The sequence below is a fragment of the Cibotium barometz genome, chromosome 42, assembly GCF_041138505.1.
Source record: "Cibotium barometz isolate CiBa-2024 chromosome 42, ASM4113850v1, whole genome shotgun sequence".
Taxonomy (NCBI): domain Eukaryota; kingdom Viridiplantae; phylum Streptophyta; class Polypodiopsida; order Cyatheales; family Cibotiaceae; genus Cibotium; species Cibotium barometz.
Window position 1 is genome coordinate 16867206 of NC_141087.1, and position 144179 is coordinate 17011384.

General features: G+C 43.1%; 3 protein-coding genes across 4 annotated transcripts; 1 reads left to right on the forward strand and 2 right to left on the reverse strand.

Moving 5' to 3' along the window:
* Nucleotides 1-8137: 8137 nt before the first annotated feature.
* Nucleotides 8138-63890, forward strand: LOC147614224 (transcription factor bHLH140-like). Of its 2 annotated transcripts, XM_086780770.1 has the most exons (6): nt 8138-8630; nt 11728-11942; nt 60342-61162; nt 61279-62080; nt 62304-62474; nt 63324-63890. In XM_086780770.1, exons 1-6 carry the CDS (start codon nt 8486-8488, stop codon nt 63660-63662), a joined length of 2493 nt encoding a protein of 830 aa, XP_086636896.1. In that variant the 5' UTR covers nt 8138-8485; the 3' UTR covers nt 63663-63890. The 2 variants fall into 2 exon arrangements, with proteins under 2 accessions (XP_086636896.1, XP_086636897.1); XM_086780771.1 differs by lacking the exon at nt 11728-11942 and having other exon boundaries at nt 8193-8630.
* A 57276-nt stretch (nt 63891-121166) lies between these two features.
* LOC147614225 (protein SMALL AUXIN UP-REGULATED RNA 16-like) lies at nt 121167-122265 on the reverse strand. The gene has a single exon (XM_086780772.1). The coding sequence runs from the start codon at nt 121830-121832 to the stop codon at nt 121401-121403; it is 432 nt and encodes a 143-aa protein (XP_086636898.1). The 5' UTR covers nt 121833-122265; the 3' UTR covers nt 121167-121400.
* A 10556-nt stretch (nt 122266-132821) lies between these two features.
* On the reverse strand, nt 132822-133433 carry LOC147614226 (protein SMALL AUXIN UP-REGULATED RNA 9-like). Its single transcript, XM_086780425.1, has one exon. It carries the CDS (start codon nt 133431-133433, stop codon nt 132999-133001), a length of 435 nt encoding a protein of 144 aa, XP_086636551.1. The 3' UTR covers nt 132822-132998.
* Nucleotides 133434-144179: the final 10746 nt, after the last annotated feature.

Consider the following 144179-nt stretch of genomic DNA (forward strand, 5'->3'; position numbering starts at 1 on the left):
ATGTAAATGCAATGCATGATCAATTGTCCAGGACAACAATGTCATGATCAATTGTCCAGGACAACAATGTCATGACCAAAACGGATGAGAGCTCTAAAGCTGTATCCCTTGTGGAGACAGCCAATGATCTCGTGCTCAAAATCAAAAGAAAAAACCCATAGACCACGAAAAGCTTCCAAAGAAACTCAAGGAATACCCCAACCCCATGTTGGAGAAAGAGAGAATCAAACTAGAGCCAGTGTAAGAGCAAGTGATCGAGTACGAACCACTAACCACAAGTGAGAATATCCTACACCCTATCCCAAATCCACTTATTAAAGGAACCAGTGAGGGATCCTTAAAGGGCTTAGACAAACCCGTATCCATTCTGAAGAGGTCGCAAATAGAGGAACTAGCAGGATCCTGAGAGGGCTCAAACACACCCGTATCCATTCTTAAGAGGCCGCAAATACAACCAGTTCCAAAGCCTCTGCCTCTCAAACCAATCCAACCAAGCCCCACATTGCTAGATGTAGTGAGGGAGGACTCAATGTGGAAGGTGAAAGTTGGCCTTCCATGGGCCAGCACATAGCCAATATAACATATGTTTTGAGGTGATCATGATGACTTTATCTCGTCCCTTTCAAAGGCACTGCCTCCTAGGGAAGGATTAGTGCACATACGTTACACATTAGCAGGTCCTAGCACACCTTAGGATGAGTATGAGCCTAGTGAGTGCAAATATCATCCACGAGACAAAGCAGGCCTCACAACCTTCTTGTCCTTGGAGGTTAAAGTCCTGATAAGTTTTCTTTTACAAGGAAATTCTCAACATTAGAGAGACTAGGTAAATGGGAATTTAAGAGCCCACATAGTTGAACCTAAACCAGAGGACGAACCATGCCCTATTAAACACCCTCCCTCCATACCCCAAACCAAAGGACAACCAAAAGTTCCCATGAAGAACAAGTAGGGATACTATTTTGAAAGCGAGAAAATGAACATAGTGTTACCTATCAATTACAAGGAACTTATAATCTCTATGATCTTGGATGGTTGTGCTAGCTTTAACATAATCACCAAGGTGAGAAGGCTGGGGGTAGCTCGCCACTCGTAGGGCACAAGCCTCATAGTGAAGCTTGCTGATGGAAACATAGCTAAATCCATAGACCTAGGGTAGCTCGCCACTTGTAGGCACAAGCCTATGAGCGAAGCTTGCCGATGGAAACACAACCAAACCCGTAGGCATCCTGCAAGATGCAAAAATCAAGAATTTCAAATTAAGTTTCCACCACACATTTGTGGTGATGGCTTTTCAAAGGAGAGGGTCATACACAATGATCCTTAGAAGGCCTTGTATAAGAGAAGCAAGGTTAGTTCATGATTGGGAAATCAATGACATCTATCATGCAAAGGCAACCAATCCTTAAAGATAAACCTGCTAAAACCAGGGGAGACTCATCCCATGGACTATTGAGGCATTCTCGCCACCAATGAGTTTGACATAGCTGTTCGAACTGCTTCATTCAGCATCTATAAATGTTGCCACAAGTTATTGGATAGTGAAGATGAGAACCATGATTTACGAACCTCTCCTCTAACAACTCTAAGGATTGGCTCCATGTCTTTCTCTTCCACAAAATCTTGAAACAAGGTTTGCATAACTAGATGGGAGGAGGAAAATCACCTGCTTAGTGCAGCATCCCTCTTGGGAGCCAAAAATGATTTCAAGCTTGGAGCAGCTAGTGATTCATCTAGTGAGGACTCCTTCATAGAAGGAGTGATTTTCGTATTACCCACAGTCACCCAGCTAAGAAAAAGGAAACCACATAGAAAGCCTAAGAAGTATCTTCTCCCCACCATGGAGACAAATCTCCACTAGCTTTGCTATCTCGAGGCCATGGATTCACATGAAATCAACACTCGACAATGGGGAGATGACTTAAATAAGGTCACTATTCAAACCAAGATAGTGGGAGCCCATGAGTAAGCGAAGCTCTATCGAGTTGCGAGTTAAGGTCGAGATAGATAAGGGAGAAAAACTCAAAGAGCTCACCAAGCCTCAAGAGGAAGATTTGAGGCAAGTGCCCGAGTACTTTAGTTCCTACAACATTGGGAGCAAATTGGTACATAGTGAGAAGGCTCAATGAAGAGCCTAGGTGGAGAGCCACATGCCCCATACGATGACGGCCCTATTGAGGTCAAAGTAATAAACCTTGCAAAGCCCAAATAAAGAACCTAAGCCAATGTTCATTGCTGCCAAGAACCTCACCCCTTAGGCAAAAAGAAGAATTGATTTCCTTACACAAGGAGTTTTAGGATGTGTTCGCATGGAAATACACTGACATGAAGGAAATTCCTCTGGAAGTGGTGAAAAAACACCATTCCTTTGTATGAAAGTGCAAAACCATCCAAATAGAGAGCCTACCACATGAATCCAAACCATCCAAACAAAGAGCCTATCACATGAATCCTAAGTATGGTAAAATGGTTAAAGAAGAGCTAGACAAGCTCATTAACGTGGGTTTTGTGTACGAGTCGAGCACATCGATTGGGTGTCACCGCCGATAGTGATCATTTCCAAAAATAATGAAAATCTTCTAGTGTGCATTAATCTCAAAAAGGTTAATGCTGCCACAATTCGAGATCACTCCCCCTTACCTTACACAGACCATATGCTGGAAAGAGTCATCAGAGTAGAAGCTTGCAACTTCTTGGATGGCTTCTTAGACTATAACCAATTGACAATTGACCTAGTCGACCAGTACAAGATGCCATTTGCTATGGGGGGAATCTATGAGTATCGTCTCGCATCATGCTATTTGGCTCGACCAAATCCCTCGCCAACTTCCAATGCTTGATGTGCATAGCCTTCAAGGATCTCCTTCATAAGATCTTGGATCTATTCATTGATGACCTATGCGTGCGCTCCAAGTGGAAGGAGCATCATCTTTGGCTAGTCTTGGAAAGGTGTAGAGTCTACCATATCTCACTAAACCCACTCAAATGTCAATTTTGGATTAAACATGATGTCATTATTGGACACATCATCTCCAAGAATGGCATCTCCCCACTAATGAAAATAAGATCTGTATAGGGGAGCATTGCACTTTCATCTTTGGCTAGTCTTGGAAAGGTGTAGACTCTACCATATCTCACTAAACCCACTCAAATGTCAATTTTGGATTAAACATGATGTCATTATTGGACACATCATCTCCAAGAATGGCATCTCCCCACTAATGAAAATAAGATCCGTATAGGGGAGCATTGCACTCATCTCTATGGTCTTACCGCATGGCACACAAGGTGGCTTTCAATAGCACACCTTTCCAGCTTGCATTCGGGTTTGACATAGTCATGCCAATGGAAAAGCCTCTGAATTTTAGGGCCAAACCTAACCTTAACGGGAAAGGTCAGTTGAATTAGAGCAACTTAGTGAGCAAAGACTATGATCCGCTTATAGATTGATGGTTGAAAATCTAAGGTGCAAGCAAAGGTTTGTTGACGAGGACCAACTCAAGGATAAGTGTATAGAGGTGGGAGACATGGTGCTAATGTATAGCGTTAAGAACAACAAACGTCCCTATGAACGAGTGATAGAGATTTCTCCTCAAGGCACAATAAAGATAGAGACCTTGGATGGGATTGAGATGAAAGGTTACTTCAATGGTGGCAAGCTGAAACGCTACTATGGACACGTGCGCGCGCGCACACACACACACACACACTCAACACACACATGCACACATATACGCATATACACTTCCACATGTGTGCACATACATAAACATATAGAATCGACATACGCATAATCACACACACTTGCACGTGTACATAGAATCGACACATGCACAATCACACACACTTACACGTGCATATAGAATTGACACATACATGCATATATATGCTCACACACCCACACACATGCATTTATGTGCATACACATAAATGCATACGCATATATACACATACACTCGTATGCTTACATATGTACACACTTACACTTACATGCGCACACACACATACACACACACACACACACACATGCATAACACACATATATACACATGCACATGCACGTGCATGTACACACTCAAGCATGCAATCACACATGTGTACGTATGCATGCACACACATACACATGTACACACACACACACACATGCACATACACATGTGCATTCATACACACAAGCACATAAATGCACACCCACACTCTCTTATGCATGTACACACACATACATGTACATACACATGTGCATCCACACACACAAGCACATAATTACGCACCCACACTCTCTTATGCATACGCACATAGAGATATGCACATGCATACACATCGGTGCACGCATATAGAGATATACACATGCATACAATCGGTGCACACACACACACACACACACACACACACACAATCGCATGAGGCGACACACAATCGCATGCATGTGTACACATAGTTGATACACATAGTCATACATATAGTTACATGTACATAGAGTTGACACATATAGTCACATACACATAGTCGGCACACACACCATTTGAGCATGAGGGTAGCATGAGCCATCTTCATTAAGGCTTTACTACTTGATGGTGCACTCACATAGACACATGCACACACACTATCGATACTACATAAAGACACATACACTTACATGTATGTGCATACTCACAAAGTTGACGTGCACACAGTTGACACATGCACACGTATACACACATACATGTCCACATGTGTGTACACACACACACACACAAACACACACATACACGTACATTGTTTGAGTGCAAGGGTCTATACACACATACACGTACATTGTTTGAGTGCAAGGGTCTATACCTATAGTAACAAGAGAGAGAGTGTGTGTGTGTGAGGTGTGGGTGCATGTGCGTGTGAGAGAGAGGAGCGTGTATGTGTGTGTGTGTGTGAGAGAGAGAGAGAGAGAGAGAGAGAGAGAGAGACGGAGTTGCTTAACGTCGACTTAGAGGGTTATACACCCAATCGACGGAGAGACTTGAACCCGAGTGGGTTCATTGTCATCCCAAGGGTGAGAGAGAGAGAGAGAGAGAGAGAGAGAGAGAGAGAGAGAGAGAGAGAACCCACACACATGTACACATATATATTCATAGTAGTGTTCATCCCAACAAAACATATGCACATCTCACACTATGAGTGTATTCACACATATAGTCATGCATTCAAATATAAGCTCACAAGTTGGTACATAAGGCAATTGAAATATTATTTAAAGGTGATTACTGAGTAGTTTACAGGTGATTATTTAAAGGTGATTACTGAGTAGTTTACAGGTCCATGATTTGCATGCTCTCTCTTCTAAAGGCGGCACAACAGTTTGAGCAACAATGCGAGAACTCCTCTCTAGCCATTTACTACAAGATAAAGGAAGAGTGCCTACCCCTCCACGTGGAGAAAGGAGAGGGATAATTTTTGAAAAGAAGGAGAAAAGAAGACAAGTTTTTGGGGGTTTCTTTCCCACACGCCTAGATGCATTGGGGCTCACAACAATTAGTTGTCACCATCAAACCATTTACTCATTGAATGAGTTTCTTTTATATATATATATATATATATATATATATATATATATATATATATATATATACATAATACATTAGAAAGCAAATTGCCCACCCCTCCCCCTCCTCCTCACACACACACACACACACACACACACACACACACACACACACACATATATTATGGCATGTGTAAGAGAGACAATACACACACACACACATATATATTATGTATGTATGTGTATTTATAGGTATGTAAGCATGTATATATAAATAGATTTATATGTATGTCGACGCACACACATGTATGTTCGTGCACACACACACACACACACACACACACACACAACACAGACACAAGTACATGATACATGCACACACGCATACAAACACACATACACACTCGCACGCATGGACACACATGCAACACATAGAGATATGCACACTTACACACATACTCAAGCTTGCACATACACACAAGCACATAAATACACTCACATACACAAGTACATGTGCACACACTCACACACACATATGCACCTGCACCATGTGCACACACATAGATGTACACACGAGTATATTCACATGCTCACACACACGTACATGTAGACACTCGCTATGGATACACATAAATAAAAACATACACACCATGTACACACACACAACAAATACACACTAACACATACACACAATCAAGACACCTACACGATACATGCACGCATGAAGACATTACACAATCACACATAAGTGTGTGTGCACACACAATCACACACACATGTATATAAAAGAGAATACAAATGACATTGTATATAAGATACACTTATTTAAGAGTGAACACACCTCATCATGCATCCCCACGTATTAAAATTTAATATTAATTAAAAATATATGTTTATATGTGTTTATTTATTTTATAAATGCACATGTATATATAGGTATACGTCTCTAAATATAATAAAACATAATATTATAGATAATATATATTTACATGTGGGTGTGAGAGAGAGCGAGAGAGAGAGAGAGTGTGTGTGTGTGTGTGCACGTGTGTAGCATGAGAAAGAAGTGTGTTTGTGTGTGTGCATGAATGTATATAAGAGAGAGAGAGAGAGTTTCTATATGTGGGAGAGTGTGTGTGATAAGAGAGATAGTGTGTGTGTGAGTGCGTGAGTGTGTGTGTGTGTGTGGAGAGAGAGAGAGAGAGAGAGAGAGAGAGAGAGAGACATGGAAGTCTATGTGTGAGAGTGTGTGTGTGTGTGGGGGGGGGGAAGAGTGTGTTTTTGCATTAGTACACGTGCATGTGTGTACGCATGTGTGTGTGTGTAAGAGAGAGAGAGAGAGCGAGAGAGAGAGAGTTTTGACATTTGAGAGTGTGTGCATGTGTATATGAGAGAAAGAGGGTGTGCATGTGCATGTGTGTGTGTGTGAGAGAGAGAGAGAGAGAGAGATTACATGTAAGATGCATTTATTTGAGAGTGGGCACACCTCACCACTCATCCCTACCATTAAAATTCAATCTAAAATTTAATTAATTAAAATTATATATATGTGTAAATCTATTTAAGCGTGTGTGTGTGTGTGTATGTGTGTGTGTGTGTGTGTGAGAGAGAGAGAGAGAGAGAGAGAGAGTTTCTATGTGAGAGAGAGAGTGTGTGCATGAGAGAGAGAGAGAGAGAGAGAGAGAGAGAGAGAGAGAGTTTCTATGTGAGAGAGAGTGTGTGTGCATGAGAGTGAGAGAGAGAGAGAGAGAGAGAGAGAGGTAGATAATTTCTATGTAGGAGATAGTTTGTGTGAGAGGAGAGAGTGTTCGTTTGCATTAGTGTATGTGCGGTGTGTACATGTGTGTGTGTGTGTGTGTGTGAGAGAGAGAGAGAGAGAGAGAGAGAGAGAGAATTTCTACACAAGAGATAGTTTGTGTGGGAGAAGAGAGTGTACGTTTGCATTAGTGTATATGTGGTGTGTACATGTGTGTGTGTGTGTGTGTGTGTGTGAGAGAGAGAGAGAGAGAGAGAGAGAGAGAGTATATGCATGCATGTGCTTGTATCTGCATCTATGTGTAGAATGTGCTTGAGAGACAGTGAGATGGGGCAAACCTGGAGAGAGAGAGAGATAGAGAGAGAGAGAGAGAGACAGAGAGAGGGTGAAAAGAGAGAGAAAGAGAGCGAGAGATAGAGAATAAAAAGTAGCTTTTAATAAAATATAAATTAAATAAAAAATATATATTTATATGTGTGTATACATGTGTGTGTGTGTTTTTATTTACATATATACATACATACATACATACACACATGTATGTATGTTTGTACATATATATATATGTGTGTGTGTGTGTGTGTGTGTTTTGATGTGTGTATGATATATCTATCTATATATTTAAAAGTGACCACAGTTTATCATCCATCTCCGCACATTAAAATTTAATCAAAATTAATTAAATTATGTCGATGTTTGTATTTATATTTTTAAATACATGTATATATATATAAGTATATGTGTCTATGTATAGGTATATGTATCTAAAACATAATATTGTATATACTATATATTTACATATATGTATGTGTGCGTGAGAGAGGGAGAGAGAAGGAGAGAGGGAGAGAGAGAGAGAGTGCATACACGCGTGTGTGTGTGTGTGAGAGAGAGAGAGAGGCATTAACATCGGTAGAATGCAACAAGAGGGCATATACGACCAATGGTGAAACTTGAACATTTGAGAGTGTGTGTACATGAGAGAGAGAGAGAGGGTCATGTGCATGTGCATGTGCATGTGCATGTGCATGTGTGTGAGAGAGAGGGAGAGGGTCACGTGCACGTGTGTGTGAGAGAGAGAAATAGTTCTTTTAAGAAACCTTGGTCAGCGGCAGCAATGCTGGGGTGCAATACTAGTGTGCTTTCTAATGGATTCAACCATGTAAGTACGTTCTCAACATCGTGTGGGGCGACCGAGTGCTTGTGCAAACTTAATTATTATGGGTGATTTACCATCACACGAACAGAGCAGCAACACGCGCATGAAGCCGGAGTGCAGATACGGTCACCTCTGCGAAAGGAAAAATCCGGACCATTGGCTCACATTCTCTCACCCTGCCATACCCAATGGGCCAAAAAGCACAGGTAATCTCTTGGCTGTGTTTTAATAGGTTTTCTGCAGCAGTTGTATGTTTGACCTGTCGAAATGTTTATTTATTTGTGTATGTGTGAGAGAGAGAGTGTATTAACGTCTTCAAAAGACCCAAGAGGGTGTTAGCGGGCAATTGCCCGAGTGGCTCAGCTCATCGTGACCCACCCTAACCAAGAGGTTGCTTGGCTACATCCCCTGAAAGAGGGCTTTCGAAAAAGAAGAAAGACTTGTAAAACAAACACAAAACAAAACTTGTGTGGTAAAAGCAATCATTTGGAAAAGGATTGTTTTAGCCTTAAACCATGTGGTATTTGTGGAAAGAATAATCATCTTGCAAAAAAATTGTTATTTCAAGAACACTGTAAATGTTGCTGAAGAAAAGAAGCTTTCCAAGATGGAAGCCAACTTTTATGAGGATGATTGGGCTTTTTAGTCCAAGTTCTATGTTGTTTTATTTTGTATGTATGACCTAATCCTTTGTTTGTCTCTACCCTTGGGAACCCATATATGGCATGAGAAACTAGAGCCAATGTGCCTAGATTTATTATTGGCACAATATGAGGCAAACCCTTGAGAGGGGGTTTGTTGGGATCAAGGTTTTGTCTATGTATGTGTGTGAGATACGAGAGGGCAAATGGCAAAGTATCTTGATGGATGTAGTGGTTGGCTTAGCTTGAATGAATTAGGGACATGATGTTATATGAGTAGTTGGATAGACTGACCAAGATGCTTAGGTTTCTCCCAACAAGCTCTATGATTAAGAGTCATGAATTGGTTGCTTATTTCGAAGAACATTTATACAAGCTTTATGGTTTGCCTAAAGAGATAGTCAGTGATCATGATCGTAAATTCACTGCAAGATTTTGACAAAATTGGAAACTCGGCTAAGAATGTCTTCCCCTGATCATCCAGAGAGTGATGGCCAAATTGAGTGTACTAAGCGGACTTTGGAGGACATGCTACGGGCCTTTGTTTTAAAAAGGCAGACGGAGTGCGAAAGGTACCTTCCACAACTTGAATTCGCGAACGATAGTAACTAAGCATTCAACGACATGCTTTAGTCCTTTTTAGCATGCAATAGGTTGATCGTTGTAATGTGCAACAAAGCCTTCTTTATATCCGTGAGTTTATGCAATTCCACTTTGAGAGAGAAGAGAAGAGAGAGAGAGAGAGAAGATAGTAGTTGACATAGTATTGGGTCCCAATTACCCACTGAAGGGTAACGTGCAACAAAGCCTTCTTTATACCTGTGAGTTTCTGCAATTCCCTTTGAGAGAGAGAGAGAGAGAGAGAGAGAGAGAGAGAGAAGATAGTAGTCGACATAGTATTGGGTCCCGATTACCCACTGAAGGCTGTCCCCCTTCAAGCAAGTCTCATTACAAATGGATAAATCTCCCTGGAAACTGAACCCTCTGAACGAACCTGGATCGGAATGGGTAGAGGGCAAAAGCGTGACGGAAAGGGAGCTTGCAGGAATGGGCTTCTCCAACATCCCTTGGCAGTATTTGCTTCATTATGATCCTTAGTGCTAGGCTTCATTATGGCTGAGTCTACTTTGTATCTTCGGAGCTCTGACAGAAACACAATACACAGACCTTTGTATGAATGTATATTGTGTGTGCGCGTGGGGTGTGTGTGTGTGGGAGCATATATTGATACCAAGTTCTACACCCACTATTGGGCACTGATGACGTTAGTGGGGATGTCGTAGTATCTAGTCCATACTATGCATGATGGAGTTGATGGTTTATTGTCTTGTGGATGACTACCATGAGGTTAGAAATTGCAATTTCTTAGAAGGTGAATTTGGCCATGTTCTTGGATTCATCTAGGTATATATATATATAACTCGTACAATGAATATGAATGATGACTGAGGACTGCCAAATGCAAGGATGAAGTAGACCGAACGCAGGCTGATCCATATGCTATCCAAGCTCCTTTGAATAGCTCTTCAATGACCACTATGCAAGCCTGAAACTGAGGGATGCACATATGCTAGCTGAATGCCGAAGAAACTTTTCGCGGAGGCCTTGGGGACTGAGGTGCTGTCTGCTGAAAGTATGCACAAGGAAGTCGGAGGCTTTTGGCACATCAAATTGCTTGGAAATCTGCTATGGAATGGCACATTTGGCGGGCATAGTGCAACGAGGCCATTGAGGGCTCCCTAACACCAACCCCCCCCTCCTGTTGGCCCCACGGAGTCCATCCATGCCATATGGAAAGATATCATTCATACCCTCCGTGGTGAGTGGGGGAAGCTTCAGGGGGATTTGGACTGCATGCGGAGATGTCAAGAGGCCTTCCTCTGTGCTTGGTAGCAAGGCCCCTTTCCTCTCAGACAGTCCCGGTGACCGCACTTGGCACTACAGACCACTAGTGCCCCCCCCCCTCCCCCCCAACACACACATACACACACACAATAAGATAGTTCCCTCTGAGAGTGGCCAGCCATGGAGGGGACTACCCTTCCTAATGTTTTTCCCTGTTTTGGAGGCTCTGAGCATGTGCTTCAGCCTGTTGGCTGGTTTTTTCATATAGCTAATAGAAGGATCTATTTTCCGGGGGGGAAAAAAGGAAGGGTTGTTTTTGCCTCTTTATCTTAGAGATCCTTGCTGGTAATAGTTGATCCCGGGGTTTAGCCACTTTAATGAAGGGTTGAATGCCGGGCTCTTTACACACAAGGTTTTTAAGGTGCCCTAACCTTATCACCTTAGTCTTTTTTAAAATAGAAAACAATGCCTTAGAGTTGTCTGCAGGGAGATGAGTGATGTGCTGTTTGCACTGATCGAAAAGATAATTGCATTGATGTCCTTGATACTAAAATCACACTTGTTTCTGTTAAGTTTAGCTTAGTAGACTGTAGTTGTGTTTTGAGAGAGTTTTGCAATTAGTGTCGCTTATACTCCTACAAGAACTGCTACGAGTGGTAGCGCTTGAAAGCATTGCTTCCGTTTGTACAAGTGCTTTCAAGCACTACTACCAGCCCCTTTTTCAGTGAATATGGAGACTTCATGGAAAATCATTTTAAAAGATTTTCTATTTCTTAGAGTTCATGCTTTTTATGCAAATTTGTTGGGATTGGTGCAGAGGAATTCAAGGCCGATGGGACTGAGATAAAGCATGAACAATCACTTGTGTATTGTGATCATCACAACGTACCTGATGAAATCACTACAAATTCCAGGACTGACACCTCCACAAATGTTCTATTAATGCTCGTGGGGTTGCCGGGTAGTGGAAAAAGCACCTTCTGTACCAGATTGCTGCAAAGTCATGCTTCAAAGTGGAGGCGTGTATGCCAGGTTCCTTCAAACTTTATCGCATCAGTAGTTTCTTTTTTAGGATTTATTTGTCGTACGTCATGAGCCTATTGTGAGCCCTAGTCTAGGGGTATGTCAAGCACGAGCTACGTAGGTTACATCTGAAGCCTTAGGTGTCAGCATGTGTCACTTAACCCACTTGGAGAACAGAGCATGTAAGTCATCCTAAGTAGGTTTCATAGGCTTTGGTTAGCCTTAGGGCCAGCCATAATAGGTAACCCATAAGGGTTGCCCAAGAGCCACATAAGGGGCTAGCTTGGGCCTTGGCAGTGGCCAGCTCTTGGCATAGTATGGCCAGCCTAGGAGAGGCCTGTTGGCCAGCATAAGCAGCCCATAGTCTAGTTGGCCAGTCCACAGGTGTGAAGCGCCTACGTAAATGCTATTTTCAGCAGTCGTGAACAGGCCGACAACATGTAGAGCAAACTGACTTGCAGCATGGGGAATTATATAAGGCACCCATTAGTCCCATCTCAAATCATCTCATTCTTTCACAGTTCAGCAATGAAACAAAGCAGCTAGCATGTGTGCTTTAGTCTCCTGACTTGTGCATACATCTTCAGCAAGAGCGCTTCATTGTGCTACAGTCCAAGGTAGCAGAAGAAGTCATCTACAGCATTCAGCCATCAGTCCTGCATCCCCTCAACGGATATGGGTGCATGTGCACATTAGCTTCCGAAGCGCTTCTAAGTTGTCTGGATGGAGTACAGGGCATCAATATCCACAAATTGCAGTGGTGCCTCTTTGAAGGGAATTGGCAGATGGAGGGTTTGGATCTCCGAGAATGAGGGTGTCCAACTCTTTGAAGGACTTGTGCTCTCTCATTGAGGACTCCATGAGTGCGTGCTGCTGCATGCCATGGCTGGGGAGTGCTATGGGGCCGGGGCTCCTTGGTGAGGGCCAAAGAAGTCGGTGATAGTGGATATATGTAATATGCGGAAGCTTCGGAGAAGAATCGGTAACTTCAATACTCAGAATTCAGCACTCTTTTTGCGACGGAAATTAATGCACAAACTGAAAGGAGAAGTGCAGAAAATAGAGAGAGAGAGGACACAGTATTGGGTCCCAATTACCCTCTGTAGGGCCCCCACCACGGATGGTGTATTTGCTTTATTAGAATAATGAGAAATCTGAAAGAAAATACAGCAATCTTGGACCTTTTCTTGGCTGGGAATACCCTGCCCTTGACCTGAATCCTTCACCCCTTTGCTTAGCACCCTCTTGGCTTTGTCTAGCCTCTTATGCTTGAGCTCTTGGTGGAGAATGAGATGAATGAATGGGATTGTGGCCTCCACTATTTATACTACCCAATCATGAGCAGTCGGCCAGTTGTGAATCCAGGTGGCCAGCAATATTCTGTCCCACGACTGGAAATCCAGCATTAAATGCTGGAAAAAATCCCATAAAGTCTGCGCATCTCTTCCTGGCCGGCTGGACATTAGGCGCTTGCTTTAAGTCAAGTTTGGGCACCTTTTCTAGGCTGTTTGGGGACTGGGCAGCCTGTATGGGCTGCCCCATACTTGCCCTATACCCCTCCCATGTGTCAAATCCCCACCGGATCTCCTCGTGATCGATCTTGGTACAAGACTTGAAACCTGCAAACAAACAAACAAACAACAAGGGGGTGCAGGCTTGACTCACCTCCCAACCATGACAGCCGTTGGCAAGCCCACTGACTTGGCTGTTCCCACCGAGTCACGAGCTGAGCTAACTAGGTTGACGTACCGACCAATCTCCTGCTTGCGACGTCCCATACCGCCACGAAGCTACCCTCGCGGGCCTCGAGATTGCTGTCGGCCTCGGGTGCATAAAGCAGGTGCACGTCTGCACTAGATCCAGGCTCCAAGACCATAGAGCTCCCACAAACTTGCGAGACTCTCTATATGACTTATGACTAACCTTGGCCACCCTTTTATAGGCTCTTGGCCGGTCATCGGGCGTCCACACTTGGGCGCCCGTCCGTCCATACTTGGGTGCCCGCCCGTTAGTCTATCCCTAACTCAGCTCGCCAATCAGCTTGCCTAGCTCCAAGCTTCCCCAAACCTCAAAGCTAGTCTTGCGTGCATGTAGCACACGATAGATACACACTGTGTACATGACATACTGCCCTTCCTCTAAGAGCTCACTAAAAAGCCAGGGTAATCTCTCTGAAGAGTAGTTAATGTCTCCCATGTAGCGTCCTCCTCAACACGATCCTTCCACTTGATCTTGTATTCCGTGATAAGCGTATTACGCAATCTTCTTTCACGAAATCCAAGAATCTTTTCAGGTTTGTGCGGAACAAATGTCATGTCCTCGACATCTATAATTTCTTAAGGAGTAACTAACTGATCTGTTCCACCCAGTACTTCCTTAAGTCTACTGACATGAAATACAGGATGAACTTTCACATGAGAAGGCAAATCCAATTCATATGCAACGTAACCAATCCGTCGTGTAATACGAAATGGTCCACAGTATCTAGGGGATAATTTCGGAGATCGACCTGTCCGTAAAGTCTCGGAATCTTTCGAAACTCGCAAATACACCATCGTTCCTTCAGAGAACTCTCTGGGTGAACGATGTCTATTAGAATAAAATCTGTCTCGGTCTTGAGCACTTCTAATAGATTCTTTCGCAACTTGTAACATTTCCTGCATATCTTGCAAAAAATTACATGTTGCATCATGCTGAAGTCTTGAGAATCCTACTGTAACAGGTGATCTAGGTTGAAAACCATACATAAGCATGAAAGGACTAAAACCTGTACTCGTATGCTTAGTACTGTTATATGCAAATTCTAACATAGGAAGATAATCCTCCCATGAACTCTGTCTTTTGGATACATATGCTCGAAGCATATCCTCCAAAATCTGATTCACTCTTTCAGTCTGGCCATCAGATTGAGGATGATCAGAGGAACTCAAATTCAAAGTTGTTTCCAACTTCTCAAAAACAAGTTTCCAAAAATCACTCGTAAACTTAGAGTCCCTATCACTGACTATGTTCTGCGGTAACCCGTACAGTCTAAACAATTGCTCGATAAATTGCCGTGCTAATTGCGTAGCTGTAATAGTCTTCCGGGTCGGTAAAAATCTAGCCATTTTTGTTAAGCGATCTACCACAACCCAAATAGAATCGTGGCCTTGATGTGTTCTTGGCAATCCGGTAATAAAATCCATGGAAATACTTTCCCATTTATTACCTGGGATTTGCGAAGGATGCAACAACCCAGCCTGTCTAAAGCGTTCAGCTTTATTTGCCTGACAAATTTGACACTTGAGAACATAATCTTCTACATACCCTTTCATCTTGGGCCAATAAAAAGTGTGTTTCACTAACGATAGTGTCCTGTGTACCCCAGGGTGTCCAGTAGAAGGGGCGTCGTGACACTCCTTAAGAATCTTGAACCTAATGTCCGGGATCTGTGGTACACAAATTTTGTCATTACGAAATAGTAAACCATTCCGAATCATCCACTGGCCTTCTGCAGCCTGAATGGTAGATGCTCAGTCATTGAGTCTTGGTCAATCAATGAGCTCCCGTCCTGGATCTTCTACCAAAATGGACCAAAATAACTATCAGTCTTGCAAAGCCCTCTCAATGACTGAAATAAGTCAGTAGAAATCTCGGTGAACGACAAAGTATTCACCTCTCGAATTCGACTAAGCGCATCTGCAACACTATTCATGGACCCTTTCCGATAACGGATCTCAAAATCAAAATCTTGCATTAACTCAGCCCAAGGAGCTTTCCTTCCTTTCAAATCATCCGCATCACACACATACTTGATTGATTGATGATCAGTCGATACCACAAACTTGGAGCCATATAAATAATGCCTCCAAACCTTGAGAGCATGAATCACAACATAAAGCTCTTTCTCAAGGGTTGGCCAACGAGATTGAGTGTCGTCTAGCTTTTTACTTTTAAAAGCAACCGGGCTACCATCTTGAAATAGAGCAGCCCCGATAGCATAGTCACTGGCATCAGTTTCAAGAACATAAGGCCGACTAGGATCGGGTAATGCTAAGATAGGTGCTTCCTTGACTTTATCTTTCAAAAGTCTGAAGGCCATATTCAAATCGTTATTCCAAGTGATAGGCTGATTTGACTTACGTCCACGACCTTTCAATAAGTCGGTCATCAGTAGTGTGAGCTGAGAGTGCACAGATTTCCGAAGAAAAACAACAAAACCGAGAAAAGAACGAAGTTGTTTCACTGTTCGCGGTATAGGCCAGTCCAGAACCTTCTGAACTCGGTCATAGTCAATGCTCAATCCATCTCTAGTGATCTTATGTTCCAAGTAAATGATGTCTGTCATAAAGAACTCACATTTACTTAATTTAGCATATAGTCGATTCTGTCTTAAAATAGATAAGACAATCGTGAGGTGTCTAACATGATCCTCAAGTGTACGACGAAATATCAAAATATCATCCAGGAACACCACCACAAATTTCCCCAAATGTTCACGAAAAAGATCGTTCATCATTGGCTGGAAAGTGGCTGGAGCATTGGTTAACCCAAAAGGTAATACAAGAAACTCGTAATGGCCATACCTAGTCCGAAAGGCGGTTCTTTCGACATGCCTTTCATGAATACGTATCTGGTGATAGCCAGTACGTAAATCTATCTTCGTGAAATATTTCGCTCTTGCTAACCGGTCAATCAGGTCATCTGATCTAGGGAGAGGATAACGGTTCTTAATTGTCAGCTTGTTCAATCTCTTGTAATCTATACACATTCTCCAGGTGTTGTCCTTCTTTCTCCTAAGCAACACAGGTGCACCCCAAGGTGATTTACTTAGACGGATCTGGCCCATCCTCAGATAATCTTCGAGTTGTTTAGCTAACTCATCTTCCTCAGCTTGGCTCATCCTGTAAGGTGGAATACTGACAGGATGAGTACCAGGGATCAAGTCAATACGATGATCTACTCCCCGTTCAGGTGGTAAACCCAATGGCAGTTCCTTAGGAAATACGTCTTGAAATGAATCAAGTATCTTCTGTAATTCTTTGCTTTCAAACACACTTAATTCATTTACATCCATGGAAGGGATGAGAAAGGAGGAAAGTGGAATCAATACACAATGGAAAGCGTTATACAAAGAAGAATCCATTATATTTTCAAAATCAATTGTATTTACAAGAGGTCCCTGAGAGGGATGTATACAATCACCTAAAATACTATACTGGGTGTCTCTATGCTGAAAAGAAAAAATATGACTAGACCAATCTATCTGGACTTGAAGAGTCTTAAACCACTCAGTCCCTAATAACAAGTCTACATTTTCTAGGTGCATTACATAGCATTCCAGAGTATCTTTGTAGTCCTGAATCTGGATTGGAAGCATCTCCACCTTTCGATCCCATACTTCTCCATAAACGCGGAGAAGATCATGCAAGCCAAATACTTTAGAGTTGAACAGACAATCAGAACAAGTACTAGGGCGAGAAAGTACAGTAATTGACGTACCTGTCAAAGACAACTGGCTAGTTGCCTTTGGCTTGGGTCCTGCGTTGGTCTTTGCACCCTTTTGCTTTGGGCACTTATTACGCATGTGTCCTTTTTCTTCGCAGATAAAACAACGTCCTTCCTTCTCGAGCTTTAAAGCCCTAAGGAGTCATTTCTTCTTCGCTGGTGTCGAACTTGAATTCTTCGAAGGTTGGTCCGAAGACTTTCCTTCAGTTGTGTTAGCCATAGGTGCGGAGAACTTTCTTTTATGCTTGTTCCCCTGCTCGGTAACGGGTTTAGACTTGGAAGAGACCATTGTATCATCATAGATACGAGCTGAATGAATGGCCTCGTCCAATGTTTTGCATTTGTTATTTTTAACTTGTAAATGATATGAGTCTGGTAAACCAGCTACGAAGAACCCCAAAAGAGTAGTGGGATCCATCTTTGTAGCTTTCATCTGCAAGTCCCTAAACTTCTGGAGGTAGATCTCATAAGTGAGGTGCTGCGAGGTCATGGTCAAAGCTGAAAACCGGGCAACAACATCATAATCATCCTCTTTCTTGAGGAATTCCTTCTTGAAGACGTCTTCGAATTGTGCCCAAGTTGTTGGCTTAGGGTTGAGTTCCTTCCACCAAAGCAAAGCTTTGCTTGAGAGGAAACCTGCTGCTAACTGGATCTTTTTCGCATCATCATATGGATGAAACTGAAAGTGAACTTGCCACTTATGTAGCCAAGTGTCCACGATCTCCTTGGTACGTTGCTTTTGCTCGCTCCCGAACGGTTCCGGAGTAATGTTGGGGCCTAAAGCAGAGGCCAAGGTATCCATACCCAGAGAGGATAGTGGTTAAGAGAGCGATGGAGTTTTGCAAAGCTTGCATCTGGGCTGCGATTTGTGCCTGATGTTCCGACGAAGAAGCTTCGAGAGCTACTTTGAACTCTTGGAAATCTGATTTTGACACATAATCGTCAAAAAGATCGGCATCGGTATCTTCCGTAGCCGACAAGCCTTCGCGTTCAACAAGGGGCTCCAACTCCGATTCTTGGGTCGACATCTTGAAGAGGACGAGCGGAGAGAAAATTCGATCTTGACACAATAAAAGTGCAAGGGAACTTGAGAGCTTGAGAGCTTGAAAACTTGAGAGATGTGTGGCAAGAAGCCCACTTAAGGGGTTTATATAGCCTGCCCCAAAAGCTACTTGAGCTTTTGCTTTTGTGTTTTAAAAAAATAAAAAAATATATATATATATATATATATATGTATGTATGTATGTATGTATAAAAGTTCTGTTTTCTTAAAAAAAAGAAAAAAAACACATTGAACCTTAGGGACTCTTAAACTTTTGTAAAAAAAAGTTTAATAAAAACCAAAAAAACAAAAGTGCCGAATCGGGCCGGGCGCATGCTTTTGCTGTTTTGCTTTTTTTTTTTTTCTGTCCCTTCGGAAATAGCGCCGCCGGCTGCCTGCGAACGTCACCACGCTGCTGCCGTCTCCGTCGGTGCTGCCTGCGCCAGCCTCGCGTAGGCCTAGCCACAAGGCGGTATGGGCCTAGGCGCTTGCCTGGCCCGGCCCGGCCTGGGCGCCTGCCCGCCTGGGCTGGGCGCATGCGTAGGCCTGGGCTAGGCGCCTGCCTGCCTGGCCTAAGCGCCTGCTGTCACATGCACTCTGCACTCAGTGCATGGTGACAAGATGGCTCATCATCAGAAGTGCAACATTTGTACAGTTTTAGAACCCAATAGGATGATATTTGTCGTACGCCGTGACCCCATTGTACATCCTCAGTCCAGGATAAGTCAGGCACGAGCTACGTAGGTCATTCCTCAGCCTTAGTGGGTCAGTCAGTCAGTCAAGTCCCTTAACCCACTTGGAGAGAATCATTCATGCATGTAGAGTCAGTAGAAGCCTTAGGGTTTGCATCAGAAAGCACTCTGCATCTTGCATAATATGCATACATATGCCTGTGCATCATTTAGAACATCCCCAAAGCCTTAGGGAATTTACTGGGATTTATCTGGTATTTTTTCCATATTTATTAGTATTTATTTATCATTATTTGCATTATTGGGCATTTATAAATATTAATTTTATTAAATGACCAACCTCCAGTTAGTATAAATAGGCTTGCCTAGAGCCTCTTTTGCTCATTCAGTCTTCATTGTGCTAAGAGCTCTCCTCTCTCTTGCTTTCAGCCCAAGACTAATCCAGCCCTAGTGCCCATAAGCTTTCTTCTCCAGCCCTTGAGAACCATAGCTTCAGTCCAGCCCTAGGCGCCTGCTATCAGCCTCTAATCAGCCTGTTTTCAGCACAAAAGCAGCCCTGATTCAGTCCCTTACAGTCCCCCAGATTCAGCCCACAGTCCATCATAGTTAACGCCAGCAAATCAGCCTTCAGACCTGCGTTTTGGTGCAGCCGTACAGTAGTCTACCTGCGTTTTGCTCCAGCCGTACAGCAGCAGCACTACAGTCATCTATTGCTCATGCGTTTCAGTCCACAGCCCTCTCCAGACACCTGCGTTTCTGTCCACAGCAGAATCCAGCCCTGAAGCAACAGTCTACAGCAGTTTCCAGCCTTGAAACAGTTGTTTGCATCAGTGTCCAGCATTCTCTGCATCATCAACACATTCAGCAGTCATCTGGTGAAGGTAACTCAGCATTCATATGTGTTTTCAGCATTCTAACAGTGTGTAGAACAGTCCACCTTCTTCTTCTTTGAGCCTCAGGTGTGCAGCCCTTCCTCATGCCCTTGGGAGGAGTGCATAGGCTCGAGATCAAGTCATTGAGGTGTTTCTACAGCAGTGTACAGATCAGCCGCTCTCCGATCCTCCGAGATCTTGCGTTTTGCTTATCTACAGTCCAAAGTCATTCTCTCTAAAGTAATAAAGCAAATACTATCTCGTTATCGGGATAGGGGGCCCTTCAGTGGGTAATTCGGGACCCAATCTGGTGTACAGTGTTCATATCTCTCTCTCTCAACTCTTTAAAGTTTGAAGTAAATGAAATGGATTGCTAAACTCACGAAACTCAGGATACAGAAGACGGTGTGAGCATATTGTGTGACAGGATCAACCAATACAAAGACTTCCGCTGCATATCACATTGGTATCAGATTCAGATATTCCACACACACCGTATCCTAGCGTGGGGGCATCCTCGGATGGTTAGATTGCGTTCCGGCACGACCACCGACTTCAGCATCATGTCTACAGGAGAGAGTACTCATCAGCCGGAAGACATCTCCCCCGAAGGAGACCTTGCTCTTCCGCCTACAGCAGACACCATAGCTCTTCTTAGAGCTCAGAACCAGCTACTCATGGAGCGTCTCCAACTCTTGGAGGCAGCAGCAGCACGTCCTCCTACACCTCCAGCAGCACCCGACTACATCTCCCTCTTCTTTCAAATGGAACAACAAAGGAGAGAGGACGAGGCCCGAAGGCGAAGAGAAAAAGAAGAAAGACGGGACTATGAGGAAGCCCAACGCAGGATCGACGAAGACCGGCGTCAGGCTGAACTCACCGCTCGGGAACACCAACGTGAGCTTGATCGAGAACGTATGCTACTCGAACACCAACGGGAAAAGGAGGCCATACACTTGAGGTATCAGCAGCTCGCCTCAGTCTCCCCAGTCATAGGTGTCACCAGCCAGCATCCCGCAGCAGCTTCAACCACCATCATTCGCAGTCAACCGAATTTCAGTAAGTATGATGGTAAGTGTGATCATTCTTCAGTTAATCAATTTGTTCATCAATTTAATGCTCATTTTCCATTAGCTAGGATCACAGACCCACAAGACAAAGTCCACTTAGCGGCTCCCCATCTCACTGGTGAGGCAGTGTGTGGGAGAGATGGAATTAGGGTTTAGGTCATTTGGGAGAGACATACACAGAGAAGAACAAGGGAGAGAGAGAGAGAGAGAGTTGTGGGGATAAGTCAACTCATAATGCATGAGTGTGTGACTCCCCTATCACACATGTATATTGCACTAGTACACATAGTGCACTTAGTACATTAAATGTACTAAGTGTACTATGTACTATAACTTATGGGCTTGTACACACTATAAGGGTGGGCATAACGCCTTTACCCCAACAACCTCCCACTTAAAGGCAAAGTGCCCTTAAGTAAAGGAAAAGAAAAAACCAGCATGTACATGATAATATACAAGGCCATATCAAGGCTGAAACTGGCCTCATCCAATGCCCATCAAGTGTCTGCTATGAGCAAACCGCTCCGTAGGCAAACTCTTTGTCAACAGATCAGCTGGGTTGTCATCCGTATGAATCTTAACAAGCTGAATTTGCTTGTTCTCTATCACCTCTCTGATGAAATGATACTTCACATCCACATGCTTCGTCTTTGCATGAAAGACAGGGTTCTTTGCCAACTGGATGGCACTCTGACTGTCACAATGCAACAATGGAATATCCCCTGTATAACCCAAATCAACCACTAACCGAGATAGCCATAATGCCTCCTTGCAAGCCTCTGTGGCTGCAATATACTCGGCCTCTGTAGTAGATAAGGCTGTGCACTTCTGCATCCTGGATATCCATGACACAGCACCTCCTGTGAATGTAAACACATAACCGGTAGTAGACTTCCGGTTATCTGGATGACCGGCATAATCCGAATCCGTGTAACCATGCACTAATGCATCCTGTTTGCCAAAACAAATGCACAAATCCTGTGTGCCCTTCAGGTATCTCATGACACCTTTCACTGCTTCCCAATGCTTCTTGCCAGGGTTGGCCATGTATCTAGAAACCACTCCCACTGCAAATGCAATGTCCGGCCTAGTAGCAACCATGGCATACATGAGACTGCCACAAGCTGAAGCATACGGAATCTTGGCCATATCAGCCCTGTCTCTATTTGACTGTGGGCTGTCCATAGCACTGAGTTTCACATATGGAGGCAAAGGAGTACTAGTCTTCTTCCCCCCGTCCATATTGAACCTCTGCAAGACTTTGCCAATGTATTCCTTTTGAGACAAATACAACACGTGCTGATTTTTGTCCCGAAGTATCCGCATACCCAAGATGTGATTTGCATCACCCAAATCCTTCATATCAAAGGTTTCATGCAGCCTCTTCTTCAAGGCATCCATCTCTTTACGAGATTTCCCGGCAATCAACATATCATCAACATACAAAATGAGAATCAATAGACTGCCATCCAAAGCTTTCTTGGTGTACAAGCAGTGATCTATGTCACTTCTCCTGAATTTCTGAGATTTCATGAATGTATCAAATTTGTGATACCATTCCCTTGGTGCCTGTTTGAGCCCATAAAGACTCTTTTTCAGCTTGCATACAAGCTTCTCCTTTCCACTTACTGCATAACCCTCTGGCTGCTGCATATATATCTCCTCATGGAGATCACCGTGAAGAAAAGCAGTCTTCACATCCATCTGAATCAAGTCCAGATCATCATGTGCAACCAAAGCTAACACAGCTCTAAGTGTGGTCATTTTGACCACTGGAGAGAAGATCTCATCAAAGTCCACACCATATTCCTGCTTGAAGCCCTTAGCCACTAACCTGGCTTTGTATCTTGGCTTTGCATCTGGTGCAACTTTGAGCCTGTATACCCACTTGCATGGCAAAACCTTCTTGCCTGCAGGCAAATGCACCAACTTCCAAGTTCCATTTTTATGCAGAGAATCCATCTCTGACTTCATGGCACGCTCCCATAGAGCCTTGTCTGCCCTCTGTAAAGCCTCCTTGTAACATGAGGGCTCCCCACAGTCAGTGAGCATCAAGTAGTCAACCCCTGGAACAAACCTGTCAGGGGCTCTGGAGGGTCTTGTGGACCTCCGTACCCAATGACCATCATTTGCAGGTTGCTGTCCAGCCTGCATATCACCCATTGGTGGCTCCTGTTCCATGCCATAAGGCTGAAATATCATGCCCGGTATCTCCTCCAACTGTGGTATATCCATAGGGATATCTTCTGCCATCTTTGGCTGTCCATTTGGACCATTTTCAGCACCATTTAAGGGCTGGTTTTCCTGCTTTAATGGCTGATTTACAGCCCTTTGTTGTTGTCCATGATGTCCATCATCATCAAAGATGACTCTGCCAGGCTCCTGTTGCCTTGCAGGCTCCTTATACATGCATGTTTCATCAAAAATGACATCATTGCTGCGTATGATCTTTCTATTCATGGGATCCCAAAGTCTATACCCCATTTCACCTCTGTCACCATATCCTAGGAATATGCATTTATGAGACTTAGGATCAAGTTTGGTGCGCATTTCCCTGCGTATGTGCACGTACGCAACGCAACCAAACACTCTCAAGTGCTTGTATGACGGAGGCTTCCCTGTCCATACTTCTTCTGGCACTTTCCCACCAAGCCTCGTGTTAGGTGACCTGTTTATAAGGTGAACGGCTATCATAACAGCTTCAGCCCAAAAACCATGAGGTAATGCAGCATGTGACAACATAGAACGGACCTTCTCCTGTATGGTCCTGTTCATCCTCTCTGCTGTCCCGTTTTGTGGAGGATCATAAGGAGTAGAGAGCTCCCTCTTGATGCCTTTAGCATCACAAAAGTCCTGAAACTGTTTGGACATATACTCTCCACCATTGTCAGAACGCAAAGCCTTCAGTGTTTTGCCAGTTTGATTCTCAACAAGAGCAACAAACTTCTGAAACACTGAGAATGTATCACTCTTCAAACGAAGAGGATAGACCCACACCTTGCGTGTGGCATCATCAATAAAAGACACAAAGTATTTTGCCCCTCCCAAAGAAAGCTGAGGCATCTCACATACATCTGTATGCACAAGCTCTAACTGAGCATCTTTCTGTCCAAGAGCTTTCTTGTGGGGGCACTGTAGTTGCCTACCATATATACAATGCTCACAAAATTGAAAACTTGAAAACTTTAGAGAAGGCAAGTAACCCAACCGAGACAATTGCTCCATTCCTTTGACACTCATGTGTCCCAACCGGCTATGCCACATAGAGATTTCCGGCAGCTCGGTTGCATTTACATTAGCATGGTGACAAACACCTGCATGCATAAAGTAAAGAGTGTCCACCTTAGAGCCTCTGGCAACAACCAGTGAGCCCTTACTAATCTTCCACTTTCCACTACCAAATGTGGTAACATAATCAGCATCATCAAGCTGTCCAGTAGAAAGTAGATTCTTCTTGATCTCAGGCACATGCCTGACATCATGGAGCATAAGCTGTGAGCCATCTGAAAATACAAGCCTCACATCACCTCTGCCAAGAATCTTGCATGCATGGTTATCACCCAAATAAACCACTCCTTCATGGCCAGCAGTATACCTGACAAACAAGTCTCTGCAACCTGTGACATGAAAGGAGGCACCTGAATCAACGATCCATGAGTGCATACCATGACCACCTGTAAGAAGTGAATGGGCATCAAGTGAAGAAGTAAATAGGACCTCATCCTCACTGCCACCTGCATGTGACACATTGATTTCTTCAATCTTGACTCCACTTTTGCCCTTTGGCTTTACATCTTTGGCTTCATCCTTCTCTTTGTCTTTGCCTTTTCCCTTTTCCTTTTGATCATTTTTCCATTTGTAGCATTGCTTTTTAATGTGTCCCTTCTTGCCACAATAATGGCATTCCAAATCCTTTTTGGAGCGAGACTTGCTCCTTCCCCTTTCTTGGCTTTTCCCCCTTTGCTGGGATCTCCCACGTGCATTCATTGCATTGGACTTTCCAACAGAGTTGTTTTTCCTGTTCATCTCTTCTTGAAGAAGAGCACCCTCAACATCTGCATATGACAGCATAGCATTCGAATTGCTAGTGGCTGTCCTGAATGTGTCCCAACTCTCTGGCAAAGTGCATAACAGAAAAGTGGCTTTGAACTCATCGTCCATTGCCAACTTTTGATTGATGACCTGGTTGACAATACCATTAAACTCATTTAGATGGGCTGTCATAGAAGCCCCTTCCTTCATCTGAAGGCCTATGAGTTTCTTCAACCAATACACTTTGCTTGAGGCACTTTGTTGGGCATACAAGTCCTGCAATCTCTGCCACATTCCCCAAGCTGTCTTCTCTTCACGAATGCTGAAAAGTAATGAGTCTGACACAGACAACATGATAGTAGATCTTGCCAGCTCATCCATATCTTCCCACTCTTCAGCAGTAAGAGAAGCGGGCATCACACCCCTTTCTTTGATAGGCTTGTGCTGCTTTTTCTGGAGCAACACATTGTAGCACTGGGTTTGCCAAATATCATAATTATGCGAGCCTTCAAGCTTCTTGATGTGAAGCAATGAAGAGCTCTCACCTGTGGTTGCCATAGCAATATGCAACCTGTCAATGCCTGACTCCGTGCAAAATGTGCAAACACTGCACCAAAAGCACACAAAGTGCTCACAATTGTTCTCCCAAGCTTTATCTCCCACTGCGGAAGCAAGAATGCAACTTTTCTCCCACTTTATGTGATGAAATCACCAAAATCTGGTTGCTGCAGATTTTGGACAGCACCTTAAATGTGCTCTGTTGCCCTTCCAAAGTACTGTACAGCAGTACCAAGTGCTCACCTGCGATGTACCAAACCTGTACCGGCAAGTACAGCAGCTGAAATTGAACCTTTTGGTCACTCAAAACAGTGTACAGCCATGCCAAAACTTGCACAAAGCTGTGCCAAATCTGTACCAGCAGGTACAATAGCAATAAATGCTCTCTGGCTGTCCAAATGAGTGAAAATCAGACTTTTACAGTCCTGTACACTGCATACAACAGTTCCGAACAGAAATTGGGCAAAAGCCCCTTGACTGCAAGCTGATTTTTGAGGATTCAAGGCATAAATGTCTTGCCTGCTGCTTTGCCAAGCTCAACAAGCATACAAACTTGAAAAGCCCCTTGATTTAAGATCAATTTCTGATCATACATGGTACATTGACGCACATGAAGGCATCCAGAGTGTTCACGATGCTTCCCCCTGGCCACATATACATCAAATACATGAAACCCCCTTGATTTACAGGCACATTGAGTGCTTGTAAGGCATCAACACATTATCCACAGCATCAAACGCGATAGCCTGCATGCTAATCAACCAAAACGGCACAAAAGCCCCTTGATTTGCACTGCAATTTGCTGCAATTTGCTGCAATTTTGCCCAAATGTGCGATTTCTCACATCATACAACATGTATGAGGGCTTAATTGCACAATTACATCAAAAGCCCCAAATTTCGACATCCAATTTCCTGCAAATTAATCCTGATTGTGACCAATTTCCTGCAAATTGATCCTGATTGTGACCAATGTCACCCAATTTTGCCAATTTTGCTCAAAAATTGAGCAATTGGGCACCTGTACCTGCTCAATTGATAATTGTACCTGCTCAATTGCAAGTCCCAAAAAAAAATTGAAGCAAAATACCTTGTAATTTTTTGATTTTTCTCTGATTTGCAGGCAAATTTGGTGCTGATGCTTGATGCTGATGCTGATGCTGATGCTCCTGCAATTGTGCAGGTAGGGACGGCTGGGTGACAAACTCCTGGTTTCCCCTCTTCTGCAGAGCTTTAAGCAACACTTTCTGCAGCTGCACGTCGTTTCCCTGGACCAATTGCTTCAGAGAAGCTTCCTCGCTAAACTGCGCAGCAGCAAGCCTTCTTGCAGGTACGGCAACCCTCTTCTTCGAACCAGTAGTAGGCTGAGACGATATGTATGGCAACGTCACCAACGCTTGTGTTTGCTTTCGCTCAAGCCTAGCGCCTGCGTATCTTACTCGGTTGCGAGTGATACCAGTAGGCGAGTAGGCGCCTGGCTCATAGATGCCCCTCCCTTCCTTCAGGAGGTGGTACAGGCCAACGGAGCACTGAAGGATGCCATGCAAGACACTGCGCTTGGGCTCTTGTGAGCTGTGCCAGAGGTTCTCCAGCACGTCGTGGCATTTGTAGTACTCCCCGCGATTGAAAAGCCCAACCCCACGTTCGAAGCTCACATCGGAATCTTCAGATTCGCTGTCCTCGTCATCACTCCATCGCCAACCAGCGGCCAGCACGTGTCTCGTACGTCTCCCATCTGATTCGCCCACGAGAAGGATTCCAGAAACGTGAAAACTGCGAAGTTGTATGGAGACGGGGGATGGTGCGTTTGCAATGGTACGAGGGAAGACCTTAGTTTGGTGGTGCTGGTTGGATGGTTTTGGGGAACAGGCATGCTGATAAGGAGCCTGCTCTGATACCAGTTGTGTGGGAGAGATGGAATTAGGGTTTAGGTCATTTGGGAGAGACATACACAGAGAAGAACAAGGGAGAGAGAGAGAGAGAGAGTTGTGGGGATAAGTCAACTCATAATGCATGAGTGTGTGACTCCCCTATCACACATGTATATTGCACTAGTACACATAGTGCACTTAGTACATTAAATGTACTAAGTGTACTATGTACTATAACTTATGGGCTTGTACACACTATAAGGGTGGGCATAACGCCTTTACCCCAACAGGCAGTCACTTGGTGGCAGCATTGGTCTAGTATTCATACTGACCAGGCCACAGGTGTCACAGCCTTTGACTGGGACATCTTTGTCCATGACCTGAAGACCAGATTTCTCCCGCCCCAGTACATGACCGGTCTGAAAGACGAGTTCTATGGACTCAGACAGAACGGTTCCCCAGTGCTTCAGTTTTCCGGTAAGGTTATTACTTTAGCACAGTAGTTAGGGTTATCTGAGCAGGCCAAGATGGAGCAATTCATTCGTGGATTGGACTCCAACATTCGGTTCACAGTTCGTAACTTTGAACCAAGTACATATGACCGGGCTCTGACTCTCGCTCAGAACGAAGAAATGAAGCTCAACGGGGGCAAGCCCAAGCAGACATCTCAGTCCAGTACCAAACCCCAGCAGCAGCAATCAGCTGCACAGTCAGGAAAAGGTAACGCATCTTCTAAAGATGCTAAGAAGGACAGCAGTAATAGCTCCAGTTCAGGGGGTAAGAAGGATAAAGAACCTAAGAAAACCCCTGATGAAAAGGCTAAAGCAGGCATTACTGGAGGTTATCTTCCTCCAGAGGAGCAAAAGAAGTATCAGTCAGAAAATAGATGTTTTTTCTGTCATATTATAGGGCATGGTAAGAAGGATTGCCACAAATGGCAAGCGGCACAAGCTGCCAAAGCTCCTTCTGCCACAGTTGCCACAGCTTCCCCAGCTCCTCCAGCCCCGCCTACTACCTCAAATGCAGTTCAACTTTTACCTTCCATGCATCCTATACCATCCGTGGTATTTGATGCTAAGCAGGAGGGTGAGAGCGATGCTGCTCAGAAGAGCCTTATCCGAGCTTATGGCTCTGCCCAGGGTCGACAGTTTGTAGTCCTTTTCGATATCGGCAGTTCTGAAGACGCCATCTCTCCCCAGTTGGCTAATAAATTGAACTGCACTTTAGTCCCATATCATCTGGATGTGGACGGGTTTACACCTGGTCTTCGCACCCACATTTCCCAGAAGGCACAACAGTTTGCCTTTGATGTTCAGAAGGCTTCATTTCAACGAGATTTCATCGTCTCCCCTCTGTTAGGGTGTGACATGATCTTAGGAATTCAGTGGTTCCGTCAGTATGAGCCTATTCCCGATTGGGGGCAGGACACTTTTACTATTTGTAAAGGTTTTCCTGAGCCTGTCATGATTCGTGGGGATAGAAGCATTCTTGGCATCCCATTGATTTCACATCTCCAGGCCAGACGAGCTATCCGCAAGGGAGCAGAAGGAGCACTCCTTTATGTTCGTGCTCAAACAGCCCCTCCCTCAGTAGTAGCATCCATTACATCTTCAGTCCCTCAGTTAGCAGACCTCCTATCCAGACACCAGGACATTATGCTTAGGGACGATCTCCCACCCAGTCTCCCACCCTCTCGCCTTGAGGACCATCACATTGATTTGGTCCCTGGATCAGACCCTCCTAGCAGGTTTCCCTATCGTCTTTCCAAGACTTTAGAGGGCGAGTTGGAAAAGCAGTTATCTGAGCTTCTCCGAGCCGGTTTCATTCGGCCTTCTTCCTTCCCATTTGCTGCACCTATCCTATTTGTCCAAAAGAAGGACAAGTCTGCACGCCTTTGTGTAGATTACAGGGCATTAAACAAACTCACTATCAAGAATAAGTTTCCTATGCCCAGGATAGAGTACATTTTGGAGCGTTTAGACGGCGCTAAGTTTTCACTAAGATCGACCTCAAGAGTGGTTACCATCAGGTCCGCATTTTTGAAGCTGACATTCCAAAAACAGCTTTCAGGACAGAGCGTGGTCACTACGAGTTCGTAGTCATGCCTTTTGGGCTTACAAATGCACCCGCAACGTTCAATAAGATGATGTCTAGGATTTTCGCAGTCCATATTGGGAAGTGTGTTTTCATATTCCTTGATGACATACTAGTCTTCTCAGCCACTGCGGAGCAGCATGAGAAAGATGTGGAGAAAGTCTTGCAACTTTTGCGAGATAACCAGCTCTACATAAATGCCAAAAAGTCTATCTTTGGTGTTAAGGAAGTTCAGTATTTGGGCTATATCATTGGTTCCGATGGGATTAGACTGGATCCATCAAAGGTTCAAGAGATCTTAGATTGGGACATTCTTAAGACCAATCAAGAAATCCGTTCATTCGTAGGTCTTTGTCAGGCCTATAGTATCCATGTCCATCAGTTTTCCAACCTCGCAGCACCTCTTACTAACTTGCTCAAGGGGGTGAAGACTCGCAAGCAAAAAGTCTCAGTTACAAGCAAGGCACTTGATGGATTCCATGCACTCCAGAAAGCCGCCTCAGAAGTGCCTGTATTAAAGTTAGCATCTTGGGACGAACCTTTCGAGGTCATCACTGATGCAAGCAATGTAGCCATAGGTGCAATTCTCCAACAGGACAATAGCCAAGTGGCATACTACAGTAGAAAGTTGGATGTCGCCGAAAAGAATTATTCGGTATATGACAAAGAGCTTTTGGGTGTGATCACAGCGCTCAAACATTGGAAGCCTTTTCTTTATGGACAGGCTTTCACAGTGAAAACACCACCAAGCACTTAAGTGGCTTCAGACTATGCCAAGTGCCCAGTGGAGTGATCGACAGGCCAGGTGGAGTCAAATCTTCCAACAGTTTGGAGGTATGATTGAATACATCCCTGGTAAGCATAACCCAGTAGCAGATGCTCTCAGTCGAAAGTCCAGCATCCAGGCAGTCCAAGAAGCTACCATTCTCGAAATCACGGGGAAGGACTTGGATAGTATGAAAGACCAATATGTCGACTCCCCTGAGTTTGGTACTCAGTATAGTTTGGCCCTCACTTCTGAGCTTGGCCACTATTCAGTACAGAACGGTTGGTTGTTCTACAAGAACCGTCTCTGTGTTACTCGAGAAAAGCGTTCCGCTCTTCTCCATGATGCCCATGACTCCTTAGTTGGAGGACATAGGGGTATCAACAGTACCCTCGAGAAATTAGAACGGTCCTTTTATTGGCCAAAGATGAGGCGTGATGTCTATGCACATGTACAAGCCTGTAAGATTTGTCAAAAAGTCAAGGTTCCACATACAAAGAAGGCAGGTTTACTTCAACCTTTGCCTATCCCCGACGGACCTTTCATCGACATATCTATGGACTTTGTAGGGCCTCTACCAGCATCCACCGGATCCCGTACACTCAGTGTTTTACCATTGTGGATCGCTTTAGTAAGTTCTGCATGCTCATCCCATGCAAGCATACGGCCACAGCCGAGGACGTAGCACGTCTGTTTCTCAAGAATTGGTATCCAATATGTGGTTTGCCTAGCACCATAACATCAGATAGAGATTCCAAGTTTACCTCGCATTTCTGGAGGGCATTATTTGAAAACTTTGGAACTAAGTTGCAGTTGTCTAGTGCATTCCATCCCCAGACAGATGGCCAGACAGAAATTTATAATCAGTTGGCCTTTGATGTCCTCAAGTCATACTGTCATGACCAGCAGTCCAAATGGGAGCACTATCTTTCGTTGGTCCAAGCTATCTTGAACGACACTCATTCATCCAGTGTCGGACGGACTCCATATGAAGCAGCCTTTGGTCGCCGTTTTTCTTCTCTTTTGACGAGAATGGTGTCTCCATCTTTAGAGGCTAATAAAACCACGGAAGCATTTTCCGAGATCATTGAGTCAGTCAAAGACCGTTTGACCAAAGCTCAGGAAGCATATAGCAGACAGGCAAATAAATCTAGACGAGATGTCCACTTCAAGGAAGGGGATTGGGTCTATTTGCGTATCATGAAGCAGAGATTGAAACAAGTGGGCAAACGTTGTCCCAAGCTTTCATTCCGTAGTTTTGGCCCTTTTCCAATAGTTAAGAAGATAAGTGATGTCTCAATGAAGTTAAAGTTGCCTGCCAGTTGGACAATGCATGATGTTTTCCATGTTTCTTGGCTAAAACCATATGTTGGTCCAGAAGTGTTTGATGTTTCAGATGAACAGCAGCCAGACGTGGTAGACGAGGCAGAAGTTATTGAGCCTGAGCAGATCCTTCTTCATCGATGGAAGCATGGTTCCGGTCGACGGATTCGTCAGTTCTATACGAAATTTCGAGATCGAGGCACCCACGAAGCCGTATGGCTCGACGAGGAGTTCTTCGAGGAGTACCCCCAGTTATTGGCGGACTACTTGGAAGCCATGAACCTGCCGCCAAGCTAATCAGGAGGGAATGTCACATGCACTCTGCACTCAGTGCATGGTGACAAGATGGCTCATCATCAGAAGTGCAACATTTGTACAGTTTTAGAACCCAATAGGATGATATTTGTCGTACGCCGTGACCCCATTGTACATCCTCAGTCCAGGATAAGTCAGGCACGAGCTACGTAGGTCATTCCTCAGCCTTAGTGGGTCAGTCAGTCAGTCAAGTCCCTTAACCCACTTGGAGAGAATCATTCATGCATGTAGAGTTAGTAGAAGCCTTAGGGTTTGCATCAGAAAGCACTCTGCATCTTGCATAATATGCATACATATGCCTGTGCATCATTTAGAACATCCCCAAAGCCTTAGGGAATTTACTGGGATTTATCTGGTATTTTTTCCATATTTATTAGTATTTATTTATCATTATTTGCATTATTGGGCATTTATAAATATTAATTTTATTAAATGACCAACCTCCAGTTAGTATAAATAGGCTTGCCTAGAGCCTCTTTTGCTCATTCAGCCTTCATTGTGCTAAGAGCTCTCCTCTCTCTTGCTTTCAGCCCAAGACTAATCCAGCCCTAGTGCCCATAAGCTTTCTTCTCCAGCCCTTGAGAACCATAGCTTCAGTCCAGCCCTAGGCGCCTGCTATCAGCCTCTAATCAGCCTGTTTTCAGCACAAAAGCAGCCCTGATTCAGTCCCTTACAGTCCCCCAGATTCAGCCCACAGTCCATCATAGTTAACGCCAGCAAATCAGCCTTCAGACCTGCGTTTTGGTGCAGCCGTACAGTAGTCTACCTGCGTTTTGCTCCAGCCGTACAGCAGCAGCACTACAGTCATCTATTGCTCATGCGTTTCAGTCCACAGCCCTCTCCAGACACCTGCGTTTCTGTCCACAGCAGAATCCAGCCCTGAAGCAACAGTCTACAGCAGTTTCCAGCCTTGAAACAGTTGTTTGCATCAGTGTCCAGCATTCTCTGCATCATCAACACATTCAGCAGTCGTCTGGTGAAGGTAACTCAGCATTCATATGTGTTTTCAGCATTCTAACAGTGTGTAGAACAGTCCACCTTCTTCTTCTTTGAGCCTCAGGTGTGCAGCCCTTCCTCATGCCCTTGGGAGGAGTGCATAGGCTCGAGATCAAGTCATTGAGGTGTTTCTACAGCAGTGTACAGATCAGCCGCTCTCCGATCCTCCGAGATCTTGCGTTTGGCTTATCTACAGTCCAAAGTCATTCTCTCTAAAGTAATAAAGCAAATACTATCTCGTTATCGGGATAGGGGGCCCTTCAGTGGGTAATTCGGGACCCAATCTGGTGTACAGTGTTCATATCTCTCTCTCTCAACTCTTTAAAGTTTGAAGTAAATGAAATGGATTGCTAAACTCACGAAACTCAGGATACAGAAGACGGTGTGAGCATATTGTGTGACAGGATCAACCAATACAAAGACTTCCGCTGCATATCACACCTGCGTAGGCTTGGCCTGGGCGTCGGCCTGCCTAGCCAAGGCGCCTGCCTTCGTAGGCGTGAGCGATGGCCTACGTAGGCCTGGCCGACTGCATAGCCTCCTGCCCGCTTGTCTGCCCGCCTGCAACACATCACGACCAGTAGCTCCAAAACAAACGCATCTCTCTTCTCTCAATCTCTCTTGCGTTCAACAAAAAAAAAAAAACGAATATGCTTTTTTTTTTCGTGTTTTCTCCGAACGGTTCATGCGATTGCACAAACGAATCTTCAGCCTACTTCTTGCAAAGCAAATCGACCCTTCTTAGACCACCATCTCCATCATCATGGGTTTCTTCGATGAAAAAAGCACATACTGAATCTGAAAACAGCGGTATGCACAGAAAAAACAGCAAGCTTTTTGAACACATACCTTTCTTCGACCTCATCTTCTCTACCTACCGACTTGCTCGTTCACGAGGCATGCTCTGATACCACTGTCAAATCCCCACCGAATCTCCTCGTGATCGATCCTGGTACAAGAGTCGAAACCTGCAAACAAACAAACAAACAACAAGGGGGTGCAGGCCTGACTCACCTCCCAACCATGACAGCCGTGGGAAGCCCACTGACTTGGTTGTCCCCGCCAAGCCACGAGCTGAGCTAACTAGGTTGACGTACCGACCAATCTCCTCCTCGCGACGTCCCATACCGCCACGAAGCTACCCTCACGGGCCTCGAGATTGCTGCCGGCCTCGGCTGCATAAAGCAGGTGCACGTCTGTACTAGATCCAGGCTCCAAGACCATAGAGCTCTCACAAACTCGTGAGACTCTCTATATGACTTATGACTAACCTTGGCCACCCTTTTATAGGCTCTTGGCCGGTCATCGGGCGCCCGCCCGTCCATACTTGGGTGCTCGCCCGTTAGTCTATCCCTAACTCAGCTCGCCAATCAGCCTGCCTAGCTCCAAGCTTCCCCAAACCTCGAAGCTAGTCTTGCGTGCGTGTAGCACACGGTAGATACACACTGTGCACATGACACCATGGCTGGATAATCAGTCGGCTACCCCGGGCCTGCCCCTGGGGTTGTCCTACAGCCCCTCCATGGCTGGTGGGTTCAGCTAGGGCCTTCCTGGCCCTCATGGGGGTGGTTCTACACCATTCCCATGCCCACACTAAGATCGGGGGTAGCCCTATGGGCTGGCCCCTTGTCCTAAACACTAACTACTCAGTGATCTGGCATCCGGTGCCATACCAGATACCCAGAATCACTGACATCATTTTAGAGGGAGACTCACAGCGCGGACTGGCACTGTTTCACGTGCAGGACAGTGCACACCTGACCTTAGACTCCTGTGCAGGACAATGCACACCTGGACCGCCTCGGACATCTGAGATGGATCCCTGGCTGACTCGTCCCGGACTGGGCTCACATGGGACCAGTTCACCATCCCAGGTCCTGCACCTTCTGTATAGAAATGTCTACGTGGCATCCAAGTGCGGGATGCACGTGACAATATATGTGTGGTATCCTGCCTCTTGGCCTAGTGCCTCAATAGTCTATCTCTATGGTAATCAGCTCTAGTAAGTATAGTCCAAGGTGCTTGTGATTTTCGTAATGCATCACCCGTGACAAAGGCCTGAACCCCTCTCTGAAGAGACGATGGAAGCATTCCCGTATCTCTTGGTAAAGTGGCATTTAAGCATGTCCATCTGAGTGTTCCCCTCTTGTGGGTGGAAAAAACAAGTGATGGTAGACTGAGATGCGTGCCGGGGTCGAGGATCTTTGAATAGTAACTCTCTGTGTCATTGGATCTCTAACAGGAAGTGTCTAAGACAACTCTGATCCGGATACTCCATAACCTGAGATAATCCCTCTAAATAGGCAATGGAATCTCCCCCTGATCTCATAATACACTGGGCACTGACAAATATAATGCTCCTCAAACTCTACTCCTCCATGGCACAATGTACATAGTCTACTCTCTCTAGGGATCCCTGCTGCTCTGCCAACCTCAATCTCGAGCCTATGGGATGAGACCTTGAGCTGACCAAGTGCTATCCTCATGGCAAGTGATATGAAAACATCTAGGTACCCTGGCCTCTGTATGAATCCATCCTCTGTAAGCCTCAGAAAATGGTCACTGTAGTACTGCATCTTGGGTGGTAGGGGCTCCCCTTGGGTGATCCTTGTATCTCGAATGTGTAACTGTCATATCGAATTACTTGGTTCCTGTCCACATATGTGAGCTTGGTGTAAGGGGAGTGTGGGTCATACTGAAATGGGGGTAGTCTGTCATCTGCAGTCCATGTGAGGACAGAAGCATACCAATATGGATGCACCCCTCTCTCCGCTATCACCCGAGAAGATTGTAGTGCCAGGTTTGGTAGTCGTGAGACGAATCCATGGCTAGTATCCTGTATGTACACGACAGTCTGGAATAAGGCATCTACCACCATAGGTTGTGTAGCAAACTCTGCTCGAAAGATATGGTGAGGGACAGATGGCTTGCTGTGTATCGATCTGGATAGCATCCTCTGTATGTACGTGACAGTTTGGAATAAGACCTCTACCACCATAGGTGCTGTAGCAAACTCTGCTTGAATGATATGTTGAGGGACGAATGGTTTGCTGCGTATCAATCTGGATAGCATCAAAATCTATGGACGTTGTATGCATACATCATCACTGGAGTCACTAGTGTGTCAAAAAGCCAGCTCTTTGTCTTGGGCTCCTGGAAGTGTCTATTGGCATTGTCTCTCTAAGAGAGCAAGTGCAGCGTATCCCCTAGTCAATCTGTCCTCTGATGCCTGTCTCATGGAAAAGCGTTTGCCAGAGCTCATGAAAGTGGTGAGTCGGTGACCCATCCATGGCCATGTACATGCACAGGGTTTTATCTTAAGCCAAGGAAATTAGGGATTTGTGATGGCTGCCATGGAGTCCTCCTGGAGGTTCGAAGACCAGAAGTTGCTGACGCTTACCAAAGAGAAAGAACACCCGAAAGCGAAAACACCTAAGGGAAGGGCTAGGGCAATTAAGGGGGCCGCGCGGGGAGGGGGGGGGGGATGAGGAAGAAGGGGTTGGCGGAAAGGGGACCAGAATATGAGACAGGGCTAAACTGGATGGGGGAAGCGGGCAGGAGGCTTGCGAAGGTAGGGCAGGCTGCAATGAGGCGCAAACGATGAGCGATGAGGCGGGGGCTGACTGGGTGGAAGAAGAGAAGGCGGGAATAGGAGACGGAAGGGGCCGATGGCGAGGTCAGGCGTGCAGATGGGGGGAGCTCCACCTCAGTTGTTGAGATCCCATCTTTTGACACTATAAAGCCCAAGTATTCAATTTGATATGTGAAAAATGTAGACTTACTCTTCTTAGCAAAAAAATGGTGCTTTCTAAGTATCCTTAAATGTTCTTCATGACTGGTAGCATTCTTTGAGTAGACTAAAATATCATCAAAGAATACGAGGAGAAAGTCATCGGTGTTCTCTGAAGATATCTTGCTTTAATTGATTGAAGGTTGTTGGGGCATTGGTTAACCTAAAGAGCATATATCTTGCTTTAATTGATTGAAGGTTGTTGGGTAAAGAGCATTAGGGTGACTTCATAATGTTCATATCGGGTGCTAAAAGCTGTCTTAGGTACATCTTGCTCCTTGATTCTAATCTGAGAGTATCCTGATCTTAAATCAACTTTTGCAAATACTTGAGCACCATGCAAGGGGTCCAAAAGCTCATCTATCCTAGGGATTGGGTACTTGTTCTTGATGGCAAGTTGGTTTAATGCCAATAATCTATGCATAGTTTAAGGGTTTCAGCCTATGGTTGTTGGAACAACCATTTTGTAGGCTCGCTTGGCTACGGGTTGGGCTCCAGGAATCAATTCTATTTCATGATCTACTTCATGAACTGGAGGCATCTTTGTTAACTCCTTTGGAAACACGTCTGCATACTCATACCGTGTTAGTCTCTTGGGCATGCCACCTTAGAATGTTGCAAGCGAAAATATTGCTCCTTCTGTCACCTGTGAGAAGAATGGGCATGAGGATAAGGATTGTTATTATCTTAAGGGATTTCGCCAAGTGCACCAGCAACAACAGTTCCCTACCCTAAACTCTCTTGTCACCCCCACTGGTCATCATACTACCCCTTATGGTGCAGCCCCCTTCAGCTACTCTCTTCAAACCCCTCATTCCCACTCCTCGGCAACCCCGGTCACTATGGCAGCAACTCCTACCCAAAACCATCCTACTCGGCCCCCTCCAGCCCACAATCGCCCAATCATGTGCTATAGGTGTGACCAGAGCCAGTGTCCCTTACCAGAAGGCTCACCTCCATGTAAGTTTTACCCAGAGGCGAAGGATCACTATACGAGGGACTACTTCCTTTGTATTTGAAAATCCATAATGTCTTTCATGTTAGTCTGTTGAAGAAGTATGTCCTAGAGACCCTTGACACAACAGCTCTGGATCCGGGACATACTTGAGCAGTATTTGAACTCCTCTCCCCCCCCCTCCCCCCACACACACACACCCCCGCGGGGAAGAAATGGATGTGTCTCACCTCATAGATGTAGATGTAGATGGCATGTAGATGTAGATGTAGATGTAGATGTAGATGGCATGACCAGCTAGCTACATGATGTACACATGGGCCAAGGTCCAAAGCCTTGGAGCTTTAGCTAGGCAGCATTATTTTGTCTTTTTCGTCTGTTTACCAATTTTTTGTAACACATAATCTTTGTATGTCTCATAGACCTTATGGTCTTTTGAAGATGTTTAATATAACTTTCTTTCTTTCTTTCTTTCTCCACCAAGAAGTTCCACCTTTCATAGTTGTTGGCTCTGCTAACCCAAACCCTAATATTTCCTACAAATTGGTATAAGAGCAGGCTGTGTTTTAGGGTTTCGTTTTTGTTGGGTTCCACTGATGTGACTGAAGCTGCCGACCTCTGCGTGCACAATACCTGTCAACTGAAGCTGCCCCAGCACCTGACTTTGATATGGCACCGCCGTCAATCTCAATTGTTCATTAATATTTAATGCTGCTCGTCGCCCAACCTCTACCACAATCATCAACCACCTCAGCTGGGCGTGCCACCTCATTCTATTTCTTCCCCCTTACCACTTATGCGCTACTAGTGGCAGCCTACTGCTCCAGCCATCTATACCTGCAAAAAAATTAGTATCAAAAGTGGTGAATATCATTTAGTTCAAGTAGATATATTCAATTACATTTAGGGCTTTTTCATAATGTGCTAAAAATCAATCGATTGAAGCTCTACACTCCACAAAAATTGGGGATTTCTAAAATTTAAAAAATAGAGAAATTGACTGGAGTTAATGGTTGCACTTTTGAGTCAAAGTCTTTTTTAAAGTTTAGCTTAGTGTTTGGTTCTGGCTCTTAAGTGCTTTAGGTCTAGAGTTTACAGTTCTCTGTTTTGCTATTTTTTGTTGTAACTTGTTGTTTAGTAACTCAGCTCAAAAGGTTTAAGTTCTTATTAAGAAGAAGTGTGTGTATGCTTTTGTGTGTGTGTTTTTTATTTTTTATTTTTTAAAGTTTCTTTCATTCATGTAATTGTTTTGTTTTGTTTTCTTGTTTTCTTGTTTTCTTGTTTCTTGTTTTTTGTTTTTTTGTTTGTTTTGTTTTGTTTTGTTTGTTTTTGTTTTTTGTTTTTTGTTTTTTTGTTAATGTCTTAATTAAAAGTCTTTGTTTGATATTATCTTTTGATTTCCTCTCCTTAGTAGCTAGGTTTGTTAGTTTATTTATTTTTGATCTTTCAAATGCTTTGTTTTTGTCTTTGTCCTTCTTCACTATTATTTCTTTCTCAAATCTCTCAATTTGTAAGTTCAGATTTTTCTGACCTTATGAAGGTATATATATATTAAAGCTTCCCAATTCATAAAAAATTAGGGCTTTGGTAAAATTTTCAAATCAAAGCCTATGTATGTGCGAAAAATTGGGGGGTTTTGCAAAAATTGAGCTCCTGCATCGACATTGAAGCTATTACAGCATTAACAATTTGGGGTTTTTTCTCAAATACGGAGAAAAACACCAGATTGGAGCTCTTGCACACACAAAAATTTGAGGCTTTCCCAAAAATTGAGCCCTCTGCATCAAATTGGCGTTGCTACATCGACAAAAACTTCGGATTTTAGGAGCCCACGTTGCTGCCCGCCGCCTCTGCACGCACTGCTACCCCCGCCATCTCCTCTGCCTTCACCTATACCCCCCCGCTCGTTTCTGCCCCTTGCGGCCTGGCTCCTCCTCTGCTCTCGCCTCTGCCCCCCACCGCCTCCTCTACCCATGCTGTTGCCCCCGCCTCCTCCTTCTCGTTTGTCTCTCGCTGCCTCCTACTGTTAGACATCATCGCCTTGCTGTTGGCTTCCTGTGTGGTGTCCTATTTTAGCCTTTAGGGCTGACCATGTTAGCTAGAGGGGCTGGTCACCCCTCACATCATTTCCCACCTTTTTCCCCATTTTATGGAGCCTTGGGCATTTCTCCTAGTTGTGCAGAGCTAGTCGGCTGCCCCTACATGGGCATATATATAGCCGAGCTTGTCTCCCCTCATATTCATTGCATTGCATTGTTTGCTACAATCCCTCACATACGAGGTCTTTTTCCCCTCTTGCTCGGGACTTGTATTCTTGTTTGGTGATATTGAGAGCAGGTATACACCTGTGTTTCCTCTCCATCTCTCTCTTGTGTTTCCACTTTCCATCTTCCGTTGTGCATTCTAACATGGTATCAGAGCGCCGGTGACATGCAGTGTTTGTTGCTCCCTCCTCTCTCTCCTGCGTTTTTTTCTCAGTTTTGCTGCCGGTTGGTCTGCCTCTTCCAGGCGCTTCTCCACTACAAATTGAGGTCATCCTTCTCCAGTTTTGACCCCTGAGATTCCTTCTTCACTTGTCGGCTGCTCTGGTTCAGGGCAGCAACACTTTGTGTGCTGCGTTTTTTTTTTCTACAGGTGTTTTGCAGCAGTTTTGTTGTCAGTAGTCATCAGCATTCTATCCTTGTAGTGCTGTCGGCCTGTTCTGTACAGGACAATAGTAGTATATGTGCTGCGTTTTTCTCCTACAGGTTTTTTTCTGATGCTGATTGGTTGATCTGAGGCTTGGTGGTACCTTACACTTTTGCGTTTCCAGAATCTGCCCTATCTATTGCCCCGTTTCACCTCTGTGTTTTCAGATTTGCAGCCCTCTGGTTGCTACGTTTTTCTGGACTGATCTTGCTAGTAGCTCTACCTTCACATGGGCTTTTTTAGTTGGACCTGAAGCCCTCTGGTTGGCTGCGTTTTCTTCTCCAGTGGACATATATCACATGCAAAGTGGGTTTTGTGTGGATCGTGGCTTTGGTGGCAGTTTGGAACCTGAGGAGGACACTGAATTTCTGATTTCAGTCAGCGTTTTGCTGATTTTGGAGCATCTATATCTGTGTTTTGTTCGTGGCCTACACAATTAGTGGGTTTCTTCATGTTCCTTGCCGTTTGTTGGCGGTGGAGTGCTGTTTTTTGCTGGACAGCAGTGTTTTGGCTGCGTTTTACTTCCCAAAGGAGTTTTCTACAATTTGAGGGGGCCCATCTCCAGCTACTTCACTTGAAGATCAGTTTAGGGAGCTCTTTTGTATCTGTGGAGACTTTCTTCTGTGACAGGAGGTTACAGATTCTGGAGGAGAGTAGTGATCTTTTCAGAGATCCTGAGCAGAGTTTATTTTGTCCGAGCTTGTGTTCTTTGCAGTGTTTGCAGAGAAAGGAGGGTGTTTTGCTTGTGAGGTGTGATCCTTTCACATGGATCACTTGTTTGTTGCTGATTCTTGGGATCTGATTACTTATGGAGTCTTTTGCTATTAGTGATGCTTTTGAGGACCTTGTTACCATTGCAGTTTATATTCGTGCTTCCCTTCCTCATTGTGAGGAGTCTACCTCTGTCTCTCTTTGTGATGCTTCTAAGGATGCCCCTCCCCCTGTCAGTTCTGCATTGGGTTTGATGCGGTGTGCAAGTTTGTTGTTTTGGAGGATGGATTTTTGGACCCGGTGGGATGCTTTGGATATGTGGTTGCTAACCATGCTTGAGGCACAGTGGTACTTCCATAGTTTTTTGGATTTGGATCAAAATCAAGTTGGGCTTGTACTAGTCTGACGACATCATTTTTTAGAGGGGGATGTGGAGTCCTTTCATCTGGCGATGCCCACCTCAGTGGAGTGTGCTTATGTATAGCATTGGGCAACTCATGGTACGGAGTTTGAGCAGATGGACCCCATCTTTTCTACAGTGTCTTTACATCTTGCGATGCCGATCTTTTCAGAGGATGCTTCTTTTCAGCATTTGGAAACTCTTGTTATAGAGTTTGAGTAGATAGACTCGGAGGGTTCCAGTGAGGAGCAGCTTGCTTCTCCCAGGATTGATTATCTACAGGATTTGATCTTTGTTGGTTTTGAGGTTTTACATACCTTCTCCAAGCTAGAAACATGACATTCGACTTCGGGGAGTGTTCTTACACTTGTTTTCTTCCAGAGGAGCGGTGTACCTAGCAGCTTGTTCTGCTACTTTTATAGCTGAGTTGCTGAGGAGATTGCTTGTGGAGCTTTCTTGGTACCTGTTTCTGCAGTCTTTCGTCTCTGGCTTCTTGGAGTTCACTTAGCATCTGGTGCTGAGAGGGGGTGTTAGACATCATCCCCGTGCTGTTGGCTTCTTGTGTGGTGTTCTATTTTAGCCTTTAGGACTGACCATGTTAGCTAGAGGGCTGGTCACCCCTCACATCATTTCCTACCTTTTTCCCCATTTTATGGAGTCTTGGGCATTTATCCTAGTCATGGAGAGCTAGTCGGCTGCCCCTATATGGACATATATATAGCCGGGCTTGTCTCCCCTTATATTCTTTGCATTGCATTGTTTGCTGCAGTCCCTCACATACGAGGTCTTCTCCCCCTCTTGCTCGGGACTTGTATTCTTGTTTGGTGATATTGAGAGCAGGTATACACCTGTGTTTCCTCTCCATCTCTCTCTTTGACTCTCTCTCTCTTGTGTTTCCACTTTCCATCTTCCGCTGTGCATTCTATCACCTATTACACACCACCTCCTGCCCGCGCTTCCGCTCCCCGTCTCCTTCTCTGTCCTCTATTTTTCCTTTCAGCAACTGTTTCTACTTGGATTCGAGTCGGCCGCACACCGTTGATTGGTCTTATGGCTTCCACCAGAGCCAATCCTTCCTCACCCCCACAGGCCAGAAGAACATCAAATTTTTGCAAGACGAGCTCATTTCTATCCAACAAGACATTGACATTGAGGTCCAGACCACCCTTACTACGAGGGTTTATGGCTCCCACCCCTCGCTTGCGGGCCCGTGAATGGCTTCTGAGAGCTCTCCCTTCGCTGATTTCGCACTTCCAGGATACATGTTTGCTTGGTCGAGGCTTCTTCCTGGTGGACTTTCTTTCTCCAGAAGATACTTCTTAGGTGTTGGCTGGCAGCCTCTTTCCTCTTGACCCTAGGAATATTTTCTTCTTTCAGTACCAGTTGGGCTTTGATTTAGTGGTGGAGGATCAACGGCTTACCCTGGTCTCATAGGTTTTAGAGGTACCGGCCCCTCCGAGCTCTCCTGCCTTAGCTTCCGCTGCTGTCACCACTGCTTTTGATGGTGTACCCTGGGTTTTTGTCCTTGGTCCTAATGCATCGCTTACTGACGATCATATCATGCTTCAGAGGCTTGACGGCTCTCATTTCCGTCAAAGGATGGAGATTGCAGGCAGACCTGACCAGTGTTAGATTTGTCGTCGACATGGCCACATTACTAGAGATTGTCCTAGATTGAGAGGCCACACTAGGAGGCGGCGTGGTCTTACGTAGCAGATGCTTCGTGCAACTACCCAGACTCTAGTTGCCCCTGTGTCCCAACAGACCACACAACGTTGGGTTGTGGTTAGAGATGGCAGATGCCCGCGGACCCCGGTACCTGCTCCCTTACCTGCACGCCTAGAGGAGCACCCCAACCCTTTTGTAGCTCTTGCCTCACAAGATGTGGATCCTTCTTTGGAGGATAAGACTCTGCAGGCATAGGATTTGGATCCCTCGCAAGAGGATGTAGCATTACAGATACAGATACAGCATGATTGCATCCTTGAGGATGACGCTGCGCAGTCGCATTATCATGGTACCTCTCTAGTTTTGAGGACCAGCCCTGGCTCTTCCTTGGATTGGGAACAAGAGGTAAGGTTTCATTGTCAGATTTTCCCTCCTTTACCTATGCGAGATGTACCTCCGTCTCTAAAGGGGGTTCTTCGTCAACCACGAGATGTGGTCGTTCCTACTCTGAGTCCTTATGAGGATTGTCTCATGGAACATTCAAGCTCTTGGGGGTTTTTTTCCGCATCGGTGGTAGTAAATTGTCAAGACTCAGCTTCACAGGGTAGTTACAGGTGAACCTATGGATGTATTGCTCTTGCAAGAGCATAAATTGGATGCTAGCTAGTGTGGGAGATCAGGCAAGCTTCTTTCGGGACACACCTTTTGGTTGCCAGCCATTGGTACCAAAGGTGGTGTTTGTATTTTTGTTTCAACTGTGATTTTGCCTTGCATCATTGGACATGGTGTCATTTTACCTGCGAGAGCGCAGCGGATCCCTCTTATGCATGGTGTTACATGCATTGGTATTCTTAACCTCTATGCTCCTAACCATATAGGTAAGAGGATTTCCTTTTGGAACTCTCTCACTACGTTGATGCCTCATGCTCACCATTGGATTATTGGTGGGGATTCTAACATGGTTGAGATGCCAATGGATAAAATAGGTGGGCATGAGGGCTTGGTGCATCCTCTTGAGAGAGCATCTTGGGAGAGGTTTATACTCTCCATTCATGGTAGAGATTGTTGGCATGAGGATGACATTCCGAGGAGACCATCCACTCTTCTGTATTCATGGTCTAATTGGAGAAGGGATGCATGATGTATTTATGCATAGTTAGATCGGTTTAATGCGGATGATCGAGTGCTTGACCCGGGGGGGCATACTTTTGTTGCAGCAGGCACTTCAAAATCGGATCATTGTCCAGTGATTTTATGCATTAGAGATTCGCGTCGCCATGGAGCAGCATCTCATGTATGTTTATTTATGTCAAACAGTGTGGTAGGATTAATTAGAAAACAAACTGTAGGGTGGAAGGTGGGAGGATGGAATGCCATTTGTTCTCAGATGCAGAGCTATCATGTCAGATGCTTGATATTTGGAGATTTCATGATTTCTCACGGGCCTCGCAAAGTCTGGTCTCTGCTCTCCGTGATGTTAGCGACTTTTATCACATGTGTACCCTTTTCAAGAGGCCTTGGACTTAGAAAGGGCTATTAGACATAGACTGGTTGCCTTACAGAGAGAGCATGAGAAACATCCTCATGCTCATTGGGTTGCAGACTCTTTATGTACTATTAGGGCAGAACATCATTCTCTTGAGCAACGTGCGGAGTACTGGTACCATGCCCTTTGGACCCAGATGGGTGGCAAATGCAACAAACACTTCTTTGCTACTCATGGCCCATCTCACGCCAGATATGGTGTCGAGCAACTGTAGGATTCACATGGCACTCTTCATTCAAATCCTCTTATGGTTAGACACATTGCCACTGATTTCTATCGCTAGCTTCTTAGTGCCGAGCCTCATTTTGATTTGAGACATAGGGCACAGAGGAAGGTTTGGAATGCATTGCCACATTTGATTACTAAGGAGATGTGTGTCGTTCTCGATGCTCCTTTTTCTATGGAGGAGTTCAGTCATGCTCTTCATGCCTTACCTCATGGAAAGTGTCCAAGGGAGGATGGTCTTTCAAAGTTCCTCAGGTCTTTCACCTCAGAGTGTCCCTCAGGCTTCTCACGAGAATAACTTTTGTGATCTCCACCATATTGCAAGTTAAGCTCAGGGCGGCTTCCAATCGATCAAGAAGCTCAGAATCTTCACTGCGAGGGATAATCTCCTCTTCTTGGATGGAATCAGATGTTCCCCTAAGGATTGGAATGGCTGCTATGCTAGCGCCCCGGACGCCTTGGATCTCATCATGGTACAAAACAAAACAAAGATTAGAGCTATGAGTTGGGAATGTCAAATCCGAGCCATGTGATACAAAATGGGACCAATGCTTAAGAGAGAGAATATCTGCACGACTCAATACTCTGTTGATTTTTATTGTAGTAAAGCTCACACCAAGTACATGCTTTTATAGGCTGAATGCCTTATCTTTCTCAACACACTACTCATGGGGTAGTGACACTTGGCTAATCCAGTGACATCATTGCTTACACACACACACACACACTTTAGTTGGCTATAAGAGGTGGTTCACATGTACTTAACTCACTTAAGTGAGTGTTCACACACAAACAAGGTCTGTTCACACACAAACAAGGTCTGTTCACACACAGACACTCCAAAATACCCAACAAGAGGGGCCGTGAATCAAATGTAAGTCAAGTGCCCAAGTTCAATCGTCCCATAGGGGGGGAGAGTTATCAACCTCAAATGTCTACCCTGAGTGTTTCCTTTTTGACCGAAGAACCAGAGGAATACTTTACGTCAAGCCAATGCGTGTTTTAAATGTAAGCAACCGGGGCACATAGCTTTTGACTGTCCCAATCAGGTTAATACCAGGATGTAGAACAACTAGAGACCTCCCTACCAAGCACCTGCTTCTTCTATTCACAGTAACCAGGGATCTCCTCCTCAGAATTGGGGAAATCCTCAAGGATGGTTCAATACTCAACCGGCTATGTCTAGAGCCATGACGATTGCCGAGTAGAAAGAAGAAGAGAAAGGCCAAATTCATGTAGCCATAGAGCATCAACAGCGGAATATACAATTTTCAGTAATTCAAGTGCCGGGGAACTATCAAGGTAAGGAATTTAAGCCTCTGATAGATTCTGGAAGCACTCATTCTTTCATTTCATGTGGATGCATGCGTAAACTAGTCTTAGAACAACGGCATGGGAAACCGATGCAAGTGGAGTTGGCTAGTGGAAAACTTCTCACTACTTGCCGACTGGATATGTTTCAATTCTCATTAGGTGGAAACCTGACCGAGTGTAGTTTCAGGTTCTACCCTCAGGATTGTACGATGGAATTCTGGAAATGGATTGGCTCGTTCGGAATCAAACTGATATCCTTTGCCACAAGGGGATTATCTGCTTTATCGACCTACATGGTAACAAGGCGGACCAAGGGTGTGAATGGAGCTATAGTACTGCAATTAGTTAAAGCTACTACACTACACAAAGGACTTCGGAAGAGGCAAACAATCTATATAGTAAGGCTTAACCTTGCAGGGAAAGAAGCAAGCTCTAATGAGCCACGATGGTTGAATGAGTATGCAGAAGTGTTTCCAGAGGAGTTAACAAATATGCCTCCAGTTCGTGAAGTAGATCATGAAATAGAATTGGTTCTTGGAGCCCAACCCGTAGCCAAGTGAAGTAGATCATGAAATAGAATTGGTTCTTGGAGCCCAACCCGTAGCCAAGTGATTCTACAAAATGGCCGTTCCAGAAGTCATTGAACTCAAGGGACAAAATTAAGACAGTTAGCGAACCAAGGGTTTATTCAGCCGAGTGTTTCACCGTGGGGAGCTCCTGTATTTTTTCAAAAGAAGAAGCATGGAACCCTCAAACTGTGCAAATCAACTTACCATAAGAACAAGTATCCAATCCCTAGGATAGATGAGCTTTTGGACTGCTTGCATGGTGCTCAAGTATTTACAAAAATTGATTTAAGATTAGGATCCTATCAGATTAGAATCAAGGAGCAAGATGTACCTAAGACAACTTTTAACACCCCATATGGACAATATGAGTTCACCATAATGTCCTTTGGGTTAGCCAATGCCCCAACACCCTTCAAATGAGTAATGCAAGATATCTTTAGAGAACACCTAGATGACTTGGTCCTCGTATTCTTTGATGATATTTTAGTCTACTCAAAGGATGCTGCTAGTCATGAAGAACCTGTGCACAAGATACTTAGAAAGCACCAGCTTTTCGCTATGTAGAGTAAGTGTGCATTTTTCATAGATCAGATTGAATACTTGGGCTTTATAGTGTTAAAAGATGCAAAGTTCAAGCTGTTGTAGACTCTGGCCAGAGCCAAAATAGTGAAGCAAGTCAGAGGATTTAACAAGTTGGCATAGAATCTTTATATCCAAGTATGCAAAAATAGCTTCCCTGTGATTGCACTCCTAAAGAAGGAAGTCCCATTCATATGGACACCCATGTGCTAGAGTGCTTTCGACAAATTAAAATCTGCTTCAGTGACAAGCGTTGTTCTCGAATTACCAAAGTTTGATAAGCCATTTGAAGTAGTCGCTACGTCTACATTAGGCTAAAATTTTCTATGATACCAAATACAGAACACCTCTTTATGACCCCTCACCTAGCTTCTAGGGAGAGTTGGTAGCCCTGGGTTCCTATTTGCAGCTTTTTAGTACCGGTTGAAGAGGAGGATTCCATGGCTTCTACATCAACTGCTATCTCTTCTTCCATTCCTGAACTTCCCAAGGAATTCATCTTAGATGGAACCAATTATCTTGATTGGGCATTACAGATGAAGACTCTCCTTTGGTATATCATTGGCTATGGGGTATTGTTTCTTGTACTGATGCCTCTCCCGATGCAACTTCTCCTCAAGCTGAGCTTGATACTTGGGTTGACAAAGATGCAAGGGCTCATGCCTTTATCTTCTTCAACATGAAACCGGCAACTGCAGAAGAATTGTAGAATATCATCCAGAGGAGGTATCATCATGAGCACTGTGCTCAGAAGGTAGCCTTGGAGAATTAGCTCTCCAACTTGAAGATTGCCGATATTGCTAACACCATTGATTATGTTACGAAGTTCATAACCTTTCAGAACTACTTGGTCTCTTTGGGGAGCAAAGCTACTGATGAGGACTTTGTCAATCGGCTATTCGCCAAATTTCCCCCGACTTTCTCTACTTTTTGTGATACTATATCACTTCTCGTGATCTACATACCATTGTTGGCATGTTTCAAGATAGGGCCATGAGAAAGAAGACAAGCTAGGATACTTTCGAGACCCTTCTTTAGGCTAAGGGCAAAAGCAAATGGCAGTCCCAAGTTTCCACGAGCAAGAAAGGTGACCACAAACTTGCCAACAATCCCACTCATAAGGAGCTTACTTGTCATTATTGTGGTCTCAAAGGTCACATTCAGCCTGATTGTCGCAAGAAGAAGAGAGAAGGTGGTTCTGCTAAGAAAAAACCTCTTCATCCACCAACCAAACTCCCTCTTCCATCAAGGAGACTGTCTTCATCGATATTGAGGAGCTTTCCTCTGACTCTCCTGTTCCTTCCACCTCACGTCTTATGGATTGGGTGGTTGATAGTGGGTGTACTACTGACATGACTCGTGACAGGACCATTCTTCATGACATTCGTCCTAGCTATTTGACGGTGTCCATTGGTGATGCTTTCAACCTGGAGGCCTCTTCGGTTGGTAATGTGTGACTTAACTCCTCCCGGGCCAGCCTTCCACCATTCAAGATGTGCTTCATGTCCCCAAGCTCTCCAACAATCTCCTCTCAATTTTTCGGATTGTGGAGAAAGGATATGGTGTCTATTTCGAGATCATCAACACCAGCACCTTGCAGATTATTGCCACACGTATGAGGAAGGCGATCTTTATCGGTTGAAGGACTTTGGTGGCTCTTTGAATGAGTCCCAATCTCATCAGCTGCAACTTCTTCACAGCTATCATGTCTTGGTAGCTCATGTGGATACGGATTTGTGGCATGCTCTCTTCGGGCATCTGAATTATACTTCTCTGCATTTGCTGTCTTCTCAACAGATGGTCAGATGGTCGAGGGTCTTCCACCACTGAAACCCTCCCACTCCACTTGTGTGGCTTGTCTTCATGGAAAGCAACACCGAGATGCCTTTCCTCACGAGGCTACTCGTCGGGCTTCTCATATTCTGGAGCTCATTCATATGGACTTGTGCGGCTCCATGTGGACTACTACCCTAGGAGGAGCCATGTACTTTATGCTTATTATTGACGATTACTACGCAAAGTTTGGGAAATTGTGTTTATCTCTTGTTGGCAGAAAAATCCCAAGCTTTCTCCCACTTCCAAGAGTGGGTGACTTTGGTCAAGATTGCGACCACACAGTTGTGAGCACTGCTGTCTACATCAACAACCGTTCTTTTAGAAAGGCGGTTTCTCATATGACTCCAGAGGAGGCTTTTACTAGACAGAAACCTTCCATCTCTCATTTCAGGGTTTTCGGTTGTGATGCCTATGTTCATATCCTTGATTTTGATAGATCCAAATTTGATCCCAAGTCCAGGAAGTGCAAATTCCTTGGATATAGCTCTCATTCCAAGGCTTACAGATTATGGGATCCGGAGTCGTGATCCTTGGTGATTTCTCGCAATGTTCACTTTATTGAACCCTTAGATGATTCTCGCTCTTGAGCTCCCCCCCGGCCTGCACGTCACCTGTGGCGCCCCCCCCCCTTTTTTTTTGTTTTTTTTTTGTGGTTGTTGTTGTTGTTGTTTCCGTCCTCCTTGTGTTTCTCTGCTTCTGTCCTTTTCTTCCCTCCCGTGCAGGTGGGTGCTTTCTGGCCCTATGGGGTTTTTGCTCTATTCGGCAAGCTTCAGCCAATTCTGGTCTTCGCCATCAGGAGGACTCCATGGCAGTCGCTAAATTATCCCTGACCGAGGCCGCTGTTACTTGCATTTCTTTTTTCGAAGCGGATCTTCAGATTCTCGCCAAACGACTGTTGCCTCACTTGAGTACTCCACCCTGGTTTGCAAAAATTGTTGGTGGCCGCCTTGCGTACTACCGGGTGGAGTTCGACTCGCCATCGGCGTTAGACCGTGTCATGCAGCTGAGTCCCCTTGCATTGCGTACGATGCAGGCATTCTTTGCGGTGGCAGCACGACTTTGATCGAGTGTCTAACCCTCTGGCTGGTGTTTCGGGATTCCCAGTGACGGTTTGTTTCCCAGGCCTTAGGAAAAAGTGCCTTCCTCTTCTCTTGGTGATTCGTGGTGCCATTGGGAGAGTGATGGAGTCCCCCCCCCCCACTGCTGCCTTAACGCTCGCAAGGGCAGCGAGGATTCCATCCCTCCGCATCTGTGTAGCCTCGTCAAAGTGTGTGCCGCATTGTATTCCTAGCCTTAGGGGCGATCCCATACAGCAGCGTGTGGAGTATTCAAGCCTTCCAGGACAATGTTTCATTTGCAGGTAGATAGGTCATTTAGCCAGAGCTTGCCCTCTGTGGTAGTCCAGGAGGCCGTCTCCATTGGTTCCTCCTCTCGTTTCTCATGCTGATCGTCACCAGGGGACAAGGAGAGAGGTAGGCCCTCAGGCAGTGGAGCACTAAGCCTTGCCTCTACAGACGACCCAACTGCTGGCGAGTGGTGGACAGTTGGCCTCTGCTTGGGCCGCCAGACGTCCACCAGGGCCGAGCGCCGCTGCCGCGCACGCTAGGCTGGCAGAGCGCAAGAGGGTTCGGTTCTGTCAGAGAACCGTTGTGAGCATTTATCTCAGCATTTTCCCGTTGGTGACGAGCCCTCTCCAATCTACGTCTGGGTCCCTCCGGCCCCACCAGTATGGCGGCCTGTCCCAAGTCGAGGAACCCCCCCCCCCTCTTCCTCCCAACCCCCAGTGTTCTGTGAGGCCGACCGGCCTCTCTAAGCCCCCGGCGGCCCCTCCCCGTAGTCTTCCTCACCAATGGATCTCTCACAGCAGCACCCCTCCCCGCCTCTTCGCCTCTCCGCCTTCCCTCGCCACCTCCTCCACCTCCTCCCCCCCTTCCTCTCCCATCCTCGACACGGACACTACCCGCATCAATTCACTTTGTCCCGCCCTCATCATCCGAGCCCTCCCTCCCTCCCCCTCCCCCCCCCCCCCCAATTGCCTCTTCACAGCACTCTCATCACCCCCCAATTGCCTCTTCACCCTCCCCCCCCCCCCCCACCAATTGCCTCTTCACAGCACTCTCATCACCCCCCAACAGCCCTTGACCTGGAGCGGAGGCAACCGACGGGTTCCGTCCGTCGCTTGATTCATCGATTTTCTAAGCCGGGTAGAGATGACCATTGCCCTCTCCCCAATGAGGGCTCTTTCACCTTGGGGCCCCTAGGATCTTGGGATAGCCTGTGGACTATAGTTTCTTCCGATGTCTGCCAACAGAAGGGACCAACATGTTTGAGGAGACAGTAACCCCTATTTGGGTTTGTGTGGTTTTTCACCACTTCAGGCCCTCTACGGAGATAACGGCGCGATGATCTTCTCTTTCTCCTTCAGTGCAGCCCCGGGGACGGAGTGGGATCCCAAGCTGGTGGTTGCTGCCATCCAGGGATAGGCGATCGAGCTCTCCCATCATCTCCACAATCTTCGCATCACTGACATTCTCACCCATTTTTGGCCTTTGGCTAGGATGGAGCTTTGAGGTTCAGCCCATCGAGGCAAGGATGGGGAGATGGTAGCCTCCAGCTTGGAGGTGTTACTTTTTGTATTCATGCATACCTCTGTCGTAGTTCCTCTTCTCCCTTCTTACAGATACATCCATTGTGATCAATGGAGTCCGGAGTATGCATACGCTCACGCTCGGACAGAGTGGCGGCACACGGAGGACATGATTAGTGCCCACTTGGCGTGCATTCATCCCTGCATGGATTGCGACAATTCCCTGTCTAAACCCTCGCGAAGACTCTTCGAGTGGAGGGCAGTTCCGCTAGTGCCGCAGCACACAGAGATTGATATGCGGATTGTTTCATGGAACATTCAGGGCATAGTGACATGGGACGGGGGGAACGGACCCTAGGGACGGGGAACGCGTGGGACGTCCGCGGGACGGAGGGACGGGGACGGCTTCCTGACAGCGGGACGGGGACACCGGGAACGTGTTCCGGGAACGGCGTTCCCTGTCCGTACGGGGATGGTCAAACTGACCGTTGGCGGCAGTTTTTGACCGTTGGCGGGGCGCCAACGGCTATCTGTCCTGGCCGTTTGGTGATGCGCAACTCCTCCAAGGCTCCAAGGCTTCTTGAATCTTCCTTGAGTCTCTCTCTCCCACATGGCTTCCCTCTTCTTCTATATAAGAGACCTCTACCTCCATGCTCTCCTCAAGCCCTCTCCTCTCCAAGCTCTCCCTCTCCAAGACCCAAGGCTCAAGCTCTCCCTCTCCAAGCTCTCCTTCTCCAAGCTCACCCTCTCCAACCTCTCCAAGCTCTCCTTCTCCAACATCCAAGCTCTCCCTCTCCAAGCTCTCCCTCTCCAAGCTCACCCTCTCCATTGTCCAAGCTCTCCTTCTCCAACATCTCCATCCCGATTCTCCGTCTTGACTCTTTCTCAAGCTCTACCATCCATCTCAAGCTCTACTCTATCACTATGGCATCCTCTTCTCAAACCCCTTCCTCTCCTCAACCCGGGTCCGCTGCCGCCTCCACCACTTCAACACCCGCTCCATCACGAAGGAGGAGGCCCGCCGTACATTTATGGAGTTGGTGGGATGAGGCAGAGTGCTCGCAATACGGTCAAGGGGGTGGTTCAAGACCATGGGTATGTAAGCTTTGCGGCTACAAGCGAACCGGCGCTCATAGAGTAGTCACCACCAATGACATCTGATTTTCGTGAACATTGTTGATCCTGAGTTTCAAGGCAAAGGGCAACACAAGGACAAAGAGGTGAGCAAAGGCCTTCGACAAACCTTGGATCGCCTTTACACTAGTGAGGAGGATCGCCGCACAATCAAGGACCAATTGCAGATTTATAGAGAGAAGCGGGGGGCTTTTGGTTTGGCAGATGCACAGGCGGACCGCTTCAAGGTAGGGTCTGCACTTTGGTGGGAGGATTATGGTGCGGAAACTCCAAAGTTGCAGGAATTTGCTGTGCGCGTGCTCTCACAGGCTTGCAGTAGCAGTTGCCTAGAGCAACTCTGGTCAGTTTATAGCCACATTGCCTCTAAGAAGAGGAACCGCCTTGGTGTACAGCGTGCAAATGATTTGGTATTTGTTAGTGCCAACTTGCGAATGCTTTGCAAGGGCTTGACAAAGAAGGCAGATCCTTTTACCGAATGGGAGCAGGCACAGCAGGACCCACATCTCTCTGATCAGCAGAGGGCCGAGATTTTAGAGGAGCTTGAGGTTGTGCCCGAGGCATTGTCCCCCCCACCTCCCCCTCCCCTCCCACTTGAGGACCAGCCTATGGAGGACTTCACTGAGGAGGTCACGATTGATCTTCACCCTTTTCAGCCTCTTGCCTAGTCTCGAGTCTAGAGTCTCGAGTCTCGACTCTTGCCCCACTTTTTTGCTAGCAATCTTGTATCTTGGCACTTAGTCATTTTGCCTTGAGTGTACACCCTCCTTGGGCCTTTCATTATGCCATTTGGCATTTTTGTTTAGATTGTACACTCACTTTTGTTTATCACGCCATCGGCGCCCCATTATAGTTTTTTGCTAATACGACTATGCATTTCTCCTCTTTTTGGTGCAATTTTGTGCTTAATGTCTTGGTTTCTAAGTGTAAATCAAGTGTGTTAAAAAAAATTGCAAAAAAAACAATCGTTTTCAGATTGCCGTTTTTTCCACCGTCCCCGGGACGGCCTTTTGCCCCGTCCCCGTCCCGTTCCCCGTCCCCGTTCCCGTTCCCCGTCCCATGTTTCTATGATTCAGGGTTTAGGGAGGCCTCAGTGCTTTCAGAGATGAGGCATCCTCTGAGGTGAGCTTCAGAGAGCCATAGTTGGGGGACCCATAGACATTTTGTTTCTCAGGAGCATCACCTTTCAGAGGGGCGCACCCGCCGATGCGGGAAGATTCTTCCAATCAGGAGTCTCACTTTCTGGTTCCCCTCCTTCGGTCCCTCTGGGACGCAGAGAGGTGTGTATTTCTGTCAGTGAGTAAAATAGGTGGGGATGTGCGTGAGAGGGTCTGGCGGCACACGAGGGAGGTGGTTCTCCTCTCTCTTCGGTCATTCGTATTGTTGACACCATTCACCACTGAGGAGTTGGCGGAGGCACTGACGGCACTTTCTAGGGGCAAATGCCCGAGGGCGGATGGGCTTCTAGTCTCCCTTTCTTTCTTCGACACTGGGACCTCATTTGTGGAAGGCGGCCTTCATGCTGCCTTCAATGAGATTATGATATCGGGAGCCATGCCAGAGAGGCTCTCAGAGGGCTTGATTCACTTGATTCCCAAGGATGGTGGTGGCAGATTGGAGATGTGGCAGTGGAGACCTCTAGGGACAGCCTATAAGATCTTGGCCAAGGCCATCAGCAGGAGACTTCAGCCTTTTCTTCCAAGGGGGCCATGCTAGAGAGGCTCTCAGAGGCCTTGATTTACTTGATTCCCAAGGATGGTGGTGGTAGATTGGAGATCTGGCAATGGAGACCTCTAGGGACAGCCTATAAGATCTTGGCCAAGGCCATCAGCAGGAGACTTCAGCCTTTTCTTCCAGACTTGATCCACGACACTCAGATTGGCTTTGTTCAGGATCGGAGCATTCTGGACAACATCTTTACCTTCTGGGAGGCGACAACTTCGGCCAGGATGCGGTAGCAGGACCTCATTGTGCTACTCCTCGACTTTGAGAAAGCTTACGATAGGGTGGATTGGAGCTTCTGGAGGGCACAATGAGCAGGATGGGATTCCCCATGGAGTGGATTCGTGGAGTCTCAGGACTTCATTCAGCCTCACACAGCCAGGTTCTAATTCAAGGAGCCCGTGGCAATAGATTTCCCCTTTCCCGCTCGGTTAGACAGGGCTGTCCTCTGGCACCGTACCTCTTCCTATTCGTCGCCAAGTCCATGAGTAGTTTTCTCTTCGCCCAAGAGACCGGACTTCAAGGATTGTGTCTTCCCCTCTGCACGCAAGAGGAGCTGTTGTACTCGGAGCTTGCCGACGACACAACAACTTTCCTTGCAGGAGATGTGGGGAATCTCCAGAGATTTGCGGAGGCGATCGAGATTTTTTGCCGCGCATCAGGAGCGCAGATCAACTGGCACAAGTCGTGTGGTTTCAGGGTAGGTTCAGCACCCACCCTGACTTGGCGACCAGTTGAGGCTTTCTAGTGGATCCCATGGGGCACTCCAGTTCGTTATCTCGGTTGCCAGGTTGGCATTGATCTCTCTCCCGAGCAGCAGCTCGCCTCCCTTCTTGTGATTATTTGGAAAAAGCTCTTATATTGGAGCTTGGCGAGGCTCTCCCTAGTAGGCAGTGTGGTGGTGGGCGAACTAGGTGCTTCTAGCCACCATGTGGTACATCACTTCGTGCTGGGCCTTTTCGCGGGTATGTATTGGCCAGGTACAATGATTGATGAGGAACTTCTTATGGGCTGGCAGTGATGGGAGGCCAGCTAGGGCCAAGGTGGCAAGGAGAGTGATCATTCAGCCTCGTCGCAGAGGGGGGCTAGGCGTCATCGACCCTGCTATCCAAAGTCGTGCCCTGCTAGGCAAGCTGATTGTTAGAGGACTCCTTCCTGGTGGTGAGCCCTAGAAGGATTTCTTATTGGCCTGGATTTCAGCCTGCACTCGAGTCTTGGGGGCCCTTGGCCATAAAGTACCAGATGGATCTTCACAGAGATGCGAGCCCGTTCTTTTAGCCTAGCTTTTGAGGACAGATTTGTAGCCAGTTTACTTCGTGCTTGGGATCAACTCAGGCTAGCCCTTAGACAGATAGTTCCAGTTGCCTAAGAGGAGTGGCTTCGGCAGCCTTTGGTCTGGAACCCTTGATCCGTTTACTCAATGGCCACATGTTAGGGGCCCGACCTCATGTATCTTGGGGCGCCTTGAGCATGGGACCAGCTAGGTCTCTTGGAGATTGGATCGCACACAGGCAGTTACCCCCAGAGGTGCAGGAGAGAGGCCGCCTGACAAGGATTCGGGGTAGAGATAGGCTCAGCATCGACATTGACTCCGCTATCCCTCAGAGTGGCTGACTCCTATATCCCCCCCCCCCCTCCCCCCCTGTGGTGGCTAGGCGTGTTTACCAGACACGATATCCTCGTGGTGGTTCACGGAGCAGATGAGGATAGTGGTTTGCTCACTTTTTCTATTGGATCCTACGGCAGACTAGAGAGATCAGAGCTTCCCGTGGAGGATTTTAGAGGCTGCAGCTTGCAGAGGGTGAGGGTGATTGATTTTTGGACACGAGAATGGCACATAGATACAGCACCGGCCAGGGTGGCCAGGGAGAGACTATGGCAGCTATGGATATGGGAGTGCTGACCCCTCACGCGTCTGCAGTGGGACCCGGGAGAGTGGACTTGGCATGATCCCGTGGATCAGGAGGGGACTATGGATGCCGCCTTATTTGCATATACAGCGCGGCTAGGCCGAGGATCCAGATGCCTGAGATAGATGGCACACCGGCAGTAGCAACACATTGGCAGTCTCAGGGCCTATCACAATGCTTCCTTTCAGATTTTCGGAAGAGGCTTTGAGACAGCTTTCGGCCTAGAAAGATCACTCTCTTTCTTTGGTTGATGGCACACAGGAGTTTGGCGGTCGGTACTTGGTCGGTACTTGGTTGGCAGTTGGAGGTCGGCCAGCAGCTTGCACGCAGTGTGGCCACCCTCAGGAGTCTCAGCGACATTGCCTTTGGGATTGCCCGAAGGCTCAGCATATCTGGCAGCGGATTCTCCACATCTTCGCTATGGACAAGGCATCGATTTGGATCATTACTTGGGGCACTGTTGCTTGGGCCACAGAGGCTGGAGTGGTTAGGGCTTATGAGGAGGATGGGGGAGGGCTAGCCCTTCAGGTCTCTCACCATTGTATTGCTGCAGTACCAGTCATAGCCCCACCTATAGGCGACTGGCAGCCAGGCTCATGTCAGAGATGGGAGATTTGTAGTAGCATAGCAGCTTGGCACATTTGGCGTGCTAGATGTAGCGAGGCCATCGAGGGTACCCACACTCTGCCAGTTGAGACCATCAGGAGCATATGGCTTGATATCGTTCACACCCTCCGCGGTCAATGGGGGAAGTTACAAGGAGGTTTTGACTGCATGCGGAAGCGGCGGGAAGCTTTCTTGAGGCTTTGGAGGCATGGCCCTGAGGCGGAGACCCCATTTGGCATTACAAACTAGCTGTGTGGTTGTTCTCCCCCCCCCCCCCCCAACCTCTGTATGAGATAGCCTTCTCCTCATAGAGCGGCCAGCCGAGAGGAGAAGTGTCTCTTCCCTTATGATCATTTGATTCCCGCCCCATCCATGAGGTGAGTTTGTATCTAGCCCTACGGGGTTGTATCTAGTCCATTGCGGCTGTTTTTTCATTAACTAATAGAAGGATCTTTTTCCTGAAAAAAAAAAAAGATGATTCTCGCTCTCATCCCGAGCTTACCATTGAGGTCGCTTCTCCTTCCTCGGCCACCCCAACTCCACCACCAGCTTCTCCATCATCAACTTATTTACCCCTTGCCTCTCCACCCCCACTTCCTCCTTGCCCGGCTTCTCCATTGCCCCCAAGATTCCACGATGGGTGGAAACCACTATTTGTGATTCTCATCTCTTGGATATGGAACTTCATCAGCTTGCTGATTCTTCAGCACAATCTTTGACACGGGCACAGAGATTACAGCAGCTTCGTCATTCTTGTAACCTGACCCTGATGAGTACAGTGTTACAGTGGGGCTGGCTGTGTCTCAACATTTCCTCTCAATACCCCATCCCCTATGTTGTCTGAGCTCTATGAGGTACATCCTGAGACATCTCTAGTCCTCATACTGCATCACCCATGCCAGTGTTTTGAACCCCTCTAGGAAGAGGCAGTGAAATCTGCCCTGTATCTCATAATATGCTGGGCGTCTGAACATTAGTTATTGAGATCCGTAGTCCCCTGCTTTATGAATGGGAATGATGGTGTTGGTGATCCAGGAAGGGGGGAAGCTTTCACATATTGCTCTATTAAATAAGCTTGCAAGAATGGAGGCTAAAACATTGTGTCCATGTGCAAAGTGCTTCGCTCGTAAATCCTCGTGATCTCTAGCCCTCCCATTACGATTATATGCAACTTCTTTAGGGTCTGGTACATTCGTAGTGTTGAAAAGATGGGATGATGTGGGCGTGGGGATGTGTGCCATCTGTGGTATGGGCTGATCCGGCACATTATATAGCTGCCTTGCATATGCCTCCCATATGACAGTGTTTGTGATGGGAGTGGGGGTTTTCTTCTTGTCCAAAATGTGCCTTCGCATTGTGTTCACTCAGGAAGAGCTGATACAATTCTTGTTTCTGTTTGGCAAGGAAAGCCCTCTTCTTGGGCGGGGTGAGTTGGCAAAATCTACGCTACATCTCGCGTAATGTGATCTACCCTCTCATGTAAGAGGCACAATCTGGTGGTCCAGCACTCATCATCATACCACCCATTTTGGGGTTAGGTATCCACTGGTCTGGTAGGCTGGCCGTAGAGTGTGTGGTGTAGGGGAAGTTGGCATGGGTGGAGTTATGGATGATAGAGGAGAGTTGGGCTGTGATCTGAGAGAGAGGTAGTGATAGATCTAGGTCCTTATATACATGATCAAGCTTATGGCGAAAGAGGATGTGGGTGTAGGTGTGAGTCAAAATGGGGCATGAGACTATAAATGAGAGAGATGCATGGTTGGCCAAAATGGGTGGGGCTGGGATGGTGAAATTCAGGATGTGGTATGAGAGCAGGAGATTCCATGAGGTAGTCCACCATTCCCCCCTGCATGTGGGAAGGATGTAAGGCTCTTTGACTGTGGCCATCTGTCATCTTGTTGTATATAACCAGTTCATGCACAACACCCCCCCCTCCCCCCCCCCCCCCCCATCTCTAGGAAGTGCCTACCATAAGTTGTGAGACCCCCTTATCTTTGTTGCTCCTCTATAATCCCATTTCAGCCAATCAATCTCTGACAATTGATGGCCTCATCATGGACATCATACATTTGCACTTGCTTGCTTGCTTTCCAAGCATTGAAGTCCGGTAGAAAGAGTATGTCCCCTTGTTGGGAGAACTTTGCAATGTCAACAAATAGAGGTGCATATGAGGACTCCCCACTTTCTGTTTCACTGCAAGCAAACTCGAGTTTTCTGGTGGGAAGTAGCACATTGCATTCTGTATAACTCTCATGCCAGGCCTGAGTGCATCCACATAAACCGTTCTTCCTCATCCCATCTTACCACTTTGAGCATATGTCGCATATGGTGCTTAAAGATGCACCCCCACCACCCACCCCCGTGCAAAACCACGCATCCGTCCAGTGGTGCGTGTTCGCTTCCTGAAGGCTTATTCCCATCCGTATCCTGTGACATTAGGTAGCCCTCTTTCAGGGTTTTGGTGAGTTTCTGTATAAAAGACTACATCTCTCTCAGTGTATGTCTCTTTAAACCCCCCCTATGTCTGACCAAAGAGTTCCATTACAATTCCATTACAATTCCAAACTGCCATTTCCGAGGCATTTTTGGTCTCATAGGCCCTGCGCCCTCGCCATCATGCGGGGTGTCTATCTGTGATGATCACCTGGCCATCACGGCAAATTGTCCACTTGCCTGCTTTCCTAGCTTCCATGACCTCAGCCATGCCATTTCATCAGTGTTCAATCTGTAATGGTGTGAGGTTATCTCCTGTATATATTTTGGTGCAACGAAGAGAAACCCTCTTTCAGAGGAATTTGGTCCTGGCTGCCTGGTCTCCAAAACATAAGATGAGGGGCTGTTCCCTCTCAATTTCATGACTGGGTTGCGGCTCTCTCTTTCTAACCACCCACCAGGCATCAACAAATGGGGTGCCCATGATCCCATTTTTATATCCAAACCAATGGACCACATATGGGAAGTGCTAAAAAAAACAGTTTATTTCTTTGTATAAATTGTCAAAGCTGCTCAGGATATCGACGTAACTTGTTCTGCCATGTTTTTGAATGTTTGCAGGACATTATTTCCAATGGAAAGCGGGGATCAAAAGGACAGTGCTTGAAGTTTGCAGAAAAGGCATTAAACCAGGGGATTAGTGTGATTATAGATCGGTGCAACCTCACTAAAGACCAGCGGCATGAATTTCTTGAGCTAGCAAGGAGATTCCATGTGAAAGCCGAAGCATTGGTACTTGACTTACCTGTGAGATCATGCATACAACGTGCAGTACAACGTACAGAGCATGAGGGGGGCTTGCAGGGAAAGGGCGCTCCAGCTGCGATACAACGCATGGCTCAGAATAGAGAGATGCCATCCAAAATTGAGGGCTTTTCCTCGATTGTTACATGTCGTACAGATGGTGAAGTCGAGAAAGCATTTGGCTTGTACCAGCAATTTTCTGAGACAGGTGGTCAAGGAAGAAATGATATATCCCATATTCCATTGTCTGGTAATGTCAATGGGAGTTTCTTTTCAAGAGTAGAACAGGGAGAAAGAGAGTGTAGATCTGAACAGGGCTTAAGCCCGTGTGTGGGTGTAGGCACTAGAACACTTGCTTTTCCATCAATTTCTACCTCAGACTTTCATTTCGATCACGAGAGAGCTGCAGAAATTATCATCGAAACGGCCTCTGATTTTCTGCTCAAATTCAAGCAATACGGGCTCAGGCTCATACTGGTGGATCTGAAAGAAGATTCCGATATGCTGGTTCGTGTCCGCCAGAAGGCAGCAGCATGTGGTCTGAAACCTGAAGAGTTTTCAGCAATAGCTGGAGACATCACCAAGCTACACTCCAGTTGCGGACTGTATTGCAACTTCATTGCAAATGCTACAAATTGGTCAGAGGGCTCCCTATTTCTTGGAATGATACCAATTCTTTATACTATTTGTCAGCTTATGAGAATTTTTCTTTTCCAAAAAAAGAGTAGTTTTTTTTAAATATTGGTTTTGGCAGGCGTCTGAAAGCAGGAGGTGGGGGTGTCAATGCAGCAATTTTCAAAGCTGCAGGTGATGAGTTAGAAATTGAAACCAAGAAATGTGCCAAGACGTTGAATCCAGGTTCAGCTCTTGCTGTTTCTCTCCCTGCTACATCTCCATTGTACATTACTGAAGGTGTAACACATGTTATTCATGTTCTTGGTCCGAACATGAACCCTCAAAGACCAAACTGTTTGCAAGGAGACTATGATGAAGGTTGTAAAATTTTGAGAGATGCATACTCTGGTATGTTCCGGGCGTTTGCGTCAGCTGTCGAATCTCAAGTTTTAGAGGGACGTATTGGCCAAATTTCACACTCGAGCGGTACAGCCGCCGCTGACACGCATAAAACTAAGCCTCTTAATGCTTTTTCTTTCTTGATGCAATCGGCAAAACGTAAATTTGTCAATGCAAGCAGTGACCAGAAAGCAAAGCATTGTAGGCAAGACAAAGATCCGAAAGATGCTGTTCCAAGTGGTGGCACTGATGTCAAACATAATATATCAGATAGATGTGACCCTGTGGTTTCTGGGCCAAGCTTACTAGAACATGGCAATGCTGAGAGCATTAATGCATCTGGATTATATAGTAAGGCAGGTGTCTTTGAAGGGGAAGCACACAAACTTGGTACAAGCCGTGATGCTAAAGGTTTCAAGTCAAAGAAATGGGAGCCCTGGGCAGAAGTATTGAGGACAATGGTTCTGCATCCTGAACAGCACACAGAAACCATACTGCAAGTAACACAGGAAGCAATCTTAATTGCTGATAAGTTTCCAAAGGTATTTGAGAGCTGCTTTTGTCATTCTGAATGGAGTATATAGTCCATTTCTAATCTATTTTGTGCAGAGAGTAGCTGCTGAGTGATCTCCTTTTTTCATGAGCGATATTTGTCTTCTTAGGATTGCTTTCATCTTTGTACATAGTTATATTACCATGCAACGTTGATGTTTGTAAAATACATTGCTGTCTCCAATTCTGACACTTGGTGCCTCACAAATGTAGGGGCGAAAACACTTTCTTGTGGTGTCGAGACAAGATGGCCTTGACAGCATAGAAGACTTGAGGAGCTCACACCTATCGATTTTACAACACATGCACACCTTGGGTCAGATATGGGCTCAATCGCTACTTGATCAAGATCAATCATTGGCATTTCGTTTGGGTTATCATTCGGTATGGTTGGCATCACGAGTGACTCTTTCAAAAAAATTCTTTTATTCGAGTTGACTATTCGAGTTGACGTGTGTGAGTGCACGTATGGGGAGAGAGAGAGAGAGAGAGGGGGGGGGGGGGGGGGGGAGGGGGGGGAGGAGTTTATTAACGCCTACTAAAGACTCAATGGGTCTATGAGACCAGAGTGTTACATATGTTACATGTGTAAACTGGAAATCGTAAATATTAAATAAAAAAGTGCCAAAAATAAAGAAGGCCTGTGTACAATGCAGGCCTTACGTGTACAGTGAGAAAGAAAGATGTTATTAACATCTTTGAAGGACCTGAAGGGTCTTTGAGACCAAAAAGATGTTACATGTGAATCTATGATCCACGAGTAAACTAGATGTCAAGACAACATGAAAAAAGACTACATTCTCAAAGGATAAACAAGGACAACGCACTACATAGACCCTATGTGTACAATAAAGCAGGCAGCAGAAGAACCTCATGCATCTGGACTCACAATGTGTCATCCTCCTCCTTAACCGTGTACCAGGGTCTGAGTCTCGTGGACAAAAGGCGTCTAGCTCTGGAGGGGCTGTGCCCTCTCACGGAGTACCCCACGAGTGCGCAGTGGTACCAGTGCGCCACGGGCCTGGGGGTGCTTACTTGACGGGGTTGAATGCTTCTGTCATGGGCTATTGGTCCCATCAGGTCTCGCATGGGAGTGTTAACAAGGGTTTGTGGGTGGGAGCCAAAGAAGTCGGTAATAGATGTCTGTGTGGTATCCAGCCAATCAAACTGCTGAGAGAGAGAGTTTTGTCTGTGGATTTTCAGTTAATATCGCTGATACTGTTTTTTATGCAGGATCCATCAATGAGACAACTGCACATGCATATAATTAGCCAAGATTTTGATTCACCTTCCTTGAAGAACAAGAAGCATTGGAACTCTTTCACGACGAACTTCTTTCGTGATTCAAAGGGTGTTCTTGAAGAACTTAAAAGTACAGGAAGAGTAAAACCTTGTGGTGATGAGAGTTCCCTGCTCAAATTGAAGCTTCTATGTCACAGATGTCGAAGTGTACAACCAAATATTCCAAGGTTAAAGCAGCATATACTTTCGTGTAAGGATCCCTTTCCTTCTGACTTGGTACAGAAAGGGTACCTCATGATGGCAAACTTGGAGAGCATGCAGAGGATTTGAATATACAGAATGCTGGTTTGCTTTTTTGTGGTGTGATAAGAAGCAATTTGTAAACATTAGGAACAGAACATATCACAGTGCCTTTTGAATCAATAGCACGCTTACCAACTTAAGTGTCCAATGTGTACCTTTTCATTTTATGTGAGCTATGCAATGAGTGGGCCTATGTAATCAAAAGAGAGTTCTTGGAGACAATAGCTAATGTAAATTTATTAAAATTTTCAAAAAGACTGTGTGGTGATGTCTTGATGCTTGAGGGGAGAACTGTTTGTGGATTCTTGTCTTGCCTCAAATATGACGTTGCTTCAGGTCTTTTGTGATGTGTGTTTTTAACTGGGTCAAGTGATTAGTAAAGAAGTTGATGGAGCTGCCCCTCTCTCACAGTCTATGCTTTTTTCTTCACAAGGGTGACTTTGCAAAAGTGGTGTTTTAACGTCTATGTCTACAAAGGACCTGAAAGGTCCTATGAGACCATGGATAGTACAATGATACCATGGGTATACAGTGCCATGGAAAAACTAAAAAAGAAACTGAAAACTGAAACATGACTCTAAAAGCCTCCAGATTCCAAATGTGGCTATGGTGAGGGCATGTCATGTTGTCGAAGAATCTCATGGATGTGTGTGTGTGTGTGGTGATCCTCAGTCGGGGGTGCTTGCCACGTAGGATGGAGTAGATCTGCCCTCTTAGGACTCCTCTGGGATGTGAATATGGCCCACGTGTATGGCTGGTATGAGATGCGACAATGTCGGCACGGGTGGCTGATGGGGATGCTCGTGTCGTGAAGAAATCAGTGATAGATCTCTAGACTGTCTTGTATGGGGCTGGTATTGTGTTTTAGCATGTCCTCTCAAAACTCCGTCCCTTTGTCGTATGAGCACTATCAAGTACATCTCGAGACGTCTTTGGTCTCATACTGCATCACCCATGCCAGTGGCTCAAAACTCTCCCAGAAGAGGCTATAAAATCTCCCTGGTATCTCATAATAGGTTGGGCATCTGAACATAGTGAGCCTCGTCCTCTACCTCCCCTAGAGTGCATACTCTGCATATCTGCTCATATTGTGGGATGTTCTTGGCTCTCCTGATCTCTACTCGGAGGCGGTGGGAGGATACTCTGAGCTGACCTATTGCGATGGGCATAGCATGTGACTTGTGGATCTACATGTACCTTGGGATCTCAAAGAATCCATCCCTAGTGAGTCCAAAAAAATGCTCCCTATAGAATTCACGTTTTTTTCTCTATCTCTGATGATGACACCCAAGTTTGATGTATGCATAGGCCGAGTAGATCCAACTAAATAATTCGGTTGATCTCCTGTTATGAGAGGTCGGGGAAGATGATCCATTTGCAATCCATGTGCATGAAAACATTCAACTACCTTTGAGTATGGTAATTGCTTTGGTAAGGGTGGTGGCTGTCTTCTCTGCAAGATGGAGGGCAATAGTCTGGCTTGTCTCTCCGGCTCCCGCTCCTTTTTGCTTTTGCCATTGCAAAACCGGGCTAGGCCGTCTTCTCTCTCTTTCTCACCTATGGTCCTTTTTCTCCTTGACAAAATGGACACCTGTGCCCTCTCTTTCTCTCTATGCTGCCCCACCTGCGCCTTCTTCTCTCCCCTTTCCCCACCCGCCCTTGCCCAGGCCCCCAAGGTAGCAACATAACCCTCTCTCTCTTTGAATGGGATCTGAAATTGTGCCCACCTGGTTGAACAGAATGCCATGAAGGTCATGGAAATGGGACGGCCTATCCCAACAGCTGAATAGTCTTATTGGTCAGATGGAAACGCACCTGAATGCATGCGCGGAGGAACCAGTTCTGGGCTCACTACTCAAAGATGGCCTCAAGGCAATCTGGGACATAATGGGGATCCAAGAGGACTCCTATGAGAAAGCATTGGGGCAGTGGGAGTCGACTTACCATGGGCATACCCGCAGGACAGGAGTACTGGGGTCAGGAGGAGTAGCAGTCCTATTTAGGTTGCACCTTCAGGGTATGATCAGCATAGTCAGGCGGGCTGAGGATGCCAGATTCATGTGGGTTAGGCTACAACTTACACCCACTAGATACATACATGTGGCAGTTTGCTACTTTGCACTAGATACTTCGTGATATGCTATACACAATAGTCAAGACAACCTAACCACTCAGGCAGAGGAGAGGAACGAATCCCCTTATGCATCATTGTTTGATGAGATCTCAGCCATGCTAGGACTAGGTGAAGTTCTCCTTATTGGGGACTTCAACGCTAGGACCAAGAGTGAGCAGTCTTAATTATATAGCTTTGAGGACCCTATCAAACTACATGCACATGACCAAGAGGGCACTGGATTGCAGCGGGCCTCTCAGGACCTTGGAGCTATCACTAGATATGCCTAGAGTTGGGTTCACGGCATGATCTCGTTATTTATAACAGGATGGCACAATGGCCCCTATTTGGCAGACTCACAAGCTTTCCATATAGTGGAGGATCGAGCACAGTGGATTATACTGTGGGATTCCCTGAGCTTGCTTCACTCATCTCCAAGTTCACCATCCCCACATGCCCTCTTGGAGCCGACCACACTTACCTCTCCTTCTCCATTGCCTGTACACCACCGAATCCACCGCCACCGCCACCGCCACCGCCACCCCCACCCACCTCCCGCTATACCGAAATCCACTTCACACACGAATGTGACCACATACATGCTGACAACATTGATCATGGTTTGGTAGATATGGACCCATCAGTTCCCCTTGCCACTTCCCAACTCACTGACACCATACATTCTGCAGCCATAGACAGCTTTCCATACACCCCTCGATCGAATGCTAAGCCTTGGATGGGTACCATGCCCCAGAATGGTTGGTATGACGATGAGTGCCACTCCGCATGTGCTCGTCTCAAGCGAGAGGTAGTGACACTCCCTCACCTGCAAGAAACGAGCATATGTGATAAAACTATACTGGGAGATATACCAACTCTTCTTGAGCGGAAACTCTTGAGGATGCCTGGCATAGGTTGAGGGAACGACGCCCACCCACACCCATCATAGATCCTCACATCTGGCACACTTATGCACACTCACTTTACCATATTCCCAATCAGCCTCCACTCCCACTCCCACACCCACACCCACCCGAACCTCGCCCCACTACATCCACTTCTTCACATCAACCATGGTGGAAAATGCCATCTGGAAACTCCAAAATGTCGCTCCCATGATCATGAGGGGATTAGATTGGAGCACCTATCACATGCAGCCGACACCCTTGTGCCCCTCTTGGCTTACATGTTTGTAGGGAACTAGTGGAAGGTTTTCTCAACACTTGGTCATCACACATCATCTCACCCATACATAAAGCTGGGGACACTATGGAGCCCAATAACTATATGATCATCATGATCGGCCATACCTAGCTATATGGATCCGTGCTAGAGACAGCTCTCAAATCAGAGAGGGGCATATAGCACGAGGCCAGGCAGGGTTCAGGCATACCTTCTCCACCCTGGATCACATCTTCACACTTAGCATCCTCATTGAGTAGGCCAAGGCTGATGGCCTCTACTATTGCTTTGTGGATTTCCGCAAAGCCTTTGATATGGTGCCAAGTGACTGCCTACTACAACACCTACAGATCCTTGGACATGATTTGGGGCATTATTGCTTAGTCAGTGGTTAGGAGGGTGAGATCTGCTGGCAGAGGAGATATCTAGTACTATTGGGGTGAAATAAGGCTGTCCACTATGCCCCACCCTCTTCTGGATATACATTGATGGGATCTCAGACTTTATTCATAGAGTGAGGGGTGAAGGGGCATCCCTAGCACGCACATTTGTGTTTATTCTCTTATATGCTGATGATATAGTGCTTATTGCAGACTCACAAGAGGGACTACATAAGCACATGGATACCCTAGTGGACTTATGTTTGCAGAGGGGCTTGTCTGTTAAGCTTGGGAAGACCAAGGTCGTGGTTTTTTATACTTCCCCTAGTGTGTGAGGAAACATACAGAGATCACCTACTTGGGCAGCCAGGTGCCAAACGCATGTCTACTTGAGGGTCACTTTCACGAGCTTTGGTAAGACAAGCATCACAGGACAAATTGACTTGGGGATACGGTGTACCTGCCCTCCTAGAGAGACTGTGCCACCAGGCACTTCCACGAGCCCAAGACGAAGGGTTGGCTTTTTGACACACTAGTGACTCCGGTGATAATGTATGCATCCCCATTCTGGGCACTGGGCTCATCAGCAGCATGCTGACAGATTGGGAGTGCATAGAGCATCCACAGATTTTGATGCTATCTAGATTGATTGTGTGTAGCAAACCATCTATCCTTCACCATATCATTTGAGCAGAGGTTGCTATAACACCTATGGTGGGAGAGGCCTTATTCCGAACTGTCATGTACATACAGAGGATACTAGCCATGGATTTGTCACATGGTTACCATACTTGGCACTATAGTCTTCTTGGGCGCTAGCGAAGAGGGGTGCATCTATCCTGGTACACCACACACGGACTACGGATGAGACTGAATGAGTGCACAAAGCGGAAGCAAATAAGCACTAGAGTGTGCTGAGTAGAGAGTGCAAGAGAGAGAGAGATATGGAACAACTATGCTGAATATACTGAAGTGATACAGTCCCAAGCAAGAGATAGAAAGTGTCTCATAAGTGAGGGAGCAAATGAAAGACTAGGCAAGATGGAAAAGTGAGAGGCTAGCCCACCTATTTATAGGTAAGAGGGGCTGGCCGATTGGACAATGATGTAGCTGGCCGACTGGGGAAAATACATCCAGGCTGGGAAAAATCCCAGAAAAATATAAAAAAAGGGGTGGCCAGCCCACAATCAAGGGCCATGAAAAAGGGACCAAAAGGGACACCAAACATGGGCAGAAACTGGGGATGAATGTGCTAACACCCCCTCTTAGCACCAGATGCTGAACATACTACGGGAAGACCAAGATGAGGAGCCAAGGAAGCTTGAGAAACCGGCTTGGTGAACAAATCTGCAGCATTCTCCATTGAAGGACTACTCCAAACGGAAATCTCCAGCAAGAACCCGTTCACGAACATAGTGATACTATATCACTTCAGTATATTCAGCATAGTTGCTCCATATCTCTCTCTCTCTTGCACTCTATACTCAGCACACTATAGTGCTTATTTGCTTCCGCTCTGTGCACTCATTTACCATATCACTTCAGTATATTCAGCATAGTTGCTCCATCTCTCTCTCTCTCTCTCTCTCTCTCTCTCTCTCTCTCTCTTGCACTCTCTACTCAGCACACTCTAGTGCTTATTTGCTTCCGCTCTGTGCACTCTCAAAAAAGGGTGATATTTCAGTTACTATTTTACTTAATTTCATTCATTGAATTTAAGTGATTTCCATTTATTCATGCATAACAATAAATTTAACTAAATTCTTCTTTAATTTTTAAATAAAATATCCATTATTTTAGTATTCCAAATTTTCTCTTTCTTCATTGGAATACATGGATTTCCATTGTCATGGGAATTTCTCTTTTATCATAAAAATGAATTACTATAAATTTCTCTTTTTTCTAATTAACTATTTATGCATAAACATTAAAAATTAAATTCTCCATGGTTATGATGAGAATTATTCAATTAACCTAGGATGAATAATCCTAGAATATGGTAGGAAGTCCTCTTTTCATATTATGCATGAAAGTGATTTATGTGCTAATTTGGATAACACCATATAAGGAAGAGGAATGGAGCTCCAAAAAGTTAACACTCTATGGAGGACAATGGTATATCCATCTAACACAACAATAAAAGATATCTTTGATAGTTTTATTAACAAAGAAAATTTTGGTGCTTCACATCTAAGATTAGATTGGTTCATGAACAGATGGAAAAGTAATGAGAATGAAGTTAATGATTCGAGGTATGGTAAATGAGTGCACAGAGCGGAAGCAAATAAGCACTAGAGTGTGCTGAGGAGAGAGTGCAAGAGAGAGAGAGAGAGAGAGAGAGAGAGAGAGATGGAGCTACTATGCTGAATATACTGAAGTGATATAGTCCCAAGCAAGAGACAGAAAGTGTCTCATAAGTGAGGGAGCAAATGAAAGACTAGGCAAGATGGAAAAGTGAGCGGCTAGTCCACCTATTTATAGGTAAGAGGGCCTGGCCGACTGGACATGATGTAGCTGGCCGATTGGGGAAAATACATCCAGGCTGGGAAAAATCCCAGAAAAATATATAAAAAAGGGGTGGCCAGCCCACAATTAAGGGCCATGAAAAATGGACCAAAAAGGACACCAAACATGGGCAGAAACTGGGGATGAATGTGCTAACAGAGACGATTACTCCCATTTTAATATGATATAGACTGTCGCTACACTAGGATAGGAACCGGTAATTCGAATTCGATAGGCTACAGTCACACATCAAACAAGTTACGTTTGTCTTCTTCTTTTCTCTCTTCTTTAATTGAGGCATAATTCCTTTACTTCAATGTGACATTCCTTATATATCTTTACTTTGAATAGCAATCTTGAGCCCAATGTCCCCTCTTGCCACAATAGTTGCAAGTTATGTTTGTCTTCTTCTTTTCTCTTCTTTCATTGAGCTATAGTTTCCTTGCTTCAATGTGCCATTCCTTATATCTTGAATAGCAATCTCAAGACCAATGTCCCATCTTGCTACAAGCATCTTTGTTGTTTTGTCCTCTTCCATTATTATAGCCTTCTCGATTTGAGGTTTGTCTTCCACCTCAGAACTCAAATTTAGGAATTTTGAAAAATATGCACAATTTTGGGACAAGTCTTTGTTAGATCCAATACAATGTTTACTGTGCGATATGCAAGATTTATTATTGGATGTTCTCAACAAGCATTCTTTGTTAGATCCAATACAATGTTTACTGTGCGATATGCAAGATTTATTATTGGATGTTCTCAACAAGCATTTGAATAATGCGATATGATTTATATACTATTGTACATTTATAACAAGTATATATGATGTTGGTGGTGGGATGTAAATTTGCCTACACACACACACACACATGCACACCAAGAATTAAGCTTGTTTATATCACATAGCCTCCAGTTGACCATCAAACACAGAAACTTTAATAAAGAAAGGATATTCAATGTAACTTTAAGTTGTAAGAAAGTGTAGGTGATAGAATTAAAAAGATCACCATCTGTATTGAATCAAAATTCTTGAACAATGGGTGAACCATAAATCTAAAAGCTTAAGAAGCTTAAGAAAGCCTTACAATTTAAATAATGATTGAACTATGAGTTTGGTAGCTTCATACAACATTGCTAAAAGATTACGAAGCTAGTTGTCCATGTGCTAACAAATCATTCTTGCTCAACTGCACTGACATGTTGATTCAATTGATTCTGTTTGGCCTTCAGTATTATAGCCTTTGGAATCTTGATTTTCTCTGGAAGTCGTCCACCCTTGGGCTTCCATGCCCAAATGATGCAGCTAGTATCTTCCCAGCGCTGAGGATCATTTCTGTTCTCTCGCCAATACTTGTTCCAGCAATCCTTATAAACCTCCACATCACTTGCATTCTTCTTCTTTGAAATTGGTGTCCAATATTGTATCTGAACTTGTAGGTAGTTTATCGAGTTGTTGTTTTGATCAACATCACTTGTTGTCACTCCCAACCATATTGGGTAATTTGCATCACAAGGTTGTACAAGCACAAAATCTCCTTTAGACACATCAAGAGTCGGGTTGAACTCTTCAGCAGGTTTGTTGCGCATTGGACCACAATAATGGTCCTCATTTACATCAAACCCTTCATCTACATTATCCTCCACTTGGCATGTTTTTTTAAGTCCTCCACAACCTTCTCATTTTCCTTAACATACTCAAAGGGTGGCAATACTTTTGGAAAACCTTCAGGAAGCTTAGGTCCTCCCTGGTCATTTTTCTTCCATAACTCTATACCGCTTTCTGGTAAAACCAATCAACATAAGCCTTTGAAGTCTGCCACCTTTTGTAGGAGAAAGGGTGCTGGATGCATGCTAACACACTCATTAAAGATCTTCATCAAATGTGGAAATGTGAAAATGGTCTGTTTCCTCAACTTCTCAGAGAAGCGACTAAACAATGCATCAATATCTTCATGAGTATGACCAACCATAAGAAAACCAGGCTGCACCATGTCAAACACTCCTTGTGCAACCAATAGGGATAGGTAGGCAAATACATAACGGTTCTTATTTTCAGAACCACAATTGTCAAGTTGCAACAACAACGTCCTTGGCAATCTCTTAAAAAATATCCTTGAATTTGATGGCATGCATTTCTCTCCTTCAGTACTTCCATATGCTGATACAGGGCCATAGTAGACAAAACACAATAAAAAAGATCTGTTCGTGGTTCAGCATCTGAGTTTTGTGAGCTCAAGTCACCATACATGTGTTGCTCTCCTCTTTCTAAGTTTCTTAAACATTTTGAGAGAGATGAAATTGTGAAGTTGGGATCACTTGGCCATAACCCCAAGGCAAAGTGACCATAAGCTGTTTGTCCATGTCCGGCAGTCTTGCTCTGGTCCATCTTATCATGTATAATACACAAATACTTGTTTGGGTTCATTTCGGAAGAGCTCCTCCAAGCATAGTATAGATTTCTACAACTCATTTGTTGCAACATGTGTGTCCTTCTTTGTGCTGTGTATCTGGCACGCTCCTCTTGATTTTTTGTTGATTCCAACTTGACCTTGATTGCCGTACAAATGTCGCATTTTGAGAAGGTGTTGGTTTTTGATAAACTAACTGTCTTGAACTCTGTGTTCCACAATCTTGAGAATGATGGTTGTGACAGTGGCCGGTATTCGAATGAGACAAGTGTGTCATTCACTTCACGCAATATGTCCACTTGTTTGTACATTGTTGGTAGAACACGTTGGGTCTCGCGAGCTCCATGCATAGTTGTCCTTGACCTATGTGGCATTTGATCGGCATTATTATCTATTCTGCCCTGTATGATTGATTTTGCCATCTCAACATGTGTCATGCCCTTCCGTATTATCCCACTGTTGCCATGACTGACATTACATGCACCATTCAAGAACTTCTTTCTGAGCCTATAGAACGTTGACTTACCAATGCCATGCATTACATACCATGCTTTACTACAAACCTTCTTCCCATCAAATGTGAACTCAAAGCACTCGTCATCTTGACCTTGTCTATAGGCCATGCCCATGCAATCTAGTACAAATGTGTATTGTGTACTATAGCTCTGTCCCCAAAAGTGCATGATTTTGGATCTATCTCCAATTTGACAACATCGGTTCTCACAACAATCAATGGTTGCGACGTTGTGAATGTTTGCAACATCACATTTTTTGCTAGCTCCATGGGTTTTATCGTAATTTTTCATTACCCTTACTCTATGGACATAGCTCCTTTTCTTATTTGTCCCTTCAATGATATCATAGTCAGTGATCATGGCATCATGGTGTCTGTCATCAGAACTATCGCCATCATTGCTCTCTACATCATCATCCTCTTTTTCATCACTTGAATTGTTTAGGCTGTCAATATTTTTTTGCATGAAGTGATCTTGAATACCCTCATCAATAGAAGAAGATTCTGTGTCCTTCACTCATGGTTCACCATTCTCAAATGTGAGTTGCCTGATCGGCCAACTAACCAAATTCAAACCTGAAACACAAGTTGAACTTGGATACAAAGATCCTTCTATAATGAAACCCAAGCTACTCTCCCCTAGTTCTCTACAATTTATAGCCTCGTATGGGTGGACCAGCAATACTACTCCATTGCCAAGTTTTGTAGATCTGTTGTCATCCCAAAGGATGACACTTTTCTCTTTCCAGCTCTCCCTATCTATAAAGTGATCTTCTTGATCAACAAGAAGTTCCGCAAAATTATCCTCTTTGGTATTAGTAATGTCTTTGTCCATAACAAGGTTGACCAATGGCCATTTGATGATGCTTCCAACTGCTTGAGACATTGTTCTTGCATCCATTGTGGCAAATGGAATGAGAAATGTGTCATCAAAGCTTTGTTGAACATGTATTGCTGCACATGTCTCACCAATGAATTGAAAACCACATGTTTGAGATGCATCAATGGAATGAATAACCCCGCGTGCCTTTCTTGCAGAACCATCAATGAGAAACACTGAAGCACCTTGTTTTAGACCCTGTAATCCCTGAGAAAATCAAAATCTCAATAAGAAAGACTGAAGCGATGTTTTTGCGGTAATACACAAAACTATAAATGTAATTCAATCTCAACATGAGTTCAGGCTCCAACCAAAGTTTGAATCTCACCTATCAATGCTAATTTGCTAGGAGGCTAGGCTCCATCTAAAGCTTGAGCCTTCGCCTGCATATGCTAGCTTGTTAATTAGTAGGAGGCTCCATGAGGCTCACCATCATATGTTAGTTTGCTAGGAGGCTCCAGTTAAAGTTATCATCCTCACTTGCATCATATATTAGTTTGCATATGTTAGCTCCAACAAAAGTTAAAGCCAACCTGCGGATGCTAGTTTGCTTCTAGGAAGCTGAAAGTAAAGTTTGAACCTGACCCACAGATGCTAGTTTGCTTGGAGGCTCCAACCAAAGTTTGAGCCTCACCTTCATATGCTAGTTTGCTATTAAGAGGTCCCAATTGAAGTGATAATCCTCACCCTCTGCATCTGGCCACACCGTTTCATTGGGATATTGAGTCAAGATATGGTGTCAATTAGCCATCAATGTTTCATAGCTACAAAAGGCAAAGGTGAGTGGTTACAACAGCAGCAAAGGCAAAGAGAAAGCAATAGAGAGAAACAATATGCTAGTGAAGAGAATGTGACATGGAAATGAGCAAATGGACATTGGATTTGAGACTCTTCTCCTTCGTGAGACTCAAACTCAAGTTTGAGCCATTGTGCATTATATAGATTTTAGTTGAATTTTTAATCGCATAGTTTATAAGTATATTTGGGTGTATAGGGAAAGAGGGAAGAAAACAAGAAATCTCAAGCTCAAGGTCAAGCTCAAGGCTCGAACTTGAGTTTGAGCCTTGTCTATTACACAAGTAAGTAGGAATAGAGAGGGAAGCTAGGATAATCCAATAGAACAAGTGGGATATGGGTGAAGATGGGTATATAACCAAAAGTGAAAGTAACTATAATCAAAAGACCTGGGACCTGGGCCTAGGCTTGGGCTTGGGCTTGGGCTTGGGGAATGAGCCATTGTGCATTATATAGATTTTAGTCGAATTTTTAATCGCATAGTTTATAAGTATATTTGGGTGTATGGGAAAAATAGGAAAGAAAACAAGAAATCTCAAGCTCAAGGTCAAGCTCAAGGCTCGAACTTGAGTTTGAGCCTTGTCTATTACACAAGTAAGTAGGAATAGAGAGGGAAGCTAGGATAATCCCATAGAACAAGTGGGGTGTGGGTGAACATGGGTATATAACCAAAAGTGAAAGTAACTATTATCAAAAGACCTGGGACCTGGGGCCTGGGCTTGGGCTTGGGGGATGAAACCGAAACCCGGCTTTCTACCGCTCCTCTGTGCTCCTCCCGGTGAAACCGAAACCGAAACCCGGCTTTCCGCCGCTCCTCCGTGCTCTGTCCCGGCCCACCCCCCTCCTCTCCTCTCTCGGTGCACGCCAGCCCCCCCTCCATGCTCCTCTCTCCCGGCCCACCCCCCCTCCTCTCCTCTCCCGGCGCACGCCAGCCCACCCCCTCGCTCTCCCGGGCGCAGCCAGCCCACCCCCTCTTCCTCTCTCGCCCCGTCGGCCCACCCCCTCCTCTCCCGGCGCACGCCGGCCCACCCCCTCCTCCATCCGCGCACGCCAGCCCCGCCCCCTCCTCTCTCTCCCGGCGCATGCCAGCCCACCCCCCGCGCAGCCCAAAATTTGAAATTCAAACTCCCCCCCCTCCCCCCCCCCGAAATTCGAAATTCAAACTTCCCCTCAACGACCGAATTTCAAATTCCCCCCCGCTCGCACCTCGAAATTTCCCCACCGACCCTAAAAAATTTTCGCCTTCGCCTTCCCTCACCGACTGACCTCAATTGCACCAAAAATTTTTTTTTGCCTTCATCTTCCCTCACAAAAAAAACCTGCAGCCCTGCGTTTCAAACAGTTTCTTTTCCTCCCGCAATCGACACGTCTACGTTGGTTCTGACATCTGTTTCCTGTAGAACCATCACGCCATCGGATATTTCAAGCATCCGTCAAGACTGTGCGACATCGGAGACTTTCGTGCGCCCATCTGCGTTTTGTGTGTTCCCTCGTCTAGTTGAATACTTTATGCAGCAAGTAAGTCCTTCTTTAATTGATTGTCTACACCAATATAAACGCTTACTTGATTGCACGCTAAGTGTGCCATTTGTCAATCGTTGCTCGTCATAGATTGTTTGCATCTCTTGCTGCTCTCTTTTGTATCTTCACATATGTTAAGAACCTGTAAAACTGATCTTTGTGCACATTATATAATCTAAATGATAAGGGTTCCCTATATAAACATGGTATATGTGTCACATATCTAAGTGCACAACTTGGATATAGACTCCACCTTAAGTTCGAGCCTCCCCTACATAGAACTTATGTGTTAATGCTTGACCTAGATTGAGTCTTTGTTCTCCATGTTAGTGCACTGGCCTTAAGGCTCGAACTTGAGTTTGAGCCTTTGCTCTCCATGCTAGTGTACCCCGCCAGCCTTAAGGCTCGAACTTGAGTTTGAGCCTTTGCTCTCCATGCTAGTGCACCTCGGCCTTAAGGCTCGAACTTCAGATTGAGCCTTCGTTCTCCATGCTAGTGTACACCGGCCTTAAGGCTCGAACTTGAGTTGGAGCCTTGGCTCTCAATGCTAGTGTACACTGGCCTTAAGGCTCGAACTTCAGATTGAGCCTTTGTTCTCCATGCTAGTGTACTCTGGCCTTAAGGCTCGAACTTGAGTTTGAGCCTTTGTTCTCCATGCTAGTGCACCCCGGCCCCTTAAGGCTCGAACTCCAGTTTGAGCCTTTGCTCTCCATGCTAGTGCATCCCGGTCCCTTAAGGCGGCTTGAACTTCAGATTGAGCCTTTGCTCTCCATGCTAGTGCACCCCGGCCCCTTAAGGCTCGAACTTAAGTTTGAGCGTTTGCTCTCCATGCTAGTGCACCTCGGCCTTAAGGCTCGAACTTCAGATTGAGCCTTCGTTCTCCATGCTAGTGTACACCGACCTTAAGGCTCGAACTTGAGTTGGAGCCTTTGTTCTCCATGCTAGTGTACACCGGCCTTAAGGCTCGAACTTGAGTTGGAGCCTTAGCTCTCGATGCTAGTGTACACCGGCCTTAAGGCTCGAACTTCAGATTGAGCCTTTGCTCTCCATGCTAGTGTACTCTGGCCTCAAGGCTTGAACTTGAGTTTGAGCCTTTGCTCTCCATGCTAGTGCATCCCGGTCCCTTAAGGCTCGAACTTCAGATTGAGCCTTTGCTCTCCATGCTAGTGCACCCCGGCCCCTTAAGGCTCGAACTTGAGTTGGAGCCTTTGTTCTCCATGCTAGTGTACACCGGTCTTAAGGCTCGAACTTGAGTTGGAGCCTTGGCTCTCGATGCTAGTGTATACTGGCCTTAAGGCTCGAACTTCATATTGAGCCTTTGTTCTCCATGCTAGTGTACTCTGGCCTTAAGGCTCAAACTTGAGTTTGAGCCTTTGCTCTCCATGCTAGTGCACCCCGGCCCCTTAAGGCTCGAACTCCAGTTTGAGCCTTTGCTCTCCATGCTAGTGCATCCCGGTCCCTTAAGGCTCGAACTTCAGATTGAGCCTTTGCTCTCCATGCTAATGCACCCCGGCCCCTTAAGGCTCGAACTTAAGTTTGAGCCTTTGCTCTCCATGCTAGTGCACCTCGGCCTTAAGGCTCGAACTTTAGATTGAGCCTTCATTCTCCATGCTAGTGTACACCGGCCTTAAGGCTCGAACTTGAGTTGGAGCCTTTGTTCTCCATGCTAGTGTACACTGGCCTTAAGGCTCGAACTTGAGTTGGAGCCTTGGCTCTCGATGCTAGTGTACACCGGCCTTAAGGCTCGAACTTCAGATTGAGCCTTTGCTCTTCATGCTAGTGTACTCTGGCCTTAAGGCTTGAACTTGAGTTTGAGCCTTTGCTCTCCATGCTAGTGCATCCCGGTCCCTTAAGGCTCGAACTTCAGATTGAGCCTTTGCTCTCCATGCTAGTGCACCCCGGCCCCTTAAGGCTCGAACTTGAGTTGGAGCCTTTGTTCTCCATGCTAGTGTACACCGGTCTTAAGGCTCGAACTTGAGTTGGAGCCTTGGCTCTCGATGCTAGTGTACACCGGCCTTAAGGCTCGAACTTGAGTTGGAGCCTTTGTTCTCCATGCTAGTGTACACCAGCCTTAAGGCTCGAACTTGAGTTGGAGCCTTGGCTCTCGATGCAAGTGTACACCGGCCTTAAGGCTCGAACTTCAGATTGAGCCTTTGCTCTTCATGCTAGTGTACTCTGGCCTTAAGACTTGAACTTGAGTTTGAGCCTTTGCTCTCCTTGAGTTTGAGCCTTTGCTCTCCATGCTAGTGCATCCCGGTCCCTTAAGGCTCGAACTTCAGATTGAGCCTTTGCTCTCCATGCTAGTGTACACCAGCCTTTGTTCTCCATGCTAGTGTACACCAGCCTTAAGGCTCGAACTTGAGTTGGAGCCTTGGCTCTCGATGCAAGTGTACACCGGCCTTAAGGCTCGAACTTCAGATTGAGCCTTTGCTCTTCATGCTAGTGTACTCTGGCCTTAAGGCTTGAACTTGAGTTTGAGCCTTTTCTCTCCTTGAGTTTGAGCCTTTGCTCTCCATGCTAGTGCATCCCGGTCCCTTAAGGCTCGAACTTCAGATTGAGCCTTTGCTCTCCATGCTAGTGCACCCCGACCCCTTAAGGCTCGAACTTGAGTTGGAGCCTTTGTTCTCCATGCTAGTGTACACCGGTCTTAAGGCTTGAACTTGAGTTGGAGCCTTGGCTCTCGATGCTAGTGTACACCGGCCTTAAGGCTCGAACTTGAGTTGGAGCCTTTGTTCTCCATGCTAGTGTACACCAGCCTTAAGGCTCGAACTTGAGTTGGAGCCTTGGCTCTCGATGCTAGTGTACACTAGCCTTAAGGCTCGAACTTCAGATTGAGCCTTTGTTCTCCATGCTAGTGTACTCTAGCCTTAAGGCTCGAACTTGAGTTTGAGCCTTTGCTCTCCATGCTAGTGCACCCCGGTCCCTTAAGGCTCGAACTCCAGTTTGAGCCTTTGCTCTCCATGCTAGTGCATCCCGGTCCCTTAAGGCTCGAACTTCAGATTGAGCCTTTGCTCTCCATGCTAGTACACCCCGGCCCCTTAAGGCTCGAACTTAAGTTAGAGCCTTTGCTCTCCATGCTAGTGCACCTCGGCCTTAAGGCTCAAACTTGAGTTGGAGCCTCTGTTCTCCATGCTAGTGTACACCGGCCGTACACCGGCCTTAAGGCTCGAACTTGAGTTGGAGCCTTGGCTCTCGATGCTAGTGTACACTGGCCTTAAGGCTTGAACTTCAGATTGAGCCTTTGTTCTCCATGCTAGTGTACTCTGGCCTCAAGGCTTGAACTTGAGTTTGAGCCTTTGCTCTCCATGCTAGTGCATCCCGGTCCCTTAAGGCTCGAACTTCAGATTGAGCCTTTGCTCTCCATGCTAGTGCACCCCGGCCCCTTAAGACTCCAACTTAAGTTCAAGCCTCCCATACATGGAACTTCGCCTTAAGGCTCAAACTTGAGTTTGAGCCTTGTCTCTCTATGCTAGCGTACCCCTAGCATATGAGTGCACAACTTGGATCTAGGCTCCAGCTTAAGTTGAGCTTCTGTATAGATTAAGTAAATGCAAGTGAGGCCCCTGCTATTCAAGAAAACTTTTTGTAGCATGCATTAAGTTTCTTAAGTTTGATAGGTTTTGATTTGATATGTAGCATTTAAATCCATTTTTTTCTAAGGTTTTGAAACTTTTTTTTGTGCTTTTCACAAGAATGGAAGCTAGCAGAGCGCTCGCTACCTCGCAACCACATGGTGCACCAATCTTTACTCTGGATGCTCTCGAAACAACAACTCAAGCTAAAAGTGTCACTCCCAGAATTAAGGTGGATAAAACCTTCGAATTGAGTAACAAAGAAGGAGTAAAATGGTTTGTGGATAGCTACGATGCTAGTGCAAACTTCAAAGGAGTCCTCCATTTGTTTTTGTCTCAAGGTAATACATCATATGGAGATATGGAGATTGTGGTAGAGGCGCTAAGGATGATGTGGTAGGCGCTAAGGATGATGTGGATGCAAGAGCAAACCCATGCTTCACATGCACTGTATTGCCAAAAGGAGAAACTACAAAAGCAAATAAGTTTTGCTTATCATTGGAAACTTTTCACCTAGTAGACATGACTGGCAGTAAACTAGGAAAGGACAATTCTATTGTAAAGCTAGGATTGAAGATCATTGACTTTTCCAATCAAGAAGACTCAGGGGTGGATAATGTGGAGGACCTGGTGAAAGCAGTGAGGCATGCAAAGAAGGCTTTGGATTCACGAAAAAAGTCCATACCTGAAAAGGAGACAACAACCACTCAAGTTAGAAAAATTGTGGAGAAAAAAGGCAGGGCCATAGTGAAGAGTGCACTTGAAGCATCTACAAATGCTGGTGCAACTTCTTCATCAAAACATAAAAAGGAGGGTGACAAAATAAAAGTCCTTGATGTAAGCACAATAGCAGCTGAAGACATGGCAGGCTCTCAGGTGCAAGAAGAGGAGCAAGCACTTGCAAAGAAGAGAAAGGCAAAGCACTCTACAAAGGTTCAAGAAATCTCTTTAAAGAGGCAAAGGACAAAACCAGCAAGTGGTTCAAAGGAGATAGATGTGTCCGATGACGAGCTAATGGAGGTTGAGACTCTAAACAAGGGCAGCAAAGCAATTATCTCATTAGAAATAAAGAAGGGATATTATCCCTTTGTTCTAAATGAGGTCTTCAGCATTGATGTGATGAAATGTTATCCTGCTCCTTCAAACTATGTGTATAGAAGGTTAAATAAGGATTGGGTTCGTATTTTGACCCAAGACTTTATTGAGGACCCAAAGCAAGAGGAGATACTTGAAATTTTGATGCCCTGTAATCGTGCTACAAAACAACCCCTTGATAAACTCGCAAAAGAAGATATTCATAAAGTTGAATATTGGATTATCTCTGGTCAACACTCCATTAGTGCTGCAAAAAGCTTGCAAGCTCTAAATATGGCTAAAGTGACCCCTCCACTGCGTCAGCAATTTAGGTTCAGGAGATCAAAGATAATTGTAAATTGCCCGCCCAAGATTTCTCGTGACATGTCCAAGGATGCGAATTTATCTGTTGCAAAGTCAATGCAAAAGGAGACATTCCTCGATCAACTTCTACAAGCTCGAGCACAATGGCATGCAAACGGTCGTCCTAGTAAACCTTTGCCTGGTGTCAATCAACCCAAGATGGACGAGTCTTGGAAGGTACTCTTTTGATTCTTTGCTATATCTTGGTAAATCATAGACCTACATTACTTCTTCTTTACTTCTTCATAGATCTATAGTTTTAAGTATAGCAGTAGCATAAAAAAGATGCATGTAAGGCTTCTTCTCAAACTACATAAACTTGGGATCTGGAGGTTGATGACATCATCATTTCTCGTGATGCTCGATTTGATGAGAGCTTGTTTGGCATCGATTCCTCTCCACCTGATGCATCTTCCAACTTTCTGGATGATCTATTCCCGGAAGATGCTAGTGATCTTATACCTCTTCCACATCCAACTCCTCCTCCTCCTCCTCCCCCTGCCAGTGCCAGCTGGGGTTGCTACTTTACAACAACCACCCATTCTTGTTGCACCAGATTTTGCATCTCTCACTCCCTCTACGAGTCCTGCTTTGACTCCAGGATTACCCTCACTAGTGCCTACTTCATCACCACTTCTAGCAGCATCGAATGAGTTCTCTATTGCAGATGGATCTTCTTCTTCACGCTTTGAGAGGAAGGCTGGCCTACCTCGGTGGGTTCAGCAACTCTTTAGAGATTCTAGTCTCACACATAGTGAATTATGCTCTTATGAGTTCCCTCCAGGAGATTAATGAGCCTGAGAGTCCAGAGGAGGCTCTTTCACAGCCGTTGGTGGCAAGCCATGGAAGCAAAGATGGAATCTATTGAGAGAAATAACACTTGGTCTTTGGTGCCACGACCTTTACATCATCGTGTTATTGGTGTGAAATGGATTTTCAAAGTCAAGTTTCATGCAAATGGTACTTTGGACAAGTACAAAGCCCGTCTTGTTGCTTGAGGCTATGCTTAGAAGGCAAGTGAAGACTTTGATGAGACATTTGCTCCTATAGCTATAGTGGATTGTTTTGGCTCTAGTTGCACACTTCAGATGGCCCATGTTCTAGATGGATGTCAAATCTTCTTTTCTGAATGGAGATTTAGAGGAGGAAGCTTATTTTGAGTAGCCTCCTGGTTTTGTGATTTAGGGACAGGACACCCATGTGTATCTTCTGAAGAAGGCTCTTTATGGTCTCAAACAAGCACCCCGTGCTGCCTGGTATCAAAAGATTGATGCCTTCTTGTTATCTCTTGGCTTTGAGAGGGCAAATGAGATGTGAGGTTATGTGAAAGGATGTGATGTGATGTAAATGGATGTGGATGTGGATGCAATAAGACGTGATGTGATGTAAATGGATATGGATGTGGATGTGATAAGATGTGATGTGATGTAAATGGATGTGGATGTGGATGCAATAAGACGTGATGTGATGTAAATGGATATGGATGTGGATGTGATAAGATGTGATGTGATGTAAATGGATGTGGATGTGGATGTGATGTAAATGGATGTGGATGTGGATGTGATAAGATGTGATGTGATATAAATGGATGTGGATGTGGATGCAATAAGATGTGATGTAATGTAAATGGATGTGGATGTGGATGCAATAAGATGTGGATGTGGATGTGGATGCGATAAGATGTGGATGTGGATGTGATAAGATGTGGATGTGGATGCGGATGTGGAATGAGATGTGATGTGATGTAAAGGGGATGTGGATGTGAATGCGGATGTGATCTGATGTAAAGGGATGTGGGTGTGATGTGATGTAAAGAGATGTCGATGTGGTTCCTCCATTACATAAAGTAGAAATGAGAACATGATCCACATGAGAATAATCTGCATGATGAGAACCTACACAAGTTCTGCTAGGTAAAGGAGCTACCAACTTGCTATCCCTCAATGTCTCCACAAGCCATTTTGGCATACGCCTAGATTCTTCTATGGCAGCTCTCTCCTCATCCATTACATTCTCAATAATTGCCTCATCAAAAGGTTGATTTGTAGGCTAATTTTGCACCTACAACTTGGTTGAGCATTCCATTGCTCTACATATGGCTGCCCTCAATTAAATAAAGGTAGGAGAGAATCAAACATGTCCTATGAGCATACATTCTATTGTTTTTTGCATGAAAGCATGGGCTGAACTGAGTTTTTGACAAAAACATCTCTACTTTACAAAAATCCGCTTTGAGGCCGGATGGTAGTCTATATCCCTTGCTTTCTAGACTATATCCCACAAATATGCATTTAATTGTCTTATCATCAAGCTTACTGCGTTGTTGCTCAGGCGCACAAGAGCATAAGCAAGACAACAAAAAACACGCTAATGAGCCCCACAGAAGGCTTCCTACCATGCAAAACTTCATAAGGAGTTTTAGACTACAAGGCCTTGGTAGGACATTTGTTTAACACATAGTTTGCGCACATAGTTTCCTCTAGCCAAAAACCATGAGCTAAATCTTGGGCTTTCACCATACATCGTGCCATCTCCACCATGAGAGACCTATTCTTCCTCTCAGCCACACCATTTTGCTAAGGTGTGTATGGCACTATACATGAAGCCCAAGTACTTTCTCTAGAGAAAGTACTTGGGATAGCTTGTGAAAGAAGGCAAGCCCAAGTACTTGGAAAAGCTTTCCAAAATTGCCATAACTCTCATATCTAATGTGTCAAAATATAGTTATCCAGCCACTCAATTCGAAGGGAATATGCCATTTGAGCACATTCAATGGACTAAATCTTATAAAAAATATGATTTACTAGGACAAATTTTAAAGTAAATATCTAGATTTATAATTGGATAAGTTTAAAAGCTATTTCTTATGGTTTTTTCAGCAAAATTACTTAAGTCTATCCTACTATGTATCTAGGGATGATCTCCTCTCTACAGACCCATGAACTCCTTGTTCTTCCTACTTTTGTTGATTAAGTGCATGGAGAGGATTCTCTTACATGGACATGATCTCCTTTACATATGCCTACATTCACATGTCTTAAATCCACCAATCTCTCTCCATGCCACTCTCACATGTAACTCCTAATATTCATTTGTGCTTGTTTTCTAGCCATCATGTAATATCAATGTTTCTTTCTTGGAATGTAAAAATACATAATTTAATAATCTATCCATATTTCTTGGATGAACATGCTGGTGGGATCATGTGTTTTTTCTCAAAAAATTAGTAATTGCTCCTTTTTTGTGATATCTTAGCTCGGGAGCTTGTGGGTTTTAGCTCGGAAAATGGTAGGTCCCATGGGGTTGCCAAGGTTGAGGTTATATTGCTGATGAAATCATTGGTTGTGCTACTTAACACCTTGGCTTCCTCTTGCACTTTTCCTTTTCCCTTGTGGTAGACTCTAAGTGGTGACACGTGTTCCCATATCCATTGTAATTTGTGTGGTGCAGTGGACTTGTGGTGTCGTACGTCGGCCATCTATAGTAGCTTTGGTAGCCATATTTGCGTTTTGCTCTCATAAAACTTTTGGGCTTTCAAGAGCTCTTTAGGTACCCATGTTTTAGTGGTTGTGGTTCGAGGATAAATCGGAGTTTGCCTTTTCAGTTTCTCTAGTGTTTGTCATGTTCTTATGTTCTTCCTATCTCCTTGGGTTTGTGGTTGCCTTGGTGGTTAGCTTTGTTTGGTATGGTTGGAAAATCTATGTGTCTTGGCCTATGGTGTCATCGAGGCTTGAGAGGTATGTTAAGATCTTTTGGGGATCCACACTGTATTACTATCCTCTTAGTATCCTTGTGCTATAAGGATGTCCTTTGGTACCCACCACTGGGTATTTTGTTGGGTGTATGGCTTCGGTCTAGGCCATCCTTGTTGGAGCCTTTTGAGGTTGTACATGCTGGCGATTAGTAGTGTTAGTAGAGTTAGCTTGGGTAGCGGTTGACATCGGTGAAGCTTGATGGTTAGTGGAGTTAGTCGCTCTACTGATGAGGCTTTATTTGAAAGGGGGGCACTAATGAGGATGATTGTTACATGCACTGAGATTGATCGTGGTAATGCACAATAGGACCTTATTTATACCTTTATCTTGTGAGATCTTTAGCATCCAATTCACAGAGTAGAGAGAGAGAGAGAGAGAGAGAGAGAGAGAGAGAGAGAGAGAGAGATGACACAGTATTTGTTATATGCACATTATGTGTGCATATACTAGGAGGCTAACCCACATTAGGCTTGTGAGCATGGGAACATGGGAACAAGTTCTAGTGGAGCATGGGTTCGGACTAACCTTAAGGGTTAAGGTTAGGGTCAGGCATCCCAAGGGTCACACATAGGAAATGGAGAGTCAAGAGTCACTTGAGGGCCCTCCTATATAGTAGGGGCATGGGGCACACTCAAGGGAGGCTTAGAGGCCAAGGCTATGTTATCTTGAGGCTTAGGCTATGGTCTCTTGATGTTAGCTTGAGGCTAGGTTATGTTATGCTCTCTTGATGTTAGCTTGAGGCTAGGTTATGTTATGCTCTCTTGAGTTAGAGGATCATAACTAGTCACCTACCATTTCACACTATAGCTACATGCTATTGGATTGGAGTTATACCTCTTGATGGTATGGGACATCAAGGTAAAGGTATGATGCATTTCATTATGATGATGTATTTCATTATAATTCATGTGTGCATCCCTTAGGCTCGGGGGTGGTTGGGTGGATGAGTTTATGCGTGATTTATACATGTTTATGCATAACAATTATCTAGAGAGATCTTAGGATTTTAACAGTGGTATCATAGCAATCTCTAGTTAATTGTTGTTATTTTTTTAATTATAATTTTTAGTTTTTTTTTTAAAGTAAAATTTAATATTTACTGATAAAAATATTATTTTATTGATTTGTGTTGATGATTTGCACGTGGATTGTCAATATGGCAATTGGAATGCGTGTTACTACTATTCAATGGACGAATCGACGTTGCGAGGGAATTCTGTGAGTTTGATGCTATTTTTTCTATTTTATATGGTTTAAAATAAGCATTAATGGAAATTTTTATAAAAATATAACATATTTTACTATGGATATTTTTGGTAGAATGGATTTTCTAAATTTCTAGAATTTTAGGAAAATTTTTCTTAATTTTTAAGAAATTTTTTGAGCATTTTTATGGTTTAAGGTATATTTTTTATACATTTTTGTGGATTTTTCCGTGGACATGCGATAAAATTTTTGCCGATTTTCTACTGAAATGCAGTAGGAGGTAGCATGTTGATGCATTGAATGCTCTCCCGTGTACGTGGGACCCTCTTCATCTGTCAATTCTGAATTTTCCTTCTATTTTCCTCTCGCGTGTATAAACACCTCTTAAAAAAGCACATTTTTTATTAATGTTAATCATAATTAAGATTTAATTATGATTAAAAAGATTAACCTCTCTGATTAACAGAGAGAGAAGAGATGGGGTGGAGAGAGAGGAGTTTATTTGGAGAATAAGGAGAGAGGAGAGTGGAGAGGGAGACCTCCTCTCTCTCTCCCACACTTTTGCGCACACGTCGCGGGGGGGGGGGGGGGGGGGGGGGGGGGCTGCAGCCCGTCGGGCGAAAAACGTCCCCCCCTTGAAAAATCATTTTTGTAAGCTTTTTATTAAAGCTTAAGAAAAAAGCTTTATTTTTTTCAAAGCTTTAATTAATATAAAAAAAGAGATTTCTTTTTTATACAAAAAAGATTTTGAAAATTTTCTTGAAAAAAAAGCCTAAAAATTATGACAAAATATGGGATTTGAGAAAAAATTCTCTATAATTTTTTTAAAAAAATTATTTTCTTGAAATCCTTTGGCTTTCCGCATTCCCGGAAAACCTTTTGGCTTTTCGAATTCCAGAAAATCTTTTGACCTTTCAGATTCCGGAAACTTGACCTTTCACATTCCGATTTTTTTTTATCTTCATTTTCCTGAAACTGTTGGCTTTCTATATTTCAGGAAAACCGTTGGGATTCCGAAATTTTTTGACCGTTTGTATTCTAAATGCGTTCGGGGTTAATTAAAAAATTCCAAAAAAATCTTAAAAATTAGTGAAAAATTAGACAAAGGTTATTTTAAATTTCTAAAACAATGTAGGGTTGGTGTTTTGGCATGTGGTGCGTCTATTCGGGTGCCCGTGATGACCATTGAAATTCTTTTAAAAGTATATTTTTTGACCCAGAAAATTAAAAAATCCATTAAAATTGTAAGTTTTCATTGGATTTGAGAATTGTCGAGCGGAATTAGAAATTTTGTGAATGATGGGATTCTCAGAAAAAATAAGAAATATTTTAGAAATTATTTTTAAAAATCCTAGAAATTAGTATTTTTAAAAATATCAATGGTATTTTGACAAATTTGATTGCTAATTTTTTTTTAGAAAAATATAGGTTTGGAATGCCATAAGATTGGTTTTGTGGAATTCAAAATTATCGTATTTTAAGGCCCTATAAAATTAGGAAAAATTAGAAAAAAAATCATGATAATTATTTTTTTAATATTTTTGAAGGTTATTTAATGTTGAAGTACATTTTCTCGTGTTGACATTAGATAGATGCGGGTTATTCGCATATTATTAATACGATTGTACCTCATATTAGTAGTTATTTTTATTTGGATTAATTCTAAACGATGTTTTCATGATTTTTTACCATTGTTTAACCATTCTTTTTGGACATGATCCTTAATTTTTTCAATGATGGCTAGAATCTGCGTTCAAAGTGTGCCTTACCTTTGACACTTGTACATGATAATTTATTTTGCACTTGTTTAAGTGTGGTCTATGCTTACTTTCCTAAGCCTAAGACAAATTCTATCATGGGTTAGTTGATCGGTTTGTTTTGGTGGATTTTATTGGATGTTTTCCAAGTTTTATATGGATTCATCAGGTTCTGCCTATAGGGGTTTTTTATTGAGTCCTAAACACATGTTTCACTTACTTACTTTGGAGTTTGAACGACACTACGTTCATATACTCCGAATTGATGAGTTGGCCACCAATTTTAATGATTCTTTTGGCATGATTAATGTCCATTATATGGCATGCATTGATTTTTATGATCAACTATGATTTTTATGGATTTGAGGAGCTTTTATGCTTTTATCCATGGTTTTATAAGGATCTTTTGATCTTTTGGATAATATCATGTGCTTTGAAGGTAGCATTTGCCTTCGTTTTTTGCACTTAATTTTGGAGTATATTGCTTGTACTCTTGTACATATTCCAACTCGGATACCTAGTTGCTTATGTATCTAGGTGAGTTATTTTTCTACCCTAACTTTATTGTGTTCTGGGTAGTTATCATTAGAAAGGTGCCAATAATTCAAAATTCTTTTCTAATGATGTACTCGGAAAGAGTTATTCTTTGATGTAGTCTCAGGAATATAGAGACAGGTTTTAGTATGTGAAAGTCTGGGATAAGGCCATCTTATTCCTTTTATACAGGATTTTATTCATATTTCCTAGACGGCATACTAGGGAGTTTCAAATTGGTAAGGTATGTATGGGTGGTATCATGGTGGTATGGGACGCTAGTGATCCCTCACATATATTATCTTATGGGATAATTTGGGCTCAAGATTGTTGCTTTGCTTACATCACTTAGCATGTTGACCTCAACATTCAAAGACAATCTCATTTTTTAAATTCACTAGAAGTTATAGTATGGGCATTCTCTAGATAAACTTCTTTTATCTATAGCCTGCATGTTTTGATGAGGGTAATCTCGTCGACATATTAACTTGTTGAAATCTCTTTCTTTAGAGTTCAACGAGTTTATCTTGTTGTGTTCGGATTAAGGAATTTTGGATTCTTCCTTTATTGGTATTAGTTCCATCCTTTAGGTGATTTATACAGTCCACCTGATAGGTTTACGGATGAACATATGTGACTCATCGAGACGTTGATGACTCTCTATGTTGATATGGATATCTCGAGACGTCAATAATTCCATGTGCAAATGTGGGTACGTCGGGGCGCCGATGAATCCCTGGTTCGTGCTGTTATAATGCCATGTTTTCCTACTTTATTCCGAATGGTTTACAACGAGGAAACTACTTTGAGTATGAATTCCTCTGATTATTCGCACTCTGATGGGCAAAGCGTATGAATTAGATTGTAGAGGATATGCTTCATGCATATGTCTCTGGAAAAGCATCAAATTGGAAAAATTATCTTCCAATGATGGAATTTGCCTATAGTTTTAAACATACGGCTATTGGTTTTAGTCCGTTCATACTTATGTATGGGTATCAACCTAGGGCATCTATTGATGTTGGTCTTAAGGACATCGAGCTTGATGCATTGAGAGATTTCTTGCGTGATATGCAAGAAATGCTAACCGAAGCTCGGGATTCGATTAGGAGTGCTTAGGATAGGGCACGGTTCTATGCTAATAGAGGATGCTCAACTTGGTCTTTTGAACCAGGAGCATTGGTTTATTTAAAAGTTCCTAAAGATGCTCAGACTTTGTCAAAAGGAAAATGCTAGAATTTATCTCCTAGATATTGTGGTCCATTTCGATTTATACATCGGATTGGCATGGTTGCGTATGAACTTAAACTACCTCCACATGTTAGCGTTCATCCAGTCTTTCATATCAATAGATGGAAAGGAAAAATGGAAGGTGAGGATAACATAGTTACTCCTCAAGAACTCGTTAAAGTTGAAGAATTATCATATGTTCCACATGAACCTGATAAGATACTTGAATTCAAGGAAAGGAAACTTTGTAGTTGACTAATCCCTGAGGTTAAAATTAGGTGGAAAGATAGGGAAATAGAGGATTCCACTTGGGAGTCAGTTGAGATTGTTCAGTGCAGTTCTCCTTCTTTTCATTGCAAGAGTGCAATGTTTTGAGAGAGGGGAAGTATGTTATATGCACATTATGCGTGCATATACTAGGAGGCTAACCCACATTAGGCTTGTGAGCATGGGAACATGATAACAAGCTCTAGTGGAGCATGGGTAGGACTAACCTTAAGGGTTAAGGTTAGGGTATGGCATCCAAGGGTCACACATGGGAAATGGAGAGTCAAGAGTCACTTGAGGGCCCTCCTATATAATAGGGGCATGGGACACACTCAAGGGAGGCTTAGAGGCCAAGGCTATGTTATCTTGAGGCTTAGGATATGGTCTCTTGATGTTAGCTTGAGGCTAGGTTATGTTATGCTCTCTTGTGTAGAGGATCATAACTACTCACCTACCATTTCATACTATAGCTACATGCTATTGGATTGGAGTTATACCTCTTGATGGTATGGGACATTGTAAGATTCCTATATAATAGGGACATGGGGCACACTCATCAAGGGAGGCTTAGAGGTCAAGGCTATGTTATCTTGAGGCTTAGGATATGGTCTTTTGATGTTATGGTATGGGACATTGTAAGATTCCTCCCCCAGCCCCTCAATATGTCTAATCTCTCCCCCTGTAATCATTTTCCTTGTCAGAATATTAACAGATCTTGTTTCTACCTATTTTGGCTTAGAGATAGAAAATATTATAGAGAGAGGTTATTTAATTTTTAGATATTTTTGGATGGAAAAATATCTCTTCTTATTAAAATAAATTTCCCTGAAATAGAAGTTCAAAAAGGGTTTCAGAAGGTGCATTAGAAATAAATTATAATCTGTTCAAGGGTCCAGATTTTTTGAAAATTTTAGATTAAGGTTCTAAGGGACCAATTAGATTAATCCAAATGTAGGGAGGAGATAAATTGAAGAAATAAAGAAAATCTCCCAAAAATGAGTAATACTCACATAAGATGAAGAGTTGACTAAGGACAAGGTTATTAGTTAAAAAAGAAGAGATATTTAGAGGAAATAATACATTTTTGACACCTGTGTGGGGGAATTCCTGTGAATAGAAGTGATGAGATGTCATGTGAATCAGGATGTAAATGAAGGATATAGATTGGATGTGGATGTATGTGAAAGGATGGATGTGGATGTATGTGAAGAATGGATGTGGATGTATGTGAAGAATGGAAGTGGATGTATGTATGTGAAAGGATGGATGTAGATGTAGGTGAAAGGATAGATGTGGATGTGTATGTGATAAGTATGGATGTGGATGTATGTGGAAGAATATATGTGGATGTGAATGTGATGAATTTGAACGAGAATAGAGGTGATGAGATGTGATGTAAATTGGATAGATATGAATGATAAGAGATGTGAATGAATGATATGGGATGTGAATGAATGTGATGGCATCATGTGAGTCAAGATATGAATGAATGATATGGGATGTGAATGAATGTGATGGCATGTGAGTCAGGATGTGAATGAATGATAAGGGATGTGAATGAATGTGATAGCTTGTGAATCCAGATGTGAATGAATGATAAGGGATGTGAATGAATGTGATGGCATGTGAATCGGGATGAGAATGAATGGTATGGGATGTGAATGGATGTGATGTCGTGTGAATCAGGATAGATGTGAATGAATGTGATGTGGTGGTCTGAATGAGATGTGTTGTGAATGAATGTGATGTGGTGGTCTGAATAAGATGTGATGTGAATGAATGTGAAGTGGTCTGAATGAGATGTGTTGTGAATGAATGTGATGTGGTCTGAATAAGATGTAATGTGAGTGAATGTGATGTGGTCTGAATAAGATGTAATGTGTGAATGTGATGTGGTCTGAATGAGATGTAAGGACGTAAGTGAATGTGACGTGGTCTGAATGAGATGTGATGTGAGTGAATGTGATGTGGTCTGAATGGATGAGATGTGAATGAATGTGATGTGATGAGATGTGGGTATGGGTAAATGTGAGTGGATGAGATCTGATGAGGATAATTGAGGAAAGAAGTGATGAGATGAAAAATGATGTGATTGGATGAGAATGGGAATTTATACGAAATGAATGTGGATTAAGTAATGTTGATTAATGTGGAAAGACGAGAGTTCGTTATAGAAATTGTATTTATGACCTATTTTTAAATGATTGTTTTATGTCAAGAATGCTGGGGAAGCATTTTGACCATCTTGTGAATGAGGTTGTGGTTGGAGACCTAGCTGATAAAGTTGCAATAGCTGACGGCGAGTCAATGGAGGAGGTCTCGCGTAGCAAGGTCAACCGAGGTCTTGACCAGCCTCAGTTCGATTTAAATGGTGAGCTTCCGATACGGTGGATGAGGGACCAACGAAGCAGCCTATGAGTGAAGCGCTAGGTGACCTCTGCGAAGGATCCTAGAGGGTGCTGGCCATACGGTGCTCAGGCTCTCGGTCGCCGAAGATACCCACAAGTACGTCGAGGAAGATATTGAATAAGGAGTAAGAGTTGTTTTCTGAATTCGGGCATGGATCTGGTTGATTAACCTTGCTGGTCCTCAACGGATGAGTCCATGGCTCTTTTATATGGATCCGTTGGTTGATCTTACTGATCTTCAACGGAGATTCCATGTTTATATGTGAATATATTACCGGTTACCTATGAGCTAGGAACTATCAAAAAGGCCCCTGAGTGGACAGGTGGTGAGCGTTTTGGTTGCCAATGATGCCATAGGTACACTGATGAAAGAATGATTGGAAATAAGGATTTAACCATAGATTTTGAGGATTATGATCAGTGACACCATGGTTTCATTAAATGATTGTTTTTAAAGATATCTGATTCTGTGAAAAAGGCAATTTCATATTGGGTGTGTAAGTGGTGTGACTAGTTTAAGTTTGCATGAATATCCGGCTAGGGGGCCTGGGAACACTTTTCCCCTAGTACCCGGGACAAAACCTAACCAAATTCCTAATTGGATTCCATCACTACAGTGGTGGGCGGTTGGCTAACCCATGGGACTGGATGGGGTTAGGCTGGACTGATGGATCCCTAAATTGAGACTCAATTCTGTTATGGTACGATAGATGAAGTAAATCCCGGACAAAAATTGTTCTATGGAAAAGAATCAACGGCTCTGCCTCTCAATGAGAAAAAAGAGTTGGTCTCTATGATCTAAGTGCAATATTTTCCCTGATCTGAGTATGGGACTTACGGGTTCGTTCAAATCAGTTCGATTAGTTAGGGCTTTTGACTACGTTAGAGAAAAGTTATCCTGGAGGAATCGCCCGTGCTATCCGGGCAAGGAAAGTTTTTCCGGGTTCGGTTTTGGAAGAACCGATGGATTAGTCTTTTGTCCGGATATCTGTGGGCGAGGCCTCGAGTGTGGGACCCTGCCCCGTGCTAGATGTGCTACTTCCGTCGCTGCTAGCACCCCTGAATTTGTTACGCGGTGGGGACAGGGATCTCACAGACATCAAGGTAAAGGTATGATGTATTTCATTATAATTCATGTGTGCATCCCTTGGGCTCGGGGGTGGTCGGGTGGATGAGTTTATGCCTGATTTATGCATGTTTATGCATAACAATTATCTAGAGAGATCTTAGGGTTTTAACAGTATTGGATCCAATTACCCCCACTGAAGCCCCCTAGGCAAGTAGGAGTATTTCCTTATATTAATTCTTTAGAGAATGTTGTACAATGCTTGAGAACTAGCGATATGACTACCCAATGCAAGGATGAGAAAGACCGTATGTCGGCTAAGTATCCACCAATCCGAGGCACTTCAACCCACTTATGCAAGTCTAGGATAGCTGCAGGACTACACATATGCTTGGCTGAATATGTTGAAGAGGAGCTTCAATATTTGCATAGAGTTGATATGATGTTGTGGGCTTGTTTACTGTTGAATGCCTCACTAATGATTGATGATGATTTTAGGTGTCTTCTTTTATATGAACAATTGCTACTAGTTAGCCAGTATGGCTACTATCGACCTGTTTTTATTGGACAAAAATACTTGCTACTGTCCATCTAGGATGTTGGCCGCCTACTACAAAAGGCTTGTGCTGTTGTTTGACTGGTCCCTTGTGTGGTCTAGGGCTATAAACAGCCCCACAAGGTTGCCGAATAAGACTTATAGCCATGGGCTGGGGGCCTTTGGTTGGCCCATAGGCATGCTTCTCATGCAACATGGCCCCTTCTTGACTACTTCATGCTTTTGATGCAAAACCTACTGCTAAGGCTGACTGCCACATGCTCTATCTCATGAATTCTCCAAGTTAGGTTAAGAGGACTGACTCCCAACTGACCTCTATGGCTTGGAGACCGACCTATGTAGCTCGTGCCTGATTGTTCCTAGATTGAGGGCTCACAATGGGGTCACGACATACAATAAATATTCTTAGAAAAAGGTACTAATTCTGTACAAATATTGCAATGATGATGATCATGCCAGTGTGGCACTGTGTACCCCAATGCAGGCTACATGTGACATTCCCTCCTACTTATCTTGATGACAGGTTCACGGCTTCCAAATAGTTTGCTAATAATTGGGGGTACTCCTGAAAGAACTCTTCATACAACCATACTGCTTCATGGATTCCTTGGTCCGTAAACTTCATATAAAACTGTCATATTCTTCAAAAAAAACCATGCTTCCATCTATGGAGGAGAATTTATTACGGCTCTATGACTTTTGCCTCGTCGATCATATTCAGTTGTCGCTCTTCAAATACATCCTGCAATGCTGGACCTACATATGGTTGCAACCAAGAAACATGAAAGACATTGTGCATAGTCTAACTTTTTGGCAACTTTAACTTTAAAGAGACATCACTTAACTTCTCAATGATGGGAATTGGGCCGAAACTTTGGAATGAAATCTTGGGACAATGCTTTCCCACTTGCTTTAGCTTTAGTTGTTGCTTCATGTTGCGGAGATATACCCAATCTCCTTCCTTAAAGTTGACATCTCACCTGGATTTTTGGCTTGCCGGGTATAAGCTTCCTGAGCTTTGGCAAGGTGCTCCTTAACTGACTCTGTGATCTTTGAAAATGTTTCAATTGCCTTGTTGGCCTCTAGAGATGGTGATACGTGTCTCGTCACAAAAGAGATGAGAGCCGGAAACCAAATGTTGTCTCAATTGCGTCTAGCCAATAGTGAGTATCATTTAGGATTGCCTGAACCAATGGAAGATATTATTCCCATGTCTACTGGTGGTCATGGCAGTATGATTTGAGAACGTCAAAGGCAAATTGATTGTATATTTCTATTTGGCTATCTATTTGTGGATGGTATACACTTGATAGCTACAACTTATTCCCAAAATTGTCAAACAATGCTCTCCAAAAATAGGATCTCTGTCTGATGTGATTGTCCATGGCAAACCACCAATGGAATACCAAAGCTGAATGAAAAGCAAGCTGTCCTCAACTATGGCTATTTGATTGCATGGAATGAGCATGTAGAATTTACTGAATGTGTCCACAATTATCATACAATGTCTGATGTGATTTTCCATGGCAAACCACCAATGGAATACCAAAGCCAAATGAACAAGCAAGCTATGTCCTTCATTCTGGCTGTGTGATTGCATGATGGAATGAGCATGTAGAACTTACTGAATGTGTCCACAATTATCATACACTATGTGTTTCTAGATCCAACTGAGGTTGGAAGAGGGGCTACGAAATCCATACTAATGTCGTTGATGAAAAGGTCCCTCTGGGAATAGGCAAAGGATAAAGTAACCCTGCCTGTTTCATATGTGGTGAAACTTTCACCTTTTGACATATCTGACATGATTGGGCGTGTTGGTAGAGATCTCGTCACATTTTCGGCCAATAGAATGACCTCTCTAGCTTCTCCAAGGTACTATTGATACCCCTATGACCTCTGACAAGAGAATCATGGGCATCATGAAGAAGGACTTGTCACTTTTCTTTTAAGACACAAAGATGGTTCTTGAAAATCAACCAACCATCCTATACATTGTAGTGACCTAGTTCTGAACTGAGGGCCAAATGATATTGAGTCCTAAAGTCTTCCAAATCCAGATACTGTCCAAGTCTTTGCCTTGAATTTCTAGCACATTGGACTCCTACAATGTTTAAAGTGTGCCTTTTCAACTAAGAGAATTGGCAACAGTGTTGTTCTTACCAAGGACATATTCAATTATTCCCCCAAATTATTGGAACAATTGCCTCCATCTAGATTTCTTCACTCCATTTTGGGCACTAGGCATGGTTTGCAATCATTTAAGTGCTTGGCGATCTTTTTGAATTGTGAAATCTCTCCCGTAAAGGAAGTTCTTCTAATGTTTAAGGGTGGTCATCACCCCCAAAATCTCTTTGGCATATACACCAAGAAATTCTTTTCGGCATTATTCAACTTGCGCAGCTATAATAAGCCACTGGCCTACCATCTTGCTATAAAACAACTCCAATGGCTAGGTTATTTGGCATCTATAATCACCTCAATAAAAGGATCATCCCATGATGCCAACTTCAAAATTGGTGACTTAGAGGCAACTTTCTTCATTGCTTGGAATGCCTCTAAAGTCTTGCTCATAATGGACACTTTCTGGTGACAAGTCTTCACGCCCTTGAGCAAGTCAGTGAGAGGTGCTGCAAGGTCAGAAAACTTGTCCATATGTGTGTTGTAGGCCTGATGAAGACCCAAAAATGAGCAGATTTCGTGGGCTGGTGGGATTATTATTGGAATTAGGGTTAGGGTTGCAACAATGCACACACACAAGATAGAGAAGCTTGAGAGCACACAAACTCACTAGATTAGAATCAACAAATGTGTGCCAGATATACAAAGATAAGTACACACCCCAAAATGAGTAGTTAAGAGGGTGCACATATGCATGGGGAAAAAACCTCTTAGTGAGCGAAAAAGTACCCCGGTGATCCTAAGTGTGTTCACACACATCACTACCATATAAATTGCATTGTTGCAACTCTAACCCTAATTACAACAATTGGTATTAGAGCTAGCTTCATTGACACTTGATCTAGTAGTCTGCCTCCCTTCTCACGATCATGTTTTTTTGTCTCCGATTGAGATGCTGTATATGAAGTATACAGTAATTTTCGAGGTCCACGGTGCGATTCGGGTTGATTTTGGGCACCGCAAGGTTTCTGCAGACATTCTGGAGAGGTGTCATTTTGGATTGGTGCTACTCAATTTTGGGTGTTTGGGCTGTGCAGCAGCATCTACAGTGTCTTCAACAACATCAACAATTATACTTTCGCCAATAACACTCTATTCTCTACTCTGTGTTATTTTTAATACACTTTGTAAGTGATTCAATCAGTTGGCAGCCATCCGGGTTGCATTCAGTGAATACTGAGTACTTGCAGTGTGTTGAAAGATTTTTAATACACTTTGTAAGTGATTCAATCAGTTGGCAGCCATCCGGGTTGCATTCAGTGAATACTGAGTACTTGCAGTGTGTTGAAAGATTTTGCATTTGGTAGACAGTCATGGCTGGCAGTAATGATGTATTCAACATGTTGTCTATTGCTAAGGACAAACTTGATGGGACTAACTACCCATTGTGGTCCTATATAATGAGGCATGTATTGGTTACTAAAGGCCTTTGGAATGTGATCAGTGGTAGTGAAGCTTGTCGTGTTTCACAATTACTAGTGCAACTAAGTGCTGTAGGTACATCTAAAGTAGAATCTAATATAGATGTGGCTCCTCCACATGCACCACTAGTACCTCCCACTGATGCTCAAATGAGATGGGATGGAAGAGATGCATAGGCACATGCATTGCTTGCACTTTTTGTGAAGCGAAGCATTATTCCTCATATTCGGTCATGTAAGACTTCAAAACAGGCATGGGATGCACTTGCTGCAATTATACCAAGTGTGCAATGAAGCACGTGTTGCATATCTGCCCCCGCAAACACTTGGAGTCTGAGCACATGAATGAGGGAGACTCAATGGACAGCTTCTTGACCAAGATCAAAGATTTTAAAGAGCAGCTTGCTAGTGTGGATGAGATATATCTTGATAGTGCATTGGTGCCCACAGTTCTCAATGCATTGCGCCGGATTCTTATCAGAGTTTTGCCTCTACCCTTAGACTCATGATGAAGGGAAATCCAAATGCCCTTACATTTGATGAGCTAGTTTCAGTACTCTTGCAAGAAGAGCAGTCGAGGCAAAGCAGATTTGTTATGCGAGTTGGTGACCAAGCATTTGTTGCCAGTCAGAAAGGCAAGGTAAAGCTTCTTCGCATGGTGGCTATAAGCCAAAATTAGAATCCTTAGGTAAGGATGCAGAGAAAGAAGGTGATAAGCCTAAAAAGAAGGGCAAGTGTCAATATTACAGGAAACTAGGGCACTACATAAATGAGTGCAAGAAAAGGCTAGAGAAGGAGAAAAAGAAAGAATCCGACATGGTTGTGGCTGATGCATCTGCACCAATTGCAAAGAAGAAGGAATTTGCAAGTTTTGCTCAAGATGATTAGGCATGGACTGTACATTGCAGTTATGACCCTTTTATTCATGATGTATGCATGTCAGTGGTACAGTGGTAGAATCGGATGCTTGGTACTTTGACAGTGCTGCTAGTAAGCACATTACTTCGCAAAAAAATTGTTCTCATCTCTATAATCTGTCTCAAGTGTAGAAACCATCACATGTGCAAATGGTTCCTCATATCCTGTCACACAAAGGAGTTAGTAGAGTTGTGCTCATTGCTACAAATGGGGGCACATTTACTCTTTCTAAAGTTTTATATATGCCAGGCATTAAGAAGAACTTGGTGTCAGTTTCAGCCTTTTTAACCTTGTCAGGCTTGATGGTGAAATTTGTGGATGACAGATGTATAGTTCATGATAGAAATGATGGTTATTCTATCATTACCTCAGGTACCTTGTTTCATGGCCTATACAAGATGGATGTATTTGAGAAGTTGCACCATGATGCTTGCTCCGTCTCTACGACTCGTGCTATGAGTGATGCAGAATTATGGGGCATGCACAATTTGGCCATGTAAATTATGGTAGTTTATTATGCCTTCAAAGGCATAATATGGTGTCTGAGTTGCCAACTCTTGAGACCCCTGCTAGATATGTATGTGAGGGGTGTATTCTTGGTAAAATGCATCGGACATCATTTCCAAAGGATGGATCTATGAGAGTTGGTAAGAAATTATAGCTTATACATAGTGATGTATGTGATCCTATGAGGACACCATCTATTGGGGGATATCTCTACTTCGTCACTTTTATTGATGATTACTCCAGATAGCTGGGTGTATTCATTAAAGGAAAAGTTAGAGGTTTTTATGTGCTTTAGGCACTTTGTATCCATGGCTGAAAATGTATAAGAATGTAAAGTTGGCACCCTTCATTGAGATCGAGGGGGAGGGGGGGTATATGTCCAAGGAATTTCATGCATATATGGCTGAAAAAGGCATTCTTTTACACCAAGTTATCCTAGTTCATGTGCCAACAGATGAGATCTTGCTATCTTAGGGACTCCTCCTCAAGTACTTTCCCTAAGGGGGAAATAGAGAGGAAAAGGAGGTCATGGTAATGTAAATATAGAGGAAAAGGAGGTCATGGTAATGTAATGGAGAACATAGCCATGCAAGGGACTCTTCCCTAGGTACTTTCTACAAGTAAATAGGGAGGATATGGAGGTCATGTGGGCCACGCCAAGAAATTCTAGTGAACATGTATCCCTGCGAACCCTTTTTTCTAGTATGTTATATAATTTCTTGATAAATATATGAATTAATGCATGTGGAAAATTATAGCTCGGCATTTTTAACTCAGAGGTTTTAGCTCGATAAATGCACATACCCCAACCGCACCTGCACTCATAACACAACTATCAAGCTCCACCTCTACCAAGCCACCCGTACTTAACTTTCAAGCCACCCCCAACCATGTTGTAGTGTGGCCGGAGGAAGAGTGAAAAGCCTCACCAAATCCCAATTAGAGCTGACTAATAGGCCCAGGGGGGGGTAAGGATGGGGTGCCTAACAATGAAGTGCTTTGCATGATAGCAGTGGGAAACGGGCGAGGATTTCCAGCTGGTAGACACGGTTGTACAAGACTTATAGGCCCTTGGGGGGGAGTAGGGATCGGGTGCCTGACGATGAAGTGCTTTGTAGGCCATGTGGATTTTCTTCCACCCTTACCCTTCCATCCAAGCCAATGTAGTAAGAGACTTTGAAGAAGCATAAGGAAAAGGACAGAGGCCATGGGGCACTATTAGCTCGACTGAGGCATCAGATTCTATGGCTTGACCATGTTCCAAGATGTGGGCCAAGTAAGGAGGTTAGATGTAAGAGGATGAACTAGGAGAGTCAAGAGGGTAGTGGGAGTGTCAAACGAGATTTAGCCCTAGAAAAAGAAGGTGATCAACATATTGATGAAAGGCAGGGGAATTTTGGTGATAATGTAGGAGAGAGAGGAGATGGTGAAGATGTTATCATGAAGGAGGTTAAGTTGGAGGGCATGATAATGGAGTTCGAGTATGGTGGCAGGGTTCTATGGAGGGTAGGTTAGGGAAAGAAGCTCGGGGATTGCTAGGTTGGCTTCTCGGTTTGTGTGAGCATTCAGAGCAGCTGTACAAGGTCGACTCTGGCCAGAACCATGGCTGAATGGAAAGCCATAACTTGCTCATATTTCCTCTGCATGTATTCCTCTGCATGTACTCAGTCATAGAAGTCACCAAGTCCTTTGCTGAATTTGAGAAACTAGCAAAATTTGGGATGGTTCCTTGTGAGGTGCAGATGCCTTCTAAGAATGCTTGTCAGGAACAAGAACACCCGGCCTAGACCCAGCGCAGCATGTCCATCGTATACTTGTTGGTGGATACTTGGGAGAGTGATGTAGAAAGTCCTTCATTAGACCAGGCTGGCAGGGGCAAGGGCAGTGGGGTTGGCCTCCAGGAGTGGTGGGGTGTAGAAGGTTTTCCTCCAAGAATTGGGAGGTCTTGCGCAGCTCCTCCTCTGCAGCCATGCACTAGTCTTCTTCTTCTTGCATTTCGATGTGCTGGTGCTTGGAGGGGGGAGTGTTGGGGGAAGGTTGAGGTTCGGGTACTAGGCGAGGGACGGTGTCCTCCACCTATAAAAGGATGGTATTCGGCAATGTGTCCCACCTTAGAGTATGATACAACACCTTTGTGAGGAAAGAGGAGGCTTCTAGTTTACCTTGAGGGTTGGTGTAGATAGCGTGGAGCCCCTTGTGGAGATATTCAACCCAATTGACTTCCACTCCCTGATGTACTCGGGCTAGGGTGGAGAGGTTGCAAGCGGTTGAACTTGTATGCCCAGTGTGTGTGATGAGGAGGAAAGAAAGTGCTCGGGCTAGCATGATCAGCTATGTCGAGTAATGTTATGCCACTCCATGCCATCTACACACAAGCCGCATGACATGGCTATGGCGGACGTAAAGCTGTTCAAACCAAGGTAGGTGCAAAGCTTCTCGTACAGTATCCAAACTAAGTTGAAGAGACAAAGTAAGAAAACTGAGAGGATGTCGGTCCTTTTATAGATTTCCCAGGGAGGTACATTCGTGGCTCTGAAGTGGTACGGTCATGGCTACACAGAAGGCGGTAGGAATAGTTGTGGCTTTATAGTGGTACATCCATGGATAAGCAAGAGTGAATGGCTATGGGTAAGGAAGAGGGAATCGCTATGGGTGGGCCTAAGTGAGCGGCTATGCTGGGCGGCCTGAGTGAATGGCCGTTCCTCAACGCTTAGAGATTTTTTTTAAAGGGCACCCTATTTCCACACATCTAGCTAGAGTACTCAAGGCCCCACGAAATATCCACACCAACCTGGCATACCTCCTCATCTACTAACAATGGGCATGTGACTTGTTCCGACAAGAGTAGCAACAAAATCCAAAGATACAGTTCAACTTTCCATGGTTCAGTTCCCCCCCCTTCTATGGTAGCCCTAACACAGAAGATATCATGATCGCCCTAAGATGAAAGCCTTCAATGCCAAATTCAAGCAGGTGCTAGATCCAACCATCTTCGCAACCATCAGGTTCTTTAACTTTCTTGGTCGAGTTTTCGACCTAGCATCACTTTGATGAAGGCGACCAAGGGCTTGCTTTCGACATCAAGAAGGGACCCACCTTCAAGCTCTTCAGGTACTATGAAAGAATCCAGTGGATGCCACCTTGGCAACTCCAAATCTTTAAAGATATGACGAAGATGGTCTTCTAGACAGTTAGAAAGCCTTTCATCGCTCTCCCCACCAGTACCCAGATCGCGGTACGACTTTGTCTGCACCTACTCTCTATATTACCACACTAAGCTTCGCTGCTTCTGAGGGCGGAATCAGGGAGAGGGGTATGGGTAGCCAGCCATTGTAAAAAATGAGCTCTTGTATATAAGTGACTTGAAGAAATATGAAAGGATACAATCCCATTATCACATTTGAGTTTTCTCTTCTCTCTTTCTCTCTTGTGTGGTGATGGTTGTGAGCTTGTTTTCTTATACATGCTTGCTAGCTTCATTGTGTGTGTGTGCTTGTAGGTTATGCTCTCTATGTTTTCTCCATTCCCTTCTCCTCTATCTATCTCTCTCAACCTCCTTGCACACATGAAGGTATTGAGGTAAAGGTTGAGCTTTCCATAGCTCCTTCCCTCTTTGCTCTCTACCTAGCACATGGAAGCTCCACTTGAGTGACACGTGGTGGTGGAGTGAGCCCGTATAGCAGTTGCACATCGAGGAGTTAAATCCTCGTAGTGCATGTCCCCAAAGATCAGCCCTTGCATCTTTGCTTCTTCTCTCCTCATGCAAGGTGAGTGTTCATTTGGTTGAATAGGTACTCTTGACTCTCTCTTACACAAATAAAGAGACAAGAGCAAAGAGAAAATAGATAACTAGAGAACTTGATTAGCACAAAGGGGATTGTGGCCTTTCATTATGAGAAAATGGTTTTATATAGAATTGTCTCTTATTCACACTTGGATACCTAAAACTCATAAGTTAAATAATTGAACTTGGTCATGACTAGCTTTCTCATGAAGGTTACAACTTAGCTCTCTTGGCAGAGAGCATCTATAGTTAACCCAAAATGAGGTTAAATAAGAGTCTGGTCTAACATCTTAACAATTAAATTTCTAAGCTAATGAGTGATTAATCATAATTAATCACTAAGTTTTCATCATTTAACTTTGCTCTTAGGATATAAGGGATGATGCTTGATTGGAGCCTAATTGCTTAAACATGAGCTAATTTATTTGGAGCCTAAATTTTATCTACGAGATTAGTGTTTACTATCCCTTAATTACACACAACTTAATTTAAGTTCCCTCTTTGTAATGAGTGATTAATCATAATTAATCACTAAGTTTTCATCATTTAACTTTGCTCTTAGGAAATAAGGGATGATGCTTGATTGGAGCTTAATTGCTTAAACATGAGCTAATTTATTTGGAGCCTAAATTTTATCTACGAGATTAGTGTTTACTATCCCTTAATTACACACAACTTAATTTAAGTTCCCTCTTTGTAATTCCACTAATTACCAAACATTAACATATTAGTGAAATTTAGTGAAAATTGAGAAGTTCCTAACTAGCTTTTTGGTTTTTTTTAATACTAAGGAGCTTAATTAACAAGCTTACACACCCCTGAAATCAAACAACAAGGAAAACACTTAAAAATAGCAAAATTTAACAATTTTGTTTAGTCCAAGAAACATACAAAAAATGAAAAAAAAAGGGAGAGAATTGTCAAGAATACTTGAAAGATCTATTTGATCCATTCGGTTTCTCCATCGCTCCAAGGTTCCAACACGATTAAAAAACAACAAAATATATCAAAAAAACAACAAACAAATATTAGAAATTACACAAGTTAACTCAAACAACAAAATATATCAAAAATTACACAAGTTAACTTGAACAAATTGGTGGATTTTCATTCCAACAATGTCAAACACTAAATGCAATAGTATAGCTAGGGTGCTTCCCTGGTAGTGGCACCAAAGATGTTCACTAAATCAGGACCAATTGAGCCTTGCATAAGGAGAAGAAGAGAAGAATGCAAGGTTCTATACTAGTTCGCACCTTTAGTCATTCAACATTGAAGAACCCTCCCTTGTGTGGAGAAGCTAGTGTCCTTAACCTTTCCTCCACCGAATGGTGTCACCTTGCTAGAGCAAATGGGTGGGAAGAAAGGGAGGAGCTATGGAAAGCTCAACCTCCACCTCAATGCCTATGTGTAGGCAAAGAGAGTGACAGAGATGGATATGGAGATGGAGATGGAGAAGAAAATAGACAAGGAGAGAATCAAGCAAGCATACATCTCAATGCACACACACCACAATCTACAAGCAATCATGCATAAACATTATATTTAAAATATCTTATATGTTAACTCAAGCCGCATATGTAGTAGAGGATGTGAGCCCAAATCCAATGTATGGAGAACCCCAAGGCAAATGGATGTCTAGAACAGAAGATATGGAGTTTTGTGTAAATACACTCTTAGAATGTATATTTAGTTTATGTTCATTAGGAAAATAAAAGCAAAAGGGATAGGGATGCTTTTTTGGAGTTTTATATATATATAAGGACATTAAGCCTCAATTCAATTTAAGATGAGATTCTGGCTTCATTATGTTTAATATTGGTATGAGGGCGAGGTTGGTGCCATTGGTAGTGGCCGAAATCCAGCATAAAGGTCTTTGTTTAACCGTCCTCAACACACGTGTGAGTCTCCTTACCTAGTGTGTGGGATACACATTGTTGTCCGGGCAAGCTGTGTGGGTCTTGTTTGCTATTCACATGCCACGCTAGGCAGATATTCAAAGCGCAAGGCCGTTTTTTTTTCTTTTTGCTATTTTTAAAAATAATACAAAGTTTTCTACTATTTAAAAAGCAAAAGTAGGTCACCTTACTTCAAAAAGAAAGAAAAAGCACTAGTAAGGAATTGGCTATTTTTGGGAGCTTCATAAGTCCATTTTCCATGCCGTTTGAACTGATATTTCTATCTATCCTCGTCGAACTCTGTCATCTACCCTATAACATTATTCTCTAAACTCACTTCTAAATCCCTCTACATCGATGCTCTACCCTTTTCATCATGTCAGAAGTACAAATCAAAACTATTGAAAAGCTTGAAAATCACAATTATCAAGCTTGGAGATCCAAGATCAAGACATACGACCTATGGGGTATACTCACTAGAGCAAACGAGATGCCAAACATGCCTCTAAAGCTACTAGAAGCACATGGAGAGAACCTAGAGAGAGAGGTGATCAAGCTCATGAGACTCGACAAAGTTTACAAAGGTAGTATTAAACTCATGTCAAAGCATGGCAATGGCAATTGAAGGAGAAAAAGGTATGAGTATTATTGCTCAAACAATGAGTCAAGAAATGATTCCACATTGAGCGTTGTGAAATCGGCTATTGATATGTGGGAGACACTTCAAGTTATTTGAAAGTGTGCCAAAATCTCACAAGATACAACTCAAAGGAGAGACTCAAAGGAGAGGTACACACAATTGAGAAGAAGAACTTGACAATGTTTGATTATGTTGCAAAAATTAGATGTATATGTGATCGATTGGCCATGATTAGTGAGCCAATGGAGACAAAGAGATGGTAGAGGTATGCATTACAAGTCTTGGAAGAGACTTCAAGATGTTCAAAACATATATTGTGTCTCAAGATCAATTGTCAAACTTTGAGGAACTCATGGCAAGGATGATTCTTGAAGAACAGATACCTGAGGGTAGCTCAGGTATCTGTTCTTCAAGATCAATTGTCAAACTTTGAGGAACTCATGGCAAGGATGATTCTTGAAGAATAGATACCTGAGGGCAGCTCATTAAAAGTAGATTGGAGTCATAGAAGTAGCTCTATATATTGGTGATGGAAACGCGAGAGGAAGAGGCCGAGGCCAAAGAGGTGGCAACTTTGAAAGAGGCCAAGATAACAATAGCCATGAGGACCCCACAAATAAGGGGAGTCAAAGAAACATTCAAAGAGGCTGAAAGACAAATTTAGGAATTTTGGGAATTATTCGAGTCGTCCCATTTCTTATAGGATTGGTTGGAAACTCGGTATTTTTGTGTAGTTTGAGCTAACATCTATTTGTTGGTGCACTCTTTGTGCCAATAGATTATATCTTGACACAACTATTTGGCGTATTTGTTTGTAGTTGTATAGATACATACGTCAATGCAACAATATTGGAAGGACAAGGGAAACATGACGCTAAACTTAATTGAGATTATACAACACTTTTTATATGAAGAAGATAATGTTAAATACTATCTCCACTTTTTATATGAAGAAGATAATGTTAAATACTATCTCCACTTTGAGACGTTGAAGTAAAAACATGGGGTTTATTTAATTTGCCAAAAGAATTCTAAATATCATTATAAAAAGGAACCTTAGAAATGAGAGATCTCTAAAGGGTGTGGTGTTAGAAACAACAAAACAAAAAGTAAATCTCAATGACAGTAACAATATGCTAAGTTTACGATTGATCCACAGATGAAAACCCATCGTAGATACTATATCAAGATTATAAATCATGATATATATGCTCAAATTTGAGGGACATTGAAGTAAAAACATGGGATGATAATGCCAAAGAACACTTGTTACATTCAATGAGATTGTTACATTCAAGTTTACAATTCATCCGAAGACAAAAACCCTTCGTCAAGATAATAATTGAGTACAAATTGTATCTCAAACATAGCGTTTTCTCATGTATTGCTCCAATACATACAAAGTTTCTCTATCATAAGCTGCTTCATTTACTAAAGTGTTGCAAGTATACTCCCATTTGTTCTTTGCATAAATCCAACCAAGTAACCATGCGCTGATTGTTGTCTCCAAAAAACTTTGAAGCTCCTCTATATTTTGATTCCACATCTTTGGAAAAATCAAGTAGGTTCCGAGCATATTCCACATTACATTGTAGAGGGTATCATAAAAAATTAGTGTGTTATTTCCATCCAGGTCATGAAAAATTCTCCATGCTACATCCAAGTTTTTGTGGTATACAAATCGATATCCAATAAGAAGATCCATCTTTTGACATGCTGCATGCCCTGCTACGACCTTAGACTTTTGATGGTGCCGAGGAAAGCACAACTCAAGAATGCGTCGAGTCCTTTGTAGTCTATTAGCACTCCAGATCCATACCTCAAACCATTGCATACAAAAATCAAGGAAAGTGAATGCATCTTTGCGAATCAAATGCCAAACACTTGTATTCTCTTCCACAAGATGCATATGTTTGGCCCAGTCTGGACATACATCACCATGTTGCATCTCAATGGTCTTAAGTAAAACACCATTGAGTTCAAGTATCAATACTCTTCTTTGTTTCCTTATTGTATCTGGGGGTGGTGGAACTCTTTTGCCTCTAGGTACATAAGTCACCAATGATTGGTGCCACCTCAATAGTAAGTTTTCTATACACTTGAAATCAAAGTTATATGCTTCAACATATCCTGTTGAAAAACAAAATGATTGAATATGATGTATAAAAGATTTTCACTATTGAGATAATTGAGTCTATCCAAATTAAATTATTATGATATTCATAGCCTTACACCTTGACAAGGCAATATCTTCAATAAAAAACAAACACATCTTTATTGCAATCGAATTGCAAATATTGACAAAAGAGATAATCAAATGATAGTTAGTTTGGAGGCATTTGATTTCTTGATACAATAGTGTAAAGATTTGGCTCGTACAATCCAAAAATTAAACCCATCTAAGCACATTGTTTTGGCCAAAGCCTAAGTCTATCTTATGGGCTTTTAGGTACAAAATGGCTCCAAACATTCTGCACCCAACAAGTCTTGATATTTGTGCAGATCCCATACTTCAAACTGCATGTTTAGACCTCAGAAATGGTTTCCTTCGATCTACAGCAACAACTAGTATGGGTTAGGTTGGAATCTGATTATACTGTCACTCAATGTTTAATGAAACCAGACATTATCCTACCCATAAGCTCAAGTAAGCCTTTTGTAGCCTTGATATGTATGCTTTTGCTACAACTCCACTTATGAGATGACCACGATCATATCCCAAGCAAGTAGCATAAGCAATAGAGTGTTGATCACTCAAAATCCTTCTTTTGTAACACACTTTTAACAAGCTTAGCTGGTCTTTGGATAGTAATGGTACTCCAGCTTTGGATGCCAACATTGCTAGATCCTTCCTTATAGATTCTACTTCTTTTTCTTTCCCTCTTGATTGGACATACTTTAGCTTATCACCATACAATGGTAAGTGTGAAGATGCAGAAGATGAGTTTTCCACTTCTTCTCGCAAAAATAGGGAGGTGAATTGGAGCCATTCTTCCAGTACATCTTGAAAATCGATAAATAAATTATGGCCATGTGTGATAGGAGATTGACCTAGCCGATTAAGCAAAATAATAGACCTAATGTCATTTGTATTATTTAGATTTAAAAGGTAGGGTAGAAGGTCATTGCACAGTACATAGTCGTGTCCTCCTTGAAAACTTTCAGGGAAGAGACAGTTGTCTTTTGGATTAACACATCCCTTGAAAGGGCTATCATCAATAAGCAATGTATTCTTCTTATTGCAAATATCTTGGAACTGATTCCAAACCTTGAGTAAAGGTTTAAACATAGCCTCAACAGTAGGCTTATCTAGTCTATACACTTTTCGAAGATTATGGATATAACATTCTTCTTGTCCCCACACCATAAAGAAATGATATTTCTTATGTGCATACTGTTCAAGAGTGTTTACATAGGCACAAACATTCTTGTGTAGCATGGTGGACCAAATACCAACATGAAAGTACTGACAAATCTCATCCAAAAATTCAAAACACCCAGGGCGAATAACAACTATGGTGCGACCAATATCAATTCAAATACAATTTGTTTGTGGATGCCTCTTCTCTTCCTTGTTGAGTAAAACTCCATTAAGATCAAGTATAAGTGCATGTTTCTTTATGGTGATTGCACGAGGAATATTTTTTGCATACAATACAGAAGAATGATAACACTTTAATGTGTTTACATACTTAACAATATTAAAACAAGTGATCCTATATTATCAATGAGAGCTAATTACAACAAAACATCCACAAGTTTACTTTCGTTTCATGCTCCCATACTCATCTATGACGATGGCTCCTAGACTTGATTGCATTTCCCTATTGATTGGTGAAGATTGAAATACTAATATATCTCCATCTCTCTCAAAAGAATATAAACTTCCTAGAGGCCTACTCTTTTGTGTATCGGAACGTAGCTCTGATACACGTTGCTCTATTTCTTGCGTACTTAACTTGTGATTGTTAGAAGCAGCTATACCTGCAAAAACAACTCTCACAAAGCATATTTTTTAACACACAAAATTGCTGAATAAATCATCTTAAATAACATCCTATTGAAAAAGATATACCTTTAGTTTTCTTGGCACCCTCTGCCACCACAGAGTCCTTGATTTCAACTATTCTCTCTTTATTCGTAGCATATGTAGCCTCATCAATTTCTTCAACACCCTCTGCCCCACAGAGTCCTTGATTTCAACTATTTTCCCTTTATTTGTAGCATATGTAGCCTCATCAATTTGTTCAACAATCTCTTCTTGTCTCTCCTTGGTTGCAAAAGTCTCTTGAAGCTCTTCATTAACTTTATCTTTATTCTCACTAACCTCAACATTAACTTGCAAATTAGGAATGTCCTTAGTCTCTTTAGTCCTATCACTTGAAGGCCTTGAAGATGTTTGCAAAGCTGAATCATCGATGTGATCTACCTCCACCATGTTGTCTTCATTATTTCTAGCATTTAAATCATGAGAGTTGATCTCTCTAGTAGGGCTTTCATGAGATGATGTTCTAGTTGAGCAATGTTATCTTCGTCTTTCCCTTCTTTGTATATATCTGTAAGATTAAAATAAAATGCTATTACTTTTAGGATTTAAATAATACACCAAGGCTAATACAATACTAGTCATTTTTATATCTACACATATACTTTGTATCCAAACTTAGATTACTAAACTTCGACTGATGTACCATAATGAATTAGGAACCATAACATAAGAGTCAAACTTGAGTTTAAGCCTCACTTACAAGGGCAATGTAAAGATCACTCAACTTGAGATTGTGCCTTGTGTTGGAAGACATCCCCAAGGTTGGACATAAGTGGAGGTACGGTTGAAACTTAAGTTTGAGCCTCACCGCTACACTAGGATATGGAGTAAGTGTAATTTCTTAATAGTAAGTGTGTGTCATCGTTTGTATTAGGCTCAAACTTAATTTTGAGCCTCACTGTCTGCTACACTAGGATATGGAGTAATTTCTTAATAGTAAGTGTGCATCATCATTTGTACTAGACGTTGGCATGAAATAAAGGATAAATAGAATAGAAATATTCACTTTAATAGAAAAATGTTAAAAGTGAATCCAAAAAAGCCAATGTATTAATCAAAAGACTAATAATTATTTCAACAATCCACACTTTGAACATTGAGGAGCTACAGCCAGTCCTTTGTTAGGGATGCTCTCAATCGTTCAAAAAAAAATCCGTCACTTCCAAAAAGTGTAGTAACTTTACTGAATCACCTATATAGAGCATCTATGGGTATTGTATCTCAACAAGAGTCTATTCCTTGGACAATTAGGGGGTGGGTTTTGATATGACAAAGATTATAGCCTTCTGTAGTGAAGAGCATTTACCATTTCAATTGGCAATCATGGACCTACATGGTACAAAGGTGCAGCTCTCGTCAAAATTTTTCTCTAAGTTGGCACTTGCTTTGAACACACTAAACTCACAATATGAATATATTCTTGTGTGTTTTGTTGATTTCATCACCATTGGAATGCTTATTGAAGGGATTTCTAGCCAGTCAACAAAGGTGCACTATGAATTTGGCGTGATCCACACACAAAAAGATGATGCCTGGACATCTGGAACAATTGAGATTGCAACTGTTATTCTTTTCATCAGCAAGGTTGACAAGTTTGAGGCCATTGATAAGGTTCTCACAAAAAATGTATTCATCTCAGGCTCTAGTGGCCAAAATAGAGAATTCATCAACAAAGGCTTTATTGATGGTCTCATCACAGGGTTTTGTCCTGAACAGGGCTATGTTGTAGAGATATATTGTGGTGGAGTTGTGCTAGAGGAGAGCTTGCTAAAGAAGAGATGATGTATTGCTTTATGTAAAGATAATTTGGAAGCGATGGCATTAGAATCAAAGTGCTCTGCTCTTTTAGATGGTCACCCGTCCTTGCAAGAGTGGTGCGGTGCAAGTGGCGGCACAAAAAAGCAAACACTAGATGATGCAGAAAAAGAGGACCTTTAAAATCTTCACATTGATGACCCACCAAGTACAGAGGACGAAGACGAAGGTGATGATATTGACAACAAAAATGACACAGATGATGATAAAGAAGTTGGGGATGCTATAGGCTTTGAAGATGCAGGGCAAAGGAATGAAGAGGACCAAGGGAATGATGCTCTATTCAATGAGGATGCCGAAGACAATTTTGAAGATATTGGAAGGCATGAAAATGATGATGAAGGTGGGAATGGTGATGATATATTAGATTCTGCAAAAGCCATGGAAGCTACAAATGTTGGGGTTGCTATGGCCATTGAGAAGATTGGGGATACAGATGTCAACAAGGCTTTCCATGCTCATAGCCCATCAAGCTCTCAACCAAACAAAGGTAGAAAAGTGCATTGATAGTGCTTATTATGAATGTACAAAACGAATGGTGATCATTGAAAGGAGCTTATCAACAACTAATATTAGCATAGGTTCCCCTAGCTTATATGTCTCACACACCTGTTCCCAAGTCATCTTTTCCCTTGTCAGATCAAAATAGAAGGCACTTACTGCATCTTTGAGAACTCGATCTGTTTTTAGCTTCCAAGCCATCTCCTCCATATCCATTCTTTGATGGGTTTGCTTTCCCTTTTTAAGCAATATTCTCTTGTCAAGAAGTGATGTTTGAATGTCCAAAACTTCACTCTTTTGAAGGCCTAAAATGCACCTAAACAACGTTGGGCCTAGTGTGACTGTTCCTGGTGCCTGCTGAATTTGCCCACTCTTCAAAGTTGGAAGTTTGGGATTTTGATCAAGACCTTTAGTTTGAGTTTCACCCTTTGTATTTGGTAGCAAGCCTTTTGCATAAAGCCTCATGATCTTAACCCAATTCTGTCATACATCATCATCACATAGAAGCAAGTGTAAATCATTTTTTACAAAATTCTTATGTAGTGTGTGCTCCGTGGTCTCCACAAAGGCCTGCAAAGTTGCAAAGTAAGAAGTTAGCCCCCTCACTATAGATATCACAAAATATTAGGAGGAATTATGCATCTACGGGTTTTCAATCATTTGGAGCTTATGCTCAAACTTGAGTTTGAGCCTCACTTGCAGTGCTAAACTAGTATATAATGGTGATGCTCGATCTTAGGTTTGAGCATCACCTCCGTATGCAAATCTAACACTTGCAAGTGAGGCTCCAACTTAAGTTCGAGCCACAATTAGATATGCAAGTGCTACACCATCACAGAGAGGTGAGGCTTGAAGTTCAATTTCAAATCAAACTATGAGATGAGTTGAGGTAGTCCACTAACAACCTTCTTAGAATGGAACGTCTGTAAGACACCAATGGGTACATGACCGAAGCGAGAATGCCACAGAGAAGTATCTGCCTCAAAAACCAAAGCCATCAAGGGGGAGAAAAGCTAATGAATATGGGAATTAGTGTGAGGGATCTAGGAAGAAAAATTGGTGATCTTGTAATAAAGACCCTCATCATGGATTCCATTGGCAACAACCGAGAGAGCCTTCCTGTCCATTACTTCAATGACCTCATCATCAAAGTACACACCAAGTCGCTTCTGAGAAGCTTTGTATACTGAAATCATATTTTTGGTGGTACATGTAGAACATCATGTAAGGTGGTATGAATGGGATGTGATAGGATATAGTGTGATGTAAATGAATGTGGATGAGAGGTGAAGTAAATGGATGTGGATGTGAATGATGAGATGAGAATGAGATGTGAGGTTATGTGAAAGGATGAGATGTAAAGTAAATGGATGTGGATGTGTATGTGAAAGAATGTGATGCGAATGAATGTGGATGTGAATGATGACAGCAATCTCTATGTGCTTCTTTCTGATGGAGATATTTGTGTCATTGTTTTGTATGTTGATGACCTCATCCTTTTTGGCTTAGATACTGGGTTGGTCACACAGGTTCAGTCCAAGCTTTTAGAGACATTTGAGATGACTGATCTTGGCCTTCTACATTATTTTCTTGGGTTAGAGGTTTGGCAGAAAGTTGATTGTATCTTCATTTCTCAGCAGAAGTATGTGAAGAAGTTGCTCTCGCTTTATGGGTTGTGAGATTGTACACCTCTCTCTTGTCCCATGGATCCCAATACCAAGTTATCCAAGGAGGATGATACACCCTTGGTGGATTCCGTAGAGTATCAACAAATTGTTGGTTCATTGCTTTACCTTGCCAAAACCCATACAGAGATCTCCTATTCTATGAGTGTCCTCAGCCAGTTCTCATCAGTGCTCTCGCAGGTCTCATTAGCAGGTAGCTTTGAGAGTTCTTTGTTATCTTTGAGGTACTTCAGATTATGGCATCACCTACTCTAGTGGTGCTAATTTGGTTGGCTTCACAGATTCTGATTGGGCAGGCTGCATTGATACTCGGAGGTTTACATTTGGATATTGCTTCATGCTTGGTTCTAGATTGGTTTCTTGGAAGTCTCAAATGCAGAGGACTATTTCTGCTTCTTCCATCGAGGTTGAGAATAAATCCTACCTTCTCTCCTCCACTAAGGCATTCATCAAATTCTGGAGCATTTGTGCTGTGTCGACACTCCCCGGTTACTATCTTCTTAGATTCTCATAGTGCTATTGCTATAGCTCAAAATCATGTGATCTGGGGACGATCTAAGCATATTGAAGTGCATTATCATTTTTTACACAACTGGATTGAGTTGGGACTTCTTCGGCTGGCCTACTATTCTATCAAGGACAATATGGTTGATCTCTTCACCAAACCACTTCCAAGAGCTACTTTGGAGGTGTTACTTCAGCATGCTGATATTGGACCATCCCTTTGGCATTAAAGAGGAGGTGTTGGATTATATATCATCTCCAGAGGGTCTACTGCATAATTTTCATGCTTGTATTGGCCATTTATGAGGCCTTGCATATGCATATTTATTTAGGCATTTTTTCCATTTTTAATGCCTTTTATAGCATTTTTATGTTGTTATGGAGTTGTCGGCCTGCTACTACAGCTAGTCTACCAACTCTCATGAGGAGTACATAAGGGTGGCTCCCCTTATTTCATCTCATTTCTTTGCATCCTCTTGAGGTCATAGCAGCTACTTCTGCTTCTTATCATTGTACAACACCTACGGGCTTCCCTTGTGCTCAGTTTCCAGCAATAAACATCAGTTTCCAGCATTTACAGGTCTTGTACCTGGGCCTACACATGTGTTTTCTATTTTCTTCACTTTCTTTCAAATCCTTGATTTCACGAGAAGAGGCTTTTAACTTTAAACCAATGCTAGAAGATTATACATAATTCCTAGTCAAAACATACTTAGACTCACCAAGTGGGATTGCAAAAGGACCTAGACTCTTAAGCCTAAAACTCTTTATTACTAGGAAGGTCAATAAAATCTTGTGTATAAACCCTAAGCAAGCTAAGAAACAATACATGGAAGCTTATACATAGCTCTATCAAGCTTTAGAAGAAATTGATCATGTCTGGAGAAGAGACAATGTTACCTTTGTTCACAAAGAGAGAGAGAAGCCTTTTATTAATCAAAACGTTAAACTTATTATTCATCATCCCAATCTCATCAGTAAGGGGCTTGAAAATAAGGCATACACTCTAACATCAAGGACTCTTAGTAACAACATGAGAAAAAAATTTGAGCAACACCTCATGCAATCACTTGAATCAACCCATACTTACGAAAGAAAAGAAGGTTTTTGTGAAGCTTCCATTCACAACCAAGAATGGGTTCTAGAATCTTTAGACAAGTAAGAACACTTACCAAGTACTAAGAAACACTATTAAGCACTAAACGTTACCAAAACAAGAGGCTAGGGAAGGGAAAAAGGTTCCCTTATAGCTTCATAGTAGAGAGAAGTAAAAAAACTAGTCAAGCTTAAATAAGAGCATAAACTAATGTTCAAGTCAAGAGTTTACCTTAGCCTTGTCGAATCATCTGTCATCATTGGGTCTTACCTTAAATCCATGATTATAACTTCTCGAATGGGAATCATGTCATGTAGGGCAGTGCCCCTTACACTCTCATCGGGGCCTTTTTCCAAGGGCAAGGTTATCATTCCCTCTTGGTTAGGGATATGCAAGTTGTTTAGGCCCCAATCATAGATCACCCAAGCTACCCTCAACCAAGGCCTTCCAATGAGCAAGCTGTAGGCCCCTCCTGGTGGGAGGTCTAACACCACAAAATTCATTTCAAATACTAATCCCTCAAAAATGATCGGAACTTGCTTGACTAGTCCCAAGGTCATCACTTCCCTCTGGTCTACCACTTTGATGGCGAAGGGAGCTAGCTCGGTAATTCGGAGACCCAAGGCTTTCCTAGTAGCTTCAGGTATGATGTTAACACCAAAACCACCATCCACAATGCCCCCTGTAATTTGAGTTCCTCCCACGAAGATTGTTACCCTCGGGCTTCGGTGATTAGCCACTCCTAGAGCAGTGAGGCATACCCTTACTTGTTTCATGGGCCATCGCCCACTACTACTAGATGTGGCTTCACCCTGAGTTACCTTCGAATCCACCCAATGCTGGACCAAGTCTAGAAGTTGCTCTCCTATTTCCTGGCTCAAACCACATAATTGAGGAAGGATGATTTCCACCTTTTCCCCTGCCAACACTACCTCCCAACATAAATTACTAACCTTGGGTTGGGTAGACCCCTCACCTGCCTTTGAAGGTACGGTGGTTGGGAGAATGACCAAGGTAGGGGACGCTTCCTTCTCCATGGGTGGTGTATGAGTGAATTCCTCCATGTCCTCCTTATAAGTTTGTTCCACAATGGATGGGTAGATTGCACCAGCAAGGGGAGGAGTTGGTGTCTTTAGGGCTCCTTGGGACCGAGTAACTACCGCCACCACTATTGGAGTGTCAGCCTTGGGAGATGGCACCACTACTTCGACCATGTTAACAAGTGGGGTGTTAGGTTAATCCCGAGTGTAGTGGTCTTGGCTCTCCGGACAATGTAGGCATGGGGGTGAGCCCTCTAGTATAGTGCATTGAGCTTGCATGTGGCCGCTCCCCCAGAATGGTAGCATATAAGAGGCCGGGTGTTGTTGGGAGGACGGTGATTGGGGAACCTTTGGTTAGTCCGGGCCCCATACGTGTTATTAGTGGCCGGAGGTATTGGAGGAGTTGTGCATAGACCACCGAGGGTGGGTTTTGAAAGGCTTGGGGTGTTTGTGGGACTGGCACGGGTGGGAGGTACGGCTGATAGGTTGGGAGAGTGCCTGATTGATATGGGATTTGCATAAGCAAGGGGTTGTATGTTAGTGTTGCTCTGGGATGAGGGGTGTTGGTGTATGTTACCATGGCTACTTAAGCTCCCTGCTGAGATGATGTGGCCTGGGGCGGTTAAGGGGTTGGTACATAAGTAGCCATGGGGGAGGAAAGTGTATGTGGGGGAGCTAAGTAGGTGGGGCTAGTGGTGACACGGTTAATATAAGCTTGGGATTGGGAGGTAGCTATTCCTCCCGATTGATGGTTCAAGAAGGGTGTTGGGTTTGGTTGGTGGTTTGGGACCTGGGGAGAAGTCGAAGCTCTACTGATTGGGGTCACCATGTAGTCTTCAGCGAAGGGATTAAGCGGGGTGGCCCCTTGCTTAAGTTGTTGCATAAGTCAAAGTCCCTTGAGGCAGTAACACTCCTTGTCCTCATGGCCCACCTTTGAGCAATATGAGCAATATTCTTTGGTGGGACAATCACCTAGAAGATGGCCTTGCAAACTACATATACCAGGCACCATGGACTCATCATCGGATCTTTGGCCTTGAGTTGCTGAATCTCCTTCCTCAGCGCTACCACCGTCGTGTCCTCTTGATGTGACCTTTTGAAATCTTCAAGCTCCTCCTTGAGCTTGGCGAGCTCGTCTAGGGAAGCGGATGTAGAAGCTACCGCCGGGGCTAGAGAAACCGTTGGAGGAGCCGAAGACATGCCAAGGATAAGTGGGGACCATGAGGTACTGCGCTCTGCCATGAGACGCGCATTCTCCAGTTGTGTAGCTCTGTCTTGGAAGTCTTGCAAGGTACCTTGGAGTGGAAAGGTCTCTCTCATCTTCATCGTCATTTGATTAGGGAGTGCGCGAAGCACCCATTGTTGCAGCATGTAGTTTCCAAGATCTTGGGATAGCCGAGCAACCAAAACTTTAGCTCTTGTGACAAGTTGAGCCACTAACTCCCCGGCCTTCATGGACAGTTGGTTGAGCTCTTGAGTAATGAGATTGAAGTAGTTCCCAGGCCGAAAGGTATCCAAGAACTATAGTTTGGGGGTGGCCCAATCCGGGAAGTGGTTGGCAAGGAATTGATTGTACCATCGGTTTGCACTTTCTTCCAATGTTGTCGAAAACAAGACCATCTCGATTGAGCCCTCTTGAGACACACAGTGAGGAACCACCGCACATGGTCTTCCCCATCTTTAGTGATGGTACCTTTGAAGGTTGGTAGTTTAATTTGCACGCGGTTAAGGACATTAGCCAATGGCTCTAGCCCTGGTGGAGCCGCCATAGAGTTAGAAGCGGAAGATGCTGAGGGAAGAGTAAGGGAACGAGAAAGAACCTTACGACGACTAGTTCGAAAAGGAGAACAAAAGGGTGAATTACCTCCAGAAGCTCTAGTCTTGGAGGGCATACACAACACTGCTCTCACCCACGATCAAAATCACTAAAAAAGAAAAGGAAAATTTTTTAGACTATCCTTGATCTCTAGGAGAGTCCCAACGTCAAATTTTGTCTTAGTTGTGGATGACTCCATCAGTCCTCACTTGGAACTCACGGACTACCTACACAATCACTATGGTTGGGGGAAAGGGACTGTGGATCCTCTGAGGAAAGTATTTTATCGTCAAATTTTGTCTTAGTTGTGGATGACTCCATCGGTCCTCACTTGGAACTCACGGACTACCTACACAATCACTATGGTTGGGGGAAAGGGACTGTGGATCCTCTGAGGAAAGTATTTCCACTAAGGCTTGGTCGACCTCATTGGCTAGACATGTAAGACCTATGCTCCACACCGTCTACTGTACTCTCTGACCACCTCTTAGCATCGCAATATCCCCACACGCCACTCAGTCACACCGCACCCAGAGATAGAAAATACCACAAGAGAGTAATATTGTATATCAAAAATGCAAAGAGAATGATGTCCTTGAGGAGAGAGTGTTCCCCTTTTCTCCTCCCCCCTCTTCTTACAACTCCGACTCCTTCTTAGGTCTCCTCCTCGAAGTTGCAACCCTTCATTCTTCATCATGTTGTGTAGAGGCAAGATCTTCCGCTTTAGATGTCACGCTCATCGAGAAAAGGTAGATGGTTCTCAAAGAGGATCTCGCCCTGCTAGGAGATGGGTGAGTATTGTGGCCAAAGAAGTGGCCATGCACATCCCTCGGGGCAAGGTGGATAGTACTCAATGAAGATCTCTCTGTTGATGGAGAGATGTACCACTCATGTGTACCTTCGGAGTTGGCCATGCACGTCAAAAGTGCATCTCGTAGTCAAAGGACCCGATGGGTAGGAGATTAGGAGGGCACCAATGGTGATGACGATCGGAGTGTGGTCACGGAGGTCAGAGGTGATAATGGGAGGAGTTGCTCTTGGTGGAGTGTGGAGGACTTGGCTACCTGTCCACACTCGTCCTCTTTGCATAATTCTCTCTGAGCACAAGAGCAAATAGGTCTAAATATACCCCTCTCCATATAGATCTTTCTTTTACAAATGGGCAGACTTCTCTCTTTCAATAGCCAAGTGTAAAATAAGTTTACACTTCTTCACACACACTAAAATGCTGCCTAGGGCACTACACCAACACCCTTTTTATGTTAAATATTTGGATGAGAATCTAAGACAAGTACAAAGTTGAGTTTTCCAAAAACAATTATCTGAGCGAATTGCTCACTAGAGACCATGATCAGCCCAACAACCTTCACCTCTTTGCATTGAACTCCATAGAGAGCACAGAAAGCTTGAAATCTCTTGAATAGAGACACTAACGTCCACACTACTTCCCAGCCATCCTATGCAGTCCTCCAAATGCATTTTTCAATGCAATTAATTCAGAAGTATCAATGACAAATCACAAGACTCAAGAAACTTTTATGACAAAATCCACCATGAAGCAAGTGATGGCCTTGGTCAGCAAGACACAGAAGATGCCAATCCTTTCTGCTTCAGGTGCCAAAATTGATTCCAGAACTTGACAGTACCCGCTTCTAAGATTGCCTTCGCTTCTTACATGGTTCAAGAAGCAGCTACGGATGCTTGTGGACCATGCTCAAGGAAGTATACTCCAGTCTTTCAACTTGCAGAAGCAAAAAGCTTCTAGGCTGTGGTGACAACACATCTATTAAGGTGTCCTCTACTGGCTTAGCTGCCAAAGAGACCAAGAAAGATAATCCTCATCCTTAGGCCCCCTGAAAAGACGCTCTTGTAGACATTTGCTTTGAGTCCAAGGCTGTCTGCAGACCTCTAAACTCTTCCTCAAGCTCCCTGAAACGACCATCTTGTAGACATGAACTTTAAACCAGGCTTGCTTTCAGGCTTGCTTTCAGGCTCTGTCTGCAGGCTTTGTAGACTCTTCCTCCCCATACAATCCTTGCAGGATGGGCAATGATTCTCATCAACGACATAGGTTTCCAAAATGGAACATCCCAAGACTCAAGTCTTCTGAGCTCTACATTGCAAACTACTTTCGCAAAGTTCATGTCCAAGATCAAAGGACAACACCAGACTCAACCATGATGAGGGCAAGTATAAAGGGCTGTGCCTTTGTCAAAAAGTTGCTTGGGAAATTTAGGTTGAAATCACTGGTAGCAGCTAAGTGTATTAGCTTCAAAAGATGGTGTTGTTTATTCTGTTTGTTCCAAAGAACTACTCTGATTACTTTAAATAAAACACTTCTCTCCATTGTCCACTTCTGTTGGGAGACTCGAGTAACCCTATGGGCTTGTAAATTGATATATATCTCAGAGTAGCAGAGTAATGATATTTGTTAATTGGTAAGATAATAAAGCTGCTATGTCAACAATTGCGTTCATAACTGTATGAAATGATGCCATAATCAAGCTGCATATATGGACATACCGAGACAGAAAATAACACATGGCTACAACAAAGTGCACAGGACCTTGGCTCTATGAACTACAATGCTGACGACATAAACAAACTAACAGCATTCATGAGATAGGTTCCGCACTGAGCGATAATTCAGACCTCACTGCTTGAGAGACACAGAAGCCTAGCATAGGACTGCAATCTGATCCACGTGCTTCCCATAAAATGCCTCACAGGTCCAGCATTGGACTGCAATCCCGTCCAGGAATGAAACCAGCCTGCACAAAAAGAGAGGAATCTTGGACAAACTCAGAACTAAGCTGCAATGCAGACCACGATGCTTAGGGTATGCCAGATATTGCAGCCAGTCAGACATCTACATCCTTATAGGTTAACTTTGAAATTTGACTATGTGCTCCCTTGTGTACGCATGCAAGGCTTTCAGCATCAGACTGCAATCCAATCTAGGTGCGCCCCTTGTATGCTTGGGAGGATCCTAGTGACCACACCTGAAAAAAAACCCGTCTAAAATTGGTATGCTGCCTCAGACTACTGAAAAGTTTCAAAATCTTCTGTGATCTGTGTTAAGAGATCATGAAAAGATGTGTCACTCAGGAAGTGATAGGAGAATCTACCAGTTTTGAGACCACCTCGTGCACTTAGAAAAGCTTCATGCATGCAGGAATTCACTGATGGCCAGTTACACAGAATAATGTGCAAAAACTCAATACACGAACTGCTGGAACATGAGATGGAAGATCTACTCCCACACATTTCTCTCATCAAACCTCAATCAAAAACCTTAGTAGCATAACCAGCTTAGGGACCTGCACCGAAACTGCAATGTTTACTGCACCCAAAAAACATGCAATCAAAAATCCAGACTGCCATTAGCTGTCAATTATCAAGACTCCAGTCAGAACACACCCCGCGTGGTTGAATTGATATTGACCAGAAATAGAGACCACTTCGAGCAGCAGCAAACAAGCTTGACAAGATCAGATCATCATCAACACAGTAGTAGATGAGCTAATGGAGAGTTCTAGCACTGTTTTACCTATTGATCAATCTCCTTCTCTTGCCATGCCTTCACTGATATATTCAAATAATTTATGGTCTCCATAAAGAACCTCGAAGAACAAATATCCACTACAAGTTACACGTTAATCTTGTTGATGACTGAGCAGTCAACGCCTCAGTAGAGAGAGACCTTTCTTTGATCTCAGGGCACATGCCCTAAATTTCAGAGCAAGAAGGCGCTCTATCAAAGACTACCTAAATCAACTTGTCGCCGTTTTCATTTGCACGGGAAACAAAAAAGAATATTTCGACTCAATCGTCTAGGTGAATGGTTTCCATAGACAGGTGATACTTGTCCCGGTAATACTGCTCCAGTTCTTCCACTCCAAACTCGCGCGGGGCGGGATCGCCATGGCCTACCAGCCAGAGGAAACGCTCGAAGAGCAGCACTTCAAACGGCATATTGAGTCCCCCTTTCTGGCTGAAGCCGAACTCTTCCTTGGCCTTCTCAAGAAGCAAACGGAAAGCGGGATGATTCAGATAGATGGCAGGGATGACGAAACGTTTCCGTTCTCGACCAGCGTACACGGCCAGGAAGCCCTGCGGGACATCGGACGGAGGGCAGGAGCACTTGCCTCTCTTCTCGCAGGAGGGATCGGTGCAGACACGCGGGATCCAGCCATGGCGGAGTCGGTTGGAGGAGCTCCGGACGGCCTTCTTCAATTTGGCGACGAGCTTCTTCATGCTGCGAAACCCTAGGCCTTGAGAGGAGCTGTTGTTTCTTGAACCGATTCGACTTCTGTGTCTCCTTTTGCTTTCCTTCTTCTTTTCAGCTGCTTCTTCTCCTGATTTCTAAGCTTTCTCTGTTTCTTCTTCTCCTGCTTTCTCGGCTACTGCTGTTCTGCTTTCTCTGCAGCGCTTTCTCGGCTGTCTTTCCCTGGTATTCCAGCGCTTTCTGCAACAGGAACTGCGAGAACGAGGAGAGGGGGAGAGCGAGCACTAGAGGGAAGAGCAGGCGAAGATGAAGAGGCTGATGGTGGTGGAAGTGTGCAGGCGTATGGAAGGGTAGAGGGAGAGGAGAGAGACGAAGGTCATGGTGATGGTTGCTTGCAAACGCAACGAGTTTCGAGTAATAAGAAGAAACATATAAGGAGATATTTTGCTTGTGCTTGTGAGTAACGAGTCATAAGAAACATATAAGGAGATATTTTGCTTGTGCTTTTGCTCAAAGTCTAGAGTCACACCACACATTTGTTAATAGTGGTTTTAACTCTCACACTAGAATATATATTCCTCCTGGTGGGAAAAAGCTCAATCACCATCTCTCCCTTGTGAGTGTTCTCACTCTTCCTCTTCCATTCTTCCCCTGAGGCGACTTCTCGATCAATCTTACGTAAATATGATCGTTTTTTTAAAGTTTGGCGAATTAGAAATTATAACTAAAACACTCCATCTTTACAAGGCACCACCTTTTAAAGTAAGGCAGTTGAGTCTAAAACCATGTATCCATCATGTTATGTGAGATTTTTAAGAACTAACAAGTTTCCACAATTGCTGGATCGATGCTCTTATTAATGAGAAGCATATGTTGGTGTTGAAATTGAATAAACATAGATAATATTATTTACCCACAGAAGGCACCACGAAATACACAAGGCCAATGATGTTTCCATGCTTTCTTTTAGTCCATTTATGATTTCCAAACCTAGTATTATTTACCCACAGAAGGCACCACGAAATACACAAGGCCAATGATGTTTCCATGCTTTCTTTTAGTCCATTTATGATTTCCAAACCTAGTATTTAGGAACATTAATGTATAGTGTGTCATTTACATCAGGGTATTGTGCATTGCATGTAAATGATACAGTGAGTGTGGTCTTTCCCATACTTTCCCTTTGAACAACCTCAACAACATTGTCATCATCTTGAAACATGACATTGTGACCTCCAAGTGTATGTACATGCTATATGCACATGCAATGTTGCACATCTGGCTCCTCATTAAGCAAGTCAACGAACTCAAAATAGTCTCTAACAAGCCACTGGCATAGAGACATATCATGTATCTAGATACTTTCAATTTCGTCAATGACTTCTCCATTGTTCTCCACCAAGACCACCTGAACTTGCTTATATTGATTGAAACCTTACATTTTCTTTATTATGTCCCTTTTATACGTAGTTATAAAGATACTTAAATGCAAATATTATAGAGAAAATTTCTACATTTATTATGCATCATACTTTTTTTAAAACAAAAAGGGCTATATGGAACAATCCATTTATTATAAATATCAAAGTTCTTCATTCTAATAATTCTCCCATCATTTTGCATTATGTAAACAGGATAACCATTCTCCCATCATTTTGGGTTATGTAAACAGGATAACCATCTAAAACACTCCATTATGTAAACAGGATAACCATTCTCCCATTATTCTAACAACTATCCCATCATTTCTAAAAAGGATAACCATTGTTATCCATAGTTGTTTCTTGTGTAAAGGAATGAGGATATTTCTTTGAGCATTTCCCCTCACTTATACAAACACAACTTGGGTTTTATTCCCTATATGGATCATGGATGTTTCTACCACATCATGTAATTTAGAGAAAAAGCTATGTCACCATCTCTCCCTTGTGAGTGTTCTCACTCTTTCTCTTCAATTCAATCCTTGAGGTCTCCTTCTCAATCAATCCTATGCAAATAAGATTGTTTCTTTTTTAAGTTTGGTGAATTAGAAATTACAACTAAAACACTCCATCTTTACAAGGCACCACCTTTTAAAGTAAGGCACCACACTCCATCTTTACAAGGCACCACCTTTTAAAGTAAGGCAATTGAGTCTAAAACCTTGTGTCAATCATGTCTTCAAAGTTTTGGAACTTGTGAAATAGACCATGACAATTCTTTCAGATGGAGACTGTATTCATGTCAAACTATAGCGAGTTAAGGTCCTAGGGGTCACATCTTGTACCACGATCACTTTAAGAATTAACAAGTTTCCACAATTGTGGATCAATGCTCTTATTAATGAGAAGCATATGTTGGTGTTGAAGTTGAATGTTGAATGTTGAATGCTTCCAATGGTATTGGCTTCACCTCATCTGAATGACTTGATATCCTCCTCATATCCCATCACATGTGTGCTTTGGGTGTTTCTACTTCCACCTTCTGTACCTATACACCATGAAATAGTTACCAGTCGTATCTCCAATATATCTATCAGACTATGGATTAGCCAATTTTGTATGTTTGGATATGTTCTCCCACAAGGATCCCTCCCCGCTCATTGGTGCAAGCTTGATCATATCTGACTTCATTTTTCCTTAATGGGATTTGATGGGATATGGCATCCATACCTGGTTTAAGGTATAAGCCTCTCGATATATCTTGGTGGTGGGATTAAACAGCATAATTTGCATCAAAACCTTAAACATGAATTAAGGTTGAAGATAAGGATCACCTTTCCTATATAATGATGTCACCACAATTTGTTCCATTGCCAGTATTCATGATTCATTCCTTGATTTCATCATTATATCCTTTGGCTATCCACATGTTTTTAGTGAACTTCAAAACTTGTACGTAATTCCATAAGAAGGAATGACACAATATCACATCCACAATGTCTTCCCTCTTGCCCAACACAATAACATACAAACTCTACCTAAAATCTCCCCCAAATAAAACAACTTTTCCACCAAATGGCTTATCTAAACACATAATATCTCTCAACGTTCTATCTAGTGCTTCAAAAGCATATTGATGCATCATGGGAGCCTCATCACAAATACTCAGCCTACAAATCCATAAAACCTTTGTAAGTTGCCCATGCACAAGCATGTTGCACGTTGAACAATTGTCCAATTCCAATGGTATCTTGATCCTTGAGTGTATTGTTCGACCATTCACCGACAGCAAAGTAAAAATGTTGGAGGATACAATAGCTAGAGCAACATGCAATTTCCCACACAATCATGCCAACATGAAATTATACAAATATGTCATGAAACCCATTCTCCATCATCCTCTAGTATTTCTCTAGCAATATGTTGCCTTGAATGTAAGAAAGAAACAACCACTCACTAAACGAAGGTCTTCAAATAAAGAATCCTTTACATATAGTTAAGAATAAATATAGATAATATTATTCACCCACAAAAGGTACCACAAAATACACAAGGCCAATGGTGTTTCCATGCCTTCCTTTTAGTCCATTTATGATTTCCAAACCTAGTATTTATGAGCATTAGTGTATAGCGTGTCATTTTCATCAGGGTATTGTGCATTGCATGTAAATGATATAGAGAGTGTGATCTTTTCCACACTTTCCCTTTGAACAACCTCAACAACATTGTCATCATCTTGAAACACGACATTGTGACCTCCAGTCTCTAACAAGCCTCTAACATAGAGACATATAGTGTACCTAGATACCTTTCAATTTCGTCAATGACTTCTCCATTGTTCTCCATCAAGACCATCCAAGCGTGCTTGTACTGACTAAAACCTTACATTTGCTCTATTATATTCCTTATAAAGATACTTAAATGCAAATATTATAGAGAAAATTTCTACATTTATTATGCATCATACTTTTTTTAATAAAAAGGGCTATATGGAATAATCCATCTATTAACACTATATTCGTGAGTTTAGGAATTTCCCAACTCCCATTTTTTGAATACCAAAAAGGTGGGACCTGGATAACATGCCTATAAGTTTCTCAAAACCATATCATGTGACCTATTGTTGGAAAGCGCTTGGAAAATGGAATCTAGTGAGCTATAGAGCGCTCAATTTGGAGTAACGGTGTTCAAGTTATGATTAATCCAAAGATTTGACCACGTGTCCCAAAGTATTGGAAAATCCCCATATTCCCCAATATGGTGTTTATTATAAATATCAGAATTCCTCATTCTAACAATTCCCCCCATCATTTTGCCTTATGTCAACATGATAATCATTGTTATCCATAGTTGTTTCTTGCATCATAAAGGAACAAGGATATTTCTTTGAGCATTTCCCCTCACTCATACAAACACAATTTGGGTTTAATTCCCTACAAGGACCATGGATGTTGCTACCACATCATGCAATTTAGGGAACTTCTCATTGTTAGGCAATTCAATGCATACCAGTCTATCATAGTCTTGAACTATCCTAGGTTTATAGAGGCTACCCAAAACCAACATTGAGTAAGAATATGGCAAACCTCATTTTTAAAATTCTATCACTGATGCATATCCATCAATGTTTCCAAATATGTCATCTTTCAATATACACCTCATTATATCTATGTGCTTCTAGAACACTCTATAGCTATCACAAATCAGGCCTATCAGAAGGACTTTAGCCTAGAAGTAAAGCATCTAATATTTCTTACCAATTGGGATTATAAGTGAAAGACATATATAGATCAGACTTGCCCTTTGAACAGATAATTGCCATGATAATAACTTATTCATTTATCATGGACTACTTGTAAATTTGGATGGCAATACTATTCTACACCTAATGAGTTCCTTGCAATAGCATTTTCTAACTTTTGTGCATTGAGCATATCAGCTAAACCTTCGTACACTTTAGCACATTACGTTTTTTTATTATGTCAAACCCGTAATAGCCGTGATTCATCAACACTACAATATGCATTTACCATGGATTGCTGCAATAATCATCCACCATAAAGCACAAGTGTGCATTTGTGTCATTTTGAACTTACAAACAATAAGCATAATATTGTCATTGAGTGATACACTGACTATTAGTTAATGTATGAATATGTATATCAAAAGAACATTAGCATAAAGAGCCTTCAAATGCCATCCATCTTCCCTTTGTGGAAATAACACATGACAAAAGTGGTATATAAGACCGCTATAAATTTGAGATCTTCTTGAAATTCCCATCTTGACTATGCAGTAAAATATCACGATGACCAATTGCGGGGGTGTCACCTCATCCAGACATAATACCTACAACATTGCTACCACACGTACTGCCTTGATATGCTCCTACCTTGACATATTATCATTTTTATTTCTAAACCTAGACTATCCCTCAACAACCTTCCCACATTATAAAACGCTTTTGCATATGCACATGCATCATCAACATAACTAGTAAAGTTATTGAATCCAAGCCATTTTTATTTATAAACCTAGACTATCCATCAACATTCTTCCCCATTATAAAATGCTTTTGCATATACACATGCATCATCAACATAACTAGTTGTGAAGTTATGGAATCCAAGACATTCATAATGTTCAACCAATTTTGTAATTTATGCCTAGTATCAAATACATATAATTGTGTAAATGAGGAACATGATTGCATACACCATTAGACACCAAGTACCATATATGATGATAAACACTACCACATACCCTAAAATTATATATACCATTGTCGAGCGATGGATTCATTGACATTTGCACCCAATGAGTAACATGATTGCATACACCATTAGGCACCAAACAACCCCTTATCTGAAATTGCATGTTTTAAAAAAAATCCAATATATAGGATCAAGGTGCTTCACAAAACACACAACCCCTTATCTAAAATTGTGTAGAAATTTGAGAAAATATGCCTTTATTATTGACATTAAAAAAGACAAAATGTGTTTTGTATTTTGTTTGTTGCAAAAGTAGAGTACACCTCTCCCACTGCTATAAATATAGAGATAAGATCCAAAGCACTTTGTTAATCACCATTGCCACCAAGCCTTGTTAGTAGAGTACACCACCCTAAACCCTCCTTTATATTGATTGTGATGGCCTCATAAAGTATTAGCATTGAAGTTGCTACACGTATCCAGAGGGAGGCCACCAATGTGGAGGTCAAGCAAAAGCCCATAGATGGTGCATAAGCATGGAAATGTCTCATATCCTTTCCACTTCCTGGCAATGATGATGCTATTTCTCAAGTGAAGGCTAAAGTGAAGGCTTAAGTGGTAGGCTTAATTTTGCAATATGGTGAGCCCATGGTTTTATTAATGAATCGTCTGAGCATGTCTTGCTAGAGGAGGTGCGGAAGGGTACGAACATCATTCGCTTACTTTGTGCCTTCACCTTGGAGGACAAGCGAGGCCCATAGTAGTAAAGATGATGGTTTTCACATTTTTGTATTTGAAAGTTGTACGTGAATGAACTTGGTTTTATTTTCAATTTGAAGCAATAACCTCAATGTAGAGGATATGCTATCTTTTTGGAATCCACTGCCTGATTCCCAAAAAGCGCTCACTAGAAAATGTCACCATAAAAAATCCCCCACCTAGAAGGCTCCACAACTCTCTATCTAGAGCAGCCTCTACAACAGCAAGCAACAATAGGAAAATGTCTCTCCATGATGATGTCGTGTAGTAGAGCGAGTGTGGCATGTGAACCTCATCATGTCCTCTCAAATAAAATCATATGCATCATCCTCTGGCTGAATGTTTAAGATGCTTACAAGCTCAACAACAATCTTTTTATGGTCTACTTGCTTCACTATCCACCTCACTGTGCCTGCACCATCCAATCCTCCAACCTTCTCCAAGACTCGGACATATGCCAATTTGTCTACCTAGGAGGTGTTGAGCCTGAAAACATTTAAAAAAAACCAAGCTTTGTTAGCCATGGCCCACCACTCACTCATTATAAAATCTTACGAAAGACTCGTCACTCATGAGTCATGAATAACTAAATTGTAAAACTTACCTATTGTGATCCTTTGTATGTAAGTCACCCATAATACTCCACAATCTCTCTGTGCTAGAGGAGCTTACCTCTTGTGAGAGAACTCGCATAGCCAAATCCTGGAAAGTGGGATTAAAACCTTCAAACTAGAAACTGAAAAGACCTGATTCTCAGGATCCTTTGCAATTACATGTGAGAAATTACCCATGTTACCTCTATACTCCAAGAGATCCTCCTTGAGCTGATTCTACACTCTCCCATCACTATGGTAAAGCCTCTCTACATAGTCATTCCAACCAGAAAGCAACACACGATCTGACCTATGTGCATCACTTCTCCACAAAGGGTGGAGAAGATGAGCCATGTAGTGAATTGGCCATTGAAACCAAGTCCACCTTCTGTCAAAGATCTCTAACATAGAATCGACCCTACAAAGGTCTAAAATAACATCTTAAACTTCGTGACTTAGGAATTTAGGGAGAAATTACCCCCGTTACCTCTATACTCCAGGAGGTCCTCCTCTAGCTAATTCTACACTCTCCCATCACTATGGTAAAGCCTCTTCACATAGTCATTCCAACCAAAAAGCAGCACATGATCTAACTTGTGTGCATCACTTCTCCACAAAGGGTGGAGAAGATGAGCCACATAATGAATTGGCCGTCGAAACCAAGACCACTAAGATCTCTAACACAGAGGCCACCCTACAAAGACAAAATAGCATCTTAAACTTAGTGAATTAGGAATTTAGAAATAAGGATCCAAAAACTTATATAAAAATATGTACCACTCGGCACACTAAGTATTATGTAATCACATATGGCACGCCTGAGTCTCTTCCTGAACTCATAAAGTAGCCCCATAGTAGATCTCTCACTATCACATAAGCGCAACACCGAGATAATGGGAACAAGTGCGGCCTGAATGGCATCTGCATATGCCCAAAACTCATTGTTGTAAATGGTATTTTGGATTTGACTAACAGCATAGCAAGTGAGCTAGACTCAAACCAAGCAAGCCACTCCTAGTCAACCACCATACGTTGTATCACCGTCCTCACGCAGGCCCAAACGGGGCATTTGAAGCATTCTTTACAAAAACCCCCAATTTTTTTAGCCATTTCAGTTTCAAGGTTTCACATAGAGTTTCATGAAACCCCGAAACGTTTCAGGCATTTCTCGTTTTAGGGCTCCTGAAATGCGTTTCGTGGTGACACTAGCCCCCACAAATGATGTCGGCCAACACTTCGCCCATACGAGATCCACAAGGGTAGACAGACTCGAGGAGGGTCCGCGACCCCATAGAGTGAGTACACCTAGGTCCATAGCATTCTTGCACCATGCACTCGTGAGTCCTTCAAGAAAGAGCACAAGCCTTTCATATAGCAATACACCCCTACCTCCAAAGACCCATTTGAGGCAAGCAATAAAACCACAAAGATTGGGAACCAACATGCAAAAAAAGCATGGCCAATTTTCTTATGGCATATAATGTCTAAATATCAAACCCCTTGCTATACCAATGAAACCTAAGTGTCATCCTAACTCCATAGCGTCTACTCACAAAGCATCAAATCATGAACTCCAGGCAGCACAGACTAAGGGCAATGACATAACCACTCATGTCACCACTCACATTACTAATGCCAAGAGCAAGGGTATGCACATTTACCGAGCTAAAACCTCCAAGTTAAAAATACCGAGCTATAATTTTTCACATGCATTAAATTATATATTTATCCAAGAAATTATACAACATACTAGAAAAAAGAGTTAGTGGGAATACATGTTCAATAAAATTTCTTGGCATGGCCTCCTCTACAAGCACACATGACCTCCATATCCTACCTAATTACTTGTAGAAAGTACCCAAGGAAGAGTCCATAGCATGGCTATGTTCTCCATTATATTACCATGACCTGCTTTTCCTCTCTATTTACCCTCTTCGAGAAAGTACTTAAGGAGTCCCTAAGATAGCAAGATCTCCACTCCATGCACATGAACTATGATAACTTGGTGTGAAAGAAAGCAAGCCCACGTACTTTCTCTAGAGTGAAAGAAGGCAAGCCCAAGTACTTTTGCTAGCGAAAGTACTTGGGACAACTTTATAAAATTGCCATAACTCTCACATCTAATGTCTAAATATAGTCATCTAACCACTCAAATTGAAGGGAAAATGCCATTTGAACGCATTCAATGGGTTAAATCTTATCCCAAAAAAAAAAAGCATGATTTACTATGAAATTTTTAAAAAATAAAGATCTAGAACTACCGGATAATTTTAAAAGCTATTTCTTATACTTTTTTAAGTGACATTACTTCAGTATATCCTACTATGTATCTAGGGATGATCTCCTCTACAGACCCATGAACTCCTTGTCTTTCCTACTTTTGGTGATTAAGTAAATGGAGAGGAGTCTCTAACATGGGCATGATCTCCTTTATATATGCCTACATTCACGTGTCTTAAATCCACCAATCTCTCTCCATGCCACCCTCACATGTAACTCCTAATATTGAATTTTGCTTGTTTTCTAGCCATCATGTAATATCAATGTTTTTTTCTTGGAATATAAAAAATACATAATTTAATAATATATCCATATTTCTTGGATAAACATGATAAGATCATGTGATTTTTCTCAAAAGTTAGTAATTGCTCCTCTTTTGTGATACCTTAGTTGAGGAGCTCATAGGTTTTAGCTAGGAAAATGGTAGGTCTTCAAGAGCACGCGCAGGTTCACGCATGAAAACATTTCCCCCTCAGTGAACAAACCCCCATGGTGAGTTTCTATCAGGTGAAGGGTAGATTCAGCCATGAAGAAGAGACAGACAGTCAGCCAAATCACACACGCATGCATGCGCAGTAGCTTGTCCCAACTCTATGAGTCAGCATACAAAGCTTCAATCAACGACTTTATCATGAATAATCTTTGGTGTCTAATCTCACATTTTTACAAGCGGTTCTTAAAGCTCATGAAAAACCATGATCATACTTGGCCACATGCATTCAATATAAGCAATAAACAAACAAAAGAGTAGCAAGAACATATGGCATCTTGCGAATCACGTCTCTTGGACAGTAGTGAGCAGATACCTACTTCCTTACATTTATCAACCTCAAGACAGGTTCAAACTTCAGCGTTGGACTGCAATCCAATCTACCAAGCAGGATTGAACCCAACCTGCACAAAAAGAGAGGAAAACCCAGAAGACATCTTGAACAGACTCAGAACTGAGCTGCAATGCACTTAGGGTATGCCAGATAGGGCAGCCAGTCATACATCTACATCCCCACAGGTTACCTTTGCAATTCAGACATGTGCTCCCCTTGTGTATGCATGCAGGCTTCCGATTCAGCATATCAGACCAAAATCAGATCCAGAAATTGTTATACCACCTCAGACTACAATGAAAAGTTTCTAAAGCTTCTGTGAGCTGTTTTAACAGATGATGAAAAGATGTGGCGCTCAGGCAGCGATAGGAAAACCACCTGATTTTGAGATCACCTCTTGCACTCAGAAAAGCTTCATGCATGCACTAAGTGAAAACCAGATAAACAGAATCATGTGCAAAAACTCAATAGATACACTCAAGAATCTTTGATAAGGATGGAAGATCTACTCCCTCACATTTCTCTCATCAAACCTGACTCAAAAACCTTGAAAGCATAACTAGCTTAGGATCCTGCACCGAAAGACCGAAGATTGCAATGCTTCTAATGCACTCAATAAACATGCAATCAAAAATTTAGCCTGCCCCTAATCAGGACTCCACTCAGAACACGAAACCCCATAACATGAGAGTGAGGTTGACTCAATAGACCTAGGGACTCCGGAAGGGAAAACGAAAAGATCGCTTCGAACGGTAGCAAAGAAGAACCTGGAAACCTGACAAGGTCAGACCATCATCAACAGTTTCAGAAAACAGTAATGGATAAGCTAACTGTGAGTTCTAGCACTGTATTACATATAGATGAATGTTCTTTTCTTGCATTTCTTCACTGATAAATTCAGTAGACTTAATAAGAAGAACCTTGAAAAACAGAAATAGGAACTTCATTGATTAATGTCTGAAATTTTTAAAAATCTTTGACCTCAGATCATATGCCCTAAATGTCAGAGCAAGAAGGACCTAAATCAAAGAGTACCTAAATGAACTTGTCCCAGTTTTCCATTTGCAAAGAGAACAAAACAGAATACAAGAAAACTGTATAGACTCAATCGTCTAGATGTATGGTTTCCATTGACAAGTGATACTTCTCCCGGTAATACTGCTCCAGTTTTTCCACTCCAAATTCGCGTGGAGGAGCGGGATCGCCATGCCCGACCAGCCAGAGAAAACGCTCGAAGAGAAGCACTTCAAACGGCATGTTGAGGCCCCCTTTCTGGCTGAACCCGAACTCTTCTTTGGCCTTCTCAAGCAGCAAACGAAAAGCAGGATGATTCAGATAGATGGCAGGGATAACGAAGCGTTTCCGTTCTCGACCGGCATACACGGCCAGGAAACCCTGCGGGACATCAGGCGGAGGGCAGGAGCACTTGCCTCTCTTCTTGCAAGAGGGATCGCTGCAGAAACGCGGGATCGAGCCATGGAGATAGCGGTGGCGGTTGCTTCGAACAGCTTTCTTCAATTTGGCGACGAGCGTCTTCATGCTGCAAAACCTGGGAAGGCGTCACCGGATTCTTCTGCTTCTTGAACCGCTATGGCTTCTGTGTCCCTTTTCGCTTTCCTTCTGCGTTTCTGCTGCTACCTATTTTCTGCTTCTGCTGCTGCTTCGTTCTGTGCAACCCTTCTCGGCTTTCGCTGCGACCCTGCGGTCTTAACTTCTTTCCTCGCTTCTGTGTCTGCGATTCCAGCGTGTTCTGCAGCAATAGGGTGGAAACGGCAAGAGGAACCACGAGAACTAGAGGGAAGAGCAGGCGAAGATGAAGAGGTTGACAGTGGTGGGAGTGTGCAGGCGTATGGAAGGGTAGAGGGAGAGGAGAGAGACGAGGGAGGGTTTGACACAGTGAAGAGAGAAGCGACCAGTGAAGAGAGAAGCGACCAGAAAGAGAGAGACGTTCGAAGAAACGATAAGGAAAAGAAAAGAAAGCCTCGCGCGCGCTACTCCCTCGACCCCCACCAAATTCAAACATGGCTTCACACACAAATAATATAATGACGTGGTATTTAATTAATACAACCTTAGTACATGACTATATTATTTAATTGGATTTTTTTAGCAGAATATTTATAATATTAAGCTTTAAAAAGATAGAAATTACAGCATATTATATCATCACAAAAAGAGAGAATAAGAGCCCTCTACCTACTCCAGATCATACTTGCTCGAGAGAATAAGAGCCCTCTACTTACTCCAGATCATACTTGCTCTGCAATTCAGTAATTTGCACAGCAACTCCCATCTTTCATCCTCCCAAACAGATGAGGATTGGTTCCAGGATACATGGTACCTAAGTTGCATACAAGCTATCATCATGGGATCCTCCCAAACACATGAGGATTGGCTCCAGGATACATGGTACCCAAGTTGCACAAGCCACCATCATGGGTTCACTACTTGATTTTCTTTTTTTAATGTAATGCCTGCTTCTTAATTTGACGAGATGATTTTATGGTTGCAATCATTTTTCATGTTTTCAAGTTTATTTTAATTTAGTAGCAAATCTAATATGTTTTTTTTTTGTTGGACCCCATCAACAAAAAGGTTTTGGAATTTTTTTGTTTTTGGATTTAGTGTAGATTTGTTCTCGTTAGCCTTTATTGTTTGTGGAAGTACAGATATTATTTATAATAAAAAGTCAATCATAACCAATCCATGGGTAGAGGTTTTTTTTGGCAATCTTCAATTCATATAGATATGTTTTGATTAGCACTTATAGTTATTGATTAGCATTTATTGTTTGTGTTGCAATCTCGAGTTCAGAATTTCACTATAGATATCTTTTGATTAGCATTTATTGTTTGTGTAAATAAAATTATTGTTTATAATAGAAATTGTACTTAGTGGCATAGTGGCAAGACACCCCTTTTGCATAGGGATATTTGCAACTTGTTTTATTTTAGTAGCAAATCTAGTATGCGTGCTTTTTTTAGTTAATACACTTGGCATTTATTAGTCACATGCCACATCTATATGTTGTAGCTTTCTTGTTGTAGCTTTCTTACATCTCTCTCTATCTCTCTCTCTCTCTCTCTCTCTCTCTCTCTCTCTCTCTCACACACACACACACACACACACAATGTGCAAGTGGCACGGATGTTGTCTGGTCAAAAAACAAATTGATAAACAGTCGCCCTATTGCCTCCATGTTGGGTCGAGGTCCATCCTCTACAACAATGGCTGTTTCATGACCCCTTATTGCAACACCTTGTTACCCAAGCAATATGTGTGTAGGAAACTCTAAGCATAGTTTTAATTTTCCACCAATATGGTCCTCCCCATGCAACTAGTCAAATCCAACTTCACGATGAATAATCAATGTTTGCTTGAACGATATAAATTTCAATAAGGTTATAATCCTTTGCATGTTTTGAGAGTACAAAAATAGTGAAATTACTTATTTTAGTAGCAATCTAGTATGCTTTTTTTAACCTTGTGTATAGTACATTTGGTGTTTATTAGACATGTGCCATGTTGAGCCTTTCTTCGATCTTTGCCTCTCTCTCTCTCTCTCTCTCTCCGTATAGGGAATAGAGAGTGGCCCAAACCCGCCTTGGTGGGTTGATTACCCTTCTCTCTAGCTTATTTTTTCCCTTTAAACCAAAAAGAAATATTTTTTAGAAAACTTATATGTGTGTGTGTGTGTGTGTGTGTGTGTGTGTGTATACATATATATGTATATATATATATATATGTATGTATGTATGTATGTATGTATATATATATATGTATGTATATATATATATATATGTATGTATGTATGTATGTATATATATATATACACATATATATATATATATATATATATATATATATATATATATATATATATATGTATGTATGTATATATATAATATCTCTCTCTCTAACTCTCACTCTTTCTCTTACTCTCTAACCCTCTCAGTCTCTAACTATCTAATCTAACCCTCTCTCTCTCACTCTCTCGCTCTCGCTCTCTCTCTCTCTCTCTCACATTGTCTAACCCTCTAACTCCCAAATAAGACATGTCTCTCTCTCTCTCTCTCTCTCTCTCTCTCTCTCTCTCTCTCTAACTCTCTCTCCAACATTGACTCTCTTATTCTCTCTCTTAGTCATTTTCTCTCATAATGCAAGATACTCTCCCATTTGTATAATTGAGTCTTGCTCTTGTTGATTCTCTCTCTAATCTTCTTCTCTAATGCATGCTAGTAGGGACGAGGACCCATAGTCCAACGTAGACAGTGACAGAAACGACTACCCAAGGAGGTGTAGAGCTCTTGAAGTGGTGTGCTCGAGCTCGGCCATTGGAAAGATCCCCAACGATAATTATAACTTGCTAAGGTAATCTCTTGTGAATGTGTTTCTAGGAGAGGCTGAAGCTAAGGTAATCTCTCATGAATCTATTTTAGGCAATAACAATTTTGGCACCATTTGTTGAGGAGCAATCCTTTGGCTTATTCTGTTATTTCCTCTCTAAATCTATGAATAACCCCTAGTAGTGGATTCCCACAAAAACAGTTGGTTTGGTGGAGATTTGTGGTGATTTTAGATTGCTTTTTGGTCTCTTTTTTGTTTTGTGAAAAGAATGTGTTTCAGCTTAATTTTGGCTTAATTTCTTGTTTTTGTTGTGTTTAGATATTGATTTAAATGGTTAATTTAGCATCTATACTACCACATGTGCTATGAGTGACATGGAGCTATGGCATGCCTGCTTTGGTCACTTGACATTTGGTCGTTTGTTGTGCCTTGAAAGGTAAGAGATGATGTCAGAGTTGCCAAAGCTTGAGGCCCCTATAAAACATGTATGTGAGGGGTGCATTTTGGGCAAGATGCAACGGACATCATTCCAAAAAAATGGATCATCAATAGCTATCCACAAATTATAGCTTATACATAGTGATGTATGTGGTGCTTTGAGGACACCATCGATCAAGGGATATCTCTACTTTGTGAACTTTATTGATGACTACTCTAAGAACACCTGGAGTATCCATTGAAGGCAAAGTCAAAGGTTTTTACATGCTTTAGACACTTTATTTCTATGGCTAAAAATGTGTCTACATGTAAAGTTGGCACCCTTCGCACACATATTAAGGGGGGGATGCTAGCTTTGATGGAAGCAAAGCTACAAATATACTCACTCAATGTTCACAGATTAAAGAGAACATAAGAGGGAGAGAGAGTGTAGAAGGCTAGTTCACTTAAAGTAATAGCTCAAGATACAACGAAGTACAAAAATGAATAGTAACCCTAAATCACAAGGGTGAGGTTGCTTATATACTAGCCAACCCTAAGGTGCCCATTCACACTTAGATGGCTATGGGGAAAAACCCAATGGGACAAAAGTACCCATGGCATAAGTGCATGACCTCACAGCAGTGAAGTACTACAAGATATCTAACAAACCCCCTATAGTACAAATGTGAGGTTTACAAAGATGTATCTCCAAAAGACAAGAGGCCTAAAGCTTTGCAAAAGGTCTCAAAATTTTCAAGTGATAAGGATTTAGGGAAAAGATGTACTACATTATTATGTGTACTGCAATAGATCAGATAGATCTCTCCTACATGGAGTCTCGATATAGTAGTAATGTACTTCAATGTGCTTAGTCTTGGCATGAAAGATAAGATTCTTACCAATTGCCATTGTGCTTTGACTATCAATGAGAAATATCCTCCATCAATCTTCTCAACAACCATACATATTCAATTATCACAGTGAATGTTGCTATGTATTTTGCTGCATAGGACAAGGTTGCCACACAGTTGGTTGTTTCTTGGTTAGCCAATATATGCATAAATTGCTAAGAAAGAAATAATTTCCAGATGGTGTATCATAATCCCTACCCAATCTGAATCATTGAAGGCTTGCAGTTGTAAATCACCCCCTTGCATAAAACAATCTAAGATCTTGAGGGCCTTGTATCAAAAAGATTCATGCTTAGTGCATGGGCAATGCATGAACTCTAAAAGTTATGACACAGCATACTAGATGTTTGGATGTAAGTGGGACCAACAACTTGATCAGTTATGTCAAACGGTTCAGCGACATCTGTTAGCATCCTGTAGACTAAGTTTACACTAGGTTCCATTAGTGTAGAAATCGGTTTACAACTTTCCATATTGAATCTCTTGAGTAGTGACTTGATGTACTTCGATTACTTAATGACTATACCATCATCTTGTTGTATAAACCACATACCCAAATAGTAGTGCAACTCAAAATTTGAGGTAAGATCAGCCTTGAAGGCAGTAATGAAATCCTCATTGGTGCCTATTACTAACATGTGATCTACATAAAGAATGATAACAAGCAAACATGCTTGTCCTTTTTCACATATAAAGTACTTTCCGTAGGATTGTATTGAAATCCTTGTCTAGTCAAGTAGGCATGAATTTTCTAGTACAAGCTCTGGGAGCTTGTTTCAAACCATCATATAGAGCTTTGTTACACTTGCATATATTTTATTCTTGACCAGCTTGGGCAAATCTAGCTGGTTGCCTCACATAAACTTCTTCTTATAAGTCACCATTCAAGAACATTGTTTTATGTCCAATTGGTGCACTTTCTATCCATGATATGCTGCCAAAGTAATACTAAATTAGTGGTTATATGAGAAGTGGGAGTAAAAGTTTCATCATAATCAATCCCTTTCTGTTGGGCATAACCTTTTGGAATAAGTTTGGCCTTGAATCTATCAATTGATCCATCTGCCTTTCTCTTGACTTTGAAAACCCACTTAGTACTAATAGCTTTCTTGCCAAGTGGTAGATTCACTAAATCCCAAGTACCATTTTTCAGACTGGAATGTAGAGAACTAAGAAATGCAAACTCAGTAATACCTGCTAGAAGTGGTTTCGATAACCTTTGCTTTTGGAGTTATAGCTGATAAAAATGCATTTCACTACCTTTTCATCGAGTGTGTTTTTTGAGGGAGCTTAGTGGAGGAGGGAAATTTTGCTAGCAACCCTTCTCTCTTAAAGATGTGAACATTCTCTCTCTAGTCCCTCCACCACCAGCTCCTCCTGTCTCCTCCCATTACCTCTGCCACCACCTCTCAACCTAGCCCCTTTTCTCCCCTCTAGCCCACCTTACCTCCTCCATTTCCTCTCCTATCTCTACTCTCTCTCTCTCTCTCCCTCCCTCCCTCCCTCCCTCACTTCATCTTACTCCCATCTCTCTCTCTCTCTCCCGCCCTCTTCCCTTTCCTTCTCTCCCTCTCTCCCTCTTCCCTCTTCTCTCTCTCCCCCTCTCTCCCACCCTCTTCCCTCTCTCCTCCCTTTCCTCTCTCTCCCTCCACCACCCTCTTCCCTCCTCTCTCTCTCCTTCCACCACCCGCTTCCCTCTCACTCTCTCTCCCCCACCTTCTTCTTCTTCTCTCTCTCTCTCTCTCTTTCCCTTCCTCTTTTCTCTCTCCTCTCTTTTCTCTACCCTCCCTCTCCCATCTTCTTCCTAAGCTCTCTCTCTCTCTCTCTCTCTCTCTTCCCTCCTCTTCCCTCTCTCTCCCTCTTCCCTCTTCTCTCTCTCTCTCTCTCCTTCCACCACCTTCTTCCCTCTCACTCTCTCTCTCTCTCCCACCCTCTCTCTCTCTCTCTCTCTCTCTCCCTCTCTCCCTCTCCCTTCCTCTTTTCTTTGTCCTCCCTTTTCTCTCCTCTCCCTCTCCCACATTATTCCTACTCTCTCTCTCTCTCTCTCTCTCTCTCTCTCTCTCTTCCTCACTTCATCTCCCTTCTTCCCTCCCTCCCTCCCTCCCTCTCACTCTTTCTTCTGCCATGTCTCTCTCTGCATACTCTCTCTTTATCTCACCTTATCTTACTCCCATCCCTCTCTCTCTCTCTCTCTCTCTCTCTCTCTCTCTCTCTCTCTCCCCCCCTTGTCTTACCATATCTCTCTCCCTCTTTTACTATGTTTTCTTTTCTTATTCCTTTGCATGTGCTAGCATGTCATTATATCTCTCTCTCTCTCTCTCTCTCTCTCTCTCTCTCTCTCTCTCTCTCTCTCTCTCTCTCTCTCTTTGTGGGCATCTTGGCTGCGGGCGAGGAGCAGCCACCTTGGAATACCTTGCCCTTTATTATCCCTTGGATGCGCTTGTATGAGCATTTCTGTCTTTTATTATCCCTTGGATGCGCTTGTATGAGCATTTTTGCCTTTTATTTATCTTTGTATACACTTGAATAGCCTTTCATGTCATTTAACGTCTTTTCATGTAATATTGTTTGCATGCACTCGCATAGTGTTGTGTGTAATACTCTTTGCATGCACTTACATAGTGTTGCATAGTGTCATTGCACATGCCTTTGCATGTGAATGCATATTATTACTCTTTACAACATTCGCATAGTGTTGCATGTCACCAAATGCCCTTGCTAGTGATCCTAGGCCTGCACATGTGATTGCATGTCCATGATAGTGATTACATGTCATTGTATACGCTTGCATGTCATTGTATACGCTTACATATCAATGAAGGTTCATGAAACTTAAAATTAAAGATTCCACTTTCCTATAAACAATGAACAATGTACAATCGACAATGTAAATAATGCACATAGGTAAAAGATAATTTATAGGTTATCTGTATATTTATAGTTGTGGAAGAGGTGTACTCTTCTTTGCACCAAACAAAAAAAAACTTTCTTCTTTTCTAATGTCAATAATAAAGTCCTCAAAATCACACACCCCAATAATGAATGCATGTCACCAAATGCCCTTGCCAGTGATCCTAGGCCTGCACATGTGATTGCATGTCCATGATAGTGATTACATGTCATTGTATACGCTTGCATATCAATGAAGGTTCATGAAACTTAAAATTAAAGATTCCACTTTCCTATAAACAATGAACAATGTACAATTGACAATGTAAATAATACACATAGCTAAAAGATAATTTATAGGTTATCTGTATATTTATAATTGTGGAAGAGGTGTACTTTTCTTTGCACCAAACAAAAAAAAACCTTTCTTCTTTTCTAATGTCAATAATAAAGTCCTCAAAATCACACACCCCAATAATGAATGCATCTTTTCTTACTTTTTTGGGAAAGAGCAAGCATCATGAAAAATAAACAATCATACAAAATCAAATAGGACAAAGAAATAGTACATCGAGATCAAATATTGTTTCCCCAAAACAACAAATAACCTAAAATTTACAAGGCGATTAATAAAAATGAGCATGCGAATTATAGTTCAAAGAAAACTTTATTATAGAAAGCTTGTTACATCATCCTAATAAGTGAAGTGTAAAGACAACTACCTATGTGTAAGGCTGCCAGCCTTAAATACTATTTATAAAAGATAATATACCATAACTACAATAAGGGTTCCTAAACCTATGCACTTTTATGGACTACTCTATTCTTCAACTCCTCTCGAAGGCACTCCTCCTTCTCTTCAGCAATGTATTCGTAACTCCGCCAAGTGTCGATAGCGCTTCCAATCTTCAAATTCTAGACATACAAATCTTCGGAATCGATAGGCTTATCATCAGCATCTTGCTCCAAAGTGTAGGCCTCTGTTGTGATTCTCAAATCTTTCAGGACCCTATCAAGGGTATCCTTGAGAGTATCGTTGGGGCCATTAGGGGAAGACATATTAAGATGAACAAATATTACTGGATAAGGATGAGGGTTGTTTTGGTAAAGAATGATGGTAAGGGAGAGAGTGAGCAATAAGAGGGAGAGGGAGGCATGGAAGTGAGGATTAGAGTAAGAGCTAGATGTCATATTTATAGATACATCATGCTAAAAGAAAAAAGAGATTTTGCATGGATTTTTTCTAAATTTAGAAAAGTAAATACATGGGTATTTTCTAAATTTAGAAAATTATATAATGGATAAGTGCTTGGTGTAAAAAAAGGAATTACATGAATAAGTAATATATTCAAGAAAACCTATGTAGACATCGAAATTGAGAAGACCTCAAAATAATGAATGAATATATTCTAGCCCCATTGATATACAATCATATTGATTGTCCTGCTAAAACATTTAGAAAATGAAAAGTAAATAGACCGATAAAACCATGATACAAAGGACATTTATTATTGTGCAAAATGAAGGACCTTTTCAAAACTAAAGTACAATGTCATCCAGAGTACAAGGTCCTTTTCAGATTATTCTCCTGCTCTGCTGAACATTCTCATTAGGTTCTCTTTTTTTAAAGTGGGTTGATGTATAAACATATGATGATTTGCATCCAACCCAAAAATACACAAATACACAAAATAAATGTGCTTGCTTGCACAATATGGTCCACTAGCACCTACCTTAATTGAAAAACGGGACATGTGCATGATGGATTCTTTCCCATAATCACCCAGTATTTTTCATTGCGTACTAGTGATTCCTTGGTCTCAATTACAAACACTTCCATCTACCCGGCCTTAATGACCAAATGCTCAAAGACCATAGATGTCCTTGAAATTACCGAATCTATTCTCTTGGTGGTTGCCATATCCGATATGCCACTTCTGTACCTTGTTGACCGATGGGCTACATCATTTGCTTCCTAGTGTAGTCCCTTTTGCAACACAAACCCACCAGTCTCCGATGCTTGGATCTCATCCACATTCATCTTTATACCTCGTCCCACTGGCCAAACAACCAGGGGTCTAGCATGTGATTGACAGATGGTGTTACATACTCTCCAAGTATGATCCACTTGCTGTTGTTACAAAACCACATGAATTGACGCCTTTGCTCCCCTAACCATTCTCTCATACCATAGAAAGATGGAGCTAGAATGCCTTGCCCGTAGTTCTTGATGCTCTTTTTACACTTGCCATCTTGGCTACCTAATCATCCTTGGTAAGTTACCTTGTTGTGTAGAGGTGTTCGCAACGTATAGCCCACATTGAGTTGTGTATGTAACTCTCCACAATTTTTTGCACATCTGCTTCAGTTGTCTCTCCCTCTGCATTGTGTTGACCACCTTCTGTAGATAAAGGAATAGTGGGTGGAAAGTTTAATCTCCTACCTTGTTTCTTACGTAGCTGGTTTTCTATGACACACTTTGGATGATGTGATGAGTTATTTTCCTCAAGATTTATAACTGTGGGTTTTCAACACCGACTAACGGTAACGTTATCACCAAAAAAGTTTGGTTGCACATGCATTGGTGTGCCACTCACCGCTTCCCCCACCAATCTGCTCTGGTTGACAGACTTGGAGCTTTTGATGTTCTGGCCTTCTCCATTAACTTTGTTATTGTAGAGCCTGCTCCGTGATATTTACCTTGCATGAATGCATGCTTCTTTGTGGATTGCAAGAGGGCACTAGCAAGGTCTGAAACAACTACATCATATAAAGAGATGGTTCCCCTAAAGCACTCTCCTGCTACCCAACTTGCATGTTTCGTTTCTGCTAGATTGGTGGTCAGCATGTGTGACACACTGGCGTCGTCGACATCCTACAATAGGATATTAAGTTAATTGCAAGCTCCACATTCCATAACCAAAAGATTATGGTGATAATTCGAATTCCAAATGCAAGCTATTTTTTTCCAAAACCAAGAAAGTAATACTTACCCCTACTAGATGCTTCCTCTAATGGATATCTTCTAGTATGCCACCAACTAAGCCAACAATCCATGGGGTTGGTAAGTTTGCATCAGCCAACTTTACCATTCATCCACCACACTCTAATGTGTATGTATTTTAAAAGTCCCTCTTCTTCACTCAATGCACAACGCCACTGTAATAGTCGCTTCTTGTGCTCTTCTTGAAAAGTCCTAACTACATATTGTACTGTATGGATGCTCAAGCTTTGTTCCTAACAAAAAAGACACAAACACTCACACGACCTTTCAATATATTCTCTGGTCCATTAATATAGATTGTCCTAACTTGCCTCTAGTTGGCTCCAGCCTTATCAACCAAAGGCTAAAAAAATTGGTTTAGAAAAGCCTTTTTGCACCACAACATTGTTAGTCATTTCCTAGAAAAGAACTTGTTCCTGTGAGAAAGAAGAGATGAGAGAAGAGACAATGTACTCAAGAACTCATGAATGAACCACTAGCCAACTTTATTAGAAATGAACTACAATGCCTCATATATATAGGAAAGTTCCTCCACCCTTTCCTCCACCCAAAAATGTGTGTAAATAGGAAAAAATGGAAATGAATGCTATAAATCCCAAAAATGCCTAGAGGCTAAAGAGTGTGCCACTAGCATGACACCATCTGGAGATGACACCTATCCAACACCTCCTCTTCAGGTCCAGATGGGAGGACCAACGCCAACGCGCTGAAGAA

Excerpts from the sequence above, each read along its gene's own strand:
- LOC147614224 (XM_086780770.1), top strand. The coding sequence starts at position 8,486 with ATGGGTGATTTACCATCACACGAACAGAGCAGCAACACGCGCATGAAG. Across the intron at positions 8,631-11,727 it reads CAATGGGCCAAAAAGCACAG|AGGAATTCAAGGCCGATGGG; the intron begins GTAATCTCTTGG and ends GGATTGGTGCAG. Across the intron at positions 62,081-62,303 it reads TTGCTGATAAGTTTCCAAAG|GGGCGAAAACACTTTCTTGT; the intron begins GTATTTGAGAGC and ends TCACAAATGTAG.
- LOC147614225 (XM_086780772.1), bottom strand. The coding sequence starts at position 121,832 with ATGAAGAAGCTCGTCGCCAAATTGAAGAAGGCCGTCCGGAGCTCCTCC.
- LOC147614226 (XM_086780425.1), bottom strand. The coding sequence starts at position 133,433 with ATGAAGACGCTCGTCGCCAAATTGAAGAAAGCTGTTCGAAGCAACCGC.